Genomic DNA, 144,179 nt, shown 5'->3' with positions numbered 1-144,179 from the left:
GCTCTCCAAGATACAAGTCTGGAGGCTCTCAGCCACTTGAGAAATTTGACATGAAGCTCATTGGGAGAGGAAAGTTGCTTACCCTTGTTCAGTGTGCTCACCTGGTACATATCTCCATTGAGTCAGACTTCTGGGGAGTGACAGGAGGAACCTCATTTGACATCTCATCTGATTTGAAGGCCAGCAGCTAGAAAATACATTGTTTTACACGTAAGCTGAGCAAGTACAAACTGAGAGACTCATTTTGCATAAAGCAGAACTGTCCACTAATCATTTAGCACCAGCACAGTACTTTTCTACTAAGCAAATTTTATCTTATCTCTGCTCAGCCCATTCAAGTTAACACTCCAGCAATAGCTCACTCTCTCCTTGAGTGTCCTTCAGAGGCAGCAGTGGAGAGCTACTGGTTTTTTATTGGAACATTTGTATAGCAGCTAAGAATCCATTGCTTATGCATCTTCAATAGCAGAAAATACATGGGCTGCAGGTAAGCCTTCTGCTATGATTCCCATCCACAATTGGATTACAGGGCAGTTCTTAAATACCTATTCTGAGACCCAAACTGAAAACAGAGGACTCCTTGAAACTGAATCTTTTGGGAGTTTGGACCCTCCTGGTTCCAGGGGATTAGCAGACACTTTTTCAGTTTTATTAAGAACCTTTTTTCACTGTGGTAACCATTAGCCTCTGACCACAGAGATGCAGAAAGAGTGATAAGTACTTAAGACAGAAAATATTTTAATAGACAAGAGCACCATAGTCATTTCTACAGAGACTGTCAAAAACTTAATGGATAGAAAAAGAGCTTAACAACAATTTGAAGAAAGCAAGCTCAACTAAATTCACCAAGTGACTTAGAAGAACAGGTCGTTTCCACTGGAAGGGCATTGAAAGGGACTGGCCAAAATCTATCAATTATGGTCATATTCAGCATGCCTTTATTCTAACAGCCCCATTGCTCTAATGAGGTTTCATTATCATTTTGAAGAGTACAAGTTGTGATCACATACATGAAGACTGAGCTCTGGGAACTCTTGATCATGAACCCATAGCATCAGCCACAGACGCTAACTGTGGAAAACGGAACAGAGAAGAAGCTAACAGTTTATTCAGAAAACATCTTGGAGAGTTTGGTCATAAAGAGCGATTCAAAGAGGCTGAACCATTTGCTTCAGTGCTGGTGGTAATCGGGCCTATTATGTTACACAGGAGAACTGTTGTCAGTGAAAGGCATGGCATAAGTGCCTACAGCCTATACTTCACCGAGTCTATACGATTATCTATGGAAAAAGTTAAGATGGCTCAGTTCATATAAGTACACTAATACAAATATTTATGTAAACTGTGCCTTTAAAATCATCTCAGTTAAAATTCAAGCTAGCATACTTCTGGCATGTTTATCTAGTCTCAGTGGAAATGTCTGACCTTTACATCGCTTTATGTGGATAATACAAATGGCTGTTAATGACATATTTTAAGTTAAATTCTGCTTATTTTGGAATGCAGCAAGTCATATTGTGGAAGTCACATATTATATCTTCTCAGACTGGTCAACCCCAAGACCCTGCTTTTTACTAGAAAAAAGTGCGCTATTTTACTAAGTGCATCTGTATATGCATATGTATATATGCTTGTATAGATTTATAGTATATAACTATTTTTATCTATTAACGATATATGTATAGTTATATAGACACATATGTAGTATACAGGTGTTTAAGGTCTTTAGACCTGGCTACTTCAAGTTATGTAAGTTTGATGATCTTCCACAGGTTGTGGAGCTTGGGGGTTTGACTTCCTTTTTCGATATTTAAGCAAACCGAAGGACTTATCACAGGGAAAACCTAATTCTCTCTATTCCATAAAACTGGGTTGAAAGCCTCCCCATGCCATTTCTACTTGCATTTTTTCTCCTGTACTTTTTCTGGTTTCTGAATTCCAGAAACGAGAATCACAGTACGTGCAAAAAAAACCTGAAGGGAGCAGAACATTTGATTTCAGCTCGGGAGGGCTGACCCCTCCAAAAACCACAGAGAACACGGCAGGGCTGCGAGGCTGAGGTAGTCAAAACCTCTGCCTCTCGGAGGGAAAAGATAAACTACTTCAGAGAGCTCAAACCATCCACACAGCACCACCAGGGGACACAGCCAGAGGAAGAGTTTTAAACTTGAACTATCCATTTAGTTTAAATACATTATTAACAGCAGAGGCCACAGCTAAATGCATCGATAATCTAAAGCCTACCTAGACGTAACAAGACAAATTCTGACAGCTTCATTTGCTGAAGGTGAGACGAGTTCAGTGTGAAATACAACCGCATCCTGAAGGTTTCAGTAAAGAACATTCACAAAATACCAGTCTTAAGCATTTGGGAGCACAACAGAGACGATCCCATTTCATCACGGAATGAAAATCATGCAAATTTTCAAGCCTAGCTGCAACTAAATCATTCAGATCTAAAATCTATAACTGGCCTTTCCGTATACATCTCTGTTCTTTACCTTGCCCCTGTCCTGCTGTGAAATGTACAATAATTGCACAGCAGATGACTTTTGTTTTCTAAGAACATGACATGGCCATTATTAATGTGGCCTGGTATTAGTCTGTTTTCCTTTTGATCTTTATCAGACATCTTTATCTCTCTCAGAGGTCTTGTTTACATAAAACAGTGCACTTGGATGCATGGTGCTTAATGAGTTTCTGTATAACCAGAGCAGAGTGAGTAAAGTACTCTAGTTTCTAATTATGAATCATTTTACTGCGTTAAGAGAAGGAGAACTTCAGCAAATGGTGCCAGAAAGGTTCTTTCCAATTTTTTTATTGCTATAAAGAACAGCCATAAATTATGAGTTAGGACAATGTTGCTTTGGCTCCAAGCAGAAGCAGTAGGAAGAGAAAACCCCTCTGGCTGTGCTCATATTTCACGCCCCAGGACCCAGTGATTCCTTCCTACATCTACAAGGCTCTGCCAAGGATGGTACAATTAAGTCGGTCAAACTCTGGTCGCAGTGGGTCTGACTGCACTGGGGATCCCGAGAGCACTTCCCAGCTTCAGATTCACATTTTCCCTTGGAATCTGATGAGCCTCAGGTGCACGCAGTCCATCTGACACCTCCTGCTTTCTAGCGAAAGAAAACCCAGGTGAGGGGGCAGCGATGGAGCCATGGTGTGCCAGTGCTCTGGCCTGCAGCCCACCGCAGAGCTCGCCAGCCTCACAGGCAGAGGCACTGAGGCAATCCATGACATTTTGATGGCCCTGGGCATTTTACTGCAGACTCCAAATACCAAAGGGTTTGGTATGAGAGCGAGACACGCTCACTCCATCATCCGCACACCTACCAGCACAGGGAGGGATGCAGCATGGCTAACTGGCTCTATGCCCTTAGCAAACAGCACCGTTTCCACAGAAACCTATATCAGAGGACATGATTTAGCCCCTTTCTCTAAATTTTGCCAATCTATTTATAAATGACTGAGTTCTTCCCATAAGTAAGGCAAACAATCGCAATGTTTGTTACTGCTGATTCCCTTGGGTGAGCACTGCACAGTACAACTATAGGCTGTCTTGTGCAAGCTCCCATGAAGCTCCAGCACAAGCATACCAGAGGTTGGAGGGGCAGAAACAAGGACCCATAGCACACGTTCTTCAAGACTACTCTGGGCCATCTCACCAGGACACAAAGCATCACATTTCCCACGAGAGCTGCAGGAGCAGCAGGAAAACAGAGGGTGGGAAGTTGCTTCGAGGCCACCTTTGTCTCCCTTAACCTTCCTTTCCCTTCCCCTACCCTGGGCTGCATCCCCCAGGAGAGCCAGCCTGGCTCTGCTGGATCTCTGATGGAGTCCAGCACTACTAGGGTGGCCAGGGGCACACTTTTTTGTGTATTTTGCAATACAGTAAAATGAATGTGTCAGATTAGCCAAAACTGGCACCCTCAGCCCAGAAGCCCAAATTGGATTTAACAGTGAATAAGAATAGCGATATCATCCAGTAAATAATGGAAAGCCAACTTGCCTGAGCCAGAAAATTATTTCAGAGTATTATGCTGATACTTACTTTGGGGTAATAGAAAACTCCCATTGCAAGTCAGCAATAAACTTTGCTTTCGTCATCAAAATAAAGTAGGAACGTTCTCACATTTTGAATTTTTACATGACTGTTAGGCAAGATATTCCTTCCTCCAGCAGAATTTCCTGTTAAAATCGAAGCCTTGGCTAGATGTGAGAACAAGGTAGGTAAGCTATCCTGACTTCACGTTTAACTTGTGGAGCATTATGCCCTTGTTAGGAGGTCAGACTTTTGAGAATATCATAGGTCATGCTGCGTGTAAGCACTCTGGAGTAAGAGACATAAGACGTCAGAACAAATAAGGGTCAAGAGCAGAGAAAGACTTAACCCAGTCATCTCTTAGAGAAATAAAATGCTCAGTGCTTTAGGAAATGTCTTTGGATCTGCTTATAGGTGTAATTTGGCCAGGACATTGTTGATCCCAGGCTGAAGAGAATATCTTTGAATGCTAATTATTTTCATTTATTTCTACATGCATCATCTTTTTTAGATTAAAAAGGTCATTTTTTAAATTAAACAATATCCAAGTTATTTCCCTGGCCACAGATGGATACTTTGCAAGCATGCAGGATTACACGGCACGATACATGGTTGATAAAATAGAAACATGTACATAAAAAGAATTCCAGATAGTCACAAAACAACATTAAAACTGAACTCTATGTGTGCATTTAAAAGACTGATCTTGCCTTGTAACTAAGAGTGTCAGCACAGTGCAGATAATTCTTGATATTCTAACTGAGCGAGGAACATAAAACTGCCAGTTTCCTCAAGAAATACCATTTAGAGGGCTTGGAGCTCTCAAGGACATCAGTCCAAAAACATGGCAGAACAAAAGCCTGTAATTGCTGCAGGAAGTCTGAGCTGATGCAGGGAATATGGTAAAAAGAAGCAAAGCAGCAAAGGGATCAGAAAAAAAAGTCTTTCAAAATTCAGAAGATTTTCAGAAACCCAAAGTAGAAAAGGAAACATAATAAATAATAGTAAACAATAAAAATGGTCATTTTTTTTAACCTACAGAAAGACTTATTTTGAGTATGAGCTGATGCTTATGGAGCAGGAGGAGGCAGGGTCCTTTTTTATTTAGCTCATGGTTGAATTCAAAAGCAACTGGAAGAAAAAACCCAAGTGTGTTGGGTGCTTCACATGTTCATCTTAGATTCAAATGCACTGCTCTATTTCAGTGCAGCAAAAAAATACCAGGCTTTCTAGTCAAATAGGATATTTATTTCTGCAGCACACAGTCTGATTATTATGGATCTGCTCCCACAGGCTTCATGCAACCCCTTCCTTAAGACTATTTCCTATAGCTCCATAATCCACAACGCTGTTCCGCATAATAACAGGCTAATCACTGCCCTACTTTTAAAAATGCAAAAAGTTTTTGACATGCTGCATAATGATACTTTCCAAACAGCCCATAAACCTGTCCAGCAGATTCCTCCTCCATTTCCTTTCTTGGTGTTATCTGCCTCAGCATCTTGTCTTGTAGAGTTCAATTTAGATTGCAATGTCGTTGGGCCAGAGGCCATGTAAATCACCTATAGCTCCACACAAATATTGAGTAACAGCAGAATCTGACTTTGGAGCCATAAAATGCTTTCCAGACTTTAAGTCCTAGAAGAAGTCTCAGACTTTTAGGCATTCCTAGATGGATAACTGAAAGGCAGTACTCCACAGGCTATTAAATAAGTGAGAATAAAAGGTGAGGGAAAAGGGAAGTTTTTCAGAGCTTCCTGAGCATTTTTGCTACATTACACAATTAAGTCTTCAAGCTATAAATTTAGGTTCCTCATCACATGGGTATATATCAGTAACTCAGTTCCCAACTTTTTTGAAACCAAAACTTTAAATTCTGGCTCTGCTGAAGTCCAAGACAATTTTGTACTGTCCAGCTGAGGAGGTTTTGTGCCTAAGTGATGTAGGACTCCCACAAAGGGTTGCCACCATGAACTCTGCCATCAAAACTACTAATGTTTATGCACTGAACTTGGCACCCTTTCACAGTTGCCTTCCCTTATATCATTAGGCTCTACAGGAGGTCCACATTTATCTGATCAAATTATACATTACATTACAAGAAGTGCTAGAAGTCCAAATTTTACCAGTGTCTTCAAAAAGCTGTAGCAGGGGAAAAGCAGCCTGAAGCAAGGAATGTGTAATCCAAGTAAACAATAAAAGTGTTGAGATCCTAAGAGGGAGGAAGGAAATTACTTACACCCCCACATCACCATGTGATACCCCAGTGCCCAATCACATGAAATAAGGTACAGGTAAACAGGAAGAGAAAAGGGAGGTCATTCCATGTTGAGCGAATCATTTGACTGGGGAAAAAAACATTCTGGGACATGCAGGCACCTCTTTTATCCATAAGGCAAGAAAAACTTGCTCTAGGAACTCCAGAGGGCATAAGACCAATAAAAGAAATTACGGAAGTTAGTTTTCAGACAGACTTGTGGAGTGTGTGCAATAACTTTTCCCTTTGATCAGCTTTATCCAAAAAATTTCCCTGGCATAAAACAAAGGTGGCATTCAGGGATATGCCTCACTGGTCCAGGTCAGTATGCAATGGTTGCCTGCAGTTGTGGCATGAACCAAAGCCCGCTGATCCTGTTGTATCAGCTTCACTGAGCTTCTGATCAGAATTTTGCTATCTGTGAATGAAATGTAAGGATGAGGTTAGGAGTCCTGCCCCTAGCTTTTTTTTTGCTCTTCAGTCACAATAAGAGAGTCAGCAACCCACACCCCAAGTATGAGTCACAGTACATGTACAACCATTGTTTTAAGCTGTCCTAGGGACTTGAATTACAAAGTCCAGATTTGGCTTTGAATTTTTTCCCCAAAATCAGAGCTGTTCAGATGTGGAGTTTAGTTTGGTTTGAAGCCTATGTAAGAGAGGTCAGTCCTGGTACACCACAAAGGCCTTGCGTCTCCCTGGGGAGAATCCCACCCTTCAGATCGTAATACGCAGGAAATGAGGGGAAGAGAATGGAGACAAGTAAGGCTAAAACCCCCTTATTTTGCCTTGAAGGTTTGTACATGTGCAAACTGTTCAGTCCTCGCTGTGTGCTGCACCATGTCAGGACGGGAGCCCAGTTTCCCATGACTTTTTACTGGCATGCCAGACACAAGCACTGAAGGCTGATGCAATGAAATGAGAACATGGATCAGGTAATTTACATCCTTCTGCTAGAGCACAAGCAGCTTTATTAATAATGTGTCTTCTAGGCTCAGCCCTTCATCCAGGGCAGTTCTGCTTTAGACAGTCTGATCCCACATAAAACACTTTTCATTAAAATGCAGTTAGGTTTATCAGCACATGCTGTATAGATACAAATCAAATAGTCTTTGTATAATAGGGTGCCCAACTCCTAAATTCCTTGCTGTGAGATGGAAGTTACCTATTCACCCCAAACACATTCAAGTATTCCAATATAAAAAGTGCTCTTATTACTAATGAAATATGCGATAGTACCTCAGTAATGTGTTATACGCTTGGGCTCTCCAGTTTGAGATAACTGACAAATATAGATGCACATTATTTTTCTTCTTAGCATTTTGAATTTGCCATGGACATCTGGTTCATATAATCATGCCCCTTAAAGACAAACAGTAGCCACAGAATGTAACTCAGATACCAAGCACCTAGAAAGGGGTGCCTGTGAATGGTGCTCAAAGAGGTGGGCTCTGACATTCAGCTCCACAACGCCTGCAAGTAACTGCAATTTTGATCTGCTCTGAAGAGCTGATACGGTGCCTGGCTGTCTCTTTGTTGTAAAAGTCTGGGAATTTCCTGCAAAGCATGTAATATGCTTGAGGCGTCAAGTTTTTTTACATTTATTTGCCAAAAAAAGGGTGTATTATTTGGCATTTTTCCATGGTGACTTAACTCAAGGGCTATGAACAAAATGGAAATGGAAAACACCTTTCAGTTACAAAATGCCACTCACATGCACTCTGAATCTTGATAGCTTAAACCACAATAAGCATCGTAAGAACCAAGATAAAACCCCAAAGAGATTTGTAGCAGTTAACTGTAAGCATCATTAAGCTAAGCACAGCAGAGGCCTTTAGTTCAATGGCCTATGCAATGGGGTCAGAGTGAGAAGTAGTGGGGTTTGTCCTCATACTGTGATCCTGGGAGGAATAACATCACTGCATCTTGTCTCAGCTTCCCCGTCGCAGACAGATGAAACATACCTACCCTGTGGTCAAAGACGAGGCAGAATATAATACATAGTACTGCAAACTTATTTTATCACAAGTCCTGTGTTTAAAGTTTCTTATTGCCTTTTCTGGAGTTACAGGATTCCATAAAAGTCCTCCGTTGCTTAAAAAAGGTTTCAGTCTTCCTTCATTATAAAGTGCAATGCCATGAGCCTTGAGTTTTCAGGAAGGCAACAGAGAGGTGGCCACATCACCTATGAACTAATCTGATTTAAGAGCTTGCCTTGCTTTGAACAGAGATTGCAATACCACATACAGGAAAGTAGTTTTGAGATCCCTAAATGAAACACTCTAGAACCAAGTCTTTTAGTTATTTTTTATTTTGTCTGTTTGTGATTTCTTCATGCTGAACTTGAGATATCCTAAAGTACTAAGAGGGGCAGCAACTGAGTGTTTAGCTTTTTTTCCTTTCATCATACTCTTTTAAACAGACTCCACAGATATGGAGGCATTGTTATTACTAGCAATTTCAAGAAAAGCCTTGGTCCCAACCTCAATTGATGTTTTAACAGGCCTAAACATCGCTAATCCAAATCTTATGCTACCAGGATAACCTCAAGAATGTCTCCAGTTTGGTACAGAGTCATCTGTCCACAGTCAGGCCAAATACAAAATACTCTGTCCTTGAAGCCTTTGAAAGCCCCATTTTCCTTATCTTTTTAATTTTATAAGCAGGGGAAGTTCATTTCTCTCCCTTAGAAGAGCTACTTTTCTAGACCACCAGAAAAAATTGCTTTTGGTTTTTGTAGCATCCTTGAGGTTGAAATTGGGATATTTCACAGAAGGGTCTATGAATACGAACAAGATAAAGCTGAATTGATGGTGTCCATCTGCAGTGATGAGACAGCATAGCTATTGGTGAAGTAAACCCAAAAGGCAGGGAAATGCTAAACGTGAGGTACCTTCACGCTCCTGGGACCTGCCTGTCTGTTCTTCCAACTTCAGACTTGTTTCTATGCTGCTGGTCACTTCATGGTCAGAACCACTTATTGGATTTACATAAAGTAACATTAATTTAACTAACCACTTCTATCCAGAAGAGGTTTTGGCCTAGTTTTTTTAAAAAATCTGCGCAGTGTAGGGAATAGGGTGGTCCCATAACACTCCTTCCCCACGGAGACCCTGAACCCTCTTGTCTCTTCCTACCTTGTTTCTCAGATTGGGATTTCCTGCAAGGGATGTTTAAACTTGCTAGCTGCTCAAATCAGCTACGTGGTCTGGTGAAACTTTCACAGGCAAGTTTTCATGTGTGAAACATCAAGCTATGGTCAACAGTTGTAAGTGTCCTGAGATAGATACAATGCCAGCAGGGCAGTCAGAAGCAGACAGTAATCAACTTTTTGGAAAGCCAGGATTTATCACATGGTTGTTGGTGGAATTTGTTTAAGAGTGATCCTTTAATGCAAATGTTGAGTGCAGATTTCCTTGAGGTAATGTATTTGTAAGATTAAGAGTTCACATGTGGCAATAGCTAGACTGATCATTAGATAGCAAACGAGGGAAGAGCATCCTCAGACTTTCTAAAGTAATGGTCTTCCAGTTGCCATTTATGTTTAATTCCAAGTCTTGATATAAGAGAAGCTGTAGTACCCCATCATACACACAAGCATTTCAAAGCTTAGATCACTATGCAGTTTTGTAGCAAAATGCTATAGATTTTTAAATAAACTATTAAATTGCTGTTGTCACTGTCTTGACTTTCATTGTCTTGTATTTCATACAGCCAGCTGATGTTCAAATGTGTTTTGTGATTTTAATCTTCTCCCTTAGGCTTACCCACAAAACCCTACCACATACTTATTCAGCAAATTAACTAAATTATTTCCTTCCCAAAGAAAAGCTTAGATCTTCATGGGGAAGGCTGATGGGTTTTGGCAGAAAAGTCTGGAATTATGGAGTCACTGACTAACTGTAAATCAGCTACAACCGTGGATCAAGGAAGTGTGGATTCAAAGAAGGCCATAGTGAGACATATCCTGATTTTGCTTATAATCTGTAATTTCACTGACATCAGCTGAACTACGATCAGACTCCTTCAAATTCTCAGGTCCACACAGTACACTGAGTTATACACATGCAACACAGAAAGGTTATTTTCACTACAGCCAACCCACTAGGCCAACTTCTTCCCTTTTATGTCTATTAAAGGTACAGATTATAAACAATATATATTTTAAAGAAGATACATAACTTGTAATTTATTTTTAAGAAGCATTGTGAAGTTCATTACTTACAAAAACCAGAACAGGGCAAATTCTCACTCAACACGTCAGTTTTGAGGTGCTGTATTTAAGCAATAAGTAATCCTTCCTACAGCTGTGAGGTGCAGCACGCGAGTCAGACAGCCTTGGAAGACTGGCACTTTGATGGTCAGACATGGCCATGCCGGCTGGCTGCCTGCCTTCCGGACAGGAAAGCTTTACGTCCCTTATTTCCTAGGCACGATCCCACTGCCAGTCCCACTTACACAACCTCAGCAGGATAACCTATTCTTAGTCCTCTAGAAATAACATTGACCCATACTGCTCCCAAGTCAAAGGTGCAGAGCCTCTCAAGCTAAGAAGACCCTTCCCCTGTAATCCCCCTTCCCCTTTTCCTCGGGCTGCCGACAGCTCTGGGTGGGCCCTGCGGGACTTGAAGGTGCCCAGCTGGCCAAGTGGGGATCACCCTTCTTTTAGCAGTGGCAGGAGAGCTACCTTGCTGCCATCCATCCATCACACAGAGGCAAGGGAAGAGAAGGGATGCGGGTGCTGGGGACCACAAAGCCCATGCGACCCCACGCAGTGCTCATACCCGTGCTGTTTCAGGGGCTCTTGGCTGCAGGCTTGTGCCTTGACCATAACTTTCAGTGTCTATCACTCTCCAAATATACACAACTCCCGGGTGGCCTTTTAGGCAAATGCTGGAGACCGTCCCCCACCACATGCCCCAGTGGAGAGATTGCCTCCCAGGGCAGGCTGTCTGCACCGGTGCTGGGGATAATGGAGGGTCTCATTTCCTTCATTTGTAAGAGAGGGATTTGAGTGGGAACTGAATCCTGTCAAGCGCTTCCTGTCCTGCACACACCCTTGTCAAAGAGCTCTTTGGAGAATACAGAAAGAGGATTAATGCTAATAGCTATCTGCCTGTCATTTGAAAATCTCAAGCAGCACTTGCTGGATTTTCCTCATGAATCTCTAATGCACAATACCGCAAGGCCACCTGAAAGGAAACTTTGCAGGGAGTACGCACAGCAAGCAAGAAGGTGGACGAACGACCCTGCAGGGTACAAGTGCAGATCATAGCCTACTCACCAGATGCCGTGAAGCCTCTTGGAGTAGGAAAAAGGCATGCATTTGAAGCCATTTTGGCATCAAAGTAGTTTTACCCAATTCATTCCTTTCAATCATGTGCTATAATTCATTCTGCTATGCATTTTAGAAACAGTCACCCTGGGACTGCATTCACTTAGCATAGTAACATAACACTATCCAGGCAGTTCTCCTTATCCAGTACCAGCACTTAGACTTGCAACTGCGTAACAGACATTAAATTTCTCGGACCAGGCTAACAGCTTCATTGGTCAGGCCCTAATGAAGGCTCCAATCTTAATCCCATAGGAACCTTCAATAGGAGTGATTTCTGACCCTCAGGAATTCTGACTGTTTTACTTAAATAAAATAACCAGAGCATTGGCATAGCCTTTGGAGATGCTGCATGTAATTCTTGGAACAAGACAGCAGAAGAAAACACAAGGTGTAAAGAATTGATAAGATGACCAAGAGCTCACCAGCTGATCATGCACATTAGCTCTCAAAGAATGAGGCCACCATCCAAAAGCCCTGTGGATTACTGACGTTACAGGAGGGAAGGACACCCATCTGCAGCGCCTTGGATTTTTTGTCAAGGGGAGGACTGTAAGGACATTCACGCTGACTTCTTTGAAGAACACCCTAACAACTCAGAAAGACACTCCTTTGGCTCCAGACACAATTCCTCTACAAACTGTACTCAGCTGTACTCTCTTATCCATAACTTCCTTCCTTTCCCCATGCTCCTACCTCATCCTACCTATCTAGGATAGCACGTTCTCCAGCTATCCTAAAGAAGCAGCCTCGCAAAACATGAAGTGAGGTGTGAAATTTGACTTCATAGTCTCAGATCATGTGCCCTCTACTGACGATTCACGTCAGTCAGGCTGCCAAGTACCCAACAGCTACTCTCCCCTTGACATGCTTCCGCCCTGTTGTGGGTTAGCCCTGGTAGGCAGCTGAGCCCCACACAGCCACTTGCTCACCCCCACACCCCCCAAGTGGGATAGGGGAGAGAATCAGAAGGGTAAGCGTGAAAACCATGGGTTGAGAGAAAGACAGTTTAATAGGTAAAGCAAAAGCTGCGCACGCAAGCAAAGCAAAATAAGGAATTCACTCACTACTTCCCATGGGCAGGCAGGTGTTTAGCCATCTCCAGGAGAGCAGGGCTCCATCACGTGTAACAATTATTTGGGAAGATGAACACCATAACTAAGAATGTCCCCCCTTCCTCCTCCTTTCCCCCAGCTTTATATGCTGAGCATGACGCCATATGGTGTGGAATAGCCCTTTGGTCAGTGGGGGTCAGCTGTCCCAGCCGTGTCCCCTCCCAGCTTCTTGTGCATCCCCAGCCTCCTCGCTGGTGGGGCAGCGCAAGCAGCATAAAATGCCTTGACGCTGTGTAAGCGCTGCTCAGCAGTGACTAAAACATTGATGTGTTATCAACACTATTTTGGTCACAGATCCAAAACACAGCACCATAAAAGCTTCTACAAAGAAAATTAATTCTATCCCAGCCCAGCCCCATACACATCCTTTTCACAACCACAAAAGTAACACTAGGATTTGTATTATCATTAGGGGATATTTTTTAGGGTTGTTTTTTTTTTTAAACCCACAGAAATGCAAAAATATGACTTTTTCTTTTTTTCCTTCTCCCTTTGGTCATGCTCTTTGAAAGCAACAGAAAGGCCTGCAAGATACATGCTGAAGAGTGTCAAGCAGAGTATCTTTTAAAACAGAGAAGTCACCAGCCGCTGAGGTTCAGTGCTGTTCCCATGCAATTAAAAACATCTATGGCTTTTGCAGATTATGCTTTATTTACTTGCATTAATTTTAACAAAGAATTTTTACAAAATGAGCATTTCTACAAAGCTCTACACCAGCCAGACTAAGTGTCAGAAAGAAGCACATGCGTATATTTCTAAGACATTGCTGAAAGTAGACATTGTATAAAGTATTTCAATTGGGTATGGGGGGGGGGGTGAAGAGTGTCTGAGCCTTAACTGAAAAAGTGGACTATTCCAACCGTGTCTCTAAAAACAAATAAAGCAGCAGAGAGCAGAGAAACTGGCTGGGCTTGTAGCTGTGAAGGCCAGTGTTCCCGCCAGCCCCAGGCCAGCAGGCTTTTACTCTTTAATGGCTTCATGCCCTCTAATTAAGGTTTCCAAGTACAATCCCTTTGAACAAATGTTTACATTTGTCTTGTTAATTTCCATTACTTAATCAGAGGCCCCTGCAGTTACCTCAACACAGGGAAGATGAGCCAAAGACATGATCATATCAGGGGTTTTGACATTTAAATACCCGATTTGCACAAACATAACAAAAGTGAACACCTGCAGATGTAACAAATGGATGAGCAAAACTGACACTGCACATTTAAACTCCAAGTAAAAGTCTGAAAACACAACTCATGGGATTATAAACTAAGGTATGACATGATAGTCTCATATAACATCTTATTTAGTGCTTTTTAAAAATATCTTGCCCAAATTTCTTTAAAAACAATGAGTTACCCAGAAAAGAAGGAAAGTTGCCTTTTCCTTATGACACAGCGGACTTAGTCATTTGCTGCCCATGCTGCTTTCCTTTGGGCAAGTCATTAAATCTCATTTGGGCTACATTTTGTCAAATAAATGGGGGCAATAGCCCCCATGTCACCAATTCCTCATGTCACCAGAGTGCTGTAAATGAGCAGGCCCTTTAATGGATGTGAGCCAGTCAAAGCTGATTTGAGGGAACTACAGAAGCACCTGGACAGCTGAGATAGAGGCAGGAAAGTCAAGCAGATTAGAAAAGCCAACCAGGGAAAGACCTTCTCATTCTGAATGATTTTTCTTTCTTGAGAGGGCATTGAAAGCTGTGCCTCTAAGAAGGAGAGCGTAGAGCTACAGAAAAACATATAGGTGTGTGGGAATAGTAACACTGGTTTGCTGAATTTTTCGTTTGTGGGTTCTTGTGATGCTGGGATACATCATAAAAAAACCTCGTTGTTTTGCCTACTTTGAAAAAAGAAAACCAAACCCAAAAACAAAAGATAAAAGCAGAGGGCAAAGACAAAAGAAGCTAAAGGGGATGGAAAATGTGTCATGTCATTTCATGCAAGAGTTGAGGGTATGGAAGTTTAGCGGAGACATGAAATGACTTGGTCTGAGGGCTGTATCACAGCAGATGTGGTAACCACCAGTTCAACTGAGGGCTAGCAGACCAAAGCATGCAGTACTACAGCCAGCTGCCATCCTGTCCAGGACAGCTAATGCAAGCACCACAACCCCACTGGGCAGTCATCAGCAAGGTGACAGACTCTCAGCTTTCCACTCCATCAGGAGAACAAGGGTCCTAGCTCTTCTCCACAGCTGGCATACCTTTACTGCAAGATAGGGCCAAGCTACAATATTTTCTTCAAAATCACGATGCCCACTTATAACTTAACTTGTAATAGGTATTTACGTTTTTCCTCCCTTCTATCTTATATATCACATACCTGCCTAAAGCAACGTTTTATGGACAGATAAAACTTAGATAATGAAGGTTTATTGTAAAAATGCTGGCACAACTGTTACGAACATGGGACAAACTGGCACCACTATAATTGAGCAGACATTTAAATGGGCAGTTTCTTGTTCAGTATTTCTTGATTCTGCTGCTTTCAGCAATGCCTACACTAGCTCTGCTTTTTGCCCGCTTTGCCAGCTGAAACATGCTAGCAGTAATACCAAACCACTCCAGATCCAAACACATGGAGATCAAGGTGGGCTGTACAGGTCTGCCAAGAAATCCAGCCCTTATGTGCACAGCAGGAGCCACATCTCCACAGCTCCTGGGATACGAGGTAGCCAAGCTGCTTGCCAGCCCAGTGCTGCCAGCATGGGGAACATGCATTATTCTGATGCACTTGCTGTACTGGGTGGAAGTACTCGATAAAGCCTTTGCTCTCATTTATCAGGTCCACTTCCCAGTTCTTCCATCAAAGTTAGACTGCAACTAGTCAGTGATCAGACTGTCATCTTAAAAGAAAATCTGTGAGGTTTTTTTATTGGTAGCTTTTAGAGGAGGGACATTTTAAAGTACCAAACCAACTATAAACAGCTGTATGGACTGATTTTCTTATGGTTTGCTGGAAGAACCAAAAGAGACCTTGCTCTGCATAAATCCCCTTATTTTTCTTACTGAAGTGAAAAGCTGAGGCAGGAAAAAAGAAATTTACTGGCCTGAAACAATGTCTTGCTTGACTTGTAATTTAATCCTTTTGATACAAAAACTGAAGGACAATGTTTTAAAATGGTCTTAGAAGAAAACACAAATCCTTTTACAATTATTTTTTTTAAACAACCAAAAGAGACAAAAATAAACTCCTGCAATACTAATTGGCATCACTGAATTCCCATTTTAACGCACACTACACACTTCACCCGGCTCTGTGAGTGAGAGTAGATAGGCTTGCTATATGCCTTTATGCTTGCTTCCTCCAGATGCTAACATAGGTAAGCTCAGTCTCCTCAGACACCCATATTCAGCCTTTTACCAGATAGGTGCTCTAGGGCTTCAAACAGCCAAGCATCCCCTCTGTGTTAAGACACTTTGTTTTCTCAAATACCACTTCTGCATTTGCTTTCTTGCTTATTCTTGATAAGCTCTGCCTTTCTTGTTTTGGCATTGCCCCTTATTACTCAAACTTTTTGGGAAGTAGCTTATTTTGCATCTTTTTCCCTCGCCTATTTCTCTCCATCCCCCTGTATTAAATTAAACAATATCATTATGCAGTAAACAGCCCAATAACCCAAGTCAGCATATGGTATTCATAAGTTCTTACTGTGCAGCTCTAAATCTGTCACAGCCCCCATTTAAATATCCTGAACTTTGCAAAGGTCTGAACCATGTGGTAAAGATACAACTGCAACAGCAGTAGAAAAACCATCCCATCAGAGCTGAACGGTCATCCAACAGTCAGAGATTTCATATATGGACAAACTGTGAAGGGCATGCAGGAGAAGGAACATCCAACTTTCCAGTAAAGCACTGGGCCTACTCCATGCATGTAAACCAAGGCATACTGTGCACATGCATTAAGTCAGTTCACACCATGTAGGAGGCAGCCACAAAGCACAACCTGCTTCTGCTGGTAGGTCCAAGCTCTCCAGCCCCCTGACCAGAACATCCGGGCACAACTGCTGTAAAGCACAAGACAGAGAGGACAGCAAGCATCCCCCATAACACAGCCTGCCCACTGGGTAACATGATTGTAGGAGAAATCCTTCCTTTTCTATCCTTTGCTCATCAGCCATGAAGGAAGAGTATCAGCAGTCCCCACTATAAGAATAATGCAAACATTTTGTTATTGACCATTAGATTAAGGAATCCTCTCTTTAATGTGGTCATTGAGTCTGACAGATAATTTAGTTGTATACACACAGAAAGCAGCAAATATAGCAAGCAAGAAAAACAAGAAGGCACAATCCACTCCTGTGTTGTGCTTGGTGGTGCTACACAGGTTACACTGGGAGCTGTATTAGCATATGACCTACATTTTAAAATTAATTTTCTTCTCAAGTTAGGTGTTCAGGGTTTTTTACTCCTGCAGGCAATTGGTGCTATTGTATGTGTATTAATATATCAGCTCCACCATGTCTTTCCCCTCCCCTCCAATGTTTGCAAGGGAGGTTTTAAGTAGCAGGGGGAGGGTCTTCTCATAATCAAGGTCCAAGCATTGCTGACTCTCCCGTTCTGCACACTGCAACACTCATGTCAGCAAAGCAGCAGTAGCAACTGATGAGTGTTCACACGGGGCCACTCAAAGCTCCAAGGACAAAGAATAATCTGTATTGGAAATGGAGGAGGAGGAAGAAACTAAATGAGAAGGCAGAGCCAGTTAAGGTTTGCAAGGAAAAAAAAAAAGGCTATTAAAAAAAATCAAAAGGAGAAAAGGAAAAACAAGTTGATCTGAGCTGGAGGAGGGTTAGAAGAATGAAAGGTTTCTGCAAGTATTTGAAAGAGGTAAAGCACAAGTTTTGAAATAAAGGGTTGACATGAATAACTAAAATTATTAACATAATAGATGCCTTTTTTAAATTATCTAAGAAGCAGAAACTTTGAATGAAGTAGTATTTGATTTCTGTTCATTTATTTTTACAGGCAAGGTTACATATGGAAATGCTACAGGCTGAGATGACATTTATTTTAATGGGTTTGGGGAATTATGACATGTAGACAATTAGAGAACCTCTGAGAAACACTTTAAAAGAGCACTTGGAAAGTGGGAAAATATCAGGAGGAAAACACAGATACACTGAGTTTGAAACAAAGAAGAATGAGTGATCACAACAATTGTCACCCAGCAGAGCACTTAAAAATTACTCAGTAATTTCAGACACTGAGAAAAGTTACAGGAATTAATACTGGGGACCAGATCTGACAGATATCATCATACCCACTGGATCAGTACACTTCGTAGGACACTACAGCAGCTAATACAAACTGAAATAGGACACTTCCACAAGAACTAAGTCTCTTCTAGCTGAAGAAACTCCCCCTTACCTCTCCGGGAAATTTTGCTCCATCTACTATATTTCATGGCACCTTGTAGCATTTGCATTACCTATAACCAGCTTTAGAGAGCTCAAGTTCCTCATATTGCTGAAATTATTAAATCAATGTTAAAATCATCTTGTTTTCCTTTTTATTTGGTAGTGGTTTTGAACAGAAGTTGTCCGATTACTGTGCCTAATTCAGTGAGCCCTAACCAATACAAATAACCCCTAGTTTCTGTCTGAACTAGCCCTTCAGTCCCTGGTGAGGCATTTTCAGGCACGTGAGAGACAGCTTTGGAGCCAGTGGTTTTAGGTACTGTTTGCCTGGAGGACGTGTTCTCAGCTGGGACTTGTGCAATACTTGCCTGTATTACTGTCTGTCCTGCTGGGACAGAGAAGGCTTTTCATTTCTTTCCCTCCTCCTTGAGAACTGGACAGATATATGGAGTTCAGTGAATTAGGGACAGTCCCATCTATGAAAACAAACAGAATAGGTAATGATGCTCTTTGCAATCCATTTCTTGCAAAATTAAGTTAGTCAAAGAAAAAGATTTTTTATCTTGAATTTGCAAGTTTACAGTATGATTTTTTTCCCCTCTGTGGATGAAATAGACTAAATGTTCTGTTAGCACAAACACCTAATTTAGTGGCTAGCCTACTTCTGAGGTGGACAATTTGTCCAATAAGCCTCTGATAGTCACCTTTGGGGGGGTCTACATCAGGACACCTTTCTTATTGTGTGGCCAGATACATACTACTCACAATTAGAGGTATTCAGTGGGTCCCACCTAAATCATTCCCTAGCCAGAGACAGGAAGGACTCATGCAACTCAGATCAGGCAACCTCATATGGATGCACATGCTCCATCATATGGCACCAAATGTGCTCCTCATGTGAGCGATGCTGTCATCTTGATCAAAGAGCAGGAGCAGGTCCCCTTGCTCATGTGCTGGGACAGGAGGCGATTTGCATAGTTCTAAGGTTGGGGCAACAGGGAGTAGATAAGCAGGACAAGGCGACTGCTCACCAGGGAGCTCTGGCACATCATACCCACTCCACAGGCACTGGGATGCTATCTCCAGTCTACTCAATATCCTCTGCAAGTTCGGATGCCCTCTTGACCTACATGGTAGAATTGTTTATATTCATTCTTTTCTTGCCCTTTTTCCCCCCCAATAATGCTTGGAGAATCTCTGCGTTTTCCACACCTCTTGTAGGAACTGTGGGTAGTCTTTAATTTTCTTTTCTCAGTTTGGATAACTCCAAGATAAATTTAACAAGAAACTCCTTCTGTAATGCCCTCGGGGTAAAAAAAAAGAAGAAAAGTGAGGTTTAAAAGTAAATGAAAGATGACAGCTAAATCTTTAAAATCGTAGGAACACTAATCTCTGTTAACTACAGTATCTCCAAATCACATAAGTTCACTATCAGAGCACACTATTTGTCCTTCTAGGTAGAGAGAAGCATTTTGAAAAGCTCCAGTGTGAGCCAATGGTATTGTACTTAGTGGAAATAATTAAAATGATAACTGTAATCACTACCAAGAAATACTTACAATTTAATTAAAGGCAAGGATTCTTTGTCAGTGTCTAACTAGAGCTCTCTATGGATGTGATTTTCAGAAGCACTGACATTTCAGAGGGAATAAAGTAATTTTGGTCTTTTTCTTTGCCAAGTTTCCAATTCATGAGGAAGGCTCACAATATACAAGCATATCTAGTTCTCAGAGGGACTTTTAGGTCATCAAATCCAGTCCCTCGTTCCAGAAATCAAACATATCATATAACCTTTTTCATAGACACGTACCCAAACCAGTGCCGGCTCCAGAAGTGTCCTTCAGCAGTACTGGAGGAGTTGTCTGCTAGCAGGTGGTGATGCTGGGTCGCAGCTGGTCAGCTGCTGCAAGCACAGAGTCCCACAGAAGTGGGAAGGTGAAGCTCAAGAAGGTTGGCTCTGAAAACACTCCTTGAAAGGTTTGAAACAAATGCCTTTCTCTGCTTGTAAATGTCATGCTCAGCAATGCAAACCAAAGCAAGTAGCACTCCTGCTCTCACCCATTATCATCAGCAATGCTTGTCAAAAGATGATCAGTATCATTCAAATATGGGAAGCCAAACGAGCATTAAACAAATTCAAGCTTTAGGGCTCTCTTTTTTGCAAGATAACATCAGATATTAGCCACCATTTCGTGCCTCATCACATGCTGATCCCCTCAGTAATCAGGATTTTAATTACACAAATCTGTCTCTGGGTATTTTCTTGCATAACTACTAAAAGGCATGAGCGTACTGAACTTGTGGCTGTAGTAGAGATGTGCGTTATAGACAAAATCCAAATCGGGATAAGGTTTTCAAACTCTCCAAAGTTCGGGTGTGCTGAGATCTGTGGTTTTATATCAGGGTGTTTAAAGATATAGTTTTGTGGCTTTCTTTTTACTCTGGCCCTGGAAGGAGTTTGGGTAATTAGAGACGTATGCATATATCTGCATATGCAAACATTTGCTGGCATTCTATGAAAGGAGATGTTTACATTGGCAGTTGGCAAAGTGCTGGCTCTCACCTTTGAAAGCTCGTTGCAGGGAAACCTGACGAAGGATCTGACTTGTGACCTTCAACTCCTGACAGGATAACTTCAAGCAGTTCAGAAGTCTGGTTACGTCTGATAAACACTCTCCAACTTGATTGCTTAATAACCTCTATCTGATGAGCCTTCAGCCTGAACCAGGTAAGCCCTTGGGTTCAGGCCCTCTCACAGGTTTCAGCATTTTCCCATTCACTCCCCCAGTCCCGAACAGAACCAAAGAGTCTGACACTATAAAGATGAAAATTACTAATAAACTCAGCTCTGGTGCAGGGGGAGCAGAGGCAGGGGTTTAAGCATCCTTGTCCAAGCATAAGGATTTTGCAAGTCTCTCTACAGGGCCTATGTTCCTATCTCTTCAAGGCAGACTTTTTTTTTTTTTTTTTTACAGTGATACATGGACAGCAGCTACTTAGTTTTTAGCAGGGTAACTAAAACCAGAACTTGACTTTGGGTATTGAGAGATGAAATTCCTTACCTGATATTTTCTCATCCTAGGTGAGGATGACAAAACACACCACCCATTTCACATACTGCCTGAGTGAAAGCGCTACTGTTCCCATGCTTCAGCACCAGGTAAAATGATGCTGCCAAAAAGAAGCACCTGCTTGCTTTTTATTTGTACACCATAGGCGGGTGCCATACTGACTCATTTCCTTTCACATTAAGTATCCTGTTACCTTACATTAATTTTTGCACAGGTTTAAGTTACTCCAGAAGAAAATTAAATAATGTTTGGTAAGGCTGGAGCCCAAATGGTTTCAGTCCTTAGGACGCAGGAGGCTCACTGGCATCCCACGTGAGCAGCTGACAGCACCCAGTGCTAGGAGAAGCTTGGAACAGAGCCAGACTCTGAATGACCCAGTCCAGGAAAGCATGTGATGGGACACAAGCCTCAAGGCCTTCCCACCACAGAAAAGTTAGCTCACAGTTTAACTTCTTTCTTATTAGCCAGCTTTTACTACCACTCAAAGACAATATACGGATTAAATTAAGATCTTTAACAAGATAGTTAAACATTACCAAAACCCTGGAACTGAATTAAGATTAAAAGATAAGTTCAAGGGATGTGGGGAGGAAAAGGCAGACAGTGATGCTTAGTAGAGGTAAATATCCATGGAGGCAACTGAGGAGCAGAGCTGGCCACCTTCCATTTCTGTGATACAGCTTGGTGAGTTTGGAAGGCAGCATGTTGGAAAAACAGAAGTTCAAGCATAGGGAAAACTGAAGTTCAAGCTACTTTCTCTTCACTATTTGCAATTTTTTACACTTTGTTAGCTTCCATTATTTCTCTCTTCCTCTCCTGAAAGTGTTAGGCCTCATCTCTTTCAGTAGTTTCACAAACAAGAGTTTTTCAGGTCTTAATATCTTTAGGAGGGATGTTACAGATGCTGTAATTCCAAAACTCGGAGAAAAAACTTGGAAAGAGGTAGGCTTCTAGTCTAGGTACCCTGAGCTTCTCCTCTGAGGAGCCTGTCTCTGCATTCACTACAGGGAGATGAAGCTCCTAATCAAAGTACTTCTGATGCCTGAAGCCAGACGATGCAAAGCCTCCCTGCTCTAACACCGTGTCTGTTCCCCTTAGCACATCCCGTGTGCAACACTCCGCACACCAACTTGGAAGGTCACAAGGACCGTCAGTTCACATCCAAAGACATGACTTAGAGCAACGCTGAGCACTTGCCAACTTAAATCTCTGAAGACAAGGCAGAGGGACTGTTGGAGATCATTCAAAGACAAAATTATAGTCTTTCACAGTAACACAGTGCTGATGCAACTGCATCTTTCAAAACCGACTGAATAACACCTCCACTTCCATATTGCTAGAGCCAAGCAGCGAGCAACGCAGAAAACACAACTCCCATCAAAGCCAACTCTTCTGCAGTAGAGCAGAGCTCATACAAAAGGAGACAGCCTTGGGTTGCTTTTAATTTGTATAATATACAGTTTGCCCTAGTTTATACACACTGCAGCATTAGACAATTAGACATGCTGAAGTATCATAATTCGCCTGACTCGCAACTGAGCATCCTCTGTCTCCACTCCCCTGCTCTCCCCTGAGCGTGGACCATTATCCTCATTTTTACAACTCACAGAATAGCTGCCCCACAACTATAATTAGTCCACTGCTTGTTTGTTTTATTAGCTGTATTTTCTAAATCAAAAGTGGCATTCTTTTCTCAACAATCTTGATTACTCGCAAATTTTTGCCTAGGATATTTCTTTCAATCATTTTTCCTCTATTTTCACATCTTTGTGGGGAAAGAAAAGGGCTTAATTGAAGTTAAGATTGCCAAACTTAACTTCTGAGCTTAGGTATATTATAGGATTATGATGTTTTCATTTCCAAAAATTACTAATCTTTTGCAGAAAGTGTCGAAAAGCAGGAGGAGAAAATAGGGGGTTGGAGAAAAAGTATTTTCAGCTGTTGTTTTATAAAGCAACTCTATTATAAGGTTTATAACTTTTTCCCAAGGCATAGAAACAATGCTTCCCCTGTGACCTTGAGTAAAATTAATATATGGAAGGATCACCAACAGTAATGTATATACAGACAGATACTTGTAAAACGTCTAACTGTTGATAAACTTTGCCAGAGAGACAGCACATGTAAGATGCACAATATATAGCAAAATATTGTGAAATGCAGTACATATGGAATACTTGAGGATGGGTATTGGAAAACTTTTTACATTATTCTAAATGATATGCTACTTTAAGGTAAAGATAGTATCCCATACTTGTGCCAACAAATCAGGTCATGTGATCACGTATGCCTATTTACAATATCAGATAACATTGGAGAGACTTTTAAAATTGCTTGCTGGGACTACTTTTTGTCTAAACCTACACTGCATTAGTCACCATTAATCCTGCTGTGTAGCTCCCAAATGGCAAGAAAAATAGCCACTTATTTTGAAAAATGCCTAAAAATGACGCTACATAACATCCATCATCTTGGTCCTAAGGAGTTCTTGTGTAGTCCTTTGGGAGGCTTAGAAAATCTATCACTAATAGTAGAAATACCCTATTTTTAGACCTACATGCTTGTGACATAGAGCTTCCTAAATCTAGTTTCAGTTTATCCCTAAATATTTTATTTTTTGTACATCAGGCATTTGTAGTATTTAGAGAGGCAAGTAGGAGAAAGAAGAAAATACTCAAGGCTACAATATCTTAGCTGGCTACCTAAGTTCTTTTCTGAGGATTTTGAAGTAAGTTCTGCGGACTTTATTAACGTGGTGGCAAAAGTGAAGCAAGTAAAAATAAACTATAAGTGTAATTTATCACATGAAGTCTACTATGCCAAACACTGGAATCCATGGAGCATTAAAACAGAGAAAAAGCTTAGCCTACAAATTTAGTATCTTTTCCTATTCGTTGAATAATATTAACTAGCAACTCCCTCATGCTGGGGTCAACATAATCTTTGTACGTCTTCTCTGCCATGACCTACGTATTAAGGCTCTATCACTCCTGAGGATCAGTATTCCTGAAACTGGACAGACATAAGTTTCCAAGTTGCCAAAAGCAGAAAGAGTGAAGAGTAGTTCAGCACATCCAGTCCAGGCAACTTCAAGTTCTGCTCAGGGTCCTTTCAAAGACTAAAGGACTGGATTCAACTGTGCATTTATTTGCAGAGTTCAGAGCTTTCCTGTCTCAAGGGAGACTGAATAGCTCACGCTTTCTGTATAGCTCAAGAAGTAGTATCTTCTCAGGCTGGGGAGTTTGCTGCAGCTGAGCTTAACAGTTCAGAACCTCCTTATTTCTTTACTCCATCCACCCAGGCAAGACACAGGAACACTGGGAGTTGAAATCTGCAGGGATTTCTTCTCCAGTCTGAACAATTGTGTTGCTCTGAAGATCTATTCCGTTTTTACTAACACTCGCTCAGTAGAAGAGTCACATTTGAGCAGAGATATTATCACCAGGGGTGTATTTTTCTCCAAATGAAGCCATAAAAAATTGCAAACCATGGACTAAAATGGCCAACCTCAGAAAACTGCAGCACTTAATTAAAAAAACAAAACAAAACAAAACAAAAAACCCAAACAAACAGTCGGTCAGGTGCATCACCATTGCAAGTACCCAAGAAGCATCAGGAGTTACACAGCAATCTCTTGTGCCATTCCTAGTTTCTGGGAGCTCAGCACAGTGCTGCCACTAGCAGCGTCTCCAGGGCGGGGAGTCAGACAGCCCCAGTGGGGAGCCCAGCAGGCTCCCGCTGCATCTGTGCTCTTATCTCTCCTATGTGGACTTCCTGCAGCAGAAGGGAACAGGATGTTCATCATTAGTCAGCCACCATCTGTAGCTAAAACATCAGATGGCAATAAAATAGGAGAGAGGAGTTACCATTCTCTTCCAACCCTATTTTTTCAACAAGATGGAGGAGACATTCAAGACATGAGATGAAAGGAAAGAAGATGACCACAGCAGAGTGGAATTTCAGTCTACAGATTCGGGTGGCCAAATGTAGCCAAAGCTCGTAGATGGACAGTCTCAGGGATGCTCCACACCCTATTCTTGAACACTCCTTGAGAACCAAACATCAGAAAAGCTACATTTGTCTGCAACAGTGGTCACTGATTGAGGCAAAATACATTTTTATATTAGTCATATCCCAGAATAAAAATACGCAGGCAAGAAAGGAATATTATGCAGAAGAGAAAGAAACTAATAGCCCATCAAATTGAAACACTATTTCAAAGTCTCACGTCACTGAGGATCATGATAAAAAAAAAACAAACCTGCTCTGGCCCAACAAGTGTAGATTTTTTCCTTAAGGATCTCAGTAGCCAGTTCATGAAACTGCTTAGTTGCCATAGGGGGTTAGTAACAGAGTTTAACCTTGGGACTATTTCACATGGAAACTTGTTTCAAAAGACCCAGACAGCAGAACAAACCTAGAGAAAAGAAAATCTGAGCTTGTGTATTTTACCCACAGCCTTTTTAGCAGAAGCAATAGGATGTGTGATTGCGACATGACTCGATGACTCATGTGAACATGCACTAATATTAACAGAACTCTCCAGCCTCAAAACAAACCAGCAGGAAGATAACCAAGCATCCAGCAGCTTGAGCCCTGTATTCTTCCAACACTACGCCAGTCCTCAAGGAAGTTAACGTGATTTGGATGGGCCCTTTTCAAGTCTCAATATCTACCTGTTGGATGACAGGCCAGCCTTTCTTTTTTCAGGTTCACAGACCTCTGAATATTCATGCACACTCACTCACAATGAGCAGAGCAGAGCACCCATGATGGCCTGTTTACCTGACACAATAACCTACTTCACAAAAATGGACTGGGCCTAATTAGTACAAAGATAATAAAGTAAATTTGGAGGAATTGTGTCAGCTCCAGGCTTACACTGGACTGGGCAGCTGAGAGGAGTGCATTAACGCAGAGACAAGAGAGAACCTTCTGAGCACCTAATTCATTCCTTTACACCTTTCCTATCTTTAAGTGTTATTCTTAGACCAGTTTTAAATATCCCAGACTATGTTTCCGGTGCTTCTGGAATTTAATCCAGTTTAGAGCTATCTCTAGCATGTCTGTCCCACACTGCATTGTCCCCAAACCTGGGGACAATGGGGCTTTTTCATATTCCTAGGAAGGCAGAAGTGACTTAGGATGCTTTTAGGAACCCTTTTAGGAAAACCATCCCACAAACACACAGATTAGACTACAGGAAGTCAGGGTATTGCTCTCAGTTGTGCCATTTGGCTCATCTTCAATTTTTTTTTCCCATTTTCTTCAGTGAATACTAGATGTTTATCAAGCATAAAAGGAATAATCAGTAGAACTCCAGTATATTAGAATTGTATATATATGCAAAAGTACATATTAATGAAACAGAGAAATTAACACTGAGCAGAAACCATACGTAACCTCAAAATATTTCACTGCTGAATTGCAATGGAGATTAATCAAGACAGAGCTTTATACAGTATCTAGCTATGGATAAATAATGCAATTAATCATGTGCATGTGAATTTGAAGAAGAGAGAAAGAGAATATTATCCCTTCATGTTCTGTAACACTGGCAGCCTTAGGTTAAATATCATTTCAAAGTGTTTCTTGGCTGAATCTAGTATTCCACTCTTTTGAGGAAAGTTGTTGGATCCCACTTAAAAGACCGATAATCCTGCAAAGAGGAAGACCACATTACCACAAGCAACTAAGAAACCCTCTGACTACCAATTATTAGACAACATTCACCAACAGGCCTGGCATGCTCTAAAATAAGTTAACATTATCTTATAGTAATTGCAGGATATGTTGCTGTTTAAATCACACACTAAGCGTGAGAGATCAATTCCCAGCAAGAAAAGTCTCTTGGGTAGAAGCTCCAAAGCCCTCGCTCACCACAGTAAGACATTTCATGATCTGTTCCTTACATGTTGACATTATGCCTGGAGCTGGACTACAGGAATAACTGATTTTTCAGGTTGGCAACCAAATAGGGAGGACAGGCGAGGGTTCTGACTGCAACCCTTCTGAAATTTTCATTTCTTTTCTTACAACAGTGAAAGCAAGCCATTTCACTGGGCATAAAACATGTTTTCAGTATGAAACATTTTATTTGTGGGCACTTGGAGGAGAATCAAATGAAGCAAAGGGCCAGATGCACAAAACTGCAGAAGGCCACTGCACGTCCCGCTTATTTAAAAGTGGATAGAGCACTCACCCCGTCTCAAATCCCTTCTCTGCCTGAGAGGGCATGAATCCTCATCATGTACGCAGGAGTATGCTGGCTAGAGGCCCTTAATGGTACCCTGGCAATACAGGAGACAGGGATCCAGGAAGGGGGTGCTGGTGGGTACTGTACGATCTGATATAAATCAGGAATCAATTCCAACAGAGGCAGAGACCAGAACCTCTCCGCTGCATCCTAACAGTCTCTCAGCAGTGGGGGTGACTGCCTCTGAAATGCTTGCCTTGCAGCTTTCCCCAAATTACGAGTCTCTTATATAAAATACTTAGATATCAGTTGAGAAATCAGTGGGATGATATTTTTTTCTCAGCCAGGGGTCAGGACAGTTCCCTCAGAGGTAGGACCTCTCAACTCTAGACTTCACTATGCCCTCTTAGCATCCGGAGGGAGGACTGAGGGGTGCCCTTGCTTATCTTCTTGCCTCCTCCTGCGTCTAGCAGGTTGCTGGAAGGCTGCAGCTGTCAGTTCACATTTCCATCAGCAGGAACCTGTTGGCTTCCACAGCCCCATCTCCTGCACCAAACAAGATGACTGAAACCTATGGTTTCTGAGGGCAGCCCTCCCCTTACCACCTACCCCCACTGCCACCACCCCCACCACTCCCTCCCTCGACACCCTGTCTACCCAAAAAGTCCCTTGTAAGCTGGATAACAAACTTTACCTGAGATTTCAAAAGCCTGTAACTTGGAGGAAATACTATCTTTCCTCTACATTTCCCCCAGCCTGCTTTTGTTGTTCCTTTCTCTGAAGGGGCAAGTAATTTGGAGGCTGACTCAGGCCGGGGGACCTGCAGGTCTGCCCTCAGAGGAGGTGATGCCCACACTTCCACAAGCAAACTGGCTGGAGACTTGCCTGCTTGTGCAGTCATCCCAGCCTCCTGAGGTCTTTCGCTTCTGTTCTCAGGGGAGAGGAGGGATCGGCCACCACTTTCTACACTTGAGAGATTAAGCCTTAAGGATAGACTGTTGTGTTGTATTATTGAAAAATATCTTTCCGACTGCATCGCTCATCACACTAACATGTTCCTGCTTTGGCATTCCAGAAAGCCTTCTGTGACCCTCCCTCGGCACGCTCTGCACCCCAGTCCTCTGCAGCCACCAGATAGCATTGATGTCCCCTAATGAAAACAAGCCCTTCCTTTTCCTGGCTGTGAGGCAGACACTGTGACTCAGCAGAAGCTACTGTATGAATAAACACGGTGGCCCAGATCTGCCTTGACACAGGCAGCCCTTTGGCACCCTTCTGGCAATGCCAGAGAGCCCTGATGTGATTGCAAGTGTGCTTTATGCCCACTTTAAGGTATTTTTGCAGTGCCAGGGACATGTAAAGTAGCCTCGGAATAAATGAAATCAGGCCCAGCAAGGACAGAAATGCTACAATGGCATTTCTGTGGGAACTTTCCCAAAAGTCATCTCCCACTGAAACTCTACTCTAGGCTGACGCTCGTTCTGCTGGTCACATGTGGCTCCCAGATCTTTTCAGCTCATCAGCCTCTGAACATATGTGATGGCGTCTCTCTGTGGTAGAAAAAAAGGAAAAAAGAAAAAAGGTGGCTCCGCTTCCAACTCCACAAAGGATATGAGCAAGCTGTGTATGCTTCTGCAGTCCATGTCAGTCAATAAAATTAGATCCTTACAGCCCTCTCCCTTGAAGACATGTAACTAGCTACACATCAGGCTGTACAGGGCTCTGTTAGAGGCACGGGTGCAGCAGGAGAACGGTAAGAAGAATGCTGGCTTGGTTCTGCCATTGCCAGGGTCTTTCCAATAGCCGGTCATCTCAAAGAGGGAGCAGCAGTGACCAGGCTTCAAGGGCTATGTAGAGATATAATTGGCACTTCTCAAATTATTACAGTGTAAATATACAGTGTTGTCTTTTTATTATGACTTTCTGATGAGCTTTTTTAAGTAAAACACAGAAATAAAGTATCCGCACATTTGTAATTATTTTAAATTATAGATTCATGGCTTTGTTTTTCTTGCTTGCTTTTGTTTGAGTTTTAAGATGAAAGCAAACGGTCCAAGGTTATCCTGAAGAGAATCTAGGTATGCGAAGCTCTTGTTAATTCTGCCTATAGGGAAAAATCGGCTGCTTCTCTTCAAAACTTTAAAATAATATTCCATACCATAATCAGTGCAATAGAATGAACTGATTGATTGTGTGTGAAGGGCAAGAGGGGCTAATTTTCCAGAGCTGGCCAGTACTGTCTATGCTGACGATTATACTCACAAGCCTTTTACAGCACTGCTGCTATTCTATGCAAATTCCTTTGCTAACTGTATATTAGAAACATTCACAGTGATCTTTTTAACCTCTGTCTGTGTCCCCAGTAAGAGGGAAGCTGAAAATGCTGAGCACTTCTATGAAATTTAAACTGAGGATGCCCAAAGATGTATGTCATTTTGGACATTTGCTGACTTTTTTTCCTTTAAATTAAGTGAAGAGCTTTAAAAAAAAAAAAAAAGAAAAAATAAATTAGGAAAAAGCCTCCTGAAAGGGTTAATTTTTCCCCTACAGCTTCTCTAAGCGGAACTGATATTCTTAGTCTGACTTAAGGATATGGAATAGAAAGGCTGCCAACATCTGTTGTGGTCAGAGACAGATAAAAGAGACTAATTCAGAGCTGGAAGAACCCATGTACAGCATTCTGTGTTGCATTACCCTTTTCATAAAAGCACGCAAAATAGTATTTGATAGTATGGAAGATAGATGCTCACCTAAACTTCTTCACTGTAGAGACCTAGGAGTTTCACATGTATGTAGGTACCCTCGTCATCACACCGAGACAGAGAGAGCACGCACAACATGAAACATTTCACTTCTAACTGGGGAATTCCAGGCTGAGAATATTTCAGAAACACTGAGTATATAATCACACTGCTATATAATGGGAACAAATGAAAGAAAGGAGATACATGTGATTTGTGAGCAATACCTAGTATTGGGAGCAATATTGATTTAGCCTGCCAACCATGGAAGAAGTTAGCACAGAACAGATTAAGATGCCAATTAACTTTGGGTGTGGATTAGCCCAAACTCTATGAAAGCACTCAGAGCAAGAGTATCCACGTAGGGACTTGAAGAAAAGCTAATGTGATTTACATTCACACCCTAATTCAGTTATTAAACATACTTCATGTAGACAAGCCTTCAAATTACTGCAATCAGCAACTATTTCCAAGGAAACCAATTGCATTATGACAGTATATAATAGGCATACAGTCAAAACCAGCTCAAAATCTACAGACTGCAAAATTATTACGTTCATCTATATTTACTTTTGCCAGGACTGATCTTACTATGGGAAGGGAACTTCGGTATCTGAACTGGAGTTCGAATAACAGCTAATTTACTACAGGAAGGGAATATTTTACAGGCAAGCAGCTTAATTACATTACAAGTGAGACTGAAGTGAGACCAAATGTTTAGTGTCTAAATGTTATTTTGGTGCATGCTCTGTTGTCCTTATTCCAAGGAAGCACCTGGTGAAGTCAGCAGAAACTGTGCCCAAGGAAGGGCAGCCAGCCTGCCTCTTCTGTCATAAAGCAAGAATTATACCTCACCTTTTGTTTGCATCAGTAGGTAAGATGCAGGCATGGAACTAAAACTCCCCAGCAACGGGACGATGGCATGCACTGCTGCCAGGGGTAGAGAACAGAAAGTAGTCACAGGGACTGGGGCCAGCTGCCCAGCTTCTGGGAAGGGTAGAGCTGGAAAAGTCCTGCCTTCATTTCTTCTCCTAGGAGGTGGCCCAGTCCTTACTCCAATGGATGACTGAGCTTAGCAGTACTTCCCTCTACCTCTTACACCCTGACATGCCCCTAAAAGCACATCCCTTAGCTTTCTGCAGAGGTGGACAACATTATTGGCATATATACTAACCAGTCAAAACCTCAACAGTTGAGAGAAATTCTCCTTTAGCTACGTCCATCCATTTTAAAATAATTCACTTTGCACTTCTTGGTCTTAATAGCCTGGAGAGCATGGCCAAACATTTCTCACTTGATACAGAATAGTCCAGTTGGAAGGGACCTGCAGCGATCACCTAGTCCAACTGCCTGACCGCAAGTTAAAGCACATTGTCCAAATGCCTCTTCAAGACTGACAGGCTCGGGGCATCAACCACCTCTCTAGGAAGCCTGTTCCAGTGTCTGACCACCCTCTCTGTAAAGAAATGCTTCCTAATGCCAAGTCTGAACCTCCCCTGGCGCAGCTTTATCAGATTATGAAGCACTGGCTTGTACCTGCACTGGATCAATAATTAGGGATTCTTAACATAAATACCAGTTTCTCCTCATATAATTGTGCATGCCTTTCACAAAACAGGTGTAAACTTAGAAGCTGGCTTTGAACTCATCCCCCCATTGCCAAACTTTTAATTAAATCTGGGTTTTTTTCTACTCAATAGCGTGCTTATGTATTAAATATACAAAGAATTATTAAATCATATTTATTGAAGTTTTACCACCATTAGAGACACATTTTGCAACATTAAAAGCCTCCAAATATGTTTTAAATTATTTATAAGTATTTATTTTGTCATACTGGGGTTTTTTTGCAAATACAAATGTTTTGAATAACTGATCTTTACTTTAGATGCATGGAAATCAATTATTTAAAACATATTTTGAGCTTTAAACAACTATACCATGTCTACCTCTTCCATAATCTCAGGCTGCATATATCAAAATCAAGATGCATGCTGCCACTTACTTAAAGGCAACTTGCTAGAGCTAAATGAAATATCTGATACAGCTCTTAGATCCCACTGCATGTCTCCCAGTTGTTAAATAATATGCCAGGAGGCTAATAGCAGTCTTTGTGCAAAATGTGATCCAGTAGGATTTTGCCAACCAAAACCTGCCAGCCTCTAGATCCTTATTTCTATGACTGTGATGGCAGCTCCCTGCAAAGAGACAGGGTTTGGGTAAGAAATAGGAGGCTTTAGTACACCACACAAGTTCTTCATGTTCCATAGTCCAAAATAGACTTATCTGGAGCCAATTTACTGAGCCTAATTTATACCAGACCCTTGCTGGAATGACTTGCACTCTTGCGGCTCTTCAGATGTATATTCAATAGGGAGCTGTCACTCTGTATGAGTTTTAATACAGAGGTCCAAGTACAAAATCCAGTACCCGGAGACACCATGTGGCTTTGTAGCTCTCCTTGAGAGAAACTGAGCCAACAGTTCAGCAGCTGGGCTACACACATCCATGGAGTCCTCCTACTTGTGACAGGTATAATATGGGTTATTTTCTTCTTTTTTAAGATTTGACAGTGTTCTTCAATAAATAATGAGGTCAAATAGTTATAACGTGGTTTTCAGCCTAAGAAGTTTGGGGGTTTTTTAACTTAGCCATTATTTCAGAAGGACAGATCTGGTCCTCAGAGACGCTGAGCATTGGCTACACTTATTGGAAGAAATGTATAAGTAATATACAATTTTCTTATGAATCTGTAAGGCCCTGGTAGCCTTTCACAGTGTTTATGAGCGTGAAATTCAAAAGGCACTATATAATAGTCTTCTATATATTTGATGCCCAGTCTATGTATTACATACAGAGAACCTGAACCACAGTTGATGAAGCAATAGCAGTCACCAAGGAATATCTGCTGGACATGAGAGAGCAGTGCTTTGGAAATCAGGCACTAGAGGTATGTCTCCACTGCACCCTGCAATGCAGCGCAGATACCCAGCCATCAGCAAACCAGTTCCCAGAGCAGAAGCAGCCCCGGCTAGGCAGCATAGAGCTCAGCAGGTAACCTCTCTTATAAACACCCAAAGAGACCCACAATAAGCAGAATTTAGTTATTTTTGTTGCAATTGTAGTGTCCAGAAGTCCTTAACTAAAAAAGTACGGTAACTTTCTTGTTACTTTTTTCTTCAGAATGGTAGGAGCAGCTTTTGTGCAACCCACTGCCAAGCTTTCTGGATATTAATATATAGAAACTAGATTGTATTCACCTGCAAGTATACCTTAGACCATAACACCACTGTACTATCAAAAGGCAATTTTTATCAGTCTCACACCACCACTGTGTCCTCACTACGTCTATTTTTCAACAGAGAGATGAGGTACAGGGAGGCTAAGCCTAATATCACACAGGCAGGCAGTAAGGGAGCAGAGTGGTGAACATAAACCTGCCATGTCCTAGATCACCACAGTAATTTCTAGAGCATCCTTTTAGCTTGAACAGAAGGAAGGAGCTCCCTTGCACCATGTGGCCAGCAGTTCCTGAACTGCAAAGCAAGACACCAAGCCTGCAGGGCAGCAGAAACTTCACCGAAATTAAAACGAGTATGATTTTCATTAGCTAAATATGCAAATGGCTTATGCCAGCAACATGGCAGGTTCTCAGTCATTCCTTTTAATAGGCCCACTCCCCTCTGGGAAAGGACTAGAGATCTTTCCTGGATATTTTTTGCTAAAGCAGCTGAAATTGTTACGGCATCAGGTATAGTATCAGTATTGAAGGCTCTCATATTGCAAACCCTCAGCCACACACAGCAGTCGCACCAGCTTTGATATTTGCCAGTGATAAGAAAGTTCTTTTAAATCCTCAGAGCAGGCAAAACAGGGCAATGACCCCAACACCAGGGAAGTGTAGTTACTGACCACACAGGTGGTGTGGCCACCCAGCCCCACCACCTGTGCCCCACCAGAGCAGGGGACCTAAAAGCAAAGAAGGGCAACAGCAACACCAGGATCTAGGACCCTAACCTCCTGCACCACCCATCACCTTGCTGGGGCTGGTGTGGTGGCCTGCGCACAGCCTGCAACGCAGGAAGCCGAGACAGGGAAGGGTGAGGAACAGTGTTTATGTAGGTGCTCATCAAATTAGTTACTGAGGAAAAGAAAGACACAAGCAAACTCTCTGGCTCATGACGCACCTCCGCCTCCTCCTGTGCTGGCAGTCTGCCCCATGCAAGCTCAGGGTCACCAGCCATGGCCTGCCAAAACTGCCTGCTGGGCAGCAGCAGCCATCCCATCTCTCCATCACGATGCAAACCATTAGACTCATACTCAAATGCTTATTTACGAGTAAGCAGCACAAGAGCAGGGTTACTGCCCCCTTACTTCAACATCTCACTAGCCGGGAGACAACACGTGGTTGTCCATGCTGGGTCTTGCTGCTGGTAGAGGGGGACGCAGGCCATGGACAACCATGTGCCAAGTTCTAAGCACATGTTGAAATGCTATTCTGAACCCAGAGGGATTTAAGCTTGCGTTTGAGATTAAAATTTTCCTAGTGCTTTACGGAATCAGACAAAAAGACACCAAAAAACCCCACCAGAGAAAGCCTGGAGGATACCAAGGAGAAAGGACAAGACTGGATTCATTATTATTTTAATGGCAGCCCACTCTTCCAAATTAGTTGATACTTCTGAAGGCTGTTTGAACAGTGGAACTGTTTCTAGGCTATTAAGTTGGTGTAAGTATTTACTCTGAAAACTATTTTGTGATTCAGCTGCAGCAATATGTAGCAATTTCCACTTAGTAGGTGTAATTTGCACTTTGCTTTACATATATTTAAGATTTTATGGATTAGCTGTGTGCTTCCCAGCTTTGTAACAGCTTTCCAAGCCTCTTGCAAGAGCTGATTCAGCAGTAGGACACCATAGGCTACAATATCATCAAATACATCTTGGGCAACAGATACAGGGTGAGGGATAAAGCCAAAATATGGCAGAGGTGTGTAAACTATTAGGAATGCCAGCTTTAGAAAAACAGCAGATATTGTTGCTCTCTTAAGACCACACATTAAAATATGAGTTAGTAATGGAGAACATGCCTACAGCTTTCTGTGGACTGTCAACTTTTTAAACAAAGAAAATAAAGGAATGCCTTTTCATTCTTTAGCCCTCACATCCAGTGATTTTAAAGCACTTTTTACAGTCTGCCTCTAACACCACCTCCGCTTGGCACCAAGCAGTCACAAAAGACAAGAACCCCATCTCAAAAGCCTTACGGTTAAAAACAAAAGAAAAATTTATCTCAAAAAACCCCCTTGTGAGATCAATAAATATTATGCTTCCATTTCAGAGATGGATAGATCTCTCTGTGCTATATTTCACAGACATACACAAGGCCTGCAAAGTAAAACAGCACAGGCTCTAGCAAGGCTGGGGATCAGCACAAGTCAGAAAACATGGAGAACTCGCCTCAGTTCTTCAACCAAGCATTTCAGCAAAAAAATAATACTTCTAGTCATAACAGACTTATACCAGCTTAGATATCTCTTACCCCTCCTCCTTTAAAGCCTCAGCTTTCTCCACGGTGCAACAAGGAGGGCAGCGATCACACACAGCAGTCCCTACCCACAACAAGCAGGGAAGATGGGAGTCCGCATCCCCAGCCCCTCAGCCCTTTAGAGTTTGTTTTGCCGCCTGGTGTGAGGCACAGCTGGGGTGAATCTTCCAGCATTGCTGCACCCAAAACACTGGGCTGTGCAATGCGTGCAGGCTTCATGGCCGTCAGAGTGGGACCAGGAGCCAATCCATCTCCCAGTGCAGCAGCAATTCTGTCTGCTAACCAGAGCAACAGCAAGTCCTGCAGAAGGCCCAGAATAAAAGTGTCGCGAGCTCCTCGCAAAGTTCCTGCAGAAATCTTTCCAAACTTCTGCAAAAAAAAGCTGCTCCCTCTCCTCCACTAGAAACACCTTCCCACTGATGTGCTGCTCGCAGTCAAAATGATACTGGTACTTTGTTGACACAGACCTTTCACAAACAAACAAAGACCACAAAAATAGTCGAGAGTTGTCAGATGATAGGGAAGCGCCAACATTTCCCCATGGCAAGAAAAAAAGCTATCAGCAGCAGCCTAAAAAGAAAAGGGTTGATTTCTGTTTACGATACTTGAATGTGAGAGCAAACTGGGCCACCCATTTAGAGCTGGATCCTGCTCCCTGACTGCACAGCTATTTTTAACTTCTGTGTTTTTATAACAAGTCTGGCTACGAACTTTGCTACAGCTCCTCGTACAAAGAGAATTCACAGACTTTCAGCAAGACTGCTGTATTTTAGATTAGATGGCAATTTTATTTGAAAAGTGACAAGGAAAAAAGTGGCTCCTCTTACTTGGCAGATCTGTGCCCTGTGTGTATTCGGTTATAATTTATTCATGCTGGTGATGAAATACATTCCCCTTGTTTTCAATTGCTCAGCCCCACAGAGCTGGTGGAGCTCAGAGAGAGAAGAGCATCCACATCTCAGGGCTTTCCAGAGCACATCTGTGTGAAACTTGAAGGGTTTGTGGTTTTCTTTTTTTTTTAATTTCCGTAGGTAGCAAGCGCAGGTGGATCTCCCCTACAGCTGCCCAGCCGAGCTACTGTGTGTCCGGATGCTTGTACCTTCCAGGACCCTCAAGATCTATTCGGCTAGCAGTAGCTAAAACATCATGAGATTCTCCATGAAGTTAAAACTATGAGATTCTCACATAAATCCCTTGCTTCCAATAGCTAGGTCTTCGAACAAAAGTTGTGAGATTTATCATAAAAATCACCAGGCATTATAAAAATGCCACTGAGGTTAAGCAAAAACTTTACAAGAGATGAGTAAGCAAGGGTGTATTTCGGCCAGAGCACCACCTCTGTCCTCCGGGCCCATTGCCACAACAGCCAGCTTCGCCTCCTCCTGCCAGTAAAGCCCAGTGCAAGCAAACATGTCACAAAAGTCATCACGTTGACTAGCTACCACATATATCGCATAACGTGTTGCTTGTAAGAAAAACTGTAAGAGGTGGTAAGTCCAGTCCCAAGTTTTAGAAGCGTTCCTGCAAAAAGGCACATAGAGAGGACAGACAAGGAGCGGTCCTCCCTGTCCAGGGCTGTGTGGGACAGCCTGGTTTTGAAGACAAGCAACACTCCTACATTTGTTACATGCATTTGTTTGGTGGCACGTACAAGTGGTATTCCTCAAAGGCAGCCACCAGGTAAACAACATGGATGCAGCTGAAAAATGTGTTCCTTCCCAGTGGCTCCCTCCAGACTCTAGCTTTTAGCTTCCTGAACTTCAGGGAAAAGTTTTATTTGGGGGAGGGTGGGGGTGTTGGTGGTTTGGTTTTTTTAATTTCTGCATAATTTCAGTAGATTCTCTAAGATAGAAAACTTTAGAAATCAACCAGCCAAATATATAAATAAAAGGAGAGAAAACAGAAAAAAAAAAAAATTATGTCACCCTCAAGCAGTTCCATCAAGGGATGACATTTTAAATCACATCATGTCTCACACCCATTTCTTAGTGCAAAATAAATCACTTGAACAGAGTGCAAGCCAATTTTTACTTTAAAAAATGTTGTGTCCTAAGGCTCTCTTCTTGAACTTCAAAAGCATACTTCATAATTACTCTACCTATCAAAGGAAACTCAATATTTCACCTCCAACCTCCCTCCGCTTGTGTTATAATTTTTAATTGTTAATAAATTATATTAATTTTAAACTGGTTATTCTGTCTTGAAATTACATCTTTCAAATGAGTATGCAAACTTATTTTAAATTAACATATTTACCTTAAAATTATATTTCAGTAATTTGTTTATGACTTTTCTTCCCTGTTAATTCTTGTATTAGGATTTCAATCTTGGGTTACCCCATTTAATTTTATTTGAATACTATTGTCTCAATTTAAGAGTCAAAAGCTATTTCATAGAGCTTGAGATTTCTGGAAAGCAAATACTTTTCTTTTTTTAGCACATTTATATATTTTTGTTTGGAGGCATCATTATGCGCTGCACGGGCTTTTGTCATTGCAAGCTTAAGATACAGGAGGAAAATTTGGAGGTCTTATTTACAATCTAAAATCTACTCTTACAGGTGCATGCAGGCACTCTTAAAGAAAATACCACATCAGTATTTCGGGCAGGGCTACATTATTTTCTCTAGCTAGCAGGTATTTTACTTAACGCTCAGTCCTTGCAAATACATTTGAGAAGGCCAGAGACGGCAGGCTTCAGGTATGGTATTTTCTGTAAAGGCGAGGGTGCTTCTGAACAAGGAACCAAGGTTCCTGTGCGTATTCAGGTCTGATAACGAAGGCGTCATTCTTCATAGAGTCCAGCAGTGAGCATTTAAGAGTTCTCACTGATTTTCCAAGGCTGGTCACATGGTTCAATGGATGAATAACTATTGCAAAACGGTAGAAAAATGTCAGTACACCCATGCCAGTATGACGTAAATCAGTGCTTTTAAAAACTCCAGCATGCAGAAATTACACTCATGGCAGGACCAACCGAAATAGGTTGCAAAGTCTTGTGCCTGCGAGCGACCTGAGCTGGGAAACAGGCAGAGAAGTTCACAGCCAAGCAATGCTCAGTTGGCTTCTGAGGCTCTCAGAGTGGATCAAGGCATACTGGAGCACACTGCAAAGGAAAAAACGCATCCAGTGGGTGAACTCAACTATGTGGCTGAACAAACAATTCCCCCGTTGAAAGAAAAATCTTCCCAGAGATGCCTTTGGGCTTCCTGGGCAGCACACAGGAAAGAAAAACAAAGCGGAGATTGTCCCTGGAGAGTACGTTGCAAATGTTAACGTTAAGACCAGTGTCTACAGGACAGTATTCAGTGCCAGGTGGGTACTCTTCAGTCTGCAGGGTGTTTCTTTTTTTATAAAAAAAAGACTAGGACTGTCTCACCATCCCAGTAAATTACAGAGCCACATACGAAATTATTTTTTTCCAAAGTATCAGTAGACAACTGCAAATTGCCCATGTTAGAAGAACTCTAGCTATGAAAGGTGTGAGACAAATAGCCTGTATCTCAGAGTTTGCTACTCCCCAAACCTGCCACATTTCTTCATCTTGCCCTCATTACTCCTTATGCACAACAGTCTTCCTATAGGAAACAAATCTGGGTTTTGCTCTTCCTTCAGCCAAGCTCTCTGCTCACAATCAAATCCACAGAGTCAACAACTTTTTGTGAGTCCTGACGACACCCATCACCGGTAGATCACAGGAGGACTAAATCACAGGGAGATGGAAGAAGCACGAGCACACCAAAGAAGAATAGTTTCAGACCAAATTCACGGTCTTGCATAAATCTCAAGACATGTTCCCAAGTCCCAGCTCATCAAGATGAAAATGTAGCTCCTAATTCTTCCCATATGTTTCAAACAAAATATTATGAATGAAAGATGGATCTTCTTCCCAGTTGTTCCCTTCCAGCGCAACTGGATTAACCCACTTCGTTCTAGTTCCGTCTCCTCTGTGTGGTCAGAAGCAAAGCAGGGAGCTGTGCCAACAGAGACACTGGACTTCTCCTCGCCAAAGGAGCAGGCATGTGAGGTAGAAGGCAGCACGCGCTGGAAAACTCAATGTCAAAACACGTGGTTTTCTCCAGCAAAACGAGAGAGGGAGGCGTCATGTGGAACGAGGCAGAGCAGTTCCTCTCTTCTATGCTGTGAGAGCTTCCAAAAGAGAAGCGTCTTTCAAGCAAAAGTGAGGCGCGGGTAGCTTTCCAAATGTTCTTATTTATTTCTGATAGTTGTCTTCATCTAAGGAGCAACGTGTTTTCTCTTGAGTCTGGCATAGCCGCTGGCTGAAGCAACAGATGATCCTGATGATCCTGAAGAAGGAAAACACATCTGTCTGCAGTAGCTTTTTTGGACTCTGAGGACTGAGCGTGTAAGCCTGTGGGAATGTCACAGACACTTGAAGTCCTAATTTATTCATTGTTGATTTATTTATATACCTTTATGCAAGAGCTTTGGTGATACACAGTAATGTATATAGAAAAGTTTTAGCATATAAATTACGTTTGTTCCCCATTTTAAGATATCAAGCAAAAAAAAAGAAGAGGCTTTAGGTATCTGTGAAGTGGCATGTCATTAGATACTTGCGTATTGAGGCGGGCATCGGACGTTTTATAGTGTATACAATTGGCACACCTGGGAAAATGCATACACTGCCAGCTAAAATGCCTAATCTCTTCTTTAGCACATTTGTGGTTTAATTACAAAACCTAGTGAACAATTAAAATTCAGGTCAGCACACAGCAGCAATACCAGCCTTTGATGTGGGGTCAGTATTGGTCACAGTCCTGTACTCATTACATAGGTTAATCAACTTAGTGGAGTAAATATGACAGGACTGACCAAAAATCTATGTAATTACCATCGCTCTGAGAGCACTGGCAAGCACTGGCAAGCTGGTTTATTTGTTTGATACACGAGCATTATTTCTTCTAAATAAAGCACAGATCTGGAGCTGTCAGTGCAAAGCAGATTTGTTTCTTCCACGAGCAGTCCCTCTCGTTGCTTCTGTCCATCTGCACACGCGTTTGCACGCACCAGGGTGTGCACCCCCACGTACACACACGCAAGCACACACCCCCACACACAATAGTCTCATCATTAGATTTGTACAAGTGACTACTTCTGCCCCTGCAGCGTCCCACTGACCGCAGCTGATTATGTTCTGTGCTGACTTGCAAAGCCACCGCGCAGACCTCATTGCAGTAATTTCACATGAAATAACGCATACATGACTTTTCGCCTCAGAAGGAGAAAGGCATCTGTGTGACAGTGGCACTGAAATGGGCTGGGAACGTATGGCAATATATGTTTGTGACTGCCCCAGCCATCTTCACCCCCTCGTCCAGCTCACGAGACCTACTTTTTGTCAGTGCAAATTTTTGGGCACCTTTCAAACAGTAACTACTTAATAGAAACGGATCGCTACAGCCAGATCAAATATTGCTTTCTTTTGCCCAGATGCAGATTCTCCTTGACCCCTGGATAAAGGAAACCCATCACAAGCCTCAGACAGGTCATACTCGGTCCAGCTTGAGGGATGTAGCTAAGGCCAAAATGTCAAAACCCTCTGCGCTGGAAAAGCGAGATTCTGCAGAGATTCTGCAGAAGATTCTGCTGGCTTTTGGGTAGGATGCACAGTGCTTGCTTCCCGCCCTGAAAGCCAGAAGTTATCAGGCTGTTCAGCCTGGGATTTTCGCAATAGGCACCCAATTCCCCCTGAAAGGAGAGTGACAGCTAGGAGGTTTGAGCTGGGATTTTTGCAACAGTCACCAAACTCCCAGGGAAATTCAGTGAGAGCTGAAGAGTTTTGATCCCTCACATGAAAGTTGATAGCAAATTAATATGCTTTTCAATGGGGGTAGGAGTAGGTCTGGATGCCACGCTCCCATAAGCTCTTTTGAAAATCACAGCCTTAAATGGCAATAGTCTAATATTCCAAATATGGGGGGTTAGGTTATTTTTTCTAATTCTTAAAAATGTGTTAGTCATAATTTTCTTCTGCCTTTCAGTCCCTATGAGATAAAAGGAGTCTGGCTTTACAAGCAGCAAGATTTACCAAAATAGCCCCAGAGAAGTTTTAAACCATTTTCTACAATATTTCCAAATTATTTCTTAGTCTTTCTTTCTATAAAATGTGTGCCATACAGGGTGTAGGCCTGTGGGCACTGTCCCGGCTGAGCATTTGCCTGGGCTGACGCGTGTGCGTTTGCGATGGGTGTCATCTGAACCCTATCGATTACCTTTGTGGCATCCTCCCTAGGAGCAGCCAGCCATAGGTGACAATTAACCACGGGAGGAAGCTGCAGAAACACGCCGGAGGGCACACACAGCCGTAAAACACATGACAACAGACTACAGCATGGCATTGTTGTGGCATGCTGTGTTTTCATTAGGGTGTGTCGAAATATTAAAACAGGACAATAAAGAAGAAAATGTTTTTGTCATAAACCATGGGTCCTCCCTTTGTAAAACAAAACCTTAATTGCTGTAGAGACAAGGTCTGTGTCTTCTTGTGCTTGTTTTCTGGTGTCTGTCTCAACGGCCTCTTTATATACTATTGGAATAACAATAAATAACAGGAGCCTGTAAATGCTGCTACAGTGTTAATGCTTACTACTAGTCATAGGCGTTGACGAACAGATCTTTACTGCTCATTTTCTGTTTCAGTCCTACTCCCTACAACACTCTGCTTTCTCATTCTCCCCACCCACTGCATTTAAACGAACAAACCACGTTTTCTTTATGTCATCTCCATCCATCCCAAGAGCTTTGATCACCAAAGGGAACATGCCAGTGCTGCAGTGCTCTCCTTCTGGGGGAAATGTTGATATTTCAAACTTACTTTTGCTGTGCGTCTGAATGACAGCAAGTATTTTCAATTGTTTTAGTTTCCCAAGGAAAAAAACACTCTGGTCAGGATAGCTTATTTGGTTACGTTTAACATATCATTTGTAGTTTGACTTGTTTCATTTCAAAAAATTACTTTTAAACTGCTTCCTAAAAAAATATAACACAAACCTTCAAGAAAAATTTGCTTGGAAATAAAACACTGAAGCTGCTCGTTGTGGCAGTAATCAAAAAGGACTTATTAATATCTGGCTTTTACATTTTCAAATGAAATTCACTGAAATGGTCACAAACCCACTAGATGTTCACTTTTTAAAATAAAAATTGCATTTTTGGTGGAAAAACATTCTGAATTATTTTTCATGGACTAGTTGAAGCTACCAGGGACAAGCACAATGTTGTCTTGCTGTTTCTTACCTCCCTATTAACCGCGTTTTACGGCCAGCTATTCTGTGAACTTCAGCTGGGTCACGGTGGAAATGTGGGAACAGAAAGTGTGTTCCCACCTTCTTGAACTGAGTTAGTGGAGCACCAATGCTCCACTCGGGACTATATAAATATGTGTCTGTAGCAGACTGGGTAGTGTCAGTCACCAGAGCGTCCCTAACACCATTCAGAGTGGCAGAGCTGGTCCCACACTGATCATTTTCCTTTATCTCAAGAAATCTCGCTTGGCTTCCTTCTTATTCCCAAGTCTGGGAAACATGAGCAGTCCAAGGGCAGTGCAGTGCAGAGCCAGCAGGAGGTGCTCCTATAGCAAGAAAATCCGTCCAACAGAATAAATCATAGATATGTGGCACCAAATTTCCCTTCCGCTATGATATAATAAACTTTTGGCATACTCAAAAAAGGGGTTTCGGCATAGCAGGGAAACCAGTTTGAGCTCTCCTACTGCAGAAACCTAGACAGATGCAATATTTCTCTTGTTTTTAAGTTACTGTAATCAAGCAGATTGCAAAAGGGGGGGGGGAAGAAAATATGTTATTAGGTCCTAGTAGACTTGCAATTTCTGAATTTCTTTTACAAATGCCCATAGAGTATTCCGTCTTTATCCTCCCAAGTCACTGAGAATAACACATCAAAGAGCATGTTTGCATTTCTATAATAGATAACAGCATAAGCTTCAGGGTTCATACAAACTATAAACTGAATTACCAATCTCCTATCTCACATATTTATAAACTGTAAGTCGAGCCTGGAGAAAAAAATTCCAACTCCAGGTGAAATAATTATTCCAGAGCTTTTAAAGAGTCACTTCTGAGCTGCAATCTGAATTCCAGTGGACATGAATTATCAGTTTGGTTGGCACCAGCCTCTGCTTGCGTAGCAGGAGTCAAACGGTAACCCAAACTCTGCTGGTCGCTGCCGCAGCAAGGTTGGCATCATCATTTGAACACGAGATTTTGTAAAAGCCGCAGGTCTCTCAGTCTCCCCTGGCCAAGGAAGGAAATTATTTGCTGCTGCCATGCTCTTGCATTCCCTCCAAAGCCTGTGGCCCCATGGGAGCCAGCTCTCCTGCAATCCTCTGAGATGCCAGAGCCTCAACAGAGCAAGCCCTAATAGCCCAGAGCTTCTGCTTACGAACCTGAAAGCATTATAAACTATGACACTTTTCTCCTCATGTCTTAAGGAGGAAGAATATAATTCCCCTTATTTCTATAAACCAGAAAGCTCACACAGAAAGGGCCCATTTTTTGAGAAACTGGGCATCTTCCAAGCTTCTTTGACACCAAAGCATCAATAAAGCCAGGGGACCCTGCCTAAGAGCCAAAGGTCAGTGCAACAGATAGAGTGCTTCCATGAGACCACAGGTAACCCAGCAGTAAGTATGCCCTGACAAGGGCCAAACTGGGAAAAGTCAGCGAAAGCTGCCTTTCTCCTATTGCCAGGTGCTGGGTTGAGTGTGACTCACCTAAACCACAGGGCTGAGACCATAGTTCTCAGATTAGGACGCGCGTTGGTGAAATACAATGTCTAGAGACAGCGTGAGTCATTCACACACCAGCTCTCTATACAACCACATTGAGTTTTTGTGCGCTATGTTGTCAGAAAGAAAAACAAAGTGAAAAGGAAAACATTGCTAAAAAAGGCTATCGTGCTGCCTCACGCAAATATGTTAAAAGAGAAACCAAAACCCTTAAGCCAATACCACTTCTGGAACACCAACACTGGCCTGAGCCATCAGCTCCTCACCATAAGTCCCCAAAGCATCTCTTCTGCTGCTACTGTTCAGTATGCCCAAAAGGAGAAGAAACAATAGGTGTCAGAGGAAATAATGGTGTGGGATTTGAGGCAGGATGTTCTTTTACTGGGTAGTTTGACAAAGAGCGACGGGAGTCTAAGGTAGACACATTTGTTTCTAGACCTCACACAAAAGCAGTAGACCCAATTTTTTTACGTGAACTTCTCAGTAGGACACAAGAGTATTTGGTTCTGGAATATACAACAGTGCATAGGCATTTAGGTTATGCAAAATTAGGGGACTTTAATTATTATGGTTTTGTTTTGAGAATTCAGACCTCTTCTCTTAAGGTCTTAAGAAACTATCTGGTTAGAAATGGCTCTAATTTTTCATCTTAGAGACTTTACATTGTGGTTCCTCACCACAATACAGATAGGAACAATCCTTTTCCTTGCACCATCCCCTATTGCATTATGCAAACACTGGAAATCCATCAAATCCAATGTTATTAACATTGCAACTGAAATAATCAACTATTTTTATTTCAGCAATAGGACGAAAAGCTTTTCTCTAATATGTTGCTAATTTACTGAGCATTTACTAATTTAAATACCTTTTTGGACAGACAGGACCAATTCCAAACCAGACCAGGTATAACACACCTGAAGTTTTGCCGTTTGGTGACAAAACCAGCCTGTAAAATGGCTTTTTGGAGATTCTCTTAGCCTCGTCAGTGTGATCGATCCTTGCCCGCTTACTGCGACACCAGTAAGCACAGAGTTGGCATTAGGATTTGGGGTCGGATCAGTGGAAGGATTCTGGTGACAATAGCAGCATTCACAAGCTCTGTCGACGCGGCATGGTTTATTTAATTCAGCAAACACTTAGCTTTGGCGGCAGAGAAAGGCAAAGCAATGTAGACAGAAATATTAAGGTAGAAGTGCAGAGAAAAAAATTTCTCCTGGCTAGACCATGTCTAGATTCAAAGGAAAATTGAGGGGGGAGCAAGGGAGTGGGATTTTTTTGTTGTTGTTCCTGGGTTGTTTTTTTCTGAAAGAGAGTCCTGTTCTTGTGCTGCAAGTGGCAGAAACATGAGGTGAGGATCATTAAGTGATGAAGGCTCTGCGGCTGACAGACTACAGGACAGATTCAGCTCAGTCTCTTTAACTTTGCTTCTCTGCGAACTGAAACACTCTCATTTTTCTCGTTGGAGACATTATCTAAGAGGATCAATAAATGGGAGAGAAGCGAGTTCAGCTTTCTGGGAAACAGACACAGCACTGAATAGACACTCAAAAAGGCACTAAAAAGTACTTGACTCTTGAATAGGTTAGTATTTAAAAAATTGGGCTGTGTAAGTGAAAGATGAAAAACTGTTCCAGTAGAATATGCAACACCACTTTAAAATGGAAGTTTACAAACAAGAGCCCCTTTGTTCGGTGGCACCGTTTCATTTGGGGTTTGGAGGCTTTTTTGTTCCTTTCTGGCTCCAAATTGCCTTAAAAGAAACTAAAAATAAATCTTGCTCCAAAATCTTGCTGAAAAAGTATGTTTAGGTTAAAACACACAAGAAAGCACGTGAACAGGATGGGATGGGATGTTTGACCAACTCTTATGTCAAATGACTTCAGAATTTGGTAGTAATAGAGAAGTGGGGCAGATCCTCCTGTACATCAAGGAAACACCAACACCACCCCAAAACTGAGGTTGCTCAATAACACACAGGTGCAATTATTGGGTGTCCCCGACACCTCCACATGAGATCTTACTGTCAGGTGTCTTACTTCTTTTCTCCAAATGGCTTGCAGCTTTGCTACTTGCGCTACTCCATAACCTTCACAGCTGGCAGAGGTGCCTGCGCCAGATGCTGTGAAGTTTGAAGGAAGAAGGGCTCCGGGGTACAGCATTTGCTGTGAGGCTCCTTCAGCTTTATGAGGCTCCTTCAGTTGTGAGAGGTCCCCCCTCCCTTCCCAAGACACCATCAGCAAAGGCTCCTCACACACTGCAAAGAATATATATCTATATTGGTTTAGGCATTTAAAGCCTTACAAACTTAGAGAGGTCTCCTTGTAGTTTTTGTGTAAATGAAATGAATCAGTATTCCTGCAAGATTCCTGCCGATAAAGCTCTACCGTTACCCCGGTGTGTCTGAATGGCCAGACCTACTCTCACCATTACTAAACAGATGGTGGACTGTTTACAGAAACCCTCCTAGGTTAAATAAGTACGGTTAATGGTATAGCCCAGCACAACAGCTTGTTTTCATATACAGTAAGTTGCACAGAAGAAAGCCCTTCATTGGAAAGGAAAAGTATAGCCCACAAACTAGCCCAGCTAGGCGTACATGCATTGCCCCACAGCTGTGTGCAAGGAGATAACAACAAATAAAATGCCCTGGTTCGGCAGCCTCGCATCTTTCCCAGAGAGAGGGCTGAAAACTTCCCCTCGGGAAAATCCCTCCCAGCTTCCCAGCTTGGCCATCTAGTTGAAATAAAGACGTTGTCAATCCTCAAAACCAAAGCGGTACTGCACACTGCGTTGTGCTGGATGGCCAAAGTGAGTGCTGTTGCTCTGAGAGGCCCCCACCAGGCTGCCACCACCCTCCACATGAGCTACCCGAAGAGCGTAAGCAGCACTTACAAATTAAAATAAAACATATATTTAGTATTTGTGACTGTCACGGACCTGCAGTGTTACGATTGCCAAGAAAAAGGTGTGCCAAGTACACTTCACCTGAGCAAAGAAAGGGGGAGAGCAAGGTTTCTGCTGCGGCAAGGCAGGGAGCTGTGCTGCTGGCCCAGCGAAAGGAGGACTATCTCGGACCCTTCTGGGTCCGCTTGCCTGGGCCACTGCCTTGGCCACAGAGATGTTCATAACGAAGCTGCTCAGCCCGCTTATATATGCTATACGTATACATACACACATATATGCACACGCACATATAGGTGTCTATTCAGACTCTAATTGGGATTGGAGTCCCGTTGTGTTCCTCACTGTACAAATACAGAGGATACCATGGGCCTGCTCCAAGAGGCAAGTCTCTGAAACCACAAGCAAGGATTAATTTTAAGCAACTGCTGCCAAGACCGCTGAAAGTCTGTGCCTGAAAACTCTTTCATTGTCCCTTGTGCTGAAGGCCGAGAGATTAGGAATGATCGACCGGCCTCCTTCAAACGACTTCTTACAGGAGGACCCTAAGGCCAGCAGCACCACGGCGGCTCTGGCAATCGGCTCCTTGACTTCTTCCATGAAGAGTTCGTGTTTTCTCCCCTTTACCAAGGAACAATTGACATTAAATACTTCTAGGTCTTGGTCAATGCTGTTTTCTTTTTCTTTGTTGGCCTCATGTCTGAGTCTCATAAAACTGAGACCAAGAGACAGTAAGTGACCTTGGGGCAATTTTCAGACCATCTGTCTGTTGCACATAGCTCCACAGACAAAAGGGCCTGTGCTCCCGGTGCATCCAGCACGGAGGGAAAGGCTCCCCGGAGGGCCATTGCGAAGGCTATGTCACGTCAGACCTAGGGCTGCTGTAAGCCTCTAACAAGCTGTGCTTTCAGAGCTGAACACCTAGCAAGCTCTTCCAGCCTTGGGATGGCCAGGGAGCCATTTTCAAGGATTTTTCCCCCATCTTTCATCCATCTTCTTCCACACCGTGTGGTGTAGCCACCAGTTGCGCCTGAGCATTCCCACCTGCAGCAAAGCCGCTGCCTCCTCGCCTCTCCCCTGCCCGGCTGGCGGCACGGCTCCCCCATTGCCTGCCCACCAGCCAGCCTCCTCTCCTGCGGTCTCTGTCCTCAACCAGCCTGGCCCATCTTCCCTCGAAACCACTTCCAACAATCCTGTCGGGGCACCGGCATTTTCTTCCTGGGTCTGACGGTAGCTCGCGCCTCTCTCCGGCATCCTCCAGCCACATAGCGATCTTGAAGGAAGCTGAGCACCTGGGTCAATCTCAAGCCGTGATTTTCCCACATCACCCAAGCGATGGCCGACATTTAGGCTCCTGGCAGAACAAAAGGGGCAGGAAGTTAAATGTTAACTATTGCATGTTACTAAATTACTTTATATTATAGTAATCTCTCCGTTATCATAGGGGTGGATTTCAGAATCAGTGTGAAAATTGTTGCTGCTGCCGTTTCCTCCGCTACCACACAGTAAATGGCTACTTGCGCTTTTGACAGGAGTAAGGCTCAAAGGATGCCTTGCTTGCGTGACAGACGACAGCCACCGCAGGCAGAGGCCCTTAGCCTGGGCTGAGGGTGCGCAGTGGGGGCTCTCGCATTTACGCAGAGCCCCGCTGAACCGACATACAGACGTTGGCCCAAGCACGACAGTTACAGGCATTGCTCCACACTGAGTTATATTTAATGCAGGGGCCTAAATTACACAGCAGATGAGAACTCCCTTTGAAAAGGCTTATGAGGTGCCACCTGTTTCCCAGGTCAGAGTCAGGACTTTTGAAAGCACATATGTTTTACAAGATCCAGATCAACTGAACAAAGTAATATTAATAGGGCCCCCTCCCCTGCTTGGGTGTTGGGCATAAGGCAGCTGCCCTGGTGCCTGGCTTGAAATTAGCAGCAGCTCCCAGGGGAGGTTGCAGGCTTCCCCAGCTGTGGGGAGAGTTCACAGGGAGGATGTGCAGCAGTAACAAGGGAGACAAAAGCGTGGCTGAGGGGACAGGGAGCTTCTGAGGTGAGAAGGAGCTGAAGGATAATTCATTTCCTGGATGAGGATAATTCAAATAAGTTCAAAGATACGAGCTTCTTTCAAAGCAGAAGCTCCTCTGGGACAGAGACCTGCTAATTCGGAGAGCATCCCGTGTGCATCAGAGGCTGCGCGAGCATCTCCATAAACGGCGGAGGGGGAGCAGATGGGGAGACCTTCCTGCCCGAGTCAGACCTTCGTTCAGACCCACAACATCAAATCCACCAGCACAGGCCTGGGTGCGGATGAAATAAAACCCGTTCATTGCATCCCTGAGCAAGAGCTTGCATAAAGCAACCGACCTGAACACCCCCAAAAGCTGCTCTGCACCCTTCCTCTGGACCCGCCTCTGGATCAGCTGTTTTTTAAAACAACATAGTAGTTCCTAAAGCACCACCATTTCAATATCTACATCCAAAACCTCCTGATGCGTTGGGTTTAGTGAACCTCAAACTACCTTAAAAATGCAACATAAAAATAAAGAATTCACTGTTCATAGCTCCAAGTAGGGAACCGAGTAATTAATATATAGCTTAATCTACAGCTTCTGCTATCCTTATACAGCTCTAGCGCTTTGGCCTGCAGCCCCTTCGCTTTAATTGCTCTTGCTAAAGATAGCACTCTTCTAATGCAAAATAATCTGGCGAATCCTACGCCTGAATCAGGGCTAAATGCAGGGTGCGTAAGAGGAAAAGAAGAGAGCTCAGCATAACAAGGTGTTTGCTTGCATTCAAGGGAAAACGAAAGTCAAAATAATATATCACAAATGACATTAAATCCCATTAAAAGCTAATTTTTCTAGTTATCTAATATTATTTTTGTTACGGTGAATGTTTCATGGATGATCTTTTGTTAACATATAATGTCGAGCCACAGCCTGTCTGCATGCCAATGATACCCTCTTTAAAGAAATATAAATACCATGCAACACTTCTGATCTTTCTTGTATAAAGATTTTTTTTAATGAAACACTGTTTAGATGCTTCATGGCCAGCAAATATAAATAAACGTTATAAAAAGTAGTCTTGGCTGTGAGAGAGGTCTGAAAGACTGAATTCCTCAAGGGACAGACAAAGAAATCAGGGGAAGTTTTATTTCATTATCAACATAGTAGAGGCATACACACATCGGCTGGTATTAATCTTGGTTATAGATTCAAATTCTGAAGGAAAAAAAGGTGATCCTCTTGATTGATATATTAAATCTCATTTTAAGTTAGATCGGATTGCTGCCATCTGACTTTTCCATCACAGCACGTGTTTGGGTCAGTTTCTGCAGTTTTCGGTTTCCCACTCCGCACTCCTCTGCTGCGTTACCTTCGTGTGCCCGGAAGGACTGCCTGCAATTGGAGGTTCAGGGACTTTTTAAGCTGGAGGTTGTATCTGACCACTCATGTTTCATAGCCAAAATGAATTTGCCTAATCCTTTTCTGAATCCATTCATCATTTCAGCCTCCATGACATCTTAAGGGAAGGATCTTCGTAATTTAATTACACATTGTGTACTGAAATTAGTAAAAGTTATTAAAGTGTTTTAGCCAAGAAGGGCATTATGAGCTGGAGTCCCTTGTTTTGTTGAAAAGCCTTGCTGGGTGGGCAAGGATTGTCGGTTCTGCTGCTGGAGGTTCACCCAGATACGCAAGATTTGCAGCTGCTCCTTACTTCTGGCCAGCACAAAGCAGGAGAGGAGGTAAGGTAGAAAGCATGGCTTTCTGTGGAGATATGCAAGCCAGAAGATGGCTGATCAATCATGGCGTAACGGCCCGACCTGGCAGATGAGCAACAACTGCCACGATCTGGACTGTCTGCCTTCAACCTTCCACAAGTCAGCTGGCCAGTCTCAACAGGTCCCTCGCTTTCATTACCCTTCTCCAGCAGGGCAAAAACCGTCCTCCTCATAAGGCAGGGCTTATTCCCAGGAGGGCTGAGCACCCACAGCTCTGGCTGAACTCAGCAGGAACCGCACGTGGTCTGAGAGACTCAGGCCAGCACCACACGGGGAATTTTGTGACAGTAAGTGCAACCATTCACTTACTGTTGCTTTAAGTTTTCTCCCCTACCCCATGCTGCCCTTAATGTCATCCCACTCTTTTTCAGCTCAGAGTCTCATCTGTAGGTCCCTGCTCCAGCACAATTATGAGTCAAGGTCTGCAGAATTTGACCCAAACCTCCTCGTGTGTGGTGTTCGCCCTCCTTTGACAACCCAGCCACGCCTGCAGGACTTCTGCTCGCATCCCTTTACTTCCCTCGGCCTTAGAGAGCCTTCCTGAAATTCTGAATTGCAAGCCAAAACCGCCCGTTTTCCCAGGACGTGGACACAGTAGCCCACGAGACCCATGCAAAGGAGAACGGAGCTAAAGGTGGAGCGGTCAGATGCAACTCGGACTGATCTCACTCTTCGTCGAAAGGTGAGCCCTAACTGCTGTCCCCATACACCGTGCCTCTCTGCCTTCCAGTCATCCTGAAGATGCGTATTTTTGGATCATTACCAGACCTGAAACCGTGAAGCTGTGATGCTGAGATGACAAGGCTCTGAACAATACCCCAGGCTCCTGCAAACTCCTAATTGTCTTCTTCTGGCACTTCCCTAGCAAACACCACTGCCTTTGGCATTCAGCTGTTACTGTTTAATACCTCTGTCGGGCAAATTAATGGCAGTTACTTCCCTGGGAAGCGAGAGATGGTACTTCAAAATAAGACCCACCACCAAATAACTCCCTCAGCAAGAAGGAAAATTCGCCCCCTCGTTACTTGCTTCAAACGCTTCCCCCAGGGGAGTGCTGCGCGTTTCTCTGAGCGTCAGCGAGATCCCTGGTACAGCCTGGCTGCTGCAACCCCTCCCCGTCCAGCTGCGTATGGGCAGCGGACTTGGTCAGACAGAGGTCAGAGAATTCAAAAAAAGTAAATAGGAGTCACGCACTGGGAGCACACATTCACCGCATTGCTGAACTCTCTTACTAACCCGGGAGAAGCCTCCCACACTCCCATGCCATTAGTGCACAGCTGCCGCTGGAAAGTTGCCGGCGGAGCCTCCCTCCCCTCCCACCTCTTTCAAAGGACCTTGTCTGGAGCTACCAGGCTTCTGCCAGCAATATTTGTCAGGGCACAGAGGACTACTGTCACTTAAAAACAAGCGACGGATTACAAGATGCTTTGATTTCGTTGGGAGCACAGAAAGGGAACGGTCGCTGTTTCAGAAGCTAGGAGGAAACGCTGGTGCACAGTCAACTCTGCATGTTCATTATATATTTGGCAGAATGTATCAATTGGTTTATGCTGAATTCCAAAACAGGCCTAGCTATAGCCATGCCAAGGGCTTTTCTAGAAGGCTGACTTCTCCACAAAGCACCTCACGTACTTCTGGGGCTACAGATACTAATTTTGCACTGTATGAGCAAGTACCAATAGAAATAAACATTTTCAGCGTAAGGCTTCCAATGACGCATGCACAAAACCCCTGGCAAAAACTCCTCGGTGCCTTTCCCTGGTGCATCCAAGAAGTCGCAGTGTGAGACACGCACTGGCACTCCTGAGTGCAAGGCTAGAGGAGCCGAAGCAGGACTCGGTCGGAGGGGCCTTTAAATCTGCCCACGGACACTGCCCCCGGGTGCAGCATCCTGGCTCTCGGAGATGGAGAAAATCTCATCCGTTCTGGGCCACATGTAACATTTATTTATTCAGGAGCAGAACTTCCCCCTCTAAGAAAATAGGAAATGTTGACGTAAACGGGCAAAACTGCTACTCTGCAATTAAAACACACTTCTTCAGCCAGAATCTCTCATAAATGTAGTGTCCAACAAAACTACTAAAGTTTGGATTTTCAAAGGCCCCCTCGGGGATGTAGTACTCTACTCCCTTTGAACATCTGTTTGGTCCTTTCAAAAATCCCAGCCTAAAAATCCCTGCTGGAGGGCAACACGTTGCTGTGCTCTTTTCAGGTCTTACCTTTAATACAACATTAACCTCACATTTTGCATTCTCCTGTGTGTGGCTTTCTGGGTTTGGTTCTGACTCTGAGTCCTGCCTCCCCTTTTATCCACACGCTGTGGATTATCTGATCTGATGAGTCATCAGAAATAATCCTGCAATGGCACTGCTCGATGTAAGGGTTAGTTCGCAAGCTACTTTGTGTCACCATTTATTTGAATAAACCGTGCCACTTCCCCTGTATTTTATCTTGCGATTAAAGAACAAAGAAGAAAGCAGTCCCTGAACTGCTATTTTAATCTCAAAATAAGATAACTTAACATATTTGTGAGATCTGAGCCACCAATGCCTTCCTCTAAACAAAAGCTCTTACAGTAAAAATGCGCTGGTGAGATTTGCCCACTCAAATCTCATAAAGCCCATGTTGTCGCAAGGGCTGAGAAAACCTAGCTCTTTAAATAGAGTAATTCTGTGCTAAGAACGTTAATGGCATCCCAGAACTGGAAAGCTGGATGTGTAAATTAAAAAGCAAAAAGCACATATACACTCTTAAAATCCCAATACCTATTACATGTGATCTCTTCCAAAGTAGCTTTAAATGAGAAGTGCAGTTACTCTTTGATATAGCTGCTAGAAACATAGCCAGGATGCCTTTTGTTATAATTTTAAAAAATGAGTCCGCATCTCATAAAGACTCATAATAACTGGGTTTTCAAAACCAGCACACACTATTCCCTTTTTGTTTTTTCCTCCATTCAAAGCACAAATCTGCAGCAAATACGGAGCTGTTCCCTTCACTCGGCAGCATCCTCTTGACTTCGCCCAACCACAGACCATCAGAAAGAAGCCCTTTTAGCCACCGTGAGGGAAATGATGATGGGCACGGTGAGGAATCCTCCCCACACCACCCCTGCCTAAGTCGCCCGAGGCTGCTGGGGACTGGCATCACAGCTTCAGCATCCGGGACCCCACAGCCCCAGCAGCGTCTGGAGACCACAGCAGGCAACCCACACCGATGACCAGCTGCATGTGGGTCATGGGGCTGTAGGCCACAGTGTCTGCAACCCAAACCTGGACCCAAATCCAAAGCCACATCAGCTTTCTGGACCCTGCGTCAGTAAAAGCACTGAAAAGGGACTGCACTGCCAAAGGCACCGTCTGCCTGGCACAACACAAGAGTGAGGGCGCTTTGGTTTTTGCCCAAAACCCATCCAGGTCTGTTATTTACAGCTTTTCCTATGGCATTTGTCAGAGGAGCAGCGAGCCTCTTACGCACAACATCGCATTTATGTTCACAGGGTGAAAAAGAGGCTTAGAAGTATTACCCTTGTTTTAGAGTCAAGGAACAGGTCCATATTTCTAAATACATTCATGCATCCTGAGGCAGGCCGGGGCTGGCTCCCCGGCAGTGCCACGCAGCAGCGGTGCGTGCGGGAGGCCGCAGCGATAACGCTGCAGAGCCCAGGGCTAATCGTCACATCCCTGCTCGGGCCCTGCTCACCCCACATCCTGACGGAGGAGGATTTATTTGCTTCAGAAGGAATTTGGGAATTCAGCCTATATATTCAACTTGCACGTAAATCACGGATGTTATCTAAATAGGGTGGCAAACGCAGACCCAGGGAACACACATAATTCCGTCACATTGCCTTGAAGAGGCACTGTAAAAGCTTGATTTGAGAGATTTTGAAACCCTACGTCCTTTTTTGTGCTTTGCAGTCCTGCGGGAGCAGTGGGAGCCCACAGGTGGGTGGCCGTCGCCACGGGCCCGGGGCGGGCAGGGTGTGCAGGGCGGTGGCGGGGTCCCCCAGGGCTCCGCTGCCGCACCCCAGCTCTGCCACCCATGCACCCCACAGCTCATAAAACAGTCGTGCTGCACCTCAGCAGCGGGGTGCCCGCCTGTCCCGTCGGGGAGCCGCAGGGCACAGCGTGGGCTGCCGCAAAGGCCGCCCGCCCCCCAGCGCACCCACCCCTCGGGGGGCCGCCCTCGACATTTCCCCCCCGGGGAAGAAAAACCCGCGGAGGGCTTGCCTAGAAAGACTCCCTCCAAACTGGCACGGGGCTCTGGGGCTGGGGGGAGGGGGGCTTTTTGCCGCTGTTTGCTCGTTTGTCGGTCAACGTAAAGGAGTTTTCCCCCAGGGGCCGCGCAGCCCCGGCCCGGCCGGGCGCAGGGACGCGCCGTCGGGCGGCACTTCCAGGCGGAGCCGGCTTGGCTCCACAGCCCGGTGGTTTTAAACAAAAGGGTTGTTTTTTTGGTTTGGGTTTTTTTTTTCCTTCTCAGAAAATAGCTGCAACCCCCTTTGCAAGAGTATATTTTATTTTTATTTTTTTTTCCCCTCCCGGAGACAACTAGCTCCTTCCCGCCGGTCCCTCCCCACCATGTGCGCAGCGCTCCCCCCTCTCCCTGGCACGCGTCCAGGCCGGAGGATTTTTTTTTCCTTCTTTTTTTTCTTTTTGTAGTATTATTTTTTTTACCATTTTATTTTATTTCCACTGCACATTTCGGCTCCAGCTCCCAAAACTCTTTGATCTCCCCCGCTGCCTCCTTACCCGGAAGAAAACCCTTGCCCGCTCAGCTGGGAGCGCGGCGCACACGTGGGCGCCCTGGCGCGCCTCCATGCTCCTGCCAAATTTAGTCACACAAAGGGCCCGGGGGGGGCCGGGGGGGATGAAAGGGGCCGCCGGCGGGACATCAAAGGCGCCGCCGACCCGCCCCGCTCCCGCCCTTCCCTATATAGGGGGTGCCGCGGCGGAGGGCGCTTCGCACGCGAGGGTGGCCCCCCGCCCCGCTTGTTGCGCTCCGGGGGGGGGGGGGTCCTTGGCACCCCGTTTCCCCCTCGCCCCGAAAGTCTGAGGGGTTCGTCCCGCTGCCCCGACCGCTGGTGCTCGGCCCGCCCCGGGGCCGACGGCGGGTTTCCCCTCCCCGGGGACGGGCGAGCCGGGCTGGCCGTCGGGGAGCGCTTGAAGTGCGGTCCCCCTCAACGCTGAAATGCAAAAAAAAAACCAAAGGGAAAAAAAAAAAGAAAGGAAAAAAAAGAAAGGAAAAAACCCTCTAAAACGCCAAAGCTCGCTCAAACGACCAAAAAAAGCTAAAACGCAAACCCGTCAAAAATGAAAAAAGAAAACCCGCGAAAATACAAACCCACGCTGAAACGAAAAGAAAAAAAAAACCTGAAAGGCAAAACCAAACCCTGTTAAAGCACCGCACCGCGCGGCAGCCGGGTGCCGGCAGGCAGCGGGCACAGCGGCGGGCGCGCTCCCGGCGGCGCGGTCCTGCCGGGCGCGGGCGGGGGCACGGCGGGGCGCCCCCCCTACCCCGGGCCTCGTTCCCCCGGCCGTGCCCCCCCTCCCCAGCCCCACGAACTGCGAGTAAAGCGACAGCTTTGTGTTGTCTCCAGTCAAATCTGGCGTTGGAGTTGAGGTTTCCTGAGTTTATCCTCTTGTCATAAATCATTACGGTCTCCACCTCCCCCCCCCGCCCCGCCGCCCCCCCGGCCCCTTTCTGCCTCCAAAATCCTTCCACCAAAAGACTGATCCGGGAAAAACTCCAGCCCACATGAAGGGGGAGACCCCGGGACGGCGGAGGGGCGGGGGGAGGCTGCTTTTCCAGGGGGACCCGGTAATGGCACAGACGGCTGGCCGCGCTGCCGGCTCCTCCGGTGGGGACCCCTGCCTGCTCCCGGGCCGGGCCGCCCCGTCGGGGGGAGCGGGCTGCAAGGCTCGGGCGCTGGCCGTAGGGTCTTTTCCGAAAGGGACCGGCCCGGGGCACCTTCCCCCGGCACGGGTGCCCGGTGCCCGCCGAGCGCCGGGAAGGGGAAGAGGGGCGGGAGGGATGCGGCGGCATCTCCGCGCACAAACCATCCCCGAGTGGCCGTTTTCCCAACAACCGCTTCCCCATCGCCTCTCTCCAGCCGCCGTCGGGAGGGGGGGGGGTGTCCCTGCATCCGGGGAGCGTTGCACACTTAAGCCCCTTCCCAGGGTTTACAATGCTAATTTCTTTCTTTCTCGATTATTTATTTTACGCACTTGTTCGACTTGACAAGTCCACCCCCCGTTTCCCACTCCCTGCTCCCTTTCTCGGGGGCTTCTCAGCTGGATCGTAATTACTCGTTCGCGGGCAATGATGCAGGGACGCGAGCGGCGGGGTGGGCAGCGGGCTCAGCCCGCCCGTGTCCAGCCAGCACTGCCGCCGCGCCGGCCGCTCCTCACGCCGCGCCGAGCCCGGCATCTGCTGAAAACGGATTGAGCATCCACACGTTCCCGTTTCTCCGTCTCCCGGCGCTTGAAGGTTTAGCAACCTCGCGGGGCATGTGCAAAGCACGAACCGCACTTTTCCGATGCCAAAATCATGGGAAGTTGTTTCCTGCAAAATGTGCGCCCATCGCGTTCGCAAAATAAAAGAAGTTGCGGATCCTGACGTTTCCCAAGCGCGGCGCCTGCTTTTGTCTGGACGATTTTTTTTTAACTGTACTCGTACCCTGCACCGGGGCGATGCCGTGCCAGCCGGCAGCTAACGGGGCAGCCCGACCGCTGAAGGAATGGGACGGGGCGAGGGGTGAATCTCGCTTACTGCTCCGGCTCCGTTTACCGGTCTGCAACCGGGGCGAGCTCACCCCGGCCGGTTTTCTCCCTGTCGCCCGGGGGCTACTACGCATTCCTGCCGGGCACTTGCTGGATTTAATGGCGATGTGCTAATTCTGCCCTTCGTCCGAGGCGGGCGCGGGCAGCGCCCGGGCAAATCCTCGCTCTCTCCCCCTGCTCCCCTTCCCCGAGCAGCGCCATGTGGCCGCAGCCCCCCCCCCACCCCCCCCAACGGGACGTCTCAACAAAGCAGCCCTAAAAACGCAGGTCTGTCTGCCTGGGGATGCGGCGAGCGCCGGTGCCCCCTCGGCGGGCTCCGGGCTGGGGAGGGAGAGGAGCGGCAGTGCCCCGGCGGAGCCCCCCCGGTGCGACACAGGCGCGCACACACACACGCACGCATGCACATGGGCACACACACGGAGACACAGACAGACACATAGACACGCAGACACACAGAGGCTGCTCGGCGCAGCCCGAGCGAAGTTTGCCCGCGGGCAGCCCCGCACCCACTCCTCCGAGCCGCCGGCCCCGGCTCCGACCCCCGGCCCCCGCCCCCGCCCCGGCCCCGGCCCCGGCCGCGGTGTCAGTCACGGCGGCGGCCCCTTTCATCTCCGCCGCCCCCGCCCCGCCCCGCCCCGACGGCGGAGGGACGGCGGGAGGGGCGGGCGGGCGCGATGCTGAAGTTGCGCCGCGCCGCCCCGCGCCCCACTGCCGCCCCCCGTGGGGCGCCGCGCCCGCCGGCTGCGGCCCACGGCCCCGCGCCGGGCGCTGAGCGCGGAGGCGGCCGGGGGCGTGGAGGCGCCGCGGCGGCAACTTTTTTCCCTGCCCGCCGGCGCGGGGGGAAGCGGGGGGGAGCCTCCCCGCCCGCTCCATCCCTCCCTCCCTCCCTCCCTCCGTCCTTCCCGGGGCTGTTTCTTCCTCGCCCCCCCCGCCCCCCGCGGTGTCGCCGCGCCGAGCCCAGCCGTGCCCGGAGCCGCGGGCGAAGGGCGGACAAAGGCCCGGTGGGTGCGCGCCGCGGGCAGCGCCGTCCCCGTCCCCCGGGGCGCCCCCTCCCCCTGCCCGCCCCCCCAGCGGTTTTAACTCGGGCCCGCCCGGGTGGCGGCAACTTCACTCGGAGGCGAAACTCGGGACTCGGGCGGGCTCCGCTCCCCTCCGCGTCCCCTCACCCCCAGGGTGAGCCCGGGCCCTGGGGGGGGGGGACGCGGCTGCCGGGGGGCGGTCCCCGGCGCCGTCCTGGGGGCGGGCGGGACACGAGCGGGTGTATTGCGACTTACTCCAGCCGTGCGGCGCGGCGGGGCGAGGCTCCCCGCGGGGCCGGGGCCGGGGCCGTGGCCGTGCGGGAGCAGGGGTACCTCGGCCCCGAGGGGGCGGGCGGGCGGGGGTCTCCAGCTGCCGAGAGCAACCCCGAGGACTTGACGGGATTTTTTCCTTCTTCTCTCCTCCTCCTCCTCCTCCTCCTCTCTCCTCCTCCTCCTCCCTCCTCCTCCTCCTCCTCCCCCCGCTGCTCCTCCCGCTCCCGCTCCCCTTCCCGCGGCGGGCCGGCGGCCGCAAGCAGACGCCGCGCTGCCGTGAGGATGCCGCAGCTGCCGGGGGCCGGGGGCGGCGGGGGGGACCCGGAGCTCTGCGCCACCGACGAGATGATCCCCTTCAAGGACGAGGGGGACCCCCAGAAGGAGAAGATCTTCGCCGAGATCAGCCACCCCGAGGAGGAGGGCGACCTGGCCGACATCAAGTCCTCCCTCGTCAACGAGTCCGAGATCGCCCCCGGCGCCAACGGGCACGAGGTGCGCGGCCGCGGGGGAGCGCGGAGCGGAGCGAAGTGGCCGCGGGATGCCGGCGGGCTCCGGACGCCGCCGCCGCCGGGAGCGAGGGAGGGAGGGAGGGAGCTTTGGCGGGGCACCGGGGAAACCCCGAATTTCCCCTAAAACCCAAAATCATCCCACCCCAACTCCCGTTTCCAGAGGGGCGGCGGGCAGAGGCGGGCGGGCTGCGCGCCCCTCCGCGCCTCTCCGCGGCGGGGATGGGCTGGGGGAGCGGCCCCCTCCGCGCTTCGGCCCGGGACGAGAAAGTTCCCGCGAGTCCCCCGACGGTGCGGGGGTATTAGACCTCATGCAGCCATTAAATTTCCCCGGTAAAATCAGCGGGGTCGGAGCATTAGCCGTAAACTCTTTAAGGGATTTGCATAAAAGTGTTTGGGAAGGAATTCGCGACGCTAAAACAACTTCAGGGCGAGCGGGGAACCTGCTTTTTTTTCTTCTTTTTTCTTTTCTTCCCTTTTTTTGGTTGGTTCTTCTTTTTTTCCTAAAGATCTGGTAATGAGGGCAACGTGATTTTCATTATTATTTTTGGTATCTTTTTACCAAGAGTGTTTTGACCGCCGAAGCTCCAAATATTTTCCAGAAATAAGCCCCTTTCGTTAAACGTAGGGCGCTTCTGCTAGAAACGCTTCGCAAAGCCCCATAGTTATTAACGTTGTCATAAAACGATCGTTTACAAACAAACGTTTCTGGTACAGTTGCCTTCCAAGCGACTTACTTAAGAGGGAAAAGAAAGATCCTTATCTCTTGCCCTAACTTTTTTCTTTCTACAAGAAGCTGTAGCGCCGTGATCGATAAATGAGCATCCATACAATGACTTCTCTTCTTTTTCTGCTTCTTTTCTGATGGTGGATTCCCTGCGGTCAGGTTTCCAGGCAGACTCAAGCGCAGGATTCCTACCATGATAAAGGCAGAGAGCACCCCGAGGAAGGTGAGAAGTGCACGGTCCTGTCTTGCGATACTGTCCCTCTTAGTCCCCCTGTGAGCCTCTGCACGGTCCTCAAACTGGAGCTTGGTTTCTTTTGGGAAACATAAATTTAGTACCTCTTGGGGAAGGGGGATGCCAGGGTGCTTTCAAAGCGCATTTAAAAAGGAGATGAATGTGCAGCACGTTTATCTTGAGTGACCAAATGGTATTTCAGTTGTTTAGAAACTGATAAGTAGGCCAAATGGATCTTCGCTGAAGAAATAACTATTTTTAGGATATCAGCTTAAACACATCTATCTCTTCACTCATACAGTGCAGCCGAGTTATGTGTGTTCAGAAACTCTGTGCTGTTTTCCCCATAGCCAAAGTCTGTCGCTTAAATCTCCTCTTCCAAATCTAAGCATGAACAGACCTCTTGCTTTTTTTAATGTACCAGCTGGTTAATTTTCATTGAGGAGGACAGAGGAGATAACAGAGTTCGTTGAATATCGCTTAGGAAGCTGGACACACGTACAAAGAATGTGTGCTGTGAAGGATGGAAAGAGTATGTTTAAAATGAAATGCTTATCATCACAAACTAAAGCAGATCATAAATTCCATACAAAGACAGACACAGTTCAGTCCTGGTGCTTTCTGGGACTCTGTGGCGATTTTTCTCCAAATGGGTCATTAAACAGCCTAAAAGCAATAATGTCCATGCTTGCAGCATTTTGGCAGTGAGGGGGAGGAGGTCGGCTCTGTATAGTTTTCTTTTCAGCCTTGCATCCTCTGAAAACCTCACCTTCGGGTAGTACCATTGTCAACCGTCATATACGTGGGAGACCTGTTCACCCCCTTTTGCAGGACCAGGACCCAAATTCTTTATTTTCCTGCAAAATAGCCTCCCTCACTTGGCTTCCCTCTTGACTGTAGAGCCATGTGTGTTCAACAGCCTCCCCCCCACCCAAATCATTAGGGTCTCCTTCCAAGCCAGCCCCTGCCCTCTAATTGTTCCCGATGAGCGTGGCCAGAATGAATTGTTCGCTGCACACCATGTCTCAGCGAGAGAAGGAAATGATTATATCTAGTTTTCGCTGCCCTGTTCCTCCCTTTCCTAACAGTGATGTTGGAAACCCATACTGGCAATACTTCTGAATCCACAAATCCTAGAGGGATGTATAAAATGGGGGAAGACTGCTACTTGAGAAATGTGATGTCATTGCTGATGTTTCTGCCTTGATTTGAACCGGGACTAGCAAAATAAATTGGTTACTCTGAGGCTATTCCGTATTTTAAGCATAAACTCCTCACTGAGAGTACTTGCTCCTTTAAGAATTAACTCTTCTTAAAAAATATTATTACGAATTGGTGCAGACCACTTTCTGTCGGAGGTAGTTTCCATGAGTAAGGAAACGTTTGCATGCGGAACATTTTTATGAATGCACAGTACCTGTTTAAGTGCTCTAACTTACAAGAAATGCATATGTGGGGAATAATGTAATCATTGTTTCCTCTTCCATAGGAAAGCATCCAGACAGTGGCTTATACAGCAAGGGACCATCATACTCTGGTTATTCTGGGTATATCATGATGCCAAATATGAATAACGACCCGTACATGCCTAATGGATCTCTGTCGCCACCCATCCCCAGAACAGTGAGTTATCTCTTCCAAAGAGCGGTTTCGGCGAGCTGGGTTTCCTCCTGTTCGGTCTGCAGTGCATGTTCACGCCGGGGTTTTTGGGTAGCTTCGGTTACGGTGAAAGTTGCACTTCTGCTGTTTGGAGGCTCCATCCAGTGGAGTTTGAGAGCTCTTAGAGGTGTCGGTCGCGATTGCGGTGTAAAAGCGGAGATTAACGTCTGCGGTGTCTGACGTCCTTTGAACAGGGCTGGGAGCTTTGGGAGGGGGGGAGCCCTGGTTTACGACTGTAGGATAATGTATGGCGGAATGATGTAAATGCCGTCTTTGTAGTGACTGGGACAGATGTGAATTTTCTGGCTTTAACTCTAAGTTTGTTGAGGAAAATTGAGGGCTGGAAGCTGAGCTGCTGAAGTTGCTTGTCAGTAAGATGAAAAGGTTTGATTCTTTTTTTTTTTGCCTTCAGATATGGCATTGCTCTTTGCTGATTGATATTTATTTCTGCCATCAGTTGCTCTGCGTGAAGGCTTTATGTATCAGGCAGTATTGCTTTGAAACATACTCTGTATTTTCAGCCACAAATTGTGAAATGGTTGTTTAGGAATTAATATCAACCGTGACGCAATAGTTACAGCATTCCTTTATGTTGTGGTGGGCACTGATTCTTCCAGGTTGGTCCCTCTGTTTCCATTGGTGTAGATGCACGTTTGAATGGATTTTAATGTACTTTTTATTTTGGATAGTCAATTCCAATTTATTTTTATAAACCTCTTGGTATATGTGTAGAGTGATGGGGAGACAGTGTTAAAATGAGCAGTGGAAATTATATTAGTAGAACTGGAGTGGAGCAGGAAAAAAAATTTGCTTGTAAGCATCCTGCTGAAAAAATGCTGCTGCAGTTGTGTGTGCTGTGATATGAGAAGTTGGATGCTGTTATTTCCCTGTGATAAAGCAGTTTTCCGTCTTACTGGCTCTTAGATTTTTACTTGGCAGTCTCTGTCAAACAACTGGCATTATTTTGCTCTCCGACGTTCTTGATTTTTCTTCAGGGTTGTGGCTTTTGACTTCAAAAACAAAAAAGAGGGGGCCTAATCTGTATTGGTAATTTGACAGTAGCAAAGCGTGTTAAATTAGTGGATGTTCGGATTCGGAATGGTTTGGCACTGGGAAACGCATGGATCTGCCCTTTTTATATGTCACTATTTGTGTCAGAAAGATGCAAATCTTGTGCAATATGTTGCTTACTATAGCTCTGTTTTTAAAAAGGAGCTTGTTTCTGTATAAATTACAGTTCAGAGGCCTACAGCCATTTAGGGTGAAGCACGATGACCACGGTCTGTTGATATTTGTTGTTGTAAATGCTGCTCTACAGAAAACTTCAGTTCAGCTGTATTGTGGGGAAAAGGATGCAGCTTCTTGAGAGGGCACCGAGACTCAAACCTGCTCCTTTGAGGACCGGGAAACTTCAGACCTTTTTTTACCCCCTCTTTCCCACATTACTTTCCTAAGAAAGTCCCTAGTGCTGGTGCAAGGCTTTGAACAACAAAATCCAGTTTAATTATTCACTGAGGATTTTCTCCACGCATTGGTGCGGTGGGGCTGCTGCTCTTTACTCATCTGGCATCGATGCCCCCAGAATATTGGCTTCTTGTTGGAGGCTGTCTGCTCAGGTACTTGAGGAACCATCCTACGTGGACACGCTGGAGGGGAGGAGGGGGGGAAACGCATCTGCTTTCTCATTGTAAAGCTGCCTGCCAAACATCTGAGGGGCTAATTTAGTTCAGTGTTGCTCTTGCATGTTAGAGCAGCACCACTATTTCGATAAAATAGTGCCGTTGCAGGGCTGCAATGTTGACATAAGCCTGGAGTTCTTTCAGTTTAACCACAAGGCTACACGCTTGAGTTATTAAATAATTTTTTTGTTTAATTGAACTATAATCTTTGTTAGTCTCCTAGCTGACAGCTGGGTTTTAATGCACGCAAGATCAAAACGCCGCGTCCAGGAGATGACACGCTTGCTCGCTTCATGGCTAACCACAGCTCCAGCGCTGCGCGCTGCTGCCTGGTCACCTTTGTGGGGTCCCAACCGCTGCCCCACAGGTTTGCTTTTGCTCCCCTTTTCGGGGGGACGTGCCGGGGCTGGGGGGCAAGGAGCAGCCGAGATGAGCCAGCTCTGGAGGTGAAGGTCTCCCCTGGGGTGTTAGTCCCCAGCCATTTGTGCGTGGAGCAGCCCTGCAGCCTGTACCTGCGCCCTGCCATTTGCATGACAAAGCCGCTTCTTGTTGATGCATCTGTTGCCTGGAGGTGTTAGGCAGGATTAAAAAGCCGCCCTGGGGCACTGAATCTTTTTTCCGCCCGGCAAAAACCCTTGGAAGGACCCGGTTGCCTGCAAACCGCCCAGGGCATGCACCCCCGGGGAGAGGTGGCCAGGCCCAGGACGAGGACCATCTCTGACGGAGGTCGCCTTGGCTTGCTGCGCCAGCACAGAGAGAGCAAAGCTTTCTTGGAATGGGAAAAAAGTTACTTTCACCAAAATATGTAGGGAAAAAAATGCCTTTTTTTAAAAAAAAGCAAACGCTTTATATTCTTGCTCTGTAAAATTGAAAATACAAATCTGTAGTTGGACACAACGTGCCTAATAAGTCTTAAAAGAAGAAAGCTGTAGTGTGGTTTCAGTGCAGCGTTTGGAGGGGAGAGGGTATATGAGGAAGATTTCAAAGTTTCCTAAATCTGCTATTGTTAGAGTGATCTCATATTCCTTTCTCCTTCTTTAAAAAAATTTTTAATTTTTAATTTTTTATATTTTACTGGCACTGATTTGCCGTTTACAAGTTGGGTTTGTAGGAGCAGGAGAGTGTTAATCACGAGTTCAGGTACAACCCTCTCGCTGCAGTGTGTGTTCTGATCAGATGGCTGGGTAAGTGAAGAAGCAAAGCAGTTGGTTTGGGTGGCTGCAGGAGAAGTGGCACGTGGTGGTACTAAAACCGCAGTAACACCTGGTGAGTGTGCATCCTGTGTGCTCGAGATATCTTTTGGTGAGTTTCTCAGCATCGTGGGGGTACTGAAGATGGGAGATGGAGACAGCTGTTTGTTTTCTAACATGTGTGGGTTTTTTCTTACTTTTTCGTTAACAGGACTGGTTTTGGGGTAGCAAACCTTTCTCACCTGTCTGATGGGAACGTGGGGACAAAGGAGATGACTGAAGAAGAATAATCATTTCTCTGTGTCTTAAATTCATGCAGAAAATCATTTTGTCTTTGTTCCTCCCTCTTTCCCAATGAATTAAACTTTCTGTGGGAAGATAGATGATTTCTGCAACCTCCCTTTTGTCTGTTCTTATCTGTTCTTGGGGTCTGGGTTTATTTCTTCGTGGCTAAACTGTCTCTTTGTAGCAGCTGGAGGTGTTAGGTTGGAGGATACAACCTATAAACACCTTACAGCGACTTGCAAAACACAGCGTATCCATTTGAAAACGATGAGGAATTCTGCTAAGAGAGTTTGAACACAAGGAGTGTTTATACGCAGGGCCCCCCTACCCTGCCCAAGTTTTGGATATTCCTTGTGTGCTTCTGCAAGGGGTATGGAGATAGCTCCTGTCTTGAAGAGCTAATGTCCCAGGAAAAATTGTGCAGATAATGTGGACAGGAGGAAGAAGAGGGTAGAAATAGCAAGAATGAGTGGCTACAAAGCCTCAGTAAGAGGGGTTTATTTCCCTAGCTGCATCTTGCTGTCCCTGTGAAAGCAGGCTGGCTCACTTGCTTGTGGGGAATTTTTGGGACGCCGAGGGGAATGTACGGGAGTGTTAGAGCTAGCATATCCAGCTGCAGAAGGACACGAACCTGATTTTTCATAGTATTGTCATTTCCTGAGAGTCAGCTTCTGCTGAATGTGCAATTGTAGGCACTTGCTGGGAGCCGTGGTCAGCTGAAAGCTCCCTGGCCCAACGTGAAATGGGCTTTGTAGCACAGATGTTGGGGCTCAGCTCCTGCTCCTGTATCACCCATCAGAAAGTTTTGCACTAATCCCTGGGTTGGCATTGGTGCAGGACGCTCTGAGGGCTGTAGGCAGCTGTGGTCCTGTCGCACGTCTCTTTCTTCCCCCTGCAACCCCAGACCCATGCCTGAGGAAATGGGTTGCCCAGGCAGCCAAGGGGCTCAACAAGCCGGAGCTGCTCACCCAGCACTGAGGCTCTGCTGCTTCACCCTGCGTGGCGCACGTCTTCTCAGTGAAGTCGAATGATGCCGATTAGCTCCTTAAATAACTTGGAAATGAGATGCGGAGGAGCACAAAGCTTCCTGACTATGGAAGCAGAACTTGCTGGGATTTATTCGGGTTTGCACAGGGAGGAATTTTGGCACTATTTGCCGAGGGGCTTGGTGGGTCGCGCCAAATGCCAGCACCGGGGGAGAAGAGGGCTAATAGAGGGACCTCACTGCTGCAAATGCGTCTGTCAGCTGCTGCGACTCAAGCGTCACAGCTGATCAGTCTAAGATACAAGCCAGGTCTCTTTGAAACACAAATCCAAGCCATGAATGGTCGTGGGCCGAGTTTGGGTGGTGCTTTCTTCCCCTTAGTGAAATGAATTCTCCGTTTGTAAAAGGGGGCAGAAGAAGTTACTGCAGTGCCTCCAGGTTGGCTTTTGTCTGAAGCTTGATCTGGTTGCACATGATAAGATGGCACGATCCAGGCAGAGTCTTGAGTACGTATGCTCATCACGAGTGTGGTCTTGGGGCACATACTGGTGAAGAAAACACCGTTTCTGCTTTTGCTGCCTTCTCCGTGTCAGGGTGATGCAATTAGTAAATCTATCTAATTGCGAACGGGCAAGGGGGAAAGAAAATGTTCTCCTGACGTCTCAGTCCAGAGGCAGCAATTGCATGTGTGTGGCTTCAATGGAGGTGTAATCAAAAACCCCACCCATTACAAATCATCAAAGTTGGAGCTTTTGTATATCAAGATGTGTGTATGCTTATGTCCTAAATCTCCTTTTTCTTATATGTCTAGGAGTTAATTCAATATAAACTGTAAAAGTTAATTCAATATAAACTGCTGCTTTCATTTGAAGGTGGTTTTAAAAGCAAAATGTCATTCCTATTGTTTTGGTGCTGCGCCACCTCTTCTCCAACTTAATCCCAGTCCAGAAAAAATGTTAATAAGAATAGCTTGTTACGGGCTGCGAGTGCCAGGGAGAATATGGCTCAGGAAGAAAGCCTGAAGCTCCACAGGTTCAGGCATCAAAAGAGGAAAAGACTTTTTCCAGATACTTGGAGCGCTGCATGGCTGCAGGCATCGAAAAGCCTGGGTACCGCAGGCCTGGCTCCTCCCGAGTACTTAACTTCTGTTTATAGTTAGGGAAAACTCCTCCTGATATGGGAAGGAAATAACCCACACAAAAGCATTTTACTGCTGCTGTAATATTTCTGAAGTCCCCATTAGAGGCACGTGCTTTTTTTGCTAGTAGTAAAACACTGTCTGTGTCTCTCAGAAGAAGACACACGCGCAAGCGTCTGCTTTGGTACGGACACTGAACATTTTGCAGCTCGAGGTCTGTGCGTCGTGTGGCCCGCTGTGATCTCCTGTGTTGCTCTCGCACAGTCGGACACCGATCCAGCGTGTGGCTGGTCCGAGGGAAATGCTGCCGCGAGCCGGGCGGTCTGTGGGTCCTCGACCTGGTGGAGGGCAGGTTGTCCTCGGCGTGTGTCCTCCCCACTGCTGCAGGGGAGCCACGTGCCACGATGCTCCAGCTGTGCGTAAATGACTCCCATTTACCCCAAAGTGCCCACGTCCTGGCTAGCAGGCAGTTATCGCTAAGCTGCTTTTGGCCGTAGAGCATGTTTGGCAGGAAGACTGTTCTCATCTGGCTGTTGGGTTTGGTCCCTTCGTGCAGGACGCTGGGGAAAGGCAGCGCAGCTGCTTGGTGTGCTGCTCCTGCCCGGGCAGTTGGGGATTAGTGTCTCTGTCACTCCGGCCCTTCGTAAGTGTTAGATTCACTTAAAAAAATTGCATTCAGAATAAGTCAATCTAGCAACCCAATGCCTTCTATTTTGAGACTTGGATCTTGTGGATATGTTTATTTAGTTTGGGTTTCCCACTTCAAAGGAATCTGTCCTCTCAGCAAGAAAGTGATTGAGCACTTAAATAAAAATGTATTCGTTGAATCTTTGGGATTGAGCTAAAAGTGCGGCAGGGAGTTAACGTGTGCCAACTGTGCTAATCAGCCAGGGTTTGCCTGTTCCCTCAAGGGGAAGAAAAGTGGTCCGAACTGCCTGAGGAGAAGTGGCATGCCTTCCCCTGGCCTCTGGCGGTGGTTATATCTTCCTAGAAGACAGACCTAGAATATCTTCGCCTGTGATCTTCAAAGATACCGAATCCCTCGTGTAGAAGAGCGTTTTCATGGAGCCGAAATGCCGACTTGACGTTTGTTTATTTTCTTTAAGTGGCTGTGGGTATAGGTAAGGTTGAGGAGTAAAATCAATAGGATGAGCTTAGTCAGCACAAATCACAAATGTAAAGTTACGAGGCTTTGATTGAATATTTACAAAATGGGCAGTTTAACTTAAAAAGTAAGCATACTGTTGTCACCAGCTGTAACACGTAAACCAGAGAATCGCTTTGGTTAGGAGCTATTAGGCAAGCCCGAGAGCAGTTAATTCCCAGAGGCGTCTGTCTATCCAAGCGTTTTCAGTACTCTAGCCCTGTACTTCAGACAGTGCCACGCAAGTCAGCGGGCAGGTCTGCTTCAGCCAGGCTGGTGCACGGGGGAGAAGCCCTGTGGGAGCCGGTGATTTCATGTGGCGTTTGCCACAAAGTGCTTCCTGAAAAGGCCGGGTGCTTCGAACGAAGCTGATGGCAGCTCAGCTTCCTCCTTGGCTGACTTGAAGGGAGCTCTGGACGGGGATGCAGGAGTTGTCCAAAGAAAACCGGTCTGGAAATGGTCTGATTCGTCATGTACGTCCAGAAAAACAGGGAAAGGGAACACAGGGCTTTTGTTGGGCAGTTTTGTTGGCTCAGAGGTGGAGAGTGGTGAGCTCTAAAAAGCTATCCCTGTAGGCCCCGTCTTTCTCGGTTGGGGTCTGAGTGACACCAGCTGCTCCGAGCCAACACTCTGTCTCAGTAACTGGTCACTTAGCTATGCTACAAGGCTCTATTTCTTCAATTTTCTGCCTCTTTCTGTATTTCAGAACTGCCTCAGAGATTTGTTCTTTGTGAACGTCTGTTGTCTCTCCGCAGTTTTGGCATATCTTCTTGCCTTGATCTTTCTTCATCCCCCCCAAATCTTGCATTGGCAAGCTTTATACAGCATAAAAAAAGTACAATATGGAGGTGACGATTAAAGGTGTCAACGCTTGTCAAATACAGACCGGGCTTGGGGAGAAGGCCTTTTCCCTGCCGATGTGCTAAAATGCAGATAAACTGTGTCCAGTGATGCAAATGTGTTTACTTTGTTAAAATGCCACAACCCAGCAATTTGTTAAGGTTCTCTAGTTTCTGAAGTTTGACTGGTGCTGTGTCAGGTCTAGGAAGCTGCAGTTACAAGTGGTAATTGTGTTTTTGGTTGTGCTCTATCCCCCGCCCCCCAGTCCTGTGCTGCCTTCATTGCAGTTTTGTGTAACTCCCGTGTACCCCCACGGTGAGCAAGGTTCCCGCCACCAACCCATTACATCCCACGCAGCCACACCAGAAAACGGCACCGCAGGACGTCTTCCCACCACGCAGCTTTCCGAATTCATTTTTACAGAGTGGCTTCCTTCTCACATCCATGCCCCCTCCTCAATTTAGGGTTCGTGGCAGCTTGTTTCATCATGTGGCACTCCTTGCAGCCTGATTGGCGGTGTTTCTGTTTCTTAAACCGAAGGAACACTTGTTACAGAAAAGTTGAGGCGAAGCAGGAGAATAGCTGGGCTTGACGCAGTGCAGGGACCCCTCCGAATTGGGGAGACTCTGATTTCTCCCCTCAACGTCTGCACATAAGTTAGCCAGCCCCTGCGAAGAGTAAAAATTGTCCCTAGGCTCACGTACAGGTCCTCCTCTCTCAAATATAAATGCACGTGCAGGTTCAGCCTCTCGAGGAGGTTTTTGGGAGCAGGGCGGGAGCGAGCAGGTGGGTGACGGTCAGGTGTAGGAGCCCGGGGCGGTGGGGCAGGCTGCAGCCTGCCCGGGTCTCCTCCCAGCTGCTGGGGATCCGCACGGAAAGGGAAAGCGCGCTCACCGAGCTGGCGCAGGGAGAGCTTTTGAGGATATTGAGGAAATAAGCTGTATATCGGACATGCTAAAAAATACATTTCGAAAAACATAAGCAATTAAAACAATTTAGCCTATAGAACGCCCCTAAAGCTTTTTGTTTCGTTGCCCTCTGACACTAGCATGCTGGGTTGTATTTGTGTCTGTTCTTTACTGCCCGATTTCCTCCTGCACGCAACTGAAATTCAGCTTAAAAAATGTTTGAACTGAGCATGTTGGATTTGAAAAATGTGTTACTCAAAAACCCTCTCTCTCACACATTATTTTGTGTCTTAAATACCCCCGGTACAGGAAGAAAAGGAAGCTGTGCTGGATTTAAAGGAAAAAAGAAATAAAATTTTAAAAAGCTTAGCTCTTAAGCGTGTGGATTTTTCTGGTTTTGTTGTGACTTTTTTTCCCCTCTCTCAGTTACTTTGAGGATATTTCTAAGATAATAGTGCAGAGATCCTGTTTTAGATGTAAATCTTCAGAAGGAAAACTCGGAATAGGAGAACTGCAAAAAAATGTTAATTTATTAGGCAACTCCCCAGACAGTTTGACAGCACTATTGCAAACATTTTTTTTTTTTTTAAACTGGCAATTACTAAGCTTCTTATCGGAGTGACCTGTAAAAGATGACTTCATACTTTGGAACAAGGAAATATTAAGAGACTCCAGGAGAGCTGGTCAAAATGCTGTTTTGCTTGAAACTTTTTAAATTCAAGGGCCCTCCTAAAACAACTTGTGTAGAAAGCTTTCCCTCTTCCTTTGAAACTTTAAATTCTTCCTTTTTTTTCTTTTTCTTTCCAGGGATATGTGTGTAAATGAGAATATTACAGGCCAATGGGGCAGAACAATAAATATTCAGCTGGGAAATATGGTTTAATCAAAGCCGGTTCAGAAACCCCTGTGTTCGGGGCAGAGGCAGACTTCTTAGGAGAAGGAGATTTCAGAGGGGGTTTTGTGGAGCTTATCCTCCAGCTCTGGCTCCAGGACTGCCTGTAAATACGTTCTGCTGGTTAAACAGTTGTGCTCACTGCACAAAAAATGCCCTCCTCCATTAAATGACTCTTTCTGGCTAACATCTTCTGGACAAAGCATTTTTTCAGGTTCAGTCAGCAGAAGAGCCTGCGCACGGGTCTCGCACTTCTCTTCTGGAGGCAGCGTTTCACAGCCCGGGAGCCCCTGGCTCACGAGTCAGCCATGGGCTGACGATGGCCTTTCATGCATTACCTGCAGCTCCTCTCCTCTGCTGGGCTCGGTGGCTTCTCCCAGGAGGGGATGGCTAGTTAAGACAGTGACTGAGGTTTGAGCCTAGGGGGTTAAGCCAGGACTGGGAAAGCTGCCTGTAGTAACGCATCCTGGTAGGTTATAGCTGTTTTGGGGTGGAGCAAAAGTTTGTGCCTGTGTAATTAAGCATGAAATAGGTAAATTCTGTGTATAATTACCCAACGTAGAGTCTAGCGTGAGGACGTGACCCGTGGAAATCGCAGTGCGTTGGTGGCTGCTGGCAGATTCCTGGGAGGTATCCCTGGTGCCCATGCTAGCGCGGGGCGGGGGGGGGTCACATCCCCTGCCTCCTCCCGCCCTGCTCCCAAGAGCAGAGGCACAGTCTGGGAGGAAGCTTCTGCAAATGAAGACCCAAAAAAGCAACATTTGTTCAGAGACTGAGGAATGTGATGGCAGAGGTGGGAACGTTTCCTGAGTTCGCTTCAGGAACCCACCTGAAAGACAGCTTGCTTATAAAGATATGTTTCTTGGGTTGTTTTTGGTTTGGGGTTTCTTTGGTTTTGGTTTTTTTTTTTTCCACAAAAACAAACCAGAAGTCTGAGAAAGTAAAAAGTGGGATGTGCGTGGAGGGAGGGAATGAGAGGTTTAAAACCAGTGCAGATAAGAAAGTTGGTGTCAGTGCTGGCTGTGGCTGTGTTTCATACCCAGCCTTTCAGTTAAGGACCAAACAATCCTACTGAAGTTTCTAAGTAAAAGCAAGGAGGGGCTTAGGAAAATTAACTTAAAAACTTATTTTCAAAAAGCAGACTTTGTTTTTTCTCATTTGCCCTCCCTGCCATCGCAGCAGCACCTGTATCTTCCCATTCCGTTTTCTGTTTGCTCTCCCCCCGCAGGGGGAGCAGGCTGCTTGCCCTCAGCATCATTATTTGCACCCCACCTTCATCTCAGTCCCTCTCTCAGAAATTCAGCCCAAACGCGGTTAGATAAGCATCACGGTGCGCTCCCTCTCCCAGGAGGCTGCCATCGGTTTGTGGCTCTTGCACACGATGGCCGACCAGGGTTTCTCATCCGGCTCCCCAGGGCACTGGCGTGGTGGGGCTTTTGTCGTTTAACATGGGGCTGGGAGGACCTTGCTCTGCTGCTTCTTAATCAGCTACTTGGGATGGCATCTCAGCAGTGATGGCATCCGTCTTCCTCTTCCAGCCCTGGTGGGCACCTGCCGTGGCCTCAGCAGTGTCTGTGCCCTGCGCCTCAGCAGCCTCCGGTGGGAAGAGTGGTTTGCGAAGGAGCTGCTGGCTGGTTTGAAGCTGGAACCTTTAAAATTCTGGGCGTCCTGAAATACCTGCTACTTCAATGTGCGCACAGGCTGTGCTCGCTGGAGCACAGCTCTCAGCTTCCTATCTGTGTTTCTTGAGCGGCGTGTCCCGGTGGCATTGCCTCCCCAGCGTTACCCGGGTCGTCGGTGTTGTTTTCTTCTTCCTTTGCAGCTCTGTAGCTGCAGCCTATACGCGGTGGCCACAGCTGGCGGCTGCACGTCCCCCAACATCACAGCCAAGCCTAAAACTCAGTTTGCTGCAGTCACGCAGGTCGTCACTTTGCAGGGATCAGGATTTAAGGAACTGGTGAGGTTTGCTGCCAGGTCCCCTGGCCCTCGCTGGTGTGGTCGCTGAAAAATCCTGCGTGAGGAGAAGCTGTGCCTCTGCTTGGGCACAGAGAGCTGCCTGTGCGGGGTATGTGGTGGGCTGCGCAGTACGAAATGCTGGCCAACAGCCTTCGCATGCCTCTTTTGGACTGAATGGTGTCTCTCAAATTTCAGTGAATAGTGCAAAAAAGTAGCAAGCTTTCAAGCAGAAGAATCAAGTAGCAAGTGAATCCTCTGCAAATGAACAACAAAGTCCCTGGAAGGGAAAATAAGCAGTAATTACAGTAAAACATACTTTTTCATCACAGTAATGGTTTGACGCTGAAAGGCAGGGTTGCAGCATCGTATAAGTGACTTCTCTGCTGCTATTTCTTCATAGCGGCGAGTGTTTTGGAGACCTTTGCAATGCTATGCATGTTGCTTGCACGGTTTCTGGAGGCTGGCATTCGTTTCCAGGTACTTCAGACTCCTTGTGGGATAGGCAGAAGTTGAATTAGCTGCCCCGCCAACATGGCAGCAGATACCTCTGCTTACAGTGACTGCTCCGGCTCTCTGTATCTTGCAGCTCTTTCCTCAGTGTTGCTTTATGAGCATCCCTCCCCTTATCAGAGCGGACACCAGAGCCGCAAAGAATTAGTCCTGATTTAAGAAAGCAGGCTGTGCAGAGGAAGCAATAAATTTGCTGGGGATGCTAGGAGAGGGGGGGGGGGACAGACCCCCAAACCTTCGATTAACACAGAAAAGACTTCTGTCTTAATACTACTAAAAAAATATAAGCTTTTACATGTTGGTAAAGAGCTTGCTACGTTTGGCTCTAGTTTTAGCCTCAGTATGGCTATTGTGTGTTAAGGAACAGTCAAAGTAAAAATGAGACAGTTTCCCAGCCTTGAAATGACATGGACATAAGCTCTGTGTCCACAGGGAGGGAGGGCAGATCCTTTTGCTGTTGTCTTTGAGTCGAGGTTTTAATGACTACAGGGAAAAAAGGAGTGTTAGAACAGCAGAAGAAAAATGATACAGCTAAGAGGAAATTATTTTTATTGCTAATACATGGGTGCTCATAATGTTTAATTCTTTACAGCTTATAATGTTTACTTCTTTACAGCTTATGCTTTATTTGCACATTCTTCCTTTCTCACCACTCTGCACACTGTAATGGCAGCTACCATATTTCAAAATTACTGCTCTTAAAAGCTCCTATTCAGTGGTTTTAGAATGAATAAAAATATTTGTCAAAGTAGCAGTGGTGCTCAGACTGGTCAGCATACGGACACAGAGCAGTTCAGCTGCTGCACCCTCCCGGGCTCCCGCTTTTTACATCCTCCTTATCCCCCCTCCTTTCCACTGATAAGTTTTAAAAGTTCCCTGGAAATATTTTTTCAGGGCAGTGTAGACATATGTTTAATCAAAGTTCAGGGCAGTCTTTCTCTATAGAGATTTACTTCTGCTTTCGCCAGCGAAGCCAGATGAGGAGAGAGGAGCGTGGGAGCATTTGATGCCCCTGAAAACAATATTGTGGCAAGAGTAGTTTTGAGGCAGCCTACGAGTTGTCTGTATGACTGGAGGAAAGGAAGTCTTAGAGGAAGCTTTGCAGTGTTTCACACTTTTAGATCATTATTTATCTTTTTAGATGACTAATGGGGATTTAGTGTTTGTTTGCCATGTGCCGTGTGCCTGGTTTAGGGTAAGCGAACCACTGTCCGTTTACTACAAGGAGCTGCAGAGGGGAGGCGACAGCCTGGACATCTGCATTATTTTGCCTTGCATCAGGTGCTAAAAGTCACTAAACGTACCGTGAGTCACAATATTTTTTCCCAATTTGACTCGCTTGCCCAATTGTATTTTTACTTCAGCCTTTAGGCTTGAAAAAGCATGTGCATAATCAGTTCATTTTGTGTGGTCTAGGCTATAAAAATGCCCCCTCTGTTCTTTCCATATGAAAAACGTGTTTTTAATTTCGGGGAACTTATATAATTTTCTGTGCTTTCTTTTGTATCTCAGATTAAAAACAAATGCTCCCTTCCCCTAACTTTGCATGTTCCAATTACAGAGTTGTGAAAATAAGTCATCCTTCAGCTTTTGTTACTTTAAAACAGCTATCGGTGATGTCAGAGTCAATACTAAAAGCATTAAGAATGCTGGCAGAATGTAATGCAGCTGCAATCCAACATGATGTTGGAAATGGGGTTGAGAGCATAAAGGCTTTCCATATTCCCAGGGCGCACAACTGCTCGCGGCCTTGGCTTTGATCTCTTCAAAGGCTGCTGCCTCCTCCTAGATGGAGAGACTTGGCTGCCACTCGCTCGCATTGAAAAAAGGCAGAGGTCTCTATTCAGGCAGAAATCAATCACTGTGCAGAAACAATTATGTGTAATTCAACCATCATGAAAACAGGGCGAGATTATGGGTTTGTTACCTGAGTGACTGCGTGGAGATGGGGAGCAGCGGACGCGGGAGTCCTGCTGACATGCCACATCTTGATGACAATTATAGACACATGAATGATGTGGCGGGCGGGGGCGGCGAGATGACAAATGCTGGTCACGCTGTCCAGCAGAGCAGAAAATGAGGTTACAATTGGGAGATAATGTTTGCATATGTAACCATATTTCAGCAAGCTGGGCAACTTCAGGGAATAGCAGAGACGGGCGATCGTAAACAAAGTTGGTGTGTGCCGTGGCTATCGGCTTTCTACGATACAGAAATGCGTATGTGCAGTGAGAAACCTGGGTGCCGCGTCCTGCAGAACTGCTTGTTTAAAACAGCCTAGCAGTATTTGGGGGGGGGGGGGGAGAATTGCCTGGGAAAAGGAGAAATCTCCCAAGTATGACCCTCAGAAGGCAGAGGAAGCAAACAAAAATCCTTCTCCATCCCTCCATATCTCGGGACAGGGTGGTATTAACATGGCAATGAGGGATCGCTGTTTACGAGCGGCATTGACGAGCACATCTCGCGTCTCCTGCCTTCCCCTCCCAGCAGGGATTTAGGCTAGCCTCGTGGTAATGCATCTCTGAGTGAGAGTGTTTGTAGATTTGCATGGTAACATTTTGGCTGCAGTAGGCTGTCGGTAGTGTGACGTGATGCTCAAAATATCTTCTGATGTATAATGGCCTCCTTTAATTAGGAACTTTTTTTTTTTCTTCCCCTGAGTGGTGAGCAATAGCTGACTGTCTTTAAAAAAGAGAACTGGCATGTGTAGTATCTGCCATGAGAATATTTATTTAAAGTATTATTGCCTATAAAGTCTTAAAATAGTTTTCCTCCCAAAAAGGCAAAATAAAACACAGATGACTTGATTATAAAATGGTATCCCAGCTCAGTTTGGTACACAGGATGAGCTTTACCTTTTATACTGCTCAGGCTTAGACATCAGAGGTGCAAGAAGCTGCTTTGAGTTACAGATCTTCAAACAATAAGTCAAAACAAAAAATCAATCCCTCCAGTCCCTGGGTGCAGTTAGCTAAAGATAAAAGAGAAAAATAAAGTTATGCTAAAGCAGATAGAGGAAAGGAACAGATATGCCAAGGAAACACAGAGGACAAGTGCAGAGTTGAAGTGGGCCTAGTATGAGCCAACATCAATGAATTTTTATCTTATCAAAAAGTTTTAGGGTTGCCAATTGTTTTCAAACTGGATCCAGTCTGCTCCAGGGCTGCCTGAAGCGTTGTCTTCAATGAAAGTTGCTTCTCCCCACCCTCCGCACACCTCCCTCTCACTCCTAAATGTAATCACAGGGATTAGGCTGCACCTCACTCAAGGTACGAAACTTCACTGCAGACTTCAACAGTAAATGAAGGACTCTGATAATCCCTTGTTATTACAAATATGAGCTGAGATTTCTTTTTAAGTATTTGGTGAAAGATGCATAATCTCAAAAAAAGTAAAACTGTTTCCTTGTGGTGATATTTCCCCCTCTCCCTCTGCCTCCCAATAAATTTAAATTGCAAAGGAATTTTAAAAATAGATTTTTTAAAAAAATTAACCCTTTTTCATAGCTAATTCATGAAAGCTTTAATGCCAGTTAACTGTCTTGATTGAATCAAGTACGTGGCTTAAGTCTTAACCTGCAAAGAAGAGAGCATCGTGCCCCAAAGTTGCGATACGCAAGCTAAACCCCACTGTGGCCCTCTTCAGGATCGACATCTCGGGGTGCAGTCAAACCAAAAAAGCCTTCTTTGGGAAGAGGTCTTTGCTTTGAGCTGCTTCTGTTTCTGTTGCATCTTTAAAGGTGTTTATAATAGGGGCCAGCGCGCATGTTCGACTCCCGTCAGGAGGAGCTCAAGGCGGCTCTCAGCATCCCTGGCTCAGGAGGGCTGGTGCTGGTACCTGCCCATGGGCATGTGAGAGGCAGACAGGGGCAGGTAATGCTTCACGTAATAGCTACTCCAACAGCAGAAAACACATTTATCCAACCAAAAGTGATTAATAGACATGGATCGTGCATTGTGTGCAAAAATACCTGGAATGCGCTAATATTCAAAGGATTTGGGAAAGTCTAGTTGACGCACGACTTCAGCCCAGTAGCTGATGTCTCAGGGCCTGTTTCCCATCTGCATTGCGGCGTAATATCCATTTCATAGGTGGGACAACAGAGCAGAAGAGGAAGAATAAAGGATTCAGGATATGCAGATGCAAGTAAGCTGAGGCAAGGGTGCTGATGTTAGGTCTTGCTCTTCACCAAGAATTTGAGGAGGCAATTTCAGGCAGCTGCCTGGTAACCTGGGGCTGGCTCTTCTCACTTCAGGCTGCTGAACTGCTGCCTTCGCTGCTTTGAGAAAAGCATAAATCATGCTTTTCTATGTAAACAATTGCATGAGCTGCTACAGAGGTGTTGATAGGATTATGAACTGAACGAGAAAAGAGTTAGTGAGCATAGATAGTACTACAAGATACGGTATGGAAGATGTGGCCCACAATGTGAAAAAATTCTATCTCCAGTATCTCATTTTGATAAGGTAGAAGTTACTGTAGGTAATGCTAGTAAGAAGAAATGTTCAGCCAGTTATTGCCTTAAAAAAACACAAAAATCTGCAGCTTGATAATTATTCCCATTCGTCTCTGCGTAGATTGCATCTTAAAGATAATTTTTTTTAATTGCTTTAATAGTTCTCCTTACAGTTGTCTTCTTTGAAGTGAAGAGCAGCATGGCATGATACTTCTAATCAGGAGCGGCTGTATGAGGGGTTGAGCTGAAGCTGGAGGCTGCCCAGCTACAGCGGGGTGGTGCAAAGCCGCTTTCATCCTTTACCAGTTTTGGTTTCCTCCAGCCCCAACTGTAGGTAAAGTCTTGTCAGCCGTAATTGCCAGTCTCTCAAAAGAAATATTTTATGTTTTGCAGAGGCAAAAACAGGGCCAGGGCTTGGTACTCAAAATGCTGGGCATGGGATGTGCTGCTTACTGACTGGTGTGGTTTTGCAAAAGTCAGTGGGAAGAAGACCGGTAGTCCTTGGGACAGCTGATGCAGAGCAAAGATTACTGCAAAATAATAAATCCTGCCCAGAGAAGTGGGGCATGTGAGGCATGTGGTGCGTTGTGATCTTTTCTGTGTCCTTCCTAAAGGATGCTAAGCGCAAGCTCCAGAATGTGCTGTTTTGAATCAGGATGAGCTAGGAGCCTTAGAGGGCTTAAACAACCCAGTCTGAAATGGAAACTGCCTTAACTGAACTTACAGAGTATTTTGCTTTTTTGTGTTTGTTTGAAGTGTGTGTTGAACGGAAACAAAGGACAGAGCAGATGTGAATGGGAGCTGCAGCGCTCTGCCTGTACTCTCTGCCCCTCCTGCCCTAGGAAAGCAAGCCTGCACCTCGTCACTTTGGGAAGCATCAGCCATCTCCCTTTCCCATTTCAAATATGATGATTAAAGTATTGGACATAAATGTGTTGACTGGGCCTGGTTCCTCTCGGCGTGGGGCTTTTCTTTCTTTGTCTTTTTTGATCTGGCCTGGCTGAGCATCCCAGCAATAGCAGCTAATTGATTTAGCCTGTGTCAACTCACTGCAGTACAGAGACGCGGTTATTTCAGCTCTCCCAGTACAGCGTGCAAGGAATAAAACCAGCAGCCAAACGCTGCGTCAGGCTGGGACGGAGCAGGGGCTAAACGCAGAGCCAGGGCATGGTGCGGAGGTGCGTGGCCAGGAGCCGGTGCCCCATCCCGCGGCCTCTGGGGAGCCCCCGGGAAGCCGGAGCTTGCGGGATGGCGGGGCGGGTGCGATTTCCCAAACCTGGCCTACTTAGCCTCTAAAGTAAACACCAATTTGCGGTCTCTTAGTAGGGAGGGAGCAGTCCAATAACGCAGGGATAACTTTCTTGCCAGCAACGCTCGCCGTTCAGGGCAGCATTTAACTTCATCTAATTGGGACGCTCGGGTTTCGACAGTCGGCTTGCAAAAACGGCAGACAACCTGAAGGTGCCAAATGATTTGCTAGACGCCCGTGATACATAGCCCGTGTCCCTCTGGGCAAGATGACCCCGGCTGGGTCCTCCTGCGGGTGGCAGAGGCTCTGGGGGTGCTCGTCGGCGTGAGCAGGGACTCTGCCAGAGAGGGGGGCAGAGCATCGGCAGCGCCTGGGGAGAACTGCAGGAACGTGAAGTCGGTTGCGGCCGCGGGAGCGAGGAGCGACCGCGTTTCTGCCCCGAGGTCTCTCCGGCAGCAAGGAGCCCTCTGCGGACGCGCTGGCTCAAAGGTCTGCCCTGTTCAGCTTCTGTCCCAGTGGAGCCGAGCCTTAAATAACAGGCAGATGTTTGCAGAGCATGTATTATGGAAATCAGACCAGTCATAACTTGACTGCTCTAAAATAATGCGCATCTCTTTAGAAGAGTGGCGGCTTAGGTTTTTTTGGCTGGAGGCAGAGACAAATTTGTGTGCACAAGGCAGTGGCCTGTGTGGGGCGGCCGGGGGCCAAGCCGTGACGTTCCCACCCCTCGGGGCGCTCGGGCTGTCCCGGGGCGACCCCGGCCCCGGCAGCATGTCCCCTGCTCCGGCGAGAGGGTTTCGCTCCTTCCCGCTCCTCCTGGCCCCCCCCAGCCCCCGCCCCGAGAGAGCAGCGGGCGTCGTGGCAATTAGGAGGTTGCCGTCGCAGCTGCTGATTTGCATGTCTGCCTACGTCGGGCAACTTTCATGTCGCTCCGCTTTCCTCCCCGGGGCTGCCAGTGCACGGCCGTCGCCCGCGAGCTCCTTCCCACGCCCCGGCGGGCGCTACGCAGCACGCATGCCATGCGACTTCTGCCTCCGGTGCCCCGAATCGGTGGGTCCGGCTCAGAGGGGTGGATCAGCAGCAGGCAGCGGGTTGGAAACCTGCGGCCGCCTTGCAGGGCTTTGCTTTTCCGTGGCCCAGCAGGTAGTTGCGGGGAGCACTTCTTCGTCGTTAGCGCATGCGCGGGGTCGCCCCCAAGAGTAATTCAATTTTAAAATAAGCCTTCGTCTCGTTATTGGAAACTTACTTTTTTTTTTACATTTCCTGCCTTTGTAACCCTCCGTCCGTTCACGTTGCCCTCTCTTCAAGAGGAGGTGTCGGCGCGGCGGGAGGAAGGCTGTCTCCTGCTCTCCCGTGGCAGCCTCATCAGCTGGACCTGGAGAAGTATTGAATTAGCTTTATTATGCCGCTGATTTGAAGTCATTACTGGTGTAAGCCGATGCAGTTCCATTATTGTTGATGGGATTGGGGCTCTTCATGTCACAGGTGAATTGGACTCAATTAACCGAAGCCATGGTCTTAATTAGAAGCTTGGCTTTCAGTGGTTCCTCCTGGGTGCTGGAGGTGGGACACCCCCTGCCTTGCCTTGCTGCCCCCCCGAGCTCTGCGAGGCAAGGGGGGAAGGTGCCATTTCGTCCCGTGCAGCATCCACGGGGACCGCGCGGCATCCTCTCCTCCTCGTGCTGCGCATCCCCTTGGCTTTGCTCTGGGGGAGAGGAAAGCCAGCACGAGCTGTGGAAAGTGCAAAACCACCCCTTTGGGCTCACTGGTGCGGAGCCCGGTGCCTGTGTCGCGTTGGCTCCGCATCTGCCCCTGTCGTCTAAGCAGTCCAGCCAGTAGACGGGTACTTGGGAGATGGTTAGTCGAGGGTTTTGACAGATGCTTGGCTTGACAAGCTAAGCAGGACGTTTTGTGTTTTCACTAGCTGACAAATTTTCAGTGGCCCTTATTAAATATTATTTCCTACAGCTATGCCTGGCTCTCCTGAGTGCCTGGATGAAGCAACGCGTCTGTAAGTGCTTCATGAAGAACACGACGCGCATTATCTCACTTCCGTGGGTAGAAAAACCCGGGCACAGGGAAGGAAGCATCCATTTGTGGGACAGGCCAGTGGCACAGCTCCCAGGGAGGGCCAGGCTCCTGCCTCCCGCTCGGCTGCTCTGGAGCAGGGAACACTACCCAGCGGGCTTGCAAATGGTCTCCTGCAGCCTGCTTTCGCCTTTCCGTAAGAAAACGCAGCTCTCCTGAGGCACGCTCGTGCTGTGTGCCGGTATGTGGGACCCTCCTGAGGGCATGCCCGCCTGCCTCGCCCCTGCTGCTGGGGGGGACAACGGCCCTTCCGACAGCGTGCACCCTCCCACTAAATATAGCATCAGCGCGGGCTCTATTTTTAGCATCCGTTTTAAGTGTGCTCTTCAGCGGGAGCCCTGCAGGATTTCGGCAGCAGACTCCGCAGCTGGGCTTCCCGGGGGTTCGTGTCCTTTCCCGGCGAGGGAGGATGTGCCAGGGACGGAGAGCTCACGTGGCGCTCGCCGGCAGCACCTCGCACCGCTTGCTCACCCGGCCGGCTGCTGCAAAACAGGCAGCGTAGCAGCTGATTGCTGCCTCCTGCTAATTAAGAGCTTCTTCCTCTGCCTGGTCACTGGGTTTTGTGTCCTTTCTCTCCGCTCCGAAAGCTGGTGGGAGCGTAGCTGCTTGGAGACCTCTACCCCCTGCTCAGGCGTGGCCGTGGTTGGCCAGCGTGCTCCGGAGGTAAGAGGGACTAAGCTGTAAGTGTGGGCGAAGGTTGGTTTAACCTGCAGCCTCAAGTAAATCCCTTTCAGGCCACTTCCCCCATTCAAGTTAGGATTTGGTACCATTGCTGTTGCACCCAGTTGCGCATCTAGCTGTGGACTGGCACTCCCTCTAGGTGGTGAGGAGGGGGTGAGAAGATGAAGACTTGGGCAGCAGGGGAAGGCTCAGCGTGCCATGGTTTAGGCTTGTTGCGTGGGACCGAACTGTTTTGAGCTGTTGCTGTAGATGCTCACCCACCCCTTTGTACCACAGGCAGCAGCTTTCCTTGGGCCAAGCTGGAGTTTGCACCCGCCAGCAGCCCGGGGGGACCATCCCTCCCTGCTCCACGGCTATTTGGGAAGGGCTGCTCTTTCTGGCAGCCATCAGGAAGGACTCTGCGGTTCCCTAACGAGTGTCTGGATGCAAGATAATGATGGGAGACCCATGCTTAGCACCTTTGAGTTTGTGATCTGCAAAATATACTTGTAGCTGCACATGCTGGCAGTACCGTCCTGCATGTGGCCTGTGCCCTGGGGAGGCAGGGGAGAGAAAGGTGCTGCTATTTTTGTTCCAGCGGTGGTTTATGATGGTTGTTTCATTGCCCGGATAGCTTATGGTGGGTGGCATTCACATCAGACGCTACCCCACACCCAAAAAACAGAAAACAAACAAAAGCTGAGATAAGCAGTACTTTAAGGAAGATCAAAAACTCATCCGTGTGTTTCTTCTTCTTGGGGGAACCTACAGTCCTACTGACAGATCAAATGCAGCTTTATGTATGTGTACACAGGGCACTCAGTGGGCCCTGTTGTTCCCCTCTAAAAGTAGCAAATGAGCTACTGAGAGGATGTGACAGGTTTGGTATGAATCACCCCATCAACACACAAAAAAAGTATTCTCTGAAAAGATTATTTTTGTCCTGATGTAGATGGTAAAATGTTGCCTCACAGTGTTGCTGGGACAGTGCAGTATATGGTGGGAGACAGTAAAATGGCTGCTTTTCAGGTGGTAATCGCACAAAACACGCATCTTGTTACTTTATCTCCCTAACAAACTTGCAGCAGCGCGCATCATTACTTTCTAAGCCTGCTTTATTCTCATTTCAGCTTGGCTTTACTAGAGCAGCTCTGGCTTGTGCTCAACGTACCACGTACCTATTTGTGTATTTCCAGCCCTGTTACCCCAGATGGGTCGAAACCTGATGGCTGAATGAAAAGCGTAATGTTGTTGAGCTGCGTTTTCTTGCTGAAGGTTTATGTGCATCTTCATTTCACTTGCATAACTCGCATACGTAGGGACTACTCTCTGCTGCTATTGGTATGCAAGAAGTCAGCCTCTAAACTTAGCTCTGATCCGAGCCACCTTCCCCCAAAGATGCATAGCACTTCTTCTCACCATCACTGCTGACAGGTGGGTTTTACTCAATTCACATCAAACGTCTTCTTTCAGTGCCCTTTGGTGCCCGTGTTTCTTTGGGTTTTACCCTATGTGTCCCTCGCGTGGTGGCCCTTCTGCCGCAGCGGTGCAGGCGGCGGGGCCGGTGGGTGCCTGGCACGTGTGGCTGCGGGAGCTGCCACTGGTGTTTCGGAGGGCACAGAGCTGACTCTCCTCTGATCTAAGCAAAATCCTGTGCCAGCTGGGTAATAGGGAGAGATTAATGACTGCCTTGGAAGCCAGTTTTCCAGCATACTGGCCGGAGGGCAAACATCATGATAGTTGTAGCAGCTGGTTTGGAGAGGAGGGAAATGAGGGGAAGATAAAATTGCACGCCCAGAATGCCAGGGTAGCCTGTGTCCATGCTTTGATGTCTTCTCCCTCCACACCCTCCTGTGGGTTAAAAATGAAACTAGACTGCATTTATAATGGGTGTGTGAATATCTGTATTTAGCTCTAGCGAGCAAGCTCCTGGACTGGATCCTCATATGCGGAGAGATACAGTTCAGCCAAATGCAGGAACGGGTATTTTCTGTGCCCTCATTGTGGGGACGGATGGACACACACACCCACACACGTCGTCTCATGAATTCAGGCATTGCAGCCTAACGCGCTTCAGCATACATGTGCATGCTGGGTTATGAAGGGGGATGAAGGGAGATTAAACGCCCTTTTATTCCTCCTTAATAGTCCTGAAGGGTGTAGGTCAGAGTGTGGGTTCCCCCTGCCCCGCATCGCCACCGCTTTGGGGTTAGGGCTGTGGGGAGATGGCCCTGTTTGGGTCTGCGGCAAGGATACAGGCACCGTGCAATAAGGAAATGTAGCTGCGGACCAGCCTTGAAATCTCCAAATCGATTTGCGCGACCAGAGAAGCGGAGGCGAGCATCCTCCCCGCAATGCCCGTCGGAGGAGGCGGGGGTCGTCCTCGCATCCTCGGGAAGGCCGGGGTGAAAGACCAGGGTTCCTCCAAAGCGGCAGGCGGGGCGCGTGCGTGAAGGCAGGTAGCTCGTAGGAATTCAGTCTCCCTCCTGTTACTGTGCAACACTTCTGCATCCACTTCTGCACGGCGCGCTTTAATCAGCAGCCCTCCCCCCTTGGCCCCCGGGCCTCGAAATTCCACAAAACCCAATTAACAGAGATGAGAGAGCTCTAGCATGTATACATATGAAATTTCAGAAGGCTGAAAAAGAGACTCTTAATACCATAAAGCCTGCCCTAAAGTAAAATTTGCATCTGAAATCTACATAGTTAACCCCCGTGAGGAAGACAGCATAGCTGAGCACAACTTTTTTTCCCCCCAGAGGGGTAACTTATCCAGGTCTGCTGGGTTTGGCATCAGCCTGCTTGCAGCTGGGGAGTGCCGCAGAGCGAGCCCCGCGCCTCGCGTACAACCTGCAGAGAGCACCGAGGAACGGTAGCTTCAACTTTAGAGACCATACTGCAGGGGCTCAAAGAAAACAAAGCAACCCCAGCCTGAGAAGATCCTGTGAACTTTTCTAGGTGGGTGACCAAAAGCAGGCTGGGTGGATGTGGTGCTTGCATAGACTCATTAAAGGAAGTATTCAAGACTGATCTAATTATCACTTACAGATTCAGCACATTCAACCCAGGGCTCCAGGTGTTTCATGCTTTACTAACCTGGCACTACACTGGCTTGTTTAAATTGCCCATCATAAACTGTCCTGAGAAAGACACCTCCCCTTTAAAATAATTACAAACAACCCTCAGCAAATCCAGTCCTTTCTGTATGGGTTCAGTGTTCAGAGGGGAACCGGGGATAAAGCTTTATTCCCCTTCTGTGCCTTTATCTATCTCTTTTGCTATCTTGTTTGTGCAAGATACAAAATTTCTCCTCCTATTATCCTACTTACAGCTTAATCGTGTACTAATTGGAGACCGTACTTCTGTTGCTCTGCTCTTTTTTGAGTCTCTGTACGTGCATCTTCTGTAAGAGCAATACGCAAGTATCCTCTTCAATTAAGAAAAATTCAACAAGAGCTGAAAACTCTCACCTGAACACTTTACACGATTCCCCTAGTTGACAGCGATGGGTTTGGCTTCAAAGTGGCTGGTATCTGGGGAGGGTGGCAGTGGGGACCAGGCAGTGTGCTGAGAACACAGGTAAGTATTTCCCTGCAAAAACACGAGGCCTCAAAGCTGCTTTTTTTATTACCTCCGGATTCTGCAAAGGGCTGGTTATCTCACGCTGCGAGCCAGCATGATCAAAGCCCCGGGAAAGGTCAGGCATTCCTCCAGGAGTGACACTCGGCTGCCGGCAGCACTCCTCCAGCCCACGGCTCCCACAGCCCAGGCTGCAGCGCCGCGCTGAAACCCTTTATCTCGTTAACGAGTGAACCTACAGATTAGCCAGCCTGGCCTTAGTTTGATGTCGAGAGCATGTAACACCTGGCCTGGGTTTTCTGAAGAGGAAAGGTGTTTTTTTTTTTAAAAAAAAAAAAAAATTGTGGGGGAGGCAGCGTTTCCTTCCTCTGACTTAGGGCGAGAGAGCTCGATGCTGAGAAAAGCTGTGCTCTGTGTCTGTGCTACACCAAAGGACCTGCTTTCCTAATGTTCTTAGCTCCTAGTTTTGTGCAAGTGATACAAATGGTGAGTTCCAAAATACTGGGCGTATGAGAAATTATCCACAGTATCTTCCTGTGAGAGGATATTGTTTTCTCACTGTTTTGGTATTTAATTACTCATTTTGAGATGGTTATCCCCCACGAGCAGCTTGTGTGTGGACAGGGAGGTTTGGGGAGGGCGAGCGGAAGGAAGAGATGTTCGAGATGAGCAAATCCCGTCTCCGCTTCTGCACATTAGATGCCTTGGTTTTGCATCTGTGCTAGTTTGGTGGCGTGAGGGGCTGCACCCCTTGAGTCGGGGTGACGTGGGTTCACCCTGTGGCTCGTGGTCCCATCTCTGGCTGTGGCTGGGGGCTGACTGTCCTGAGCCCGGCTGGCTGGCGTGGTGTTTTTGCCAGCTTTGTCTTCAGGCACAGGCACTGAAACCACATGAAAGGCGGGGGGGACTTCTTCTGCCTGCGTTTCATGGCGTGATAGCGTCTTGGCTGTGACCCAGCACCTGTGAGATGGTGGAAGCATGTTAACAGTCTGAAATTTGGGGTAATTTTTATTTTTAAATGAGCTTAAGGTATCCCTATCCTAGGTATAGAGTAGGAGTAAGAGACCTATACATGCTTTCTCTCCAGCAGTATGCAATATTACACAGCAAGGGCACTTACTGCCATGAAAGGGGAAAATTAAATTACATTTTCCTTAGAACAGAGCACTTGATTCCTTGTTTAAAGGTCTGAAATAGATGTCCCTGAATCTATCTCCCAGCTTGTTTCTTGAATAAAAGGGCAGGAAAAATTTAACCTCATCTGCAAATAAAGGTGGCAAGCTGTGCAACTGGCTGTGGACAAGCGGCCTCTCAAGCCAACTGAGAATGTGTCTGTGTGTAGCATCCACTGGGCCTGCAGCCGGAGCGCCCGTCTCTGCCACCCAACCTCCAGATGATCCTCAGATCCCAGAGTGTCAAGCTAAAAAGCGTGCTCCCTCTGCAGAGGAGAGGGGAGGGTCTGGTCCTGACCTCCGAATTACTGTGCTGGGAATGGGGAGGGAGCCTGCCAGTTCTGCTGGGAGCAGGGGAAAGAGAGAAGGGGGGGGGGGATGTGTTAAAAAAAATACAATTTTCTCCAATATGTGGTTGCAGACCTCCACCACAGTGGTTCCTGGCTGGTGGCAGCAGCTGGAGGGGTTGCTGGGTGGGACGTCGCTGACTGAGTTTGCCCAGCCCACCCCAGATGCTGCAGCGGTTTCGGGGCTTACTGCCCCACGGCAGCGCATGTGCAACAGGCAGGTCTCATGTAGATACCTCGTGTGTCCACCCCAGAAAAACCCCAGGGGGTTAGCGTTGCGTTTGGGCATCTCTGGCACTCTCAACCATTCATCCTGTCGGCAGTGGAGGGGGGAGAGGTGCTGAATGCTTCCCCAAGCTCTCCTGGCATGAGCTGATTTTTTTCCTGATAAATTGTTTAGCGGTGTTTTGCAGAGTCTAACGTGGCTGTATTTCTCCTAAGCACAGCCTTTATTGCAATGAAAAGTACTGAGGAGGGATGCGGTTATGATAAGAAATTGTCCACCTCTTCCCCTGCCACGCTTTGGGGGGGAGTTAATTGCACAGAGGAGCGCTAATTGCATGAAAAATCAAACTGTTGGTAATGACGGGGTGATGGTAGACTTCGGAAGTGCCTCTTTAATGAAATCAAGCATAACTCTCATATAATTTTTGTTGAGTTTAGTAGGATTGAAATATAATTGCGGGGCGACCCGTCGCTACTAGTGGGGCTCTGTGTTCAGCCGTAAGCCCATCTGGAAGGGTGATTTACTGGAGGCTTGGGCAATCTGGCAATTTAGGCTCTTTTTTATGATGTTTAGACTTCTATCCATGTTATAAAGTGCAGCCCAGGGTTTTTATGAGGATGTAGGTGCCTGCTGCACAAAACTTAGGTTGTGGGCAGGGTGGGGTTTTTTTCCTTTTAAGAGTGATTTTCAAATTTTAAAGGGCAGCTCTTGAATTAAAAAAAAAAAAAATCAAGTCCAGCAGCAGGCAGAAATATCCTATGCAGGATTTAAAAGGCGTCACGTGTGTTGTGCATACCAGCAACCTTTTTTTAAGCCCTGTGGCCAACTGGGGGAAGGAACTTAGTAGTAACAGACCAAATCGAGCGGGGTGGGAAGGGGGAGCAGGTGAGTCCCACGTTTCCCCCCATCTCCCCCCATCTCACGGGCTGCCCAAGCTGGGGCCACCCCAGCCACTGGACAGCCTTCGGGTCAGTGCCCAGGATGGCTGTGTGCCTGCATGGGCAACGCCTGAAAACTGTGGGAAATGCCTGTTTCTGGGGAGCCCGAGGGTGCTGTGCAGTGCAGTAAAACCAGCCGAGCAGGGCCAGGGGGTCCAGGCAGCTTCCTGGGGGCGAGCGCAAGGTGGTGGGGCAGAGGCGAGGATGGGTGGTGAACGGGGCTGGAGCAAAGCCGGAGGAGAGCCAATGCCGCCAACGCTGGGAAGGATGCATTTTGGGTCCCAGGGACCCAAAGGACTCCCTGGGTCTCGAGGGTGCGTTTCGGCAGGGATGGGCAGCTCTCGGAGGCTGGTCTAGCCCCAAAGCTGATGTAGGAGCATCCCTCCAGGGCTCCCTTGTTGGCTCCTCTCTGCAGCTGGAGGCAAGGCTTTCCGTGAGCTTGCTGTGTCTGCTCTTTGGGGAGGGGAAAAAAATCTTTCCTAAGCTGCCCTGGGAGACAGCAGGCATGAAGATGGGGTGCTCAGTCTTTTCTGGGTATCCCTTTTCCCTTCCTTTTTCCACTTCTCCTGCAAACAGGCTGACAGCTTGCACCGTTATAATTACAGTACTGCCCTGACCTGAGTCATCTCCCACCGGCAGCCCATGGCTGGGAGGCATCAATCCCTTTGTATCTTCTGAGATGCCAATTAGCAAATGGGACTAAAAACACTGAGCATTTAGATTATGTGTCCATAGCTCAGTGTCCAGCGGTATTTTGTGGTGGGTTTATTGGTCCTGTTTACGCCAAGAGTCCAAATGAAACAGTCAGCATTGATGGTTTGGGCCAAAAAAAGTGTTTGCAGCCCTGCTCCTTTGAGCCCGTGCCTTGTTCGAGTCATTCTTTTCTCGTCCTTAGCTGTGTGCTGTGATTTTTATATTTTTAGCTACACGTAAATGTAATTTTAGGGCATGTTTTTGTGTCTCATTGACGTGACGAACCCTCGTGGGACTGATCTATAAAATTAAGTTAGTAGCTTTTCAACAGTTTTGTTTGTACTGAAGTCATCTTGCACAATGTGGTAGAGAAATAATTCCTGTTGTGACCTTCTACTGATGGTTCAAATAACCTGTCTAAGAGACATCCTGTTTCTGGAGGGCCCTATTGCTTTAATTCCTGTTAAAATTGGTTTTGCCTTCTGTGGAACAGTGCTGCAGAAATTAAGTACTTGCAAATGCGTTTTACCTCCAGATAAACGCTGCAGTTTGCATTTTCAATCCTAGTGAAGCTTTAGCAGGCTGCTACTTTTGGCCTAATCATTTGTACGTTTTTAGGGATTTTTTTTTTTTTTTAGTTTAAAAATGAATATTTTACTTTAAGCCTTTGGACCATCTTGCCCACATCCAGTGATGGATGTCTAATGAGATGACTTTTTACCTCCACTAAATGGTTATATTGTTTGCACTGATGTATGCTAAGACTTGATGCATTAAATCTTTGGTCATTAGCAGATGCCATTAGCAGAAAAGTCCAAATCACTTAGAGCTGTGACTTAAGACTTTTCATTAAAACCTGAATTTTCATGTTATTGGATAAGTCTGTTAATACGGTTTAGCTGGACTCAGAGAAGTTTCGTGAAAACTTTTTCCAGTGTGTACGCAGGGTCAGCAGTGCCTGGGAACCTCGAATTTGGAGAAACTGGCCCCTCTGGTGCTTCCTTCAGACCCCGTCAAACGCCGGGCGACCCCTGCGTCGATCCCAGCCGGCCCTGCCTGCCCCCGCCGACCTTAACACCACACACGCAGCCCCGGCTGCTGGCGTTGGGCTTCAGGCTGGGCATGTGTCTGCTCCGGTTCTGCTGGGAAATCCCCCCCGAAGCGGCTAAAATCCCAGCGGTGGGGTCTCCTCCCAACAAAGCGTGGGCAGCCCTTCCCACCACTTCAGGGCCAGAGGGGGTTGGCCTCGGCAGCGGTTACCCCGCGGGAGCCTTTGGTCAGCGATGGCGTGGTGGGGAGCAGGGCTTGCCAGGAGCAAGGACCAGCCAAGGAGTCAAATTCATCACTCCTCCTTCACATCCATTTCTATCTCCCACCACCCCTGTTTTTTAAAAGGCGGATGAGGCAGCAGCACTTCCAAAAACGTCAGTCATGTTGGATGGCGTGGCCAGCACAGCTTCACCTCTGTTTTGCTAGAAGTAAGCAGTTGCTGCCTGGTCAACCTCTAAGTTACAAATTCAAGCATGGTGAACAGGGGGTTTGGGCATATGAAGGTGTGTCAGGTGCTTGCACAGGCATCTGAGCCCTTGTTCTTAGCTTCTCTGAGATGAAGCTAAGATGTAGCTCAGATGTCTCCCCGATGCATGTCATGCTCTCGCATTTTCTTAATCAAGAACATTTCTATTCAGTGCATCTTGAAAATTGCTGCTCAAAGAGAAGTTGACCTATTTCTCGGTCTTCTGGGCCTCTGATGGTCTTTGTTATGGCATGTGGTGTTGAATAGGCTGTAGCATACACTTAATGTAAATACTTTTAGTGGACGTCTTATTTCAAGCACTTTTGATCCATTGCCTGTGCGATGCCGAAAGGCATCTTCCTGTCACCAGGGTGCAGGACAGGGTTTTTTTCTTGGTTTCCCCCAGGAGCCTCAGTCTGTATCCTGTGGGACGTGAGGAGGCTGATGAGGAAAAGTCGTCCCATCCTGTGACGCACGTTGTCTGCTAGAACAGGAACGCCAGGCTTCAGAGGCTGCCGTCGGACCGCCTGCTTTCTCACAAAACTTGTATGTTTATGTAGTAGATGGCATTCACTTGCCTGAGCTGTTTCCATGCTTGATTTAAGTGGGTGCTTGCGGGTGCAGAGGAATCCCCCATCTGAATATTGGAGCGAAGTGCATCCCTCTGCCCAGGAGAGGCACATTAGCTCCTGGGTCTGAGTACCCTGGAGAAGATGCTGAAGCTGTTGTGAGCGAGGATGCTGATAACCTCGAGGCAAGCAAAACAGGCTTGTGTCTTTGACTTAACTCAGCAGACGGCTCTGGTGACAGGAAACCAGAGCAGCGTTATCCCGAGGGAGGAGCTGAAGATGGCAGAAGAGGTGACACCAGCATGGGCTCCAGCATTTTTCCCCCTGCCCAAAAGCCCCAGGGCTCCCTGGCACATAAGGCCCCTGCTGATCCCCCGCCGGCAAGCGGCCGGGCTTTGCGCACCAGTTCCTCTCATGTCCCACGGGCTTCCTCTGCTGGTTTAGGGCAGCGGTCCTTATCATCAAAGCAATTAATAAGCCAGACCCCTGCGACTCGGAGGCTCGAGCTTGGGCTTGTTAAAACGTTGCAGTGCCTGTGTTCCCCTTGGCCAACAAAGAACAGAAAGGGCTCTGGGCAGGTCAGGAAACAACGGGGGAAAATGCCTTTTCAGCTGACAGGACCGGCTTGTGCGTGACAAGGATGCATGAGGCAGGAGCAGGGGTGCTGTGCAGGGTAAAGGCTGGGATGCTGCAGCCCATGGGACGTTGCCATCTGGAGAATTAAGTATTTCCAGCGCTGGCGGTCCCATTTACCAGGTTTTGGGAGTGCTTAGTGACTCTTGGGGTCGAGTGTGATTTGATGCTGCAGGTTGCTGCTTGTTGGGTGTGGGTTTCTTGGTGCACATATTTACATCAGGAAAAAGATGAACTGTTCAGGATGAGCAAAGTTAAAAGGACCATCATGTGGGAACTGGAGCTTAAAAAGAGCGTTGGCTGGCAAATTGCAGAATGTTTACAGGCAATTAATGGCTGTCAGAGAGGACCCAGTGCTGAGTTTGGAGAACGAAATAAAATGCTACAAAATATTTTAACAGGGAAACTCTTCCCTGCGAGCATGTGGCTTTGCTGGTGATTTAATGCCCTATCAGTCGATAGTACGTATTTCTAAAACTAATGGGCTGTGAAACACTAAGTATAATCTGTATATGTGAACTTGCAGTATGTAAATAGAAATGGGCTTGTCCTCCCCGATCGGAGCCTTGCAAAGACCTGCCTGGCTCCCCGCGTGGTTCACCAGCGCTCCAGGTCTCCCGACAGCCTTCCTGAGCGGGCGAGAACAAACAAATTAAGAAGTCACGGGAGAGAAGAAAACGGAGATAGCAGGGGATTTCTAATCAAGCTATTTTAATACTGGGTGTGCTTTAATCACTTACTTAATGGCAGTGCTTAATGAACACTTGCAATAAAGCGTGTTTCTGTCAGAGATTCAACACCCATGTTTTTAAAGCTGTCTTGAGGGAACTCAAATGTTTATTACAACTTTTCAGCAAAAAAACATCAGAGTTGTGCTATATTAATTTCCAAGATTGAAGGGGGGTGGGGGGGGAAGTTGGAAAAAGGCAAGAATGTAGACAAGCCATTAGTGCAGGGGTTTCTCACTAACATGGCAATTAACCTGAATCCGGTTACTGATTGTAATCCATCTAGATAGATGCTTATCCCAGGCTTTATCAAATCGCATTTACTCTTTTCTTCGCAATGCTCCCCTGGCTGTTGTACTGAAGTTTTTATTGTGTGCCGACCCTTCGGGCTTCAGGCAGAGCGGTTTGCTCCGACCCCTCTTGCCTCTCCTCGTACGCTGCCTGCGTTTCCAGCTGCGATGCTCCCTTTGCTTCGGGTGCTGATCTTTGTGCCTGCAGACCATGGCACAGCACCGTTGGCCATGAAGCTGCCTTTCCCATGCATCGCAGCTACAGCCGGCTGTGCTGGGCTGCCCAAAAAGGAAGACAGTCTGGGCAGCTGGAAAAGGGGCACAAACTTTTCCTGCTCCTGAATAACCGCAGGAAGCTCTAGCAAAGACCCGGGTGCCTCCTTCAATGCATGATGCGCTGGCAGCTTCTCCTCTCCATCTCTCAGGGGTCTCCTGGTCTGCTGCGGCTCTGCGGTCGCCTGATGCAACGTGTCCCGGGGAGGCGAGGAAGCTTTCAATGACTGACTTAAAGTAACTTTCTTGTTCTCCCCTTCCCTGGCTCCCAGTACTAAATACAGCTTAATTACCTGGCGAAGCACTGAAGTACAGGACGTGAGGAAAAGGGGGACCAGGAGGATTTTTTCCTGATGCCACCTAGCAATCAGTTTACCCACTGAAATGTGCAATTTTGATTCTAGTTTTGTTCTGCCTGAGTGTTAGCAGTTGTAAAGCCGTAAAGCTTCACATCGAAGTGGATGTAGCATTTCACTTTGCCTCCTTACCACGGCAAGTCCCTGGAGTGTCACCCTCGCTGTTTGTAAGCACGAAAGGTCAGTGAGATAAATGGCCTCCCATTGCCAAGTTGTGAAGCAGGGTAAAAAGACTATGCCTTTTTTATTTGGCTTTCATAAATCACAATATTCCTAAGCCCCTGTTTCCTGTGAGCAGGGTGTTCCTGTGGGCATGCTTTCCCCTCCCTGCTCCTTTTAGCTTCAAGTGAGGCTAAAAGTAGGGTTACAAATCCACCACCCCCCTATCTGCTACGTAATTTGCCCAGTTGCACCGTCTAATGATTGGAGGAGGTTTTGAAAATTAAGCATAAAATGATCTCTGCTGTCAAGAGTCCAGAAGGAGGTTGGCTTTGGACATAAAACTATTTGCTCTAAATAAATGGTTTGGGGACAGGGGGAGTAGCCTGAGCGCTCTATATATCGGGTTTGCTGCATCTCTGCGAAGTTATCTATGGAAAGGGATTGTACAATAGCTCCCAGGGAGGTGACAAATTGTAATTGCAATTGTTGCTGGTGTTGATTAGCTTGTTTCATCTATTGGTAACTAGTTCTGGCCAAAACAACATCCTGTTACCTCCTCTCCTTCCACCTCTGGTCCCCCCGTGCTAAAGTTTGTCCGTGATGAACCAGGACATGGGCCTGGTTTTGACATTGCTCCAAAAGGACGTTCTTCTTGGTCTTGCATTTTTATGGCAACAGCTGGTTGGCAAAGGCATAAATACAGAGTTAGTTTAGCCATTGAAGTGCTATCACTGTTTTGAAAGGACAACTGAAACTGACACCTGGGTTTGCTAAAACCTGCTGCCTAAGGATGATTTCAGGGCTCTAGAAACCAGAAGTAGGCTAAAAATGGACGGATTTTTAATGTCTCTTCAGGTCAAGGTATCCTCAAATCCTCCAACAAGTCATTGGTCCTTTTATTTTGCTGTATTGCTGTAGCAATAGTGGAAGGGTTTGGGGTTGGGGGTTTTTTTGGTTTTTTGGTTTCTTTTTTTTTTTTTTGGAGGAGCTGTCTGTTGTTGTGTTTTCCCTCCTGAATTTGACACTTGCTGTCAAAAACTTGAAGCCGTGTTTTTCCAAAATGACCCTTTCTTTCAGGAACAAAAGGCAATACATGCGGTTCTCCTTAAGTTTTTGTTTGGGTTTTTTTACTGGCTTATTTTAGTCTGAATTGAGAAGACCATCTGCTGGTGCCTGTATCCAACACACAACTTGTTGACAGGAGAGGAAAAGTAGACAGGCTGGGGCCTTTTTTGGCTTTTTAGAAGTAGCTTCATGTTTAAAGAAAAGGGGAAAAACAAAACAAAAAATCAACCCAGCACCTCTTTGGGTGTTGACCCGGGGACGCTTGGGTCTTGTGTGCACAGGCTCGCTTGCTTGCAGTTGCCTGCGAACCTCCCTGCCCGTCTGCGACCTCTTTTGTAGCTGTGCATCCTTTGAAGGGTCATTAATTTAATATCTTTCTCTGTGCAGCAGCTGGAACAAATGGTCCCCCCAGCTCCAGCAGGAGCTCCCAGCCGCCCGCCTTGCCTGGCGCTGACCTACAGGCATTTTTGCCGTGGCTTTCTCAGGCTTTTTATAGTTTTTGCACACTTGTTGCCTATAGGATACCTTATAGGTGCAGGCCTTTGCTGAAGCATTAGCTAGCTGTTTGAGGAGGGCTTGGATTTTGTTTTTTTTTCTGGCAGTCTTGCTTTTCAAAAGTCAGGAAAAGCTTGCTGGATTCAGACTGAATCTGAGATGCAGCATTTCACCATTGACTCACTGGAGATTAATTTGAACTGTCTCAAAGTGTACTCCTTGAGAGGACAATGCTCATTTAAAACGGTGAGTAACACTACCACATCTGTGTGCTGGTAGAGGGGCTCTGCCGCCGGTGCTGGGCGCTGCGTCTGGCACAGGAGCCGCTTCCCGTGGGGAGGCAGCAGCTGTGCCAATGCTGCGGCGGGGGGTTTCTTACCCCCCATCCTTGCCCTGCCCAAAATGCCCGGGTATGGTTCAAGCCTGATGCTTGCAGACTGTGATTGTGTTTGCAAGAGAAGCATTTGCTCTTGTGCTGACTTGGGCGGTTGTTCCTGCGTTACTTTCATGCAGCAATAGTTTTAAACCAGTGTCTGGTGCACGGCAAAGCTCCTGCCAGGGTAATGCCTACTGCTGGGTCAGGGTCCTCGTCCCTGCGAGCTCTTACCCTTTGCCCACTAATGTTTCATTGGGGATTTTGGGTTTTTTTCAGGTCGGTCATAAAACTGAATAGCAGCTTCCTCCGTGCACTAACTGGTCAAATAATTCAGCTCCTGCTGTTTCCAGTAGATGTATTTTCTCCCAGCCCTGCCTGTTTGCCCTGTTGGTGTCCCTTCAGGGGACTGTCCCCTGCCTGCATCGCCTCGCCTCAGCCTGAGCACATGCTTGGGAGAAATAACAGATCCCGGCTGTGAAGGCCAAGCTGATGAGCAAATGTCCAAGCAGCAGAAGTGCCCCACGGAGGGCCGGGGAAAGTTCCTTTGGGTGCAAGGCCAGTTCCCAAAGGGTGCTGCTGCCGGCTCTGCCGTGAGGCTGTGCTGTGGGACTGGGGCCCTGATGGGCCAGTGGCCCCCAAGAAGGAGGCCACCAAGGTTTAGTCACTCAGGAGCGAGTGGCCCTTTCAGCTGAGTCCCGTGGAGCACAGGCGTGGGTGATCAATCCCTTCGCCGTTAACCTTTAACGTTCATAACGGGTTATGACACCTGCGTGACAAGGTGTCTTAAAGCTTTATACCTTTGTAAGCCACAGGTCCTCATTTTTAGCTTGCCTTTTTTTTTTTTTCCAAATTGCAGACCTTGAGCTAGGCTGTACGTTCAATTTCCTTTACTTTCCAGGGTGTGTGAAGAAGCTTAGGCCCAGAGCTTAATGAAAGTGACAGAACTGATGTGGCGTGGAAGTACACCGTGTACACTGCGTTGGAGCTGCGTTAGGAACAGTTTCAATGAACGTCCAACTTCCTCAGATTGTCTTGGAACCGAGAATTGCATTCTCATCTGCTTTACTGTGTTTCTAGAAGCTGCTTAGGTACCAGCTTGCACCAAAATATTACATTTTGGTGGGTGGATGAAGTATAATTTCTGTACTGAAATATTGAAGAACCTCATGTAGGACAATGGGTAATTATGTAATTGTCTCACGAAGGCGTGTGGACTGGTCGGGTTTTGCAGGAGAAGATTTTTAAGGTTGTATTGAGGAGAAAAGCTCCTCCGCAAACCGTGCCTGTATTAGATGTAAATGTCGCCAGTGTGCCGGGGAGAGCCGTGGTGGTTGCTGGCTTGGTTAGCCGGGGCTGAGCGAGGTGTGGGGGACCGAGTTCCCCCTGCATGGAGACCACATTGACCCAGATCGGCTGTCCCTGGGTTCAGGTCTCTGTTAATCGCTCAAGTGCTTCTGCAGCTGTATGCACCGTCTTCGGAGGATTCGGGCAGGTGAATGTAGTGGGGATGGCACGTTTGTGGGAGGAGGAAGCCTATGGGCAAAGACACTGGGCTGCAGCAAGAGGAGGCTAATCGGCACTGTCTTGTACCTCAGCGTGATGTAGGATTTTGGCCATGTCACAGAATCACAGAATAGTATAGGTTGGAAAAGACCTTTAAGATCATCGAGTCCAGCCGTAAACCTAACACTCCAAGACCACCACTACACCATGTCCCTAAGCACCTCATCCAAACGTCTTTTAAATACCTCCAGGGATGGCGACTCAACCACTTCCCTGGGCAGCCTCTTCCAATGCTTGATAACCCTTTCAGTGAAGTAAAATTTCCTAATATCCAGTCTAAACCTCCCCTGGCACAACTTGAGGCCATTTCCTCTCGTCCTATCACTTGTTACCTGGGAGAAGAGATCGACCACCACCTCTCTACAACCTCCTTTTAGGTAGTTGTAGAGAGCAAGAAGGTCTCCCCTCAGCCTCCTTTTCTCCAGGCTAAACAACCCCAGTTCCCTCAGCTGCTCCTCATCAGACTTCTGCTCTAGACCCTTCACCAGCTTTGTTGCCCTTCTCTGGACACGCTAAGCCCATGTCACTCAGCCCTGAAAAGCCTTTGGGCCAGTAACGCCCACTGCGAGCAGTAGGTGGTGGAAGGGGCTTCGGCATCATCCCCAGTCCAGATATCCCCAAGAGTGAAGGGTGCAGGCCAGCATCCCTGGGACTGGCCGGGGCGTGTGGGGCCAGTCTGCTCCACCCCTCGCCCCGGGCCAGGAGTAGGAGGGTTGAGAGGGCGGCAAGAGGGGCATCAAGGTCTGCATACGAGATCTTGGTCTCCTGTCCTGAGCCCTCTCTGGGAGGATGGCCCAGATAACCCATCTGGGTTGACTTGTAGGGCAGGTGCCATAGCAGAACCGATTTAGTCCATAGGGCTTTTGGAAAATATGTCATCAGGCCTTTCTCATCCTGGTTTTGTTTTGCATGTGTCGCCCTGTGTTTTCTCCTCCGTTAATCACTGTGGTCATCTTGGTGGGACCACAGGGACGGGGAGGCTCAGCCTGTGCCTACTGAGCCCCCGTCCGGTGGCACATCTGGGTGCCCAGCAGGATTTAGGTGGCCAGAGCTCCCGAGGTCCTCCCAAAACGGTGTGGGGCAGGCAGGCTGGAGAGCTTTTTATTATTGTTATTATTTATTATTACTTTTTTTTTTTTTTTTCCCCCCCAGTTTCTGGCTCTGCAAGACCCCCAAATACCCCCAAATGCTCTTAATGGCCATACGGCCCGTTTATATGTTAATTTTAAGCCTGCTGACAAGCGGTTTGCTTTTCTCCTGACTTCTCACGGTTCCTTTGCCCGTTGAAAGCCACTGCTGTGGGCTTAGGGGATAAGGTGCCAAGAATTAGAAAATAATAAAATCTGCAGGATGCTGGAGAGTGAGGGGGTATGGGGATTGGCTTGCTCAAAGTACAAATGGGTGATTTCTGAAAGCAAGTAACCCTGATACCAGGGGCGTGCATGACAATTACATCCAGTATAATACAAGATGTTAATTACTAAATTTTAAGAAATTAATGCTGATTAGCAGCTGCGTGTGTGTGACCTAAATACATCTATTGCTTGATCTTTATTCATAATATACAGTTTATTGTTGATAAAGTAGTTGCTGAATGGTGGGCTGGCCCACAAGTCTCATAGCTAAAGACTGAGGCCTGATTTGTAAAGCGTCTGAAATTTGTTGGCATCTGGTTTTTGTTGAATTTATACAGACAGGGAAGATGAATAGCAGTCTGAGCTATCCCCTTTACAACTGAACTCATATATATTATTGAGAATTCATATTGCTTTTATTATTTGGTCACAAAAATGGACCTAATGCTTGTTGGCTTTAAAACACCTACTGGCGCTGCTTTCTCTCTCCATCTTGCAAAATATAAGACAAGGCCGAAGCTTAAATTAAAATCCTCAGGTTCTTATCTCTTTCCCACAGGAAAGCAAATCTGTGTTGAAAACCGTAAAATTAAGAGGAGAGCAAGGATAGCATAATTTAGCAAAAATTCATGGCACCAGATTCTGAGCTATATGACTGGAGGGATAGGTCAGACATTAAGAAGATACTGCCTGCTAATGCAAGTTCCTTAAGGTGGTGCTCTGGAAACAAGGCAAGCAGAAAATGCTGCACTGGTTCCCATTTGCTCCCTTTCCTCTATTCCTACCGGCCTTAACAATAAATTGAGTTGTCCATTTAATAACCCTTCTACTTCTAGAAGTCCAGAGAAATCCTGGGTTTGTACTTGGAGTATTGTCCTAACATCTGTTTGTGCCAGGATTTCAATAGCGAGCTCAAAGAAAATTAATTTCATTGGGGTTTTAAATTCTTTTTTCTTTTCTTAATTCCCAGTATTTGACAGGCTGTCATTACTGAGTTTTATCAGTGTTTCTTTCTGAAGGCCTACTGCTTTTTCTGGCCTTTTTTTTTTTAATATATTTTAATAAAAACCTGTTTGAGGCATAATTATTTTTGCTAAGGGGCAGTGTACAGAGTGGCGGGGTACAAATGAGTAGCGCCTGTTACACGCTGGCATCGTCGCTGTGTCTCATCCCACCATGGGAAGAGCAACTTGTGTTTCAAGCAGCGTTAATACGGCAGCATTTCATCAGGATGGACAAGTCCCGTTGTCTTGCAGCCTTGATCCAAGAGCATGATTTTGGGCAGTGTCCCTCCATCACGCCGAGTGCCCCCTCCCCCGCGCCTCTGTGGGAAGGGCCGATGGGAAGCGTGCGTCTTGGCGTGCGTGGACATCGCTTTGGCACCCATTTGGAGACCCTCTCGGGTGTTTGTAGCGCTTCTGATTTCTCCTCGGCGTGATGTGGCGAGAGGCCTCCCAGCTGTCCCTGGGCGGTCAGCGGGTCTCCTCCCTAACTGACCCCTCCGAGAGGCCACTGCCAACCGCTTATATATGAAATTAGGCTTTTAAGGGTGGCTTTTCGGTTACCTGCTACCCAGACCAGGAGATTTCAAGGTGGAGTTTGTAAAATCGCCAGGGGAAAAGCCCGTCATACCCTCTGGCAAGGCTGGGGGCTTGTCCCCGCTGCGCCGTGCCGCGGTTGCGCAGGAGGGCGGTGGAGAGGAGGAGTGAAGTTGATGATGCTTGTGTTGCTCTTAAGGCTGGAGATGTGGCAAACCTGCACCTTAAACCTTTGGTGTTTTGGTTTTTGTTGGGTTTTTTTTTTAATGCTGGTCCTGTAACCCAAGGGTTTCGTCAGCGCTGACGCCGGCTCTGCCGTCCTGCGGTCGCAGCCTTTGGTGTGCGGTGCCTGCCCGGCGTCATGCTCCTCCTGCCCTGCGGCTCTCCGGCCGCCGCTTCTCCGGCCACGTCTCCGTGTCTCCCGGACGCCTTTCCCCCTGCCCCCGGCCCTACCCATTTCTCTGCATTTCCTCAATGCCCGCATCCCTCCTCAGACACTGGTGGGTCAAGGATGCCAATTCTGCCAGCAAACCTGGTTGCCGTCTGCCAGCCCCAATGTTGTCCCCACTCCCTTCAGTAATACAAATACATAAAAAGTGCATTTTGGAAGTGCCTTTTTTTTTTTTTTCTTAAATGCAGAAGCCCCACGTCGCTAACACTATTTAATTTAAATTTTTTTCTTCTCTTGCAGTCAAACAAGGTGCCAGTGGTACAGCCTTCTCATGCGGTTCACCCCCTCACCCCTCTTATCACCTACAGCGATGAGCACTTTTCCCCGGGGTCGCACCCGTCTCACATCCCCTCTGACGTCAGCTCCAAACAAGGTGAGCCCGTCCCGTCCCGGCAGGGATGCAGAGCAGTCCCAGTGCCCCCCATGCTGCTGATACGGCTTTATTCTTAATATTTTAGAGGGAGGATTCCAGGCATGCATGCGTGCTTTCAAAGACTGTAATTCTGCCATGATGCTGATATTTAACTTGGCCGTTTAAGTCTTCGTGCTCTTTCTAATGTGATAATTTGGGCTTGCTTTGCTCATCAAAATCTTTTAAAATCTCAATAAGCAGCAGCCAGTCCTCACCATCCTCTGTTGTGCCTGAGGCTTGCAGCGTGCAGATGCGGAAACGGCAATCATCCCTCACCTTCCCGAAAACGGGGGAAGAGTACTTCAGTAGTGGTGTTACCGACACCTTTTCTTTCTCCCTTTTACTCAAAATTGTATTTTATGTCCTTGTATTCTGGCTGTCTGAATTCTTCCATACGTCAGTTGGCATAACTGAAGCGTAGCCCATAAAGTACAGTTTCAGGCCTGCACAGGTTAAGGCTTTGCAAACATGACACTTCTTAACCTCCTGATGCCCATTGCCTTCTGCAGAAAGCATCGTTCTAGATGCTGGAGTTGTGGGTGTCAGTTTTCTCTGTGCCCCTAGGACTCCTTAAAACAAACAAAAAAGACCCCCAGATCCTCGTCTGGGAGCATCAGACCAGCCCCGCTCCGGGTCTGTCTGTGGGTCCCCGGGGAAGCGCCGACAGCCTCCGAGGTGCCGAGACATCCTGCCCAGCGCCCCGGTGAACCCTCCCCAGGAAACCCCGGGTGTGTTTGCTTGCGTTGGGATGCAGGAGCTGGGGGGGATGTGATGGTTGTCGGGGGGGTGCAAGGGGAGGACTGACCCCAGATGGCGTGGGTCTGAGCCAGGCTTTGGGTAAGCAGCCCAGGGAGGAGAAACCTGCGCAGGAGAACTGCTGGCGAGGAGGGAAGGAGAGGGAGCAGAGGGTTTACGAAGGTGTTCGCTGTAGTCGGGACATCGGTGTGTGGGCGTGAAGTCTGTCAGTGCCGGGGCTGGGGCTGGAGGGTGCCTCTCCCTGCCTCTTTCTGCACACACGTGTCCCACCACATGGTGTGACACCTAGTTGACAAGTTCATGAAGCTCTGCTTTACCTGGGCACACGTCCACATGCACAGTTGTCTCATTTATCTGGAGAGGTGTCTAGCCACCATCGTTCAGGGAGAGAGACTTTTTTTAGTTCTGACTTTCCCTGAATGCCTAGTTTTTAATTTGGCCTTGCTCCACAGATAGTAACATGGGCTACATCCAGAAAATACCATGGCCATGTGGTTTTTGCTGTTTGGTGGTTAGTTGGTTGCGTTTGTTTTTGGTTTTTTTTTAGGGAGTAGGAATATGAAAAGCACTCTGCCTGGAAAGCCTGGCCTGTTCAGAGTTGGAAGAAGCAAATGGAGTCCTCATTTGTCTTCCTCCTTTGCATCAGTGCCCGGGGGAAGGATATTCATGCTCGTTCCTTGAAATCCCACGGGTGCCACGTGTTAGAGTATGGGATTTCCACCTCTTGCCCAAGCTGGCTGTGACGGCTGGGGCACACCCCGCTGCTGCAGTTCGTGAGCTCAAGAGGTTTTCACTCTCTGCGCAATGGGTTTGCCCTCCTGCACCCCAATTCTTTGCCTTTACCCCTGGTTTATTTTCGTACTCCTCTCCTGCAGACCCAAACTGAACATCTGGTTTGTTGTTTCTGCTGCCCATTCTCCCTTCTGTCTCATCTCGCGTTCTCCCCTGTCCAGTCCCGGTGCATCCCACCGCTCACGTCCCCGTCCCCGAGCACAAGCCCAGAGAGGGGCTCTGCCGGGGGACAGGCAGGGGCGTCTCTGGCACAGAGCTCGTGCCCCTCCAGTGTTCCCGAATGGGCTCTCGATCCCTTTGCACAGTGTCCGGTGGAGATGGGGACGGATAATGCGGGCTGGAGACTTTTGGTTTTGGCTGTGATGGTCTCCTTGATGTGTGTGGTCTTTCCATGCTCCCTGTTTCAGCGCCGCGGGCATGTGGGAGCAGCCCCAGCGAAGTGGCCCATGCAGTTGCTGTGAAGAGAGGATTTTTTTCCCTCAGGTCCTCTGCCAAACGCCTCCGACCATTGTTTCTGTCCTCGCCTCCCACCGTGGGTCTGGAGCTGCCCCAGTGCCCCAGCCCAGATGCCGGGATGCCCTCCTCCCCCCACTGAAATCCCCCGGCGGGGGGGCCCACAGCGGCTTGCCCAAAGCACTGCCTCTTGCACACCAGCCACCTCGGGATGGACACACAGCCACTGCCTTGCTAAAGGCGGTCGCTTCTTGCTTCCTTTTTATTTTTTTTCTCAGCCCTCCTGTAAGCAAAAGCTTGCTTCGTAGAGTGCTGGCGGCATATATTCCTGCTGGGCATTAGGTAGCTGACAGCCCCCCATAAGGGGCCACAAGTTTTGGACTAGCGATAACCGCTGTGCATTAGTGCAGAAAGAGCAGCGTCATCTCCGTGCGTCAGAAATGCGGATTTTGGGGAAGGAGTGGCCCAGCTCCTTGTGCAGAACTTGGTCTGGTGGGGTAAGGTCGTGTCATCATTCCCAGGAGCATCAACTGTCACCAGAGATGAGAAAGATGAGAGGCTGGGCTTGTTTTTCACCTTTTGTTTTGTTTTGTTTTTAAACTGCTCTAAAAGAGCATTCCCTCTCACGTAAAAAAACCTGGGATATATAAAGTGTTCCCTCTCCTGTCAGCCACCAGCTGTTTTACACCTTTGAAAAGACAACTGGCCAAAAATATGATCCTCAGGTTGTGGTCCCAAGTCTGAGAATTTAGCTTTTTTGAGACACTGACACCACCAGTATTGTTTTCCATCCTTTTCTGTGCACAATCCTGAAGGATATTTTTCAAATCTTATAATTAAATTCAGAAGATTTAAATACAGACTAGAGGGGGAAATAAATCAGTAGCATCAATCTATAAACCAAGTCTCAAGGTAGTACACACTCAGTCTTGGACCTTTGGAGTGTCACCACATAAATATTTAATGCCCTTTTAAAGCAGCTGATTTAACATGTGAAGTAGACTTAACAATTCCTTCTGCTCCATCCCCCTCTTCCCCAAACACATTTAAATAAACCGATGTCTTTGTGGCCTCTGCAACCGTAATTCCGTGTCTCCTGGGGGCACGAGGTTTAGGTGAAGAATGGAGACCGCGGACCCTTTTGGGACGAGGATTAGCTTTAATCTTGAGGTGATTCTTGCAGTTGTAGGACTCTGTGTTCTGGGGAATGTGAGCTGATGGATCATTTCTGATGGGACTCTTATTTTTCCATGAAATACTACCAATGCAAAACAGATTGACCTTGGAGCCCACAGGAGTCAACTTGATGAAGAGCTTAGTTGTAGCTGGAGTGACAATTGGAAACCAAATGAATCATATCAAGTGTGACCATTACAGGCCTGAAAATGATTCTTAATTAACCACTGATCCTCTGTGGTAGCAAGTTTCCAAAATCTGTGAATCCATAAGGGAACCCGTGAAAATGTACAAGTAGCAATTTACCTAATCTAATAGCCCTGCTGCACTGCCTCTTTGACAACACTTTATTTTCCTCTTGTTTCATGCTGTGTTAGAAGAGGTCCTCAGGATCCGATCGGGTTTGGTGAAGCCACTGAGAGGACAGTATTGCCTAACACGCTTTACAGGAGATCTAAACGTGTGCAGGCCCTTACCCATGCATTTGTTCCCTCCTTCCACTTTGTTTTTTCCAGTATTTCCCTTTGAATTGCAATATCATGTGCAAGTTATTTATTATTTTAAAGGTAGCATGGGTAGCCTTTTGCTTTTAACACTAACCAAGAACATGGTTATTTCTTACCTAGAGCACTAATTTCATCGTAGCGTTGGCCATGTTAGCTGTGAACTGTAGCTCACGTGTAGTATTTTGAGGGGAAAGTCATTCATTCTTCTGTGCTCTTTAACAGGCATGTCCAGGCATCCTCCAGCTCCTGATCTCCCTACCTTCTATCCCTTGTCTCCAGGGGGGGTTGGACAGATAACACCACCTCTTGGCTGGTAAGATCTTTTAGCTTCTTTTCAGACAAAGGTGCATGTTCACTCCATTCGCTGTTGTTGAATCAATCGCAGCATTTCCAAAATAAGAATGTTGCTGCAGTAAGAAATTACTATGTTATTTTAGTTGAAAAGATCAAAAAAGTTGATCTTTGAAATGAATTGAATCTGGTTTTTGAACACGTACAGAAATTGAAGTGTGTAGATTTCACTTTGAAGTCTATATATTTCTTATGGCTCAGATTTGTGGCTCTTGGCATTTGGAAAGATAGCAGAAAACAGTTCTCAAGGAATTAAATGTAAATTTTTAATAAACAAAATTGCAGGCACTGAGGGGAGGGGAGGTAGGAAGGAACTTTGAAGTGTGTGTGGGGGGGGAAATCTTGAAACTGCACCAAAATGGCGAACAAACTTTTGTAGTCTGCTCCTTTTTACAGTTTCTGTATGGAGAGAAGCCTCTGTCATTGGGAGATTTTGCTGCTCTTGCTAATACTAGCCCTCTCAGGATCATTCTCTGCCATTCAGGGTGTCATTTTCCTTTGGGAGGAAACACGTGGTATTTTCAGAGTAATCGATTTGGCAGGATGCTTCATGTCTGCTTGGGGTAGATAGGTACTTGCCCTCAGATCTGTTGGAGCAAGGAATAAGGAAACTCAGCAACAATTTCAGTGCTTTAGAATCTGTATCTTGACTAATCTGTGCCCATGCAACAAGCGATGCAGATTTTTTTTTTTTTTTAGTGTGTTTATGGGAGGGAAACATGATCCAGATGACAATAGGCATAGAAAGTAGAGAGCAGAAGATGATGAAATGCTGTATTGCTGGCAAATCTTTCAGGAAGTGCCACATGCCTTTTTGGAACAAATTGTTATCAGATACCAAACTAAAATATGGAAGTATCTGACTCTCTATTCTTTTTCTTACTTCCCTGTCCCCTCCTCCCCATTCGTTGCTGCTCAGCTGGCTCCCCACCTCCACCACCACCAGGCAGTTTTCCAGATGTGGTCAATCATTTCTTTTGAATGGTTTCTCGATGCAGAGGCTGGGGGGAGGGAAGAGGGAAAAGAGAAAGAAGAGGAGAGACAAGATCCGATCTTATAAGGCCTGGGGATGTGTTCAGCAGCGCTCACTGACAGCAGGACGTACCCAGCCATCCCTTATGCTGTACAGCTTCCAGCTGCCTTCTGTGTGGTAGCACTGCTGAGACTTCCTCCGCCTTTTTTTCCCCCTTCCCTTTGAGCGCTGCTCATTTCCAGTAATGTACTCCAAGTGTGAAACCTGTATCCTCAACCTTACAAAGGCCAGTATCCCTTTTCTTCCCCTCTGAAAGCTGATCTGCCAGCCAATAAGTAACTGTTTGAATAGGATTGATCTGTGGGGTGGTCTTTCTGGGCTGGTTCAGGTATTTGGGCTGAACTGGTGTTTGTTTGTATTAGCATAGCATGCTACTTCAGGGTGTTAATTGTAGTCACGACCTGAACCGTTGCTAACTGAAAGTAACCAAAATGTAGCGATGATGATAAAAACTGGAGTCCAAATGACAGGCTGGTGACAAAATATTCCTTGTATTTGGGAGTATAAAGGCAGTAAGAATTTCACACAAGCTTCTTTTACTGGATTGCAACATTTGAACTTTAAGTACTTAAGATGGACTTGTGTTGCTGTGGGTTTTTAGGTGGTTGTGGGTTTTTTTAATCAAATAAAGTTCTATTTTCTTAGAAAAGCTGGCCATTCTACCTCACTATAGAATATGCAAATGGAAAGAGTCCTAAGTTTTCAAAGACTTAATAAAACTGTCAAAAGGTTTTCTAGGTTGACAGTTCACAGTCTGGTGTTCTTGCACTGACCTACAGTAGAACTATTTGGAATAAAATGCCTCTTTTCTAAGAGCTAGTTAGCCAAATCTGATTCCAGTGCTTTTAAAACTAGGTGAGAGAGGGATAGAGGCAGAGAGTGTGCATGCATGCGCATGTGTGTGTGTGCGTGCACGTGTGCTTTGGGGGAGGAAGGCTGGTTGTTTTGCTTTCTTCCCCAGTAGAAACTGAGATTGGGAATCCTTCAATAGCGAGGGAGAAAGTCCAAAGTGTTCAAGTATTCGTTAGCTTTGAATACAGCAGAACTCTTGAAAGTGATACCTGTTACTATATTTTGTGACTAGTACTGAGTTCCCATCAAGTGCTTGTAACTCTACAGTAACTACTGGATACCGTATCGTATGATTGATGGGTTCCTTTCTTCTGTGACCTCAGGCAAGGTCAGCCTGTATATCCCATCTCGAGTGGATTCAGGCAGCCCTATCCATCCTCACTCTCAGTCGACCCTTCCATGTCCAGGTAGGTGTAGGAGGTGAATGACTGACTGGGGAGTAACTGCTGGCGTTAGAGGGCAAGTTGCTCTTCTGCTTGCATCTTGGTCTGCCTTTGCTTGCTTTTCAGTCAGCTAAAACTTTATGCGTACATTTTTATTTAACATATTTGTGTATATACAGTTTGCCTGGATCCCACACTGGTCTCATTCAGCATTCTCTTGGCAGTCTCTGAAGTATTGCAATTAGGAGCACTGGTGAATTGTCAACAATTAATTGAGCTGTTTCATCTGAAATGAGTCATCAGTTCATTTCTAGATGCAACATACAGTGTGCATCCTTGGGTTTTGCTCATGCAAGTATGCAGCCAGGTGGATTGTCACTCTAGTCTGCGCTCTCTAGTTCTAATTTAAAAGTTGTTGGTAATTAGCCTTGAATCATTTAGGTATCACCCTGTGTGGAAACTTGCTCGCAAGTAGGTATTTCATAGCCCAAAGCCACTAATGGCAAGGGATGCCAGCACAGTGTATTTGTACTGGTGTGTGAATCAGGCACTGTGTCTTTATGTCTAAGTGCAAGCAAGCAATGCTAACTGAGACTTGGCCATGACACACTCCAGACCTCCTCTGCTCTGCTTTTGCACTCTAAAGACAGCTTCTGCATCCTGTGCTTGGTGTATACAAGGTTGCAATATACCATTCTTGGGGGTTTTTGTGTGACCTGTAGAAGACACATCCTCTTGCACGGGGACTTAAGACAGGCCACCACCTGATAAGTGGTGGGTCCTCTTGCCTCTATTTGTGTGGGCTCCTTTGGATTATCACTGTCCCTTCAATTCTTTACAGGGGAATGGTAAGCATGTGCCTGTCAGGGTGACTGGGAACAAACGCCATTCTTTCTCCATAATAAAATGACCTGATTTGGTTACGGGGCTTTGTGTTTGCTTTATTTTGATGGCATGAAGGAAAAGGGCAAGGTGACTAGGGAATGGAGAAAGGAGACGCTGGATGTGATTCCTTAACCAGCACTCATTCAGCAAACCTTTGGAGCATGAGCTTGCTTTTGATGTTAATGGTACTTTCCACCAGTTCAAAATAAAGCATGCAAGTTTTCTGCTGTGCCTGAGCTTGCAATGCTCAGCACCTTCAAAATCGATCTCAGCTATCTTTGAGGATGACTTGGATTAGTAGGGTGGGATGACTGAGTTAGTGGTACTTTGGTTTTCTTTTCATTTTCCTTCTTGTACAAATGAAAGGAAGGTTTAGGACAAAAGTCTGTGTGTCGTGTGTGTGTCGTCCCGTGTGTCGTCCCCCCCCCCCATTTTCCAGGATGCAGGATTTTTTAGTTTATTTTTATTTTAAGCATTTGAGGGAAGGATAGTGAGTTTAGGTGAAGTGATGTTAAAATCTTTTAGCTTAAGTACCTTGAAAAGTAAGAGATTCCTTAGAGAGCCATCAGAAACTTCTTGAAAAGACTCTTCTTCTTTTATTTTATTTTATTTGTTTCTGCATGGCAGTTCCCTCCTTTGCGTTGGCTGGTGGTGGATATTTTAAGAATGTTTATATCTTGGTGTGGAAATTAAGTTTTTGGTTAAGAAATGTGTATTTTTATTGCTAGTCAGTGCAACAGTACAACCATTAAATGTTTCTTGTGTGCATTGCTAAAACTGTTTGCCTGAAAGGTAATAAAATAACTTATTTACAACCAAAATGCTGACTGGTTTGTTTGTTTGTTTGTTTTTGTTGAATAAGTGGGCTACAACGCACAAATCTTACCCAAATATTTTTTTATGCATTCTTAAAGAATTGTCTTCCATTGCAAGCTCCGTAGCATTTGCGTTCTTGGGGCATCCTGCCGCTGTCATGTGTTTGATGCCTGTCTTCAGTAGGGTTACAGACCTTCCTTTGTTTTCTCTTTTAGGTTTTCACATCACATGATTCCTGGTCCTCCAGGCCCTCACACAACTGGAATCCCTCACCCAGCTATTGTAACACCTCAAGTAAAACAAGAACATCCGCACAACGACAGTGAGCTAATGCATGTGTGAGTCTGTCTTTCTGCACTAGCCCTTAATCTATAAATGTTTGAGAACTAACCCCATCTGAAGAAGAGTCAAGGAGGTTTAAGAAAAAAAAGTGCCTTTCATGTCCTCTTTGAATTTTAACTCTTCTCCTGTAACTAAAACAGGAGATGTGGGCTGCTGTTTGGGAAGAGTAATGAGACATGAAGCCATTTCTCATTCCAGTCCAGCACTACTTAGCTATCAGCAACAGTCATCTTGATTCAGACATAATCATGGACCTGTCTACCTGTGGATGTTGCTTGAGTGTGAACTCACGAACTTCTGCTGGAAAAGGTCTTAACTGCAAAACCTACTAGTAAAAAGCAGCCCTTTTGCTTAGTACTTGAAGGCAAAAGGCCTAAGAAAAAAAAGTGGATGAGGAGCTTTCCTCCTGCCTGTAGCAGTGGTCTTCTAGGGTACTGTGGATAGCCTTTCAAAAAGAGAATTGAGACAAGTGACGAATTTGGAGCAGATTCACAGATCAAATGTTATTTGCTAGAGAATGTCAACCTGACATCCTCCCTGAATATTAAATTAAGTCAGTTCTCTGAAAAGGTATGAAAGTGGATGGGACATGACCACTGAAATTCTCATTCTTACTACTTAAATGCTACTGTAACCACAGGTTGGTAATTTTCCATGGGGTTTTTTTTAGGCTGAAGGTAAATGGATACTTTTTTTCCCCTCCTTTCCCTTTCCCCCACCACGTTTTAGGAAGCCTCAGCACGAACAGAGAAAAGAACAAGAGCCAAAAAGACCTCATATTAAGAAACCTCTGAATGCTTTCATGTTGTACATGAAAGAAATGAGAGCGAACGTTGTAGCAGAGTGTACTCTGAAAGAAAGCGCAGCTATCAACCAGATTCTTGGCAGAAGGGTATGTACAGGAGGGTGTGTGTGTACTCATGTGTGCTGCTAATTTGTGTGTGTTTCCCTTTAGTTGGGTGTGATGGCTCACTTTCTGCTTAAGGTGCTAACTAATGTGCAACTATCAAATTAGCTATAGAAGATAAAACATGCAACTAAAAATAAAAGCAGTGTCCTGACTTTCTTTTTTCAGCATTAGCAACATAATCAAATTGGTGTCTGTTCTACTCATGTCATGGTGTCAGCACCTCAGGCATGAAATATCCTCATTCACACATGGCAGGAGCATTCAGATCACCTTCTGGGTCCTCCCTTAGGCTGGCATCCATCAGAGCAGGAGGGGATCGCTCAAAGATGAACGCTGGATGCCAGTGGAGATGGAACTCAAAAGTGAATATAATGTGGTCCAATTGCAAAGTCATGTAGGTTGGGAGGGACCTGTGGAGGCCATTTAGTCCAACACCTGCTCAAAGCAGGTCCAGATACATCAGGTTGCTCAGGGACTTGTCCAGTCAAGTTTTCAATGTCTCTGAAGTCAACAGCCAAGTACTGATGATCCCGGTATATGTCCCAGAGCCTTGCTGAGAGCCATTTGCTTCTGTGGCATTGTAGGCATGTTTTGTTCTTTCCATGCTCCGAAAAAAAAAATGCAGGCCAACCCACAATTAGAAACTTCATGTTCACTGTCAGTGGTGTTCTTCCAAGGGAAAGCAGCAAAGGTAAATGCCCATTTTGCCCTTGACTGTCCCAGAAATAAGAAAAGGGATGACTTTTGTATCAATCTGAGTTTGAGTAGGGATTATTCAAACCCCCTTGCTCAGTGAACCCCTCTTCTTGACCACTGACGAAGGCAGTATTGAGAGGCACCGCAACTCCCTGAAAACCCTGTGCTTTTAAAGTGGGAAGTCAGTCCACAACCTTAACTGCTACTTCTCTGTTACAATCTGAAGACTGCTCCCCCCCCCCGTCCCCCACAGAGCAGAAATCTATTGGTACTTGTCCCAGTTCCTGCAGCCTTCTGCCTTTTCTCTGATGTTCCAGTTACCTCCTCTTAAAGGACATCTCGGTGCTTGCCTTTTCCATTCTTTCATGCAGGTCTCTAGGATCATGTTTTCATTCTCACTCCCTCAGCAATCGATCTTAGTTGCTTAGTATGTCAGCCTTGTTTACTTGGCCTGAATAAGGGCAGTGGCTTATTTACCTCCATTTTGGTAATGAATCAAGCCTCAGTGCTCCATTGCCTGCTTTTTCCACAGCTCGGACTCCTCCTTTCAAGTTACTGTTCTCCGTGAAAGTACCTCAAATTCCACTTTTACTGTGGTACAAACAACGCATGAGCTATCCAGTATAATCGCTTGGAGATTAATTATTATCAAATGTTTTGTGTTCAGTCATCCTGGTCACTATTTACTATACCCTGTGCCGCTCCGGAACAGGAACCACCTCTGTTCTCAAGAGCTGACGCTTTGCACGCTGCTGGGCTCTGTGATGCCACAGCGTAATGGTCACTACCTTCCAGCTGGGGAATGCCGCGCGGAGTTTGAGGGCTGCGAACAGGCTGAACTGCCGTGCTCTCAGTAACACATCGAACCTGCCAACTCAAGCTAGACAAGCGCTCTAGTTCACATCTTCTGACGTGTAACAAAACCACATATTAAATCCTACAAATGTGATCTGAAATCCTAGTTATGTAAATTATTCGTGCATGAGTGTCTTAATGATTTAGTGTCTTTTTTTTTTTTTTAAGTATCTTCTCCTCCTCCTGCCCCCCCATGCACATTGTCAAAGTCAAACAAGAAGACATGTCTAACACTGCAGCCATGGAACCTGATTTTAAATAAAAGGCCTTTACTCTTTTTGGTTCAGGTCTATGACAGGTGTTTCAACAAGAACAAAATTATTAGATACTGATGTACCTGGTGCCTTTTCAAACGGGCAAGTTGTGAGGGGGTTTTGTTTGTTGGTTTTGGGTTTTTTTAAGTACATAAAAGCAGGAACTTTATCCCTACTTGGCTACAGAGGTCAATTCATGTAATTTGGAAGACTATAGTTTTGTGGTTTCTGTATCTTAGAAACTTTTTGCAGTTGCCATTTTCTTTTCTTCTATTACAACAAGAAGAAATCAGAAAGCAGGTACCTTGAAGCTCAATACTTAGAGGTTGGTCTTGGAACAGGAGCCTGGTGGTGCCCAGAAAGCCCTCTGCGTTGGCATTGAAAACCTGTGTGTGGCTGCTGCTTAAAAACAAGACGGCAAACCCTTCTGTGGTGGGGAGCTTGATGCCCTTTAAAAGCAGCACAAACCCTTTCTGTTTTGTTGGGAGCTAAAGGGTGCGGTTGCGGGGGGGGGGGGGGGGGTTGGTTTTTTTTTTTTTTTAAAGTAGTGTTGTGAGAGCATGGGTCTGTGAGCACATTATTTGGTGAGCTGTTTCCATAAATTATTTTTGTCTTGCTCAAGGCACTTGGCAGTTGCAGGGCTGAAAAATGTGTGAAAGTTGGTTAATAAACACGGGTGCTTGTAATTGCTAATGAATTTCATTTTTGCAGTGGGGAAGGACTGAATCAAAGTCACAAAAACACTTGCTCATGTCATCCTTTGCCTAGGTATGAGTTATTTCCTAGTCTAATGCTATGCTTATTTTGTTTGCAGTGGCATGCTCTCTCCCGTGAAGAACAAGCGAAATATTATGAACTAGCTCGTAAAGAAAGGCAGCTACACATGCAGCTTTATCCAGGCTGGTCTGCAAGAGACAACTATGTAAGTCACTCACTTGAAGGCTCTTTTCAAATTAACTTCCTTTACCTAACTTTTTTTTTTTCCTTCTTTTTCTCTTTAACTTGTGGAAAGTTCTGGATGGAGGGGTGGTGAACAAACATGTAACATAAGTCTTATATTTGTTTGCACTTCAGGCATCCGGAGAACTTAAGATTTTGTTGTTGCTGAGATGCTTCTTCTGAAGGTCACAGTTTTTGAGGGGAAAAAATTAGCATGGAAAGTTTTTTTTCTAAGACAATTGTCAGTACTGTCTGAAAGCTTATGTTCTGCTGTACAGCTGTGCATTTTCCATAATTTTCTATTTGATCACTTGCTATCCAGAAATCTTTAGACCTGAGCACAAAAGGGGTGTGTCTCTTTCAAGAGAACTGAAAGCCCAGGGATCTTAATGCAAACTGAACTTCAGCTGAAAGTAATTGATAATGGTCTATCTCTGAAATAAAGCCTGCAAAATTTGTATAAGTAAACTTCATGATAGATTCTGCTTTTATACAGTTTGGTGAAGCTAAGAAGTTTTCTTACAATTACTCTTTATTTTATAATTAAATATCAAACAAATGTTAATAGCATGTTGCACAGCTTGCACTGCACAATTATACTATTGTGCTTACAGTGAGCTGTCAGTGTAGTCATATGTTATGTTAGGAAACTTGCAAGCTGCAACCCCGAGAGACGGATCCTAGCCTGAGATATGGGCTCCTTTCCGTCCCCCCATCAGCTGTGACATTATTTACTGTGATAGGAAGTGTACATGCTATATCTGGCTCAGTTTTCCATCTGTATTAGGTGGACAGTAGTATTTCTCTACTTCAGTGATGTCTTGTGGACGTTAAAGAGTATGAGGCACCTAAATACAGTGTTAACAGAAACTGTAGAAGTATCCAGCACTTCCAATCCAGCACAGCTACTGTTCAGCTTAAACAAAATTTTCATTGTAAGCTAGAGGCTCTTAGGGAGATCTTTGGCATGGAAGACATTGACACAGAAACTACATGATCATCTCCAAAGCAAATGCCTTGGTTTTGCTGACATCCGTGCCCAGTTTTGTAAGCACAGACACTACTGTAAGCCCTAGCAGCTTGTTTCTGCCTGTTTTATACAGTCATCTTTCCTAGCAGATGAGCTGTCATGACCTTATGCAGGTAGGGTTTATTTCCAGTGACCAGACCGTGTCAACAGAGCTGTCTTGAAATATACCTGGCAACAAATAGGGCCTCAGAGATATACTCCCCGAAAACATGGGGATTTCAGTTGTCTTGAACTTACTTGCTGGGAAATCAAACCACTTTGGAGCCTTGTTAGCTCACGCTTACTGGACATCAGCCTTCAAGATTGTCCTGTGATGCTCGGTTATGTTGACTTTGAGAACCTGATGTGTTTTGCCACAGCCTACTGCCATATAGCACAAGCAGTGGACCTGCAGTTTCTTAAATGCCTTGATAGACATTCGGAGTGTGTAAGGTGGCACGTATGAATTCTCTCTTTGATGTGCTTCCAACCTACGTCCTGTGTGGAAGTATAGCTCTGACATACTCCAGTCCTATATGTTACAATGGAGAACTCTGCTGGCTTCCTCTTGCAGTCCTTTTCTCTGCCTCTCCAGGAATTCACACGTTTGTTGCAATGGTAGTGAGAAGGTGATCATAGTTGATCACAGTTTATCACCGAAACCTTTTCAGGTATATGTCTTTTTTTTTTTTTTCTTTTTTCCCCTTCGTTTTTTTCTAACTTGAGCAGTTAAGAAAATGAAATTGTATTCATTTAGCACAGATATTACTGCACTATTTTGAGAGCTGGAAGTGACTTAGGGGTGACTCTTCTGTTTCACGTGGCTGAATTTCACAAAACAGTAGAACTAAAAAATATGTACTACTTGGTTTTAATTCTTCTATTTTGGTTTGCCTGGTTATTCAGGATTTCAGAAATTTCAAGGAAACATTAAGCATTGTGTCGCAAATGAGCTATTCAACTGTTGACAATATCTGTGTGCTTTTTATTATGTTTTTATTACTGACACCCAAAGTAGTCCTGCAAAGTTGTGTGATAGTCACAAGCAGCACAGTGTTTTCATAATGTGGTAGTGTCTGCGTGTGCTGGAGTTGTCAGAAGCTACCTCATTTGGGAATGCTGACAGCTAGTTTTTAACCCAGCCTTTTCCTTCTGTTCCTCCACTTCTGGTATCTCATAGACAGATCTCAGATCAGCTTTCAGTATGTTTTAGCACTTGAAGTCAGCCTGACGTAGAGAATAGAACATAATTTTCCTCGCGTGATTTTTCCATGTTAACGTCTGCACTGATGCAGAAGTATTGCCTTGGTGCCTAAGTGATAAAGCATATCACTCGGAATTTCCCAGAGCCCTTGAAATCTGCTTTCCAACTTCTAGTCTTGGTCCCGTATTTGGGAGCTCACTCACAAGGCATTGCTCAGTCCTGTTGCCAGCCTCAGGATAAATAAGGGCAGGAGCTTAAGAGTCAGGCAGGCCCACGTTGTCAGAGCAGGCTGGAGACTTCTTAAATTCATCTGCCGTAGCCTGTATTTGGGGCCCTCGCTTGCTGTCCGTCAGTGAGCACTGCAGTGGTTTGAGGTGGTTTCTCACATCACCTGCTGTCCATCCTGTCGCCTTGCAGAGCCAGCTAATGGAAAGATGTGTCCCTCCAGCTCAGCCCTTCCAGTTTGTGGCCACTGTGCGTGGCACGGTCTATGCCAGGACATGCGCTGGCAGCTGCCAGCCGTGCTGAGTGGGGTAGCCTCTGGCTGGGGGGAAGGATGGACAGCGGGCTGCAGTCCCGCTTACAGCAACTGCACCAGGGTTTGCCAGAGCTCATCTGTCAGAGCCTGTCCTGGCAGCTCAAAGGCTTCTTTAAGATGTAAATGGGTATGACTTTTTTTTTTTTTAAAAAAAAAAACCCAAACCAAAACAAAAAAGCATTGACTGACGATACAGGACAATAAAAAGCAGTCATATGGAGGAATATCAAAGTGGTAATTAGGGCGATGCAAAATGATTGAGGTTTAAAATTGTGGGTCTAAACTGACCTTTTGTTTCCTGAAAGACTGTGCGAACCAGGAGCTCTGGCCTTTTCCATAGATGGGGGTGCGGGAGAAGGCTGAGTGTGTGGGTTGGCACGATGAGCCTGCGCCGGCACGCTGGTGCCAGTGTGGTGTCCAAGAAAGACAGCTGCCAGACATCCATTTCTGTCCTGCACCTTGGTCATGTTAAGGGTGCTCCGCTGTACAGCAGTCTGCTATTTGGTTATTGCACAGCACGTTCTCTGGGCACAGCCATACGAGACTTGGCTTTTGTTAAGGTATGAACGTTATCAGAACAGTTTTAGTTGGCTGGTTTGCACCCTGGGGACAAGTCATGGTTGTCCTAGGTACTTTCAACACCCTGTCTGCTGTTGCCATGTATGATAGTGTAAGTATCTGAATGAGTGAAGAGTTCTTGTAAGAGCCATAAATTATTATATCAACATATGTGTCATCAGATTATTAAGCGTGAGAAGTCTTTTAGATGCTTGCAGCTGTCAGCATTAGTTGAAAAACTGCCAGAAATTGTAATTCCATGTGGATATAAAAATATGTATTGCTCATGTGCGTATTTCTCCATAGATGCTGAGAGCAAACCTTGTTACCATTGAAACAGTTGGAAGTGGGTTAGAAAAGGTTTTAGCTACCCCAAAACCAATAGTTTTGTTTCCTTTCTCAGTGTCCAGATGGCTTTCGTTTCTATGCTGTGAGGTGGGGGAGCAGCAAAAAGAAGTTCTGTGCATGTAATTGTATGGCAAAATTTCCTGTTTTTCAGGGGAAGAAAAAGAAGAGGAAGAGAGAAAAGTTGCAGGAATCAGCATCAGGTAGGCTATGACCAACTCTTACGTACCATTCACCTCAGGTGTATTTTAGAAACCAGGGCTTGCGCTATTTAATTTTTACATGCTTTTCTCTAACACTTGCTTCTAATGGATGTTTTAAGATACTTCCCTTTGAATGCAAGCTTGTGAAAATGCACACAGTACATGTCTCCTTTCCCTTATGCCTTTCCGTGCAGCAGTCCTGACGGCATCCACATCTTTGGCTGAACTTACGTGTTGCTGCAATCGCTGTCCTGCTTTACCTTTGCTTTTCTCCTTAATCCATGTTGTATCATCCTTAGACTTAACTATGTCTCAAATACTGTGTGGGATTATTGGACACTGGTGACCTTTTTTGTATTTTATCGCTGTATTTTACATTTCTGTGTACACTAACAGCTGCCTAGTAGGTTGGCTAAAAGCATCAGTGAGGTCTCCTCTTTGCCTGTAAAATATATACAAAGAAACACCCTGTTTTCCCCAACAAAAATGGCTGGTATAAGAACCATAAAAAAACCAAACAACAAAACCAAAAACATACCAAAAAATCCATGTAATACTGTAGCAAACAAACTTATTTGGAATGTGCAAAAACTCTGTAACAGAAATTTGTTAAAGGAAAACAATCTTCTACAGGTACAGGCCCCAGAATGACAGCTGCCTACATCTGAAGCATGGTAAGAACATCTCTAAAGCTTTCCTGATGATGAAACTGAATTGTAAAATAAGCTTTCTTATAAATTTTATGCAATAATATGAATTTAGCAAAAATTGCAGAAGTATCATATCCCAAAGCTAATGTTACTTTGACTACTGATGGTTTTTATACCGGCTATCTATTAGGTGTTCACCATTTCACTTCTTAACCTTAATATTTTCAAATTGACCATACCTCACTGACTCGCTGCAAGTCTGCCTGTGAAGCACAGGGATGGGTTTATTAAGCAGTGCAAACCCTCCCAGCCAGCAGACTGTCACAGTTCATAAGAGCAGGTTAGACGCTGGCTTCAGAGTACATTTTATGTGCTGACATCTACAAGATGCTGGCTGGCTGGGTACACTTTTTTAAAATTTATTCACCTGTATACTAACAAAACATCTGCTAAGAAAATGGGACTGTATTTCAGTTATATCAAGAATTTCTCCCTCAACTGTACAGTGGTATTTCATGTGTGGTACGGGTTTTTTTGTCGTTGTATTTCCCGCGTGTGTTTTCTCTCTTCATATATCATATCAATCATATCATATAATCTGCACTGAAGGTGGAATGACTAGTGATTACACATATCCAATAACACCTTCTAGTCTGCTTGTGAGTGCACACAGTACCACAGCGAGATCCTCATTTCTCAGTGTTTGTGCTGGAAGGCTGGTCCTTCTCTTCCTCTCAGTGTGATACGTTTTCTAGTAGGAATAGCATTCATTTGACATAAAAGTTGCTTCTACACTGTCTAATTAACCCAGACTGCTCTCAGAAGATGCCTGAGAATTCCAGGAATCATGCAAAAAAGTAACACTTCCTAAACTCACCTATGCATTATAACAGAAATGGGTTCTTTCTCCCCTCTCGCTCTGCCTTGTTTGGCCACGTGATCCCTTGGCACTCAGACTGGTCAGCAAAGCGGCCTCCTGTTGGCCCTCTGCTCTGCTTGGACTTTCAGCCAGAGAAAGCCAAGTTAAGTTTGCTCTGTGCAGTGTGTCAGTCCATCAGCATGATTCAAGCCTCTTCTGTTGCCATTATGCCATATGCCATTGTGCATATGCCACTATGCTGGTTAGTCTAAACTTGGTTGGGTTTAAGACTTTGGGGTTGTTTTTTTTGAAAGCTGAAGTAAAGTGAAAAGGCAAAATGTGTGCTGTTCTGTTCTTCCTGCTAAGCAAAAGTTTTTCAGGCAAGCAGTCTTGCCCTTTGCAATATGCCTGAGTCATGCTGATTTTAGATGTGGATTGCAGCATTTGGGTTCTGTAGCCTACACAACAAATGTGGCTGTAAAGTATCGTTAGTTACAGTGACCACCATAAGTATTATACCTAATGAAAAAAAAAAAAAGGTGCCTTTAACCTTGAGTTTTATAATTGATATTTCAGCTTAGTTGCCCAGGTCCATGATTGTTGTATTTTTCCCTGTGATGTTAACACAGTACCAGTAAGGAAAACACACATAATTTTATCTGAATTGACACACAGCGCTTGATTGGGATTGGAATGCAACTAAGGTTCAAGTGACAGTTAAAAACTGGGGGATATTTGGTTTCTTGGATGCCTTGCAATCTAAGGATGGCTGCCTTGCCTACACTGAACTACTTTTGTTGGAGTTTCTCTGTTTGCATTTTCCATAGTAGAGGATGAGTTGAAATAGAAGAGGATGAATGTTCTGAGTATGTGGGTTTTCTCTCTTTCCATTTTACCTCTACACCCCTTCCTTCCTTCCTTCCTTCCTTCCTTCCTGTTAAGCTCTGTATTGGTGTGGAAACCGTTGGTAATACCTGTTTCTCTGTCCTTGTGCAATTTATAACACGGAGTATGAGAACAGTAGGTATCTTCTTCCACTGAAGGGGGGTGTGCTCTTGACTCCATATATGCGCATGTAGGCAGCCTCACTAAATGTTGCGTGCCGAGTGAATGCTCTCCACTGGAGATGTACAGATGTGCTCTGGCTGGAAGTAAATGCACAGAATGATTTAGGGAACCTGAATCAGCCAGACTTCAAAGTAAACTTCTGAAGGTTAAGACTCTTGCCCTTTGCAAGCCTAATCCAAAGAATGTTTTGCCCACAAGCGTAATATCTTACCAGGCCCACAGCAGAGCTGTTGTAGTCTTTACTGGATGGAGATAATAAGTTTGGGAATGCCTTTCAGTGAGTGCCGCAAAGAGCTCTTGCAGACAGGAAAACACTAGCTTTCTTACCCGTACGGATGGTGCAAGGAAGAGGGGGAAGGAGGGTGGGAGGTCTGGGAAGGAGACAAGCGTTCTGTTATCTGAGAAGAATCAGAAATGAGTAGGTGGCAAGACCAAAGAAAGAATCTCGAGATCAGCCAGGGCTGTAATTACGGTGATGTAAGTGAGAAGGATGAAATGGTGGGAGGGTTGTGTGGTGGGATGTTCAGAGGAAAGTAACGGAAGAGACATGCAAACAGAAATGATTTAAGATACTGTGAACATTTTGGGTGTGGGGTTTTGGTTTGGTTTTTTTTTTTTTGTCCATGAACACTTCAGCACATAACTGATTTTTAAAGAGGACCTCTAACCTGCTTTTTGGCACAGACATGATTTGAGCGGTGAAGTCAAGGTGGTAGTGTTAAGTTGCTCCTCTGCCCAGGGTTGTACACAGCAGCAGGCTTCTTATGGCTTCACTGCTTAGCGTTTAGCTGAGTTCTGCGATCTTCTCCAGCCTGCTGAATGGCCAATTTGTAAAACACTTTAATATTAGAGTACTCTAGGAATACTGTGACTTGGTGCTCCAACGTTTGGTAAATTATTCTGGGGTACTCCAAAGCATGTCACCATTCTTTAAGAGTTGTGGAACTGTCCCCAAGCAGGATTTTGTTTTCAGTTGACATGGCCCAACACAATGTTTGAAAGAACGTTTATTTGTTGAAGAAATAACTCTTATTTATTCTCTCCTTTTGAAATCAACTGAGAGTGGCATAAGACCCAATAATGCTAAAAAATAATTTGGGAGAGGCCAGGAGGGAAGGGAAAATGAGGAAGGCTAAGATTAAGGACAATGTAGAGATCGTCTGTTGAGCACCTTTCAGAAAGGTGGGTGTTTTCTTGTTACTTTAAGCACAACCTTCTAGAAGACTTGTAAACGGGAGCAATTCTGTGTCAGAAGTGGATATTCCTGATTTCCTATCCAACTTGACTTTTGGAAGGGAAAAAAGCTAATTTTTAGCATCTCATGAGTATTTTTAAATCAGCAAGGAAATAGCAGGGTAGTAACAAAAATTCCTCCTGATTTGTTCTGCAACGTGCAAATAGTTAACTTCTTATGACTTGCTATGTACGGTAATTGTAAAAGGCACATCATTTGACATATGGCAGGATGCAATTGGGAAGTCCTCACAAGCTACATAATTTAACATTGTGTTTTGGCATGTCTTCAAGGGCTAAAAAGAGTGATAGAGAAGCTTAACAGACATTTGAAAACCTGTGAGAAGTGTATTTGTGGCTTGCAAAATTCCATGACAATTAGCATTTAGATTAGCAAAGCTTTCAAAAATTAGAAAACTTAACTAATACTGATTTACAATGAGAAGCACTTAAAAGGATCAGATTAAGACTGTTTAACTTTAAACAATGAATTATCTATAACGTTTCAAACTTCCTACATGGAAATTAGAGCCAAATTTCAGTGCAGAAGTGATTTTTGGATAGTGTTGTAACAAACAATTTATGACTGGATTGTCTTTTCCTTATTACTTAGAAATAAAATGGAGTGAGGCTGTGAAAGCAGACTATGAAGTGGACCAATCTACAGCCAGAATACTGTGGAAAAGAACCGTCTAATGACTGTGGTCATGGTTGACCATGGGTTTCTGGCCAGCATCCTGGAAAGGAGATGCAAAGAGGATGTGGTACCTTGCTTTCTGAGGCACATGTTTTCTAACCTGGCTTGTCTAGTGCTCTTGAAATTGCTGCTGGAGTAGTTTAAAATGAAACAAACGCTCCACCCCTTCCATACCCCTTGACTGCTCAGAAGCTTTAAACAGAGCCTGGAGGATTTGCGCAGAAGTTAGTGTGTGTGAGAATTTGTGTGGTGATGGTGGTGCAGACATGTTTTGCTGATGTGCTTAGAAATTACGTTTCCTGTGTGACCCATGTTTCCCTGTTCCCTGTTTTGCCTATGAACGGTGGCCTGCAGCACAGGCAAGAGGGACAGAATAAACAGAAGAGAATTTGCTGGACTGAAACATTTATATTATTGAATACTTTGGTCAACTTCAGCCTTTTTCAGATAGGCATAGAAATTTCCAAAGACAAGGAATATAGCCCTCAGACAGATCCCCTCCTGCAACTTAATTCTGGCCTGATGTTGATCTTGCCGGGGTGAAAGACAGAAAGCCTCCTCTCTTTCTCGGGCTCCCTGACATCTAGAAAAACGTCGAAAGAGCAAACCTGAAGAAAAGCCGCCTCCCGTTCGGGTGGCAGGTACAGAAGGGCACTGACACCTGCTGGGAGAGGTGTGGCAGGGCAGACCCCGTTCCCCCTTTCCCCTTACCAGCCTGGCAGAGGAGCCTTGTGAAGTGCAGGAGGGAAGGAAGGAAGGGTATAAAAGCTATTTTGGGTGCAATCAGAGACTATGGGAGGGATAAGGGTAAGTCAAGGTAGGGGCCAAGCGTAGGTGTTCTAAATAAAAAAGCAGCAGAACGCTTTCAACTAGACAATCAGCATAGACACGGGATTAGAGAAACAAGAAAATCTTTTAAGTGTTTACAAAACGTTTTTTGCAATCAAAGGATGTAGCACGGTCAGCTATGAAGCTGGCCTTCAGCATTTCATGTTTTAAACTGACACTGGCAAAGGGCAAAAGTAGATAATTCAGCAGGCGAATGTCTAGAACCTGTTTATTTTGTCACAGATGCTCAAGTTGCAGATGCTGCTGTGGAGTTAGAGATGCCTACTGAAGTTTGAACTCAGCCACATTTACAAGTGATTAAAAAAACCCATATCGTTTCACTTCTGAGGTGTTAGCAGTAGGCGGCTTGGGCTAGAATGAAGGAACAGTGGGATGACTATTGTTCTAACTCTTCCTGTGGGAGAGGGTGGGGACAGGGAGTTGACGGCCGGTGCACCATTCTTCTCTGGATGAAAACGGTGTATTTTAGTGGATTTAGTAAACTCGCCACCAGCTTGAGAATTCTAAGGTCATGAGAAAAAACTCTGTAGAAACAAACTGTTTCATAAAGAAAACATAAGATTTTGAAATGTGGTTTCATTCCCAGTTGGACAAAAACCTCAGCATTTTAGTGTTCATTTCAGGTCTGTATTGCATTTTCACTTTTTAGTGTATTTACATTAAAAATTTCAAAATGAGAAATTGATACTGTATTCCTGAACAGCTAGAAAGCAAGTTGTTATGACATTGTCAAAGTCTTTCCCGTTTGTTTCTGGAGACTAAGCTTGGGTGAAATCTGTCCTCTAATTTCAACAGAATTGTATTCAAATGCAGTTCTGTCAAAGCTTAGCAAACTTTAGCACTGAGTTTTGTTTCTGTCTGCCTCTGACTTTTAGAGATTATGATTGGATTGAAGAAGTCTTCTGATATACATGAATGCAAAACCAGCCACCCTGAAGACCAAAACCACCAAAATGACAAAACCAAACCAAAAAGCCTAAATTCGATCTTGCAAAAGTCCCTGCTAATAGAGCCAACCTTCTCATACCAGTCAGTTCCTTAATCCTCTACTTTAAGACTTTTTATGCAAGTCATCTTTTAAATCTCTGATCCTTTACCTGCTTGTTAAGACTGTGCCATATAAACAGTTTCGAAAGTGTGCAGACTGGAAAGCTGTACAGGGAAGGAAGCTCACCGCTGGGCCAGCTGAAGCACCACTGTCTAGCCAGGTAAACATGAGACTGGCAGCCAGTATGGGTTTTAGTCTGACCTTTCAGGACACCAGCTTTCTGCTGTTGGTTCCAGCAGTAGGAGCAAACGTTGGAAGCATTTGTGCAGTGAAGGTGTCATTGGCACTGGGGCGTCGTGTGTGAGCAGGGTTAGATGGAACTGAGGGAAATGGTACCAGCAATCATCTCTCTGAATTCGTCTTCTTGGCACAGGCATCAGTAGAGCTCAGGGGGTAAGAGAATTAAGGAGGCTTAACTGAGCAGAGACACATAATTTCTGAAGTTGCTTCCTCCTTGCAAAAGTAAGATACATGTTTCCTCATTACTGTTAAGTTGCATCAGAATTAAACTTGGTAGTTTTGAGAGCCCTCTATCCTTCATCTCAGGGATACCTGAAATTACACAAGGTAAAATGTTATTGCCAAAATAACTACATATAATTAGTTTTATGGTGTGTGCATTTGCCTTGACAGTAGGTGAGACTGCGTTTTGATGAATAGTTGGGTTTCTTCCCATATGTGTGTCTTTTGAGATATACAACAGGAGGCTTGTGTATTTTGGACCAGTAGAGATTTTCTGCTGAGATGACTTAATTGCATCGAAGTGCAGTTGATGGGTTTGAATTCTGTAGTGGTTTCTGTGTACTGCTGTCTTACACTGGTAGTGTTGCCTGTGTGTAGAAGAGTTGATGAAGCTCAAGAAGATACTCAGGTTACATCTGACTTACCTTTGGTTGCATGAAAGGAACTATTTAAATTATTCCATGTATTAGAAAATGTAAACGTTGAGATTGTCTTTCAAAGTACAGTGTAAATTCTAACCTATGTTTAATTGTGGCAGAAAAGATGGTCTACAAAGGAAACTTTGTTATAAACTTTGTTATTTTTTCTTTTGAAAGAATTTTCACTTACTACTTTACCAGTACTTCATGTCTTTTCTGTTACAGCAGGTGAAAACTGAAGTAGCAATTTCAGTGCCCCTAGAACTGATGCATCTTTCTTCACAGCTCTCAGTCTATGAAATAATTTAAAAAATAGTCTCCTGAATATTTATTATACGACATAAAGATAAAAAAAGGGCACAAGCCTATTTCCCCCTCCCTTGCAGATCACTTTTACTATCTTATTCCTCTTTAAGAAGCTGCTAGAGACAGCTGTCTAGAGGTAATCTGTTTTTTATTATAAACATGGAACCTCTCTCCCCTCCCACCCCCAACAGGAAAAACACGTCCTGGGTCTTCCAGTAGGATCATTTTAAAGATTGTAGCTCAGCGATAGAGCTTCTAGTTTCACGCTGCCTACACTGGGGGCCTTTGATAAGAGCCACACCTGCTTTGGCATCACTGACTTCAGCCGCCCAAAGCGGGAGCCCTAAAATACCTGGGCGTTTCCCGTGCTGACACTAACCTGCTCTGGAAGAGGTCTCTGACTCATGGCGGGGGGTATTCCTGCTGCTCAACGCATCCAGCTTCGGCCAAGCTAAGAGGACAGAAGTTAGGACTCCAGACTCCACCTGTAGTCAGTGGAGAGGTATTTTCAGTATATACACTAGTTACCTCAGGGCATCTAAAATGCTAGTGGATAATTTGTTACTGGAGTCTCCATTCACAGTTACCAGCAATGGGCTGAGGCTAACAGTAGCAAGGGGAGAAAAAAGCCCAAGAAAAACTTAGTAGAGACATAGCTTCAACATGGCAATATCTGTTACAGTTTTAGGGTACAATTTTATGTAATTTCTTTGGCAACAAAGGCAGCTTAAAAGGTTTCCTCTGCTGCCTGCTGGTATCCAGCTCTTGCAGAGAGGGCTTTTTCCTGCCTCCCGTAGGTCTCTCCATCCATGTGCTGTAACAGCTTGTGGGACCCTGCAGCAAATCGGATTACTGAAATGACTGGGGTTTTGTTAGGAGGTGGTTTTTTTGTTTAGAAACAACAAAGGTTGTGGAGTGTTTGTTTTTGTTTGCCCCGAACATTTCAAGGATCTGGTTTAGGCTAACCCCACAAACCATGGCACAGCTGGGCAGGAAGAGGAGCAGACTGCAGCGCCGGCATCTATCTGCTTGCGCCTGAAACTCTCCAGCTCTGCTGCTGAAGAAAATACAAAGGGGCTTCACAAACAGCGTGAACCTTTCTGATAAATAATGACCTGATTTTGCATGCCCGAGTTTCTGGAGTATTGGATAAACCCTGGCAGTAAGTCGAACGTGTTCCTTTTGGACTTCAGAAGAAAATGACAATTTCAGCTGCTGGGTCCCTGAGCTTGCCATGTTGTTTGAAGTACTGGATTAAAAGCTAGGTTTGGAGACTGACTTTTTTCTTTTTTTTTTTTTTTTCAGTACATTTAACTGCTGTTATATGTAATCTTGTCTCTTCTTACAACTGTATGAAAACAACCTATGGTGGGGAAAGGTGTAGAAAAAAAGCACCTGATGTAAAATTTTTACTTGCTTTCTGTGAAGGGTTAGCTATCTCTTTTACTTTGTGCTTACTCCTGGACCGACCCAGACATTCTTGACTTTCTTCCATAGCCTCTTCGATTAGCATGACCTGGATGAAGCTGCATAATCCTCTCCCTAGCAGATTCTGTTCTAGAAAAATGGAGAGGAGTTAAAGACTAGAGGAGGAGCACAAGGCCCCTGCAGACCCACCCTTCAATCCATCTCATTCCCAAGCATGGGGAGGACTTGTGATCCCCCTCTGATGTTCTTGCCCTCAGCCATCGAGCCCAGGCTTGTTAGGAGGCTTTAGGTTTACTATAGTGATTCCTGAAACACAGTTTTATCTCTTCAGTAGTAAGGCCTTTCTTTTTACACTGAATTATTGTTGAATTTTATTTCTGTTTCTTTTCGAGGTGTGTCCCCCCCCCTTCCCCCTGCAGTCAGATGTACACTGGTAATGGCACAGACAGTGCCTCCTATTGTGGCTCAGGCTCAAGACTTCACATATGTAAAATGTGACTTGCAGCACTTTCTTTGAAGCCTAACCACAGCCAGGGAGCTGTAATTGCAGTCTTTGATTGCGCCGACTTCACTTGTGGATTGGGCTTTGCTAGGGCATGCCTCGCTTGGCGAGACTTCAGCTACAGCCCCCCAGTGAAGCCTTAGATGTGGGAAGTCTTCAGTCTCCTTAGCACATGCCTGTGGTTTCTTGAAAAGAATCCTGATTTGACCTGTTTTATATCTGTAAGGCAACACCATCATCATTTGTATTTTTTAGGTATTATTTGGTTTATCAGCAGTAGAAGCAATTTCCAGCGTGTAGCCTTAATGTGCAGCTGGGGAAAGGCTGGGCTCTAGATACTGTTTTCAGGATGGCTACTGTGTAATTTGCTGTACTGCAGCATTCACTTCGAAATACAAGTATTTGGGGCTTCGCTGTGCCTGCCCCCTTGCAGAATCACAACAGCATCTGCAGCCTCTCTATTGGAGCAGGGGAACCAGGCGCCGAGAGGGGCTATGGAAAGGCACTGCGAAAGCTGCATTTGGATTGAGAAAGAAGCGATGGCCGCTGTTTGAAAAAGCAGAGGGCCAGAGCAAGGCCGCAGTCGTTATTTTAACCTCCTGACTTCAAAGACAGCTTGCTGGTAAGGGAAGGGGGGAGGAGGCAGGGAACCATCTCAACAGAAGAGCATTTCATTTCCTTCGGTGAAGTAGACATTCCTGGCTGCTAATGGGGAGTAGCTCTGAATCACAGCGCTTGTATCAGACTGCTGTGAACTACTGGCCTGGCGCCTCAAGGCCATTCCTCAACAGGAAGCTGAATGTTTTCATGTAAGACTGAGAGGAAAACCTTCCCAGGAAGAGCAACCTGGACCAAACCTTTGAAAATCCGGGATGAAAAGGCACAAAATAAATATAAAGCTGCAGGGTGCTCTCCCCAGTGTTCCTCTGCTGTTTGCTTGGCCTCTCTTTCGTGCTCCTTGGAAAGGTAGAGCCCTTTGCAGCTCTTTGATCCGCATGTGTTACGGAGCACTGTGCTACTTTATTAAAAAAAAAGGCAGGAAGCTCGGAAGGCTTTTTTTAGTTGGGACTTGGGCTGGTTTTATGAGGAAATAGGAACTGAATTAGTCAATACAGACCACCTCTGTTGAAACCACTGGTTTGCCAGTGGACTTTCAGCTGTGCTGTTTAAGAGGCCACAGTGGCTTTAAATGTCCTTTTGTGGCTACCAGCAGCAGGTGAAAATTATTCATTATGTATCAGGGATGGTGGTATTTGGGGGAGGGGAGCAAGTCCATCAAATTAAAGCTATACAGGACAGGTTGGTATAAATTTGTGCTTGTTCTTGCTACCTTAGCAAGTTTAACGTGCAGCTAAACTTCTTCAGTGTCCTCAACTATCCTTTCCACTAAAACAATGGTCACGTGGGTGGCCTCTGATGAGGAGTCAATTTGTTTAGTAAGATTTTGGGGCCTCAGCTTGCACTCACTAAAGTCAAAGGGTCCGAAATCAGTTTTGGAGGCTTTCTACCCTGGAGTACATTAGCATGTGTAACTCCTTACTCAGGAGCTGTACTCAACCAGTACGGGCAAAACGCTTTGTGCTGTAATGGCTTACACAGAAGCTGCAGCAGATGGGAGGTGGATGCCCAGTTATAAATGGCCCTGGTTTAAATACTGCTGCTGTAATATTTGCTGATTAATTCTGCTTGTGGCTCTTACAGGCTCAAGCAGTCTATCTATTATGATTAGTCTAACAGAAGTTTGACTTGTGGTTTAAACCATTTCTTCATAAACTTGTTCTGTCTTGCCTTGCGTGATTCAAGGTGCTGGCAGTGTATCTTCTTTGTGTGACTAAGCACTTTGTGTTTCTCCTGGTGAAAATCCACTCACCTTCTCCACCGAACTGCATTCCTGTGCTAATTTTGGTCATTCTCAAAAGCTCTGCTCATTGAACCCTCTACTTGTTTGGCAGCTGAGTAGTACCTGGAGGCCTAGAGGCTAACATAGATTTTTTTGAGATACCAATAATCCTGAGACCATTACTGGAGAGCATGTGTCTGTCTGTGGAAAAACGCCTGACTCATTAGACAGTCTTTGGGTGGAGTCCCTGTTATAAGCCAGTTGTCTGGGTCAGAAGGGCAGGGGTGATGGTTGAGTTAGCAATTGCATAAGTCAGCTGATGTAACCCAGAGACCTAATGATGAAGAACTGTTCCTCTCTGGATGAGCAATACCCATAAGGCTTGCACTGTTGGCCTTTTCACATGCTGTAAGAACATCGATCCTTCCAAGATCCTAGTGAACTTTATTGCTAGGTAAGAGGCCCGTGACTCTTACACAACTTGGAAGATGCACCCTACCCTGCTGAAGAGCAGAATGAATCCTCCCCAGTCCTGTGGATGCATGGTAGGGTCAGTGTTCACACAAGCCTCACCCACCACCTGCCTCTACCCAGCTGCTTACAGAAGACAGCATTTCTTCATTTCTGCAGGGAGTAGAGCTTGAACCTCTGAAGTAGAGGTTTAATTGACCTCAACCACTGTAGTACCAAAGCCTGAGGAGGTCTAGTTTTGTAACGGATACCTGGGTCAAATGTTGCAGATAAACGAAATCCACTACAAAAGGGAACTACTTCTGTAATGTGTTGAATGTCTAAATAGCTTAAAACCCCACCTTTCTGGCTGGTGTGGACATCTATTTACAATCCAAAGTACTCCATAAATATTCTTGCAAACTTCAAGCAAGAGCAAATAGCAATTAACTGCACTTAACTTTGACATTGCAAAGGACGCATTCCACTTCATACAGTTGTGTTGTAGTTACAGTGACCCATCACCAGCTTCTTTGAAGGATTTAAAAAAAAAAAAAAGCTTCATATAGTATTTATCTCTCTCTCTCTCCCCTCCCTGTAGGTGGGAAAAGAAATGCTTTCTCAACTTGCAAAGCAAAGGCGGCGACACCAGGACCCCTTCTGGAGATGGAAGCTTGTTAAACCCTAGGTGTGTCCTTCATCCACACAGACCACCCCCAAGGAGTCTGTCTAGGATGTCATTCACCCTGATGTCACTGCTAGAGACACTGAATCATAAAGACAATCACTGCCAAAATCCTTCACTATCACGAGGTCCAGCCCTGATATAAATAGAGCAAATGAGCTCCTGGGTCAGCAGAGCAGCTTTTGTCTTCACTCCACCTCTGCCTTGCACTCTTAAGCCCCCGTCTCATCTGTGTCCATATCAAGTCAGCAAACAAAGTAGCGTGGCTGCCTCTGCCTGCTTCAGCCAACAGAATAACGTAGACCACAGCTGCCCCATACAGCACATCGAGGAATGGAATTTGCCTGGACCAGGATGACACACTCAACCTTCTTTTTATTTAATGGTGCGACAGGATCAATTTTGGTTTTAGCTTTTTTAAGAAACTTGAATGCTTTTATATTTTAACTTTTAGTTTGTAATTTCTTTGGTGTATATTTTACTAGGTATGAGCTTTTAAACAAGTGTCAGAAATCTGAAATACTTTTTAAATAAAAGGGGTTTTTCTTTTCTTTTTTTTTTTTTTCTGCCAGAGGAAAAACCTGTATGGAAAAAAGGTGGCTTTTTTGTTAAACTATTTGTAACAAATAGTGGCCTCTCAGTCTATATAATACAGTGTCCTATAGAACTAAATAAATGTAACAACAGTCAGCTGGTCAGTAGACACGTCAGTCTTGCATCATCTACTCTGTAAACATAAGCAATACATCCAGCAAATCTGACTGCAGTGAGTTCTCCTTCTCACCCATTCCCCTTCTCCTTGTAAAAAGCCCAGCACTTGAATTATTACTTCAATTGTTCTGTATTTGTATCTGTTTTTGTTAGCCTGTTAGTGGGATTTTATGCCAGTTGTTGAAATGAGCATTGATGTACCCATTTTTTAAAATAGTAAGGCACAGCCTTTGCCAAAAATACTGTCAACCGATTTTTTTTTTTTTTGTCATTCCAGTTTGAGTTAATGTGCTGAGCATTTGTTTTTTAATAAAAGCTTTGTAATAAAACTAAAGTCAATTGTCTGGCTTAAAAAAAAAGAGAATGGCTCACACTTGGTGCAGTAGAATCCCTCAAAGGTTGACACAAGCCCAGGAAGGCACAGTCGCTTCTAAGGCTGAAGACTTTTGGCTCAGTCTTCCCTTACAAGAAATGCAATGTGTCTATTCAGCTGTTTGCTCACCTGAAGTAAAGTCATTTTGGAAGATTACTTTCTTTTTCTTCTGAAAGAGGGCAGAAGTCTCTTGTTTTCATACCAGGAGTAAGGAACGGGCAGGCTCAGTGCTCCCTTACACTTCTTAGTTAGATTCGGCCCAAGTGGAAGTACCAGGCTCTGTGATCCCCCCCCCCCCATCTTCAGTTTCCTACTAAAATCTTAGTGAATGCAGCAGTGGTTTTAAGATGATGATCAGGAACATGGATTCCTTTCTTTCTGGCTGCAGTCCATGCCCACACAAGGGGTAGGAGACTACAGTTTTATTTCTTATAGCTGTATAAATTATCCCACGGTCAGGGACTGGAGCTGGTGGCAAAATCAGCTGCGGAGGGCCTGGTTTCATGGTGTCGGATCCAGTCGGCATGGCCTGCCTACTGCCAATGGTGCCCCTGAGATGTTCCTGCAACAGCAAGCAGCTCCTCTGCATGCTTCAAAACTGGAAATACAGGTGTTCTGAGTCTTTTAGGCCCCAAACACTACCAGCAACTTCTCTGACACCTTCCCCCTTTTGTTCAGGGACTGGTATTCCACAGCTTTGAGAAACAGACACAGCTGCCTGACTTCTACTAAAGGACTTCAAAAGGAAAAAACCCACTGTAGCCATAGATCCACTATTCCAATGGTTTTTGAGCACCACTGCAAAATAAGTATTATGAACTGTACATTGAATCTGCATACCTTGTACTCTAGCTCCTGAATCTTGTTTGGTGTGAGGCTGGACTGAGTCAAGCTTGAGCTACAAGAAATTACACAGGTGAGTTACTGCCTAAGGAAGCTACGCGATTAGATTGTTTATAACTGACCCTTAAGCTCTGTTGCATAAGAAATTTCATAATTTAAAATGTTATAAAACAGCTTCCTCTTCAACCAGCATGCATTGCACACAAACCCAATTGTAAGAATGTAACCAGCATATTAGTCCTTGCAATATTTATTTCTAGCAACTAGTGATTACGTTAAAAAAAGCAAAACAAGTGACCAGGCAAAGGAACACTCTCAGATGGCAGGAGAAGACCTCTGAGAGAACAGCAGCTGTATACTGGCGTTTTGCAAGACTTGGCTACATTTCCATTCCAGTCAATTATCCCAGCCTTTGCTGGAAACCTGTCTGGTTTTTGGTTTGGGGTTTGGGTTTGGTTTTTGTTTTTGTTTTTAAAGGGAAAAAAGCAAGTACTTTAGTGCAGTAATTGCTCTAAATCAAGGACTACTGCAGCAAGTTCTCTAAATTACATGTTCCAAAGATAACAGTTCTTTTTAAAACACAACTACTTTATTTAGATTTTTTAATGGCTATTTAAAAAGCCACTTACCCATTTTGCAAAAAAATTGTTCCCAATAGAGGTGTTACCCTTATATATGTAGCACGTTGTCCCAAACACACTATGTAGTGAACAGTTGCCTGTCTTAAGGACGAAAGGTCTTTCAGCTTTAATAGTGAAGAAGAATTCAGGAGCTAAAAATAACATCTCTGCTGTTAACATAGAGTGAGCAAGCACCATGTGTTGGGCTCATTCATAGATCAAAGACCTTTCGCATATAGCAACTATGGGAAAGGTTGACTAATATGCAAGGCTTAGGATGCTCCCATGAGAGCACCTGAAACAGCGTAACCGCGCTATCCTGGAATACACCGTGTGACCTGGGTCAGTGTCCGCTCCTGCCCCACTGCCGATCGGCGTTTGTTCCTGTGGGACTGAAAGAGCAAATTGCCCTGGGCCCTCACTGTACTGCACCAGCTGGTCAGTGGAGACAGGTGAGCTAGTAAAAATGGCCTAGTGATGATGGTGTTACCCGGGCAGTAAGACTAGGTTTAGATCCTTGTGATACCGAATACATTATTCCAGGTGAGACTCAAAAATGACACCGAAATTCCTGATGTGCAATTAAGGCAGAAGTCAGCATCAAACCATGTCTCTCTTGGGTGCCTGAGGAGATGATTACCTTGTATTTCCCACAGAAAATGTCTTTAAGGATTTAAATGCTCCTACCTAATGGCTGAGTTAATTATCCAGACGCTTCTGTACAAGGATTCATAAACCCACTCTCTCCCTCCATACTTCATTCCATGCATGCGCCAAAACCAGTTCTGCACAGATCACGGTGCAGGTAGTCCCATCCATAAACACAGGAGATGATATCCTCGCAGCTAGGAAACACACGTCCTTCCCCCTCACCGAAACAACAGCGAAGGGCAAAGATACCCAACAGGGCAGCTGAGCCGGGATTATTTACAGCTAATCAGGCCAACATCACAGGATGGTCTGGCTCCTCGGGCTTCTGGATCACCTGGACCAGCGCCACTTCCCCTCCGTTACATAAAAGAACAATGCCCCAGGCTAACTTTGGCTTCTCACACAGCAAGTGACGACAGATTCACTAGTTGTACTTACAGGGACTCACCAACTCAAGAGAATTATCTTCTGTTGTAGTTTCCGCTTTGGATTGGCTAACAGAAAAGGCAATAAGTTAGTTGTACAAGTGATAGCTTGATGGTTAGGTCAATTTGCAGCAAATGTGGGACCTCAGGGACCCAATCCTTGCTCCAGGCTGTAGGACAGCAGAATCCAGAGCATCAGTCATCTGCACTCCTTTGAAACCACAACAGTGCACAAGGCTTTGAAGCAACCGTTCCCTGTTTCCTGATGGCCTCCTGCTCTGATCTACATGGCGGCTAATTAGGCTAAAGCAAGACAGGCAGAAAATGAAGGACACTGCAGAGACTAAGAACTGCCCAGTAACCTCTCCAATAACGTAACTGCAGTTTGTTCCCTTGCATTCACGAGGGGGCTAACATGCCAGGCAGGCTCCCCTCCAGCCTAAGGACCTAATACAAAGTAGAACATTACAGAGGAAAGAAGCGACTCCACAAATAGCCAGAAGCCTGTCAGCTTTGAACACATTTCTCCTAAGTCGGGTCAGTGACAAACCTGCTGGGCTAAGAAGGAAGTTAGCCAAAAGAAGAGCAGCTGTAACAGGAAAATGGCCTGCTGTAAACGCAGACATGCTGAGATGAAGCCAAAAACCTAGAAAGTGTGCCTGAACGCATTCATTTTTCCACATGACAGACCAGGAAGAGAACCTCTGGATTCATGTATGAATTTACCCTGTGAGTCTCCTCATGGATACAAAGATCAGCTTTAGAAAGCAAGGAAGCAAACAAGCATCTGCAGCCCCACGAAAAGGGACATGTCTGCCAGAAATATGGGAAATGAACATCTTAACCACCAGCTTTCAGCCAGGTCAAAGCATAGACTAAAATTCTGCTCCCCGTCCAGGTAGATACTCATACCTTCAGGCCATGGGCTTCAGATGATGTCTTCTCTCTGGCTAGCATGCTCCTCCTGCAACAACCCTGACTTCACTGAGCCACAGAAGCAGCGGCTCCTTGGCTGAGACAATAGTCACTGCTTACTGGTCTGGGATACTAAGGTTTTCTTCCTGGGAATGATTTTCTACAAAACACATTTTGATAAACTCACCTCCCAGAAACCCCACACATATAAGTAAGTGACAGGTTTGTTCATCCCTCTCAGCTATGGAAAACCAACATGAACCAGCAGAGCTAGGAGAAAAATTTCCATCTGCCTCATACCAGAAGAGCAACTCACCCAAGAACTGGTCTGTCCTGTTCACTGTGCTGAGAAGAGGTAACGAAATAACATACTCCACAACTTCATGATGGTCAAGACGCTTATTTGGAGAGGCAACTCTTTGGAGTAATTTCCTACAGCTAAGCAGGATATTGATTAGACTGAGGTAGGACCATATCTGTGTCTTCTTTTACAAGAGAACAAGCCACAGAAACAAGGACTCAGATCTTGACAAAGCAAAATGCTATGCAAGGGTTAGGTTTTCTCAGCACCTGCCTGCGAAAGTGAAGTGCTGGGTAATAAAAGAAGAGACGGTACACACCAGAACATGGCAGTGGCTACAGCCCTTGACAGACAGTTTCAAAGATGGACAAGTTTCTTAAAATCTAGTTGCTGCTTTCACTACCCTGAAATATGTTTCCTTCTTACTCTTCTCCTGTGAAATCTGTTTTATTTTGTCATGACTAACATCATCAGCAACAACTTCTTCCTCTCTGCTCAATCCTAAATTAGATAGGCAGTAATCGTATTTGCAGACAAACCATGCCTGAGGAATCACAGAATGGGCACTGCTTTTTTCCTGTAAACACCCGCCAGCTCAAACTCTACCCAACGTTTTAGTACAATGTCCTGAAAGAATTCACAATCAAAACATGTTAATCTAAGGTACCTCAACAAATTTAACAATGAGTGGTTTTAGTCACTGTTTGAAAATTCAGATTGCATAAGGAAGATTTTGACATATGGTGTAAAAGTTTCCCTTTGTGTGGGACTGGTATAACTGCATGACTCAGAAATAAAACCACTCACAGCACTCAATTAACCGCTGAGCAGTCTAGTTCTGCCTACGATGGTATTCTAAAGCAGTTACCCCCCACCTTGTTTATTTTTTTTTAAAAGTGTGAATTTACTGAGATTACTTACTGAAACAGAATAACAAGCAATTTCTCAATATCCAAGCAGTTTATTCCCTTCTTCCTCTGGTCCATTCGATTTCACTCCTGCTCTAGGGTTTCTCCATCCTCCCACTTCTCTCTTGTGTTTGACTGACTGCTCTGTTCCTGCCCTGTCCTCAGGGGCAGCTGGGGCTTCCCTGCTGATGGAACAGCACTGCTAAGTGCTCTCGCCCACTGGGAAGCAGTCTCCCCTTTCCATGACCTGATGCTGGACTTCCTATGAACAGAAAAAGATGAACTCAAATCTAGCCCAGGTCTAACACCTATACCGTATCTTTGTTCAGTCCGGTTTGGAAATAAATACCATTTGAAGAAAGAATGGGTGAAAAGACTATTTTCAGGTCAGTTTAAGGAAGAATTTCCCTTGTATATCTGTTCCCCAAACGCATTCCAAGGATGGTACTTCCTTAGCTCACAGATATGTTGTGAGGATCAGGTACGATTATATATAACTAGTGTAAACCACAGACAGAAGAATTAAGGGATATCTTAAATGAGATGCATACAACTACACTACAGGTATAGTTATTATAACTGCTACCACACAATTATATAAACATGGAATATATTGTATTTATCAACCAACATTCGAAGAATTATTCAGATCACCTTACTCCAACAGCTGTCTCACTAGCTTAACCCCTTGTCATTTTTGTTTGGGAGTTACCTCACTTCCAGAGGCAATGGGAAAAACTCAGAGAATAGTAAGAGAACAGAGTAAATTGATGGGTGTGGATTTAAGTGTTTCACCTGAGCTGTTTTCTCTTGTGCAGTATTGTAGCATTACCCTTCCATGGTCCCAGGGAAGCAGAACTAGCAGCTCACAGAAAAGACAAAATGGAAAAGCGTAACACCAGTCCCAACTACCCACCACTACTATGACTGCTGAAGACTAGGCAGCACTTTCTCTGTCCTTTACCAAAGGACAGCACCTGTCCCTTTACCAAATTTAATCCAATTTTTTTCAGACATCACAGCCAATACTTAGTTAAATTGGGTAATTTATAGACATGACAACTCCTAAACAGAACAGGAATGCCTGCAAAGTTCTTTGGAGCATACATTAGTTGGGATTGAAGGATGTCCTTGCTAATTCACATCTTGAAATCAGTTCTATTCAAAGGTATCTAAAATCCTTTAACACATGCTGGATTTCCAGCTGCCATGTCAAATATCAAATTTTGATACTTCTCTCTCTATTGCTCAGCAGATCCAGCAAGTTCTCCAAAAGAACTTCCTTCCACGCAGAAGGCAGAGAAAGTGGCTCTCCTTCCCTGCCAGTAGCCAAAAACTTATATGGAGTATTAGTTAAAAGAAAGCAAGCTTTGTGGGCAAGCAAGCCTTAGCAAATAGCTATACTTGAATCAGGATAGCTTGCTGTATGGGCACTACCTTTGTTTAGACTGATTTAATTTAATTATTTAGATTGATTTTTAGATTTTAATTCCCAACTTCAATACAAATCAGTTGTAAGTTGAGCTGGGTGCCTGCGGGTTTGCACTACTCTCATAATATGACTTAAAATGAAATTCTAACTCAAACTGATACCAGCCATAGCTAAGCCCGGTCTTATCTGTCACTGAAACAGTTCATTCCCTAAAAACACAATAAAAGCAATTTTTCAAAATCACAGTCTTCACTGGAAACTTTCCACCTTGTAATGTTAGCTGCCACTGTAGAAAAGCTCTGCCCTTTGCCTTTAAAAAGCAGTGAGCCTGCGGGTGAAGATCTTGTCTATTGTATGACCATTTGACACATTCATCATCATTTGCCATTATTCTTCCCTTCCACCAACGTGCTACTTTAAATGTCACGTGTCAATAAGCAATGTTTTCAGCTGTAAACTTGTGCAAATAATCTTTAGAGTATAACTCTGCCCTTGAGGTAAACTGTATGCTCAACTTTTATTCTAAGACAACCAAATGTCTTTACAAATTTAGATCCAAGTAACAATACTGGCTTCAGTTCATAGATTTGCCAGTTTAGCGTCAGCTTAGGCAGCAATGCCTTTCAGTCTTAGCCGAAAATAAAATGCCAAGTCTCTAAGAAAGAGAAAGACTTCTTCCTCAGTTCCAATTAATGCTTTTGTTTAAAGAAATAAAAAAGATGGTATTGGGAAAACAACTTATGTGAAATTAACAGCATCTTCCCACCCCCCCATATTCTCTCTCCTTTTAAAATAAAAATTTACCACCTTAAAAACCTCATCTCTCTAGTACTGAATAAATTAAATTCTCTAAGTATCTTCTGTCTCCTAAAGTAAGCTATTTTAATGCTTATCGTAGATCTCACTCTTCACACACACTGCCATTTACCTAAAAGCACCCTGACTGGGTTTTAGAATCCACAGCCTCATTCAAATCAGCTCTCTCTCAATGAAGTCTTTCCCTGTAGCCTATTTCACCCATACTCCTTCCTCAAAGGACTCACACAAGTTTTTTTAGGCACTTAAAACATTATTTGGGTGCTTAACTTTTGCTGCTCACTCTCTGACACTAATGTCATGATAGCACCCAGAAATCCACCCATAAGCCGTTGTGATAACCCTTTGGCTCAAAAGAAAGTGAAGCGGGAGGGTGAAGAAATCGGAAGGCGGTATTTTTTCTGACGGTTAGAAGTATAGTCTGATTGCTTCTGCCTGAAATTAATAATTAGCAGCATGAGCAGAGTCTTGTTCCTGCAACTGATGCTGTGTTCAAGAAAGTAGATAAACAGCAAACAGAGAAGGAAAAGGCTGAAAATTGCTGTTTTCTTTCACATTCTCTCAAGAACTGGAGCGGGATAGGGGAACTTGTCATTAAAATCCATGCTAGTTCTCTTCTAATATTCCCCATTCTTTTGAAAATTAAGTTCAAGATTTAAATAAAACTAGGACCCCCAAAACCAGGCTCTTCCATAAATACTACTTCTTTAAGTTCTGAGAGGCATTTCAGTGCTGAAAAGAGATCGTTGGAAGCTGGATGCCTCACCTCCTTAGACATTCTGGAAGACATCACTAGGCTTCCAACTGAAACATAAGGCTTTTAGAAATCTCACCCTAAATTGCAAGTAAGAAAGAATTGCAACATCAGCTGTAAGGAACCCATTAGCCCTCTTGTCGTCTTCAGAGAAACTTCAAGTAGCCGTCAGAAACATTTTACCTTTTACAACCTCTTTAGAGAAAACCAACAACTAAAAAGCCTGTGAAATATAAATGCAGTATATCTTACACTTGCTTATGCTTGCAGCTTTGTAGGACTCAAAACAGCAGGTCTCAAACAAAGTTAATGGGAAGTAGTTGAAGATTCAGAGTTGAAGCAAGGGCTCCCAATGGCTGGAGCGCTTCAATCTGGCTCAGGGCATCACTGCATGCCGAGGAGGAGTCAGGGAACGGAGTGGTCCCTTCATCAGATCATAGACCCTTGTGTCACCTACACAGGCCCTGCCACCAGCAGAGCAGACAAATCTCAGTCTGTGCACAATCAAAACTCACTTATTGTAAATATGTGGTTTTACCAATTTCTATTGCACAAACTTTTAATAGATCCATTTGAGTATGCAAGGATAATTAAGCAAAAAAAGGGGGGATTTTATTTGGTGCTAATTCACCACATGCAAATTCCAGCTGTTTACTGTAGACCTACCGCCAAGCATACACTTCTTCCCACAGATCATCAGAAAGCCTCTCGCTGGTGAAAGTGGTTAATCCACAAGATTTTTGTTGCTGAAGTCAAGACTCCAAATGGGGGGTTTAGGTTACTAATGACAAAAATTTTGCATTCTTTAACTAGTAAATACTGTAAGGGTTTGTTCATTTACAGAAAACCACCCTAGAAGTGGTTGCTGGCATAAAAATGGGACCAGAATAGAAGAAGCTGTTACCAGGCAGGACAGAGATGCACCAAGCAAAGCAGCACTGAACAACAGGCTAGGAAAAAATCCTGTTATCTGGCAGCATGAAACAGCCAAAGTAAGCGACAAGTTCCTCAGTGCCCGCCAAGCAAAAGCCTGGCGCTAAAATATCCTCCTGTGCCCTGGCCAACTTACAGCATCTGACCCAAGGCTGGAAACTAAACTTGGCCTTACGCCTCACTGTGATGCCTCATACCACCACATGACAAAAGAAACGGCTCCTTTAATAACTACGTTTGGTGTTTTGTATTATTCCTACCCCAGAAGCAACCAAAACATCCAGCCAGCATTAGAGCTTTAAGGTGCTAGTTTCTCTGCAAAGAATGCATTGGTGTGAGTTACTTGCAATTTATAGAAAACCTCTAAGGGAATAAAAGAGAAGAGTGAATTGAACAAGTGCAAAGCTGCTCCATGGGCATACAAACCTAAATCTGATTAATATATTATCAGTAACAACCCCAGACCTCATTACATACTGTTCTGTGATCATATACATTTAATTTAAGACTCTGCATAGCACTGCATTTATAAATGGAAAAGTATACTGGATAGCAAATGGTACATAAAAAGGGATTTCAGTTTTGACGTGAACTTTTGAGAAGATCATAAAATTCAAGACAGATCATTCTACAAATCATCTTTACAGTTACCAGATTGTGGCTCTACTTAACCCTTCTCTAACAGAATTCAGCAGAAGCGCTTCCCTCTGGCTGTGAACAACAGGAAAAGCTACTGAAGAAACATATAACATGAAAAGATCTAGCTCTCAAAAGAATCATAGCATTTGCTTTTGCTCTTCCAAAAAGCACAGGGAAACAGGCATCACAGCACAGGGAAACAGTCAGTTTCATAATTGCTCACGTGGTTGCAAACTGTAGTGAATAAAAATACTGAGATGTGGGTCACTGCTGTGGTACTAGTTAGAAAAGTGAGAACGTAGCACCCTAGCTACAGGTGCAAGAAGACTACTGCCTCTCTTGAAAAAATTAACTCCAAAACTGTCAGCAGTAAATTTTTAGAGAAAGTTGGTCACTACAAACTACAAAAACTGCTTCTGGTTTGCCCACATCTTTAAAGCCACTTGGTACTGTAAAGTGGCTTTCTCTAGATGTAAGAATAACAAGCATGCATTAAGTTCTGGCAATTATATGTTGATAGCTTAATAAAAATTATTAGTATGAAATCTGCAATAACCATCAGCTATACATCTATCAAAATGGACACAGGCTTGAAGAGCAATAGTCTGAGACATGGGAAACATTTCATATCTCATGATGCTACACAGTGGAAGCTTACACAAAAAAATCACTAGAGAACAGCAAGCTTCTGTGGTTTCACAGAAGTTCTCCAATCTCTTTGCAATGAGAATTTTTCATGAAATAAAAGAAGTAGAAACAGCACACACTTTCTCATGGCTGATCATACTCTTTTTTTTCCCTAAGGAACAATGCAATCCCATCACCTTTAAGCTACTACACAGCACACACCCAAACCACACCATCCTTGGGGATCTCAGACCTCAATACTGCACTGCAATTAAAGTACCAAGTAACACAACAGAGATCATTTGCGAGTACCTACATCCTCTAGCACCTACTTTCTGACCACAGGAATATGTTACATTGAGTTAGCTTACACCTAACTCATTTGCAGACTTTACTGTCCAAGGCCTGGCACAAAATCAGGAACACACAAGACCTTTTCAGACCAAGACAACTGTTTGGGTGGGCAAACTGGAAATACCTCTTTTTCAGATGCCCTTCTCTTTCTAATAACAAGTACAGATTTAACCAGACAATCACATCTCGCTACACTTAGGTTCATAGAGCAAATTTTTTGTTTTTTTTTTAATTCTCCAGCCTGATAAACATTCACTAATTTACAGTAAGTGGATCTACAGAAGCAATCGACTGACAAACCTCAAGTTTCACAGATATCTGAAAGTCTTATCCACAGAACAAACACTGGGAGAACCACCACCAAATATGGCATTAAGAAAACAAAACTCTGAATCTCATTTTCAAGCCACTACCATGCTTTTCAGAGGCCTGATTCACTGCTGGAGCACTGGGCTGGTAGTACTGGATCTCATGGCTCTGAAGAGCCCATGCTAGATGCTGGAGTTAACTCCGTTCTTGTCAATAGCCTGCCATTTATAACAACTGGTTTTTGAAGGACATTTGCATTGTCACTTCAAAACCTTTGGGTCAGACGGTTTGGGGAAAAAATACAACTTGCCTAAGAAAGAAAAAAAATACTTTTTCAAGTCGTTTTATGCAGTTGCTCAGTCAACCCTTTTTCCTACTGTGTAAAATAAGGCACAGGTTCACAAAACTCCCATCTGGACAGAGCTGGGCTATTCACTTCAAGGCAGCTACTAATTTCCAGGGGCTACACTTCATCAACAGACAATTAACATACATTAAATTCTTTGGCAATGCTGTTTTCCCAACTAAATTTCTGCCAAGGTAATGTTCTGCAAGTCCCCACAATGAAGGAAGGAGGAAGCAACAAACTCCACTTTCCATTCCAGATTCAAATCCATACTGCAGGTTGACATCCGTATCTTCTAAGAAAATTAATCTCCTACAGTAATACACTGGAAAAGCTCAATGACTTTTGCAAACACAGATGCAGATTTAGAACTTCAGGACATCTGCACGCAACAAACAGGCAGCTGTTACTATTGACCCACATACAAGTATTATTGTGCTCAGTGCCATTAATGGAGAATATTTCATTTGTTAGAGCAGAGCCAAATTTTAACTTCTACATGCTTAATTCCTCTTTGGATCAAACTTTATTGCTGCCTCTTGCACTTTACACTCCATAAGCCACTCATGCAGAGCATCCTCCTCCAGTCCAATTAAGATTCTGCTTTCAACTCCCTCTGTAAAGTTTGCTGCGCTCCCGTCTTCTCCCCAGCCGCGTCAGCAGCTAGGATGACCATAGATGGAGCACGCTTGGCAGCTGAAATGACCCAGATGCTGAATCTGGAGCCATCTTCCCAGCTGCAGTAGCTGGGCTCACGTCCGACTCCTCAGCTGTTGGCTGTCAAGCTGCCCCCAAGCTGTGCCAAGCGTACATCTCAAAGCTTTGACCAAAGTGGGGCAAATGCTCTAAATCCGTGAGGCCTTCTGACAAAAAGGATAACGAAGACTAAAGGTTTTAAAAGTAGGCAGTGAGAGAAACCAAACAACCTTCCTCCTTTCTCTTCTATCCCTCATTTATTTTCCACAATCTCTTTTCCCCTAATAAAAATTCAGGAAGGGCTGACTGGTGAGAGCAGGTCTGATGTACCGCGTCCTAGTCTGAGGGACTGACTAGCAGGAGATTCCCCTTCACTCATCAACACTACATGCAGTGGAAGGTGGCTCATGTACCTCCGCATCAAGTCCAGGCATAGCAAGGGCTGGGAAATAATCTTTATTGAGGGAAAAGTGGAGACAGACAATTCCTTTATTTCATTACTCATTCTTTAAGCCTCCTAGACATCTTTAAACTGTCAAAGCTGCAGAAATTCTTGTAGAAATCAGGAGCGACTATTTAAATATCCTACTTCTGACCAATTTCATCATGATCTTGAACCCAAAAAGGGACTTCTACATCCTCCACACCTCCTCACTGAGGAGCAAAAGAAAAGGCTTACCTTGATTCAATGGCCTCAGTCATTCAATTACTACTATGCGTTGTGATAGATTTAAGGGAGAGTATTTGAAGTTTTGGCCCTTTACCTCATCTCTGCTCGTCCTGGCACAGTACTCCACATGCTGATAAAATAAACCATCCCCACCCACCGGTAAAGTACCTCCACATGGCCTATTTGCTACAGAGAAAAAGAAGTCTCTTCTGAAATAGCAAGACAACCTTACAAATGCCTCTTTCAGGTTTCGTGTATATGTTACATATATACATACTGTACCTGTTAGAGCTCCTGAAAGGAAAACACTGTTTTAGAGAAAGTTTGTTTTCCTAAAATATCACACTTAATAGTGAAAAATATTTTGCAAATTTATTATTAAATAGCCTATGCCTTGCTATAAACCTAAGCGTTTCCAAATTAAAAATAAAGATGATCTTCCAACTAAAGGGAGCAGCATCAAGTTAATTCTGCCCAAATGTTTTTGTAAAAACAAATAGCATTGTTTAAGACACAAGAGTAATACACGTTTTCATTTTTAATTACTACTGAAAACAGCAGTTCTGAAGCTAACTTCACCCTGCAGCACTTAAAAGTCACTAAACTGAATTACAGGCACTAAGAACCTTCAAGTGAAACAGACTTCAGGTGCAAGAAGTGGACTGTATTTTAGGAAAACCAATTCAATTTAACAATATATTAGTAAAGGAAAGAGACTGTCTACAGTACCATTTCTTTCCTTTAACCCTTTTCTTTCAAGACAAGCATCTCAAAATCAGAAAATCTGTAATGAGGAACCAGGATCCAATAAACCAACTACCCAGAGATTTCTTGTGTGATCGTGTGCAATGAAATTAACATCTGTCAGCCTCAATTTCTTTATATGCAATCTGAATGAGATGTTGGGGGAGGGAGGAAGAGTATAACTCTATAACTTACAGAGTTAAATAATTATTCATCATTTCTTTAATTAAAAAAAAATATATATAAGCAGTCAGTTTGCAGATCCAAAATACAGAAAGTAAAAGAAGACTACTGCTCAGTTGAACTGGAACTCCAACCCTCATGCCCACTTGCTCTGCAGCATTTGCAGCACTCCCACCATGAACAAATCCAGGCTCTGCCAAGCTCCAAGGAAATACAAGTTGCAAAACAGAAGGTGCTTCACACAGCCAGACACACCTATTTGTTTACACAGCACAGACTCCAATTTCAATCCCCTGAAGTACTCAACTACAGTAGCAGTGTAGTGTGTAAAAATGACACTTAAAATGAATAACCAGTAAATAAAGCCAATTTACAGGACTCTAGAAAGCACATGGAAGCTTTCACCACCTTCCTAGCTTAATAAAAAACAAATCTATGTATTAGGCTCTTCAGAATAGAAACCACCTCTTCATTATGTTTCTACAGCACCTAGGAAAAGGAGGCCCTCAATTGGTCATTGAAAATGCCAGAAAATCCC

General features: G+C 45.4%; 1 protein-coding gene across 6 annotated transcripts; it reads left to right on the top strand.

The window, feature by feature from the left end:
* Positions 1-58,614: 58,614 nt before the first annotated feature.
* On the top strand, positions 58,615-130,417 carry LEF1 (lymphoid enhancer binding factor 1). 6 transcript variants are annotated; one of them, XM_072861174.1, is made up of 12 exons: positions 58,615-58,907; positions 59,462-59,690; positions 60,591-60,654; positions 62,153-62,286; positions 100,868-101,000; positions 104,945-105,035; positions 107,282-107,365; positions 109,258-109,380; positions 110,114-110,276; positions 112,914-113,021; positions 116,847-116,895; positions 129,308-130,417. In XM_072861174.1, the coding sequence occupies exons 2-12, from the start codon at positions 59,481-59,483 to the stop codon at positions 129,385-129,387; spliced, it is 1,239 nt and encodes a 412-aa protein (XP_072717275.1). In that variant the 5' UTR covers positions 58,615-58,907; positions 59,462-59,480; the 3' UTR covers positions 129,388-130,417. The 6 variants fall into 6 exon arrangements, with proteins under 6 accessions (XP_072717275.1, XP_072717274.1, XP_072717273.1 ...); XM_072861173.1 differs by lacking the exon at positions 58,615-58,907 and adding an exon at positions 58,922-59,079; XM_072861172.1 differs by lacking the exon at positions 58,615-58,907 and having other exon boundaries at positions 59,239-59,690.
* The last annotated feature ends 13,762 nt before the right edge of the window (positions 130,418-144,179 follow it).

Source organism: Ciconia boyciana, chromosome 5 (genome assembly GCF_034638445.1).
Source record: "Ciconia boyciana chromosome 5, ASM3463844v1, whole genome shotgun sequence".
Taxonomy (NCBI): Eukaryota; Metazoa; Chordata; class Aves; order Ciconiiformes; family Ciconiidae; genus Ciconia; species Ciconia boyciana.
Note: the sequence above shows the minus strand (reverse complement) of the source record. Positions and strands in the feature narration are given on the sequence as shown.

Bases quoted from the DNA above. Each gene is read 5' to 3' on its own strand.
- LEF1 (XM_072861174.1), top strand. From the start codon at position 59,481: ATGCCGCAGCTGCCGGGGGCCGGGGGCGGCGGGGGGGACCCGGAGCTC. The intron at 101,001-104,944 runs GTGAGCCCGTCC...GCTCTTTAACAG, and splicing joins TGACGTCAGCTCCAAACAAG to GCATGTCCAGGCATCCTCCA. The intron at 109,381-110,113 runs GTGAGTCTGTCT...ACCACGTTTTAG, and splicing joins GACAGTGAGCTAATGCATGT to GAAGCCTCAGCACGAACAGA.